This window comes from Xiphophorus couchianus, chromosome 15 (assembly GCF_001444195.1).
Source record: "Xiphophorus couchianus chromosome 15, X_couchianus-1.0, whole genome shotgun sequence".
Taxonomy (NCBI): Eukaryota; Metazoa; Chordata; class Actinopteri; order Cyprinodontiformes; family Poeciliidae; genus Xiphophorus; species Xiphophorus couchianus.
Genome location: NC_040242.1, coordinates 11489604 through 11629496, shown reverse-complemented (window position 1 = coordinate 11629496; position 139893 = coordinate 11489604). Strand labels below are relative to the sequence as shown.

The window sequence follows — 139893 nt, the reverse complement described above, 5'->3', positions numbered from 1 at the left end:
TGTGGGGTGCCTGAAAAATACACTCCACCACCCCTTTACACACACCCACAGCATGGTGTTGTGGGTTCAGTAAAGCTTTAAGTTCATGATTCAACACTGAGGAACAGTCTGGGGTCTGTCTCTAATTTGCCCCCAAAAATTGTGACATTTCTTAAGACTTTTCAAAATGTTCTTCTGTGGATTAATCTAACACAACCAAAACCTTTTAGAACAGGGGTGTCAAACTCCAGTCCTCAAGGGCCGCTATCCTGCAGTTTTTAGATGTGCCACAGCTACAAAACGCTGGAATGAAATGGCTTAATTACCTCCTTCTTGTGTCGATAAGTTTTCCAGAGCCTTGCTAATGACCTAATTATTTTATTCAGGTGTGGTGCAGCAGAGGCACATCTAAAAGTTGCAGGGCAGTGGCCCTCCAGGACTGGAGTTTGACACCTGTGTTTTAGAAGGTGCATCTGGAGTAAAACTAAAATAGCGAACATCACACTGTACACTGACACCGGCCACAATACAGACTGCAGAATGAAACAGCTGGCAATTTTGCATCATCATTTTACATAAAAGCACCTTGTAGAGAGGACTGACATTTTCCTTCTGAGGTCTGCCCACCCTTGTTGCTTTATTTTTCCCTCTCAAGGACAGTTTTCTGCTGTTTAAAGCAGAAAGCGTGCCATGATGTCCTTGTTGGACCAGTAATTTAAACGGGTGCTGCCCCCGTCACAGAGAGAAGTTGAACCTGCAGGCGACAACCAGCTTATCAGTGGGAGGAAGCAGACCCCCGGGCACGGCACTACATGCTCCAAAGCACAGGTTTGACGCATTAATTAAATCCATCCGAATTAGTGAGACAGTCTGGGCTGTTTATGATGTGACTTTTCAGTTGTTCGTGGCATGTAGGTGTGTTCTCTCAGAAAAAATAGAGAACACACAGGGGCTGACAAGGATTTTAATTGGGTTAAAGTCTGTTTTGCCCTTGAAGATGATCATATAAGGCAGAGAAACAGTAGGATAGCGTGTGTTAGTGCTGAAGAGCCCACTGTTTTGATCAATATTGACTGCTCATTTACATAATGTACTAGTGGTAATTGAATGGTAGGACTCCAGAGCTGAGTTTCTCTGCTTTAATAAGATACATTTAATTATCAAGCAAAATCTTCTGAAGTATATTGTGACTTTCATGTTTATTTTCCATTTTAGTCAGTTTATATGCCTTAGACTTTTTAAGTTCATGCAAAACTATTTACAGGTTTGTATGCAATACGTGTGAACATTCTGTTCGTGATAATGAAAGGATAAAGAGTATTATTATTATTATTATTATTATTATTATTATTATTATTATTATTATTATTATAGAGGATTGTAATTCTAACTGCAGGTCTCCTGGGGTTCAGTATTCTTTCTTTAAATCTAGCAATGTTTTAAGCTATCGTTTCTTGCAGTTGGATAGAAATGATTTATAGCAACACAACATAAATTCTCTTCGTTGAATTTGCTGTTGTGTTTAATTCAAATGTGTGTGTTTTTTTGTGATGTCAAATTATATCTCTTCAGGCTGTTGTAGAGCTCAAGTAAACAGTCGTTTTTCACCCAATATGAACCATACGCTCAGCCAAATGGTTTTTATAAAGTATTCAGAGGGGAAGATTTGCTCCTGATGTTGTCGTATTTATTTCACACTGAAGGAGTTTAGTATTTCAGTAAATATCACCCAATTCTATTCCTCTGGCTGCCCACAGACAAGTCCAAGCCCCATACCATGAAATCCATCCTGCTCCAGTATTGATTTTTACAGCCACCTCCTAATTTGTTTCCTCTGGTAGATTAAGTCTTCAGCTGTATAAATGTCTTCTTTCTCACAGACATTTTGCTTGAAATTTTCTCTGGTCTTGCTTCACCTCTTTCAATCCCAGTGTCGACTTCAGATGTGAAGTCACACAGAAAATACATAAATTCTCTCTCTCTTTATCTTTTTAGCTTTCTGTGGAGTAGTGTTGATGAGCTATGATAAAACATATTAATTACATGGATAGCTTATAATCACTTTCACAATTTATCCAAACTGATCAAAGGAGCCTTGCTTCCTGATTCCCAATTTTTGCTTTATTTAGAAATAATTGAAGTAGTTTAAAGTAGATTTTTTTAACAATAGTTACACCTTGTTATGGGTGACATTGTTGCATTAATGTCCCATACTATCAAGGTAATTTTGTAAAGGCAGGACAACAAAAGAGTAATGATGTTGATGTTGAATTTCATACAAGGTTTTCATGAATAAATTACTAAAAACCATTCTACTGAGTCCATAAGGTTCTGTAGGAAAGCAGTTGTTTAAGGCTTTTGTCATCTTTAAAATCAGTGGGATGATCTTAATGTGCTGATCTGATTCCACACTGTTGTAGCTATTTATTTTTTTCAAACACGTTGGCAAAATCTATGTGCATCTCACAAGCAGATAAAAAAACCCTTTGTCCTTATTGTTCTCTGTATGAGTGCAAGGCTTTTAAAAAAATATTGCACAATTGTCTTGCCAAAATCTGTCAGGAGTTGTGTTTTTCAGAAGGTTCAGGAAACAGATGAACAACAAAATCAGCAAACAAAACATTTTTAAGGTTTCATTTAATTATACACTTTTATGTCCACTGCCTCATCTGCAAGCTTGCATTGTAAAGACTCTGGGGATTTGACGGTGGAGAAATGAGTTACGTCTCTACTCCCGGTCCTGCTGAATCTAACTGAATTGTTTCCACAGAGGCTGCACTTTGCTCGTCCTGCAGAGAGTTATCAGCAAATCCACAGTGTCGGGTCCTCTACAGCGTGTTTTTACACACTACCCGGCATGTTTCAGTTGTTTCCCTGTTTTAGCAAACCTGATTTCAGTTGATGGTTGATTAACAAGCTTTTGCTGAACTGCAAACAACTGAATCAGGCGTGTTAAAGCAAAGAAACGTCAAAAACACGCAAGGCAGTATGTCTTGAGGGCCAGGGTTGGGAAAAGATGCTCTGCGGGGCAAAAAGTGCACATTTTTAGACTACTGGATTTAAAATGAATCATCTCCCACCACAAATTAAATTCAAACAAAATTCCAAAAGAAAAATTTAGGTTGCATCTAAATTTAACATGAAATTACACTTTTATAAACTTCTGCTGTCTCAAAAATAGTTCAGATCCTTGGAGAAGCAAGAGCAAACATCTATTTAGACTAGATTTTTACCTTTAGGTTGGCACTACACAGCGCTGTTTGCAAAACCAACCACAGAGATAGAATCATTCTCCAGGCTGTCTTTGATGAATACTCAACAGTTTTGAGTGCCCACATCCATACTTTTAAAAATAATCTGTTTCTACATGTATATTTTTACAATTAACATATTTTGCAGTATGGACTAATCAGTTTTAGGTGCAACTGTGTAATGAACGTCTCAGCAAGTAAATTCAGTCTACCGTAAACTCAGTGCAAATATGTAACTCACTTGTAAAAGAGTTTGATGTCGAATTCACATTAAATATCTGTAAATTACACAAGTTGCATTGTGCCAAAACTTTTCTCATCCGTCAGGCTTCAGTGCTCGCTGTTAATTGCGCGATCTTTCCACAGTGGGTTTAGAAGCCATTAAAATGCACAGTTGGCTCTCAAACAGATAGAGCTTCAATATCTCATGTTGATTTCTTCCTCACTTTATTAAACTCTCATTTTCTTGTCTGGAAGCCAGTCATTATTTTTTGATAAGTTAAGCTATTTTGCTCCTATAGTGACTTTTTCAGTTCCTGCATGCTAATGAAAGTTGATTAAAGACAGTAATGAAGCAAACTAAACACGTTATGTTTATGTGCTCAAACACCAGTTTCTCTGTCTAAATAATTAGGCTTTACATGAACATATTCCCAGTTGTACTGAATTTATAAAAGCCTGGGAAGACATTTTATAGCAGATTGTTCTGCAAGCTGTGAGAAAATGGACATAAACATATCAATAATAAAATAATCAATTACATTAATAATTACACAACGTCAGAGTATTTATCTGAAACAAGGTGACAAAATGGTTTAAATGATAAGATTTTATTCTTCTTGTTTCCTCTGGCAGATTAAATGAGGCTCAAAGGTCTGTTGGCAAATATTTTAATTGTGCAAAGATTAATATTTTAATAAAAATACCTGTGGGATATCTATGATTAGATTTCAACATCAGATAATTTTCAGCCAAGCAAAAATAATATTATTAAAGTGCAGGGATGCTCTTTCTGTCCTGTTCAAAAATGTTCCCAGCTCTCTCTGCACAGAACCACACATTGTTAATGGAGGTGATAGAAAACCTGACTTTGGATGAGTGCAGAAAATCCAGAGGACTCTGCAAAGCAAGTTAATTTGTATTCCCCATGGCTTCCTGGACATTTTATGTTTTCTTTTTTTCTATTACTTTTGCACTAACAAACTGTTGTTGTGTTTATGTAAATGAAATAAAAGTAACCAGGTTTTGTATTTTATTTTTAATTTTATTCTTTTAATACTTTTTGTCTTTCAGTTCTTTCATATACAAATGGAGTCCCTTTAGTGCCTCCATTTGTATATGAAATAACAATTACCATTACAATTTCACACCAAGTTTCTTTCTTTTTTTTTCATTCTCTGGTCAATCACAATGTAATGTTTTTTGTTTTTTTTCAATTGTACAAACTTCATAATGTATGCAAGTTTTAGGAGTGTCTGTTTCAACACAGCTGGTTTAAATGGTCCGACTACTTCAACTTCAGTGTGACAAAACCTGAATGATCATTTGATTCAGGTGAACTAAAATATCCAGGATTGACTTTGAACACCTCTGATTTAAAGGGACTCCTTCAGGTGGAACACCAGTAATACACAAAGTAAATGAAAGGGCCTTACAGTAAAACAAGAAACTAAGTTTTAGAAAATACAGTAAATAAAATCAGTGAATTAAAGTTGCAGAAACAATCGTGCTCTTTGCTTCTGATTAAAGGAGCCAACAGTTTTTGCACATCTTAGGCTTGCTAGGAATTTGGTTCCAGAGCTAAAAAGGCACATGGAAACCTAAGTGCTGCCTTTCCCTTGTGTATTTCTGCAAACACTGAGTTAACAAGTTTCTGATGAGCTATGGGGTCCAGATTTGGTCCCTAAATGATAAAACCTGTAGAGAAATGAAACTGAAGATTGTGTTGAGAACATTTCATCCAACTATGACTTTATACTTGGTTCCACTTTTCCTCTACTGAGCAGCCATTGTGACAGTATGACAAAGAACTAACATGTGCATGAAAAATATGAAAGAGATATAAAAACATAAATAATGCAAGTGACATAGTAAGGTATTTTGCTATCTACAACTCTGGTGTTGTTTTGAGAGATAGCCTTATTAAATCGGTGTTAAGAGTTTACTTCATTTAACTGCCGGCAAAAATCAGTCAGATGATATTAGTAAGAGATGAATAGTCAAGATATATTAGCCACTACTTGATGTAGAGAACGGGAAACAGTTTTTATTTAAAATACTAAGTAAAAGCTTTAAGCACTGCATGAAGGAAGACATCAGTTCACTCATGTACTGATGTTTTTCCTTGTCCCCTGAGTGAAAACTCTGAGAAATTAAATGGTCACGTCTCTCATTCTGCTTCATTTGCTCACAATACACGGCGTTTGCCAGCTCGTACACTGCTGACCCTCTGATCACTCTTAGGGCCACGAAAGGACAAGAAATGGCCTTTTTTCTGGTGCGTCTGTAAAATTTCAAGGCTGACTGGACAATAGTGGAGCAGAGCTAATGGTTCGCCTGATGTTTGCTTTAAGTAACATAAATTGGTCACTTATTTCAGAAATGTATGTTTTCAAAGAATAAATAATTAGAACTATGCAACAGATTTTAGCATAAATATGTAGCTGTGATTCTGTTATTTACCATTTGTAACCGTAAAAGAAATATAATATATATTTTTTTCAGTGCCAAACCTTGAAACTGCTTATATTAAAAACCTTAGACACATCTAACATTTCCCCCAGCTTTTGTTTTCTGAAACATATCCGAGGCCCCATGCCTCTTTGATGTTACACCTGCTCATTTGTACCAGCATATAGTCAAGATTTTGATGAAGGAAAATGTTGCTTTTCTTTCCCTTTGTACTTTACCGCCTACTGAAATGTCCATGTCGCCCTGCCTGCTGCATTCACTGTGGTACACCTCAGCAGTGATTTTTAATTAAGATTAATGTGAGACCTGACAGGGAACCCTGCTGACTGAGATGGGACTGATTTTATGATATAATGTGGTTAAAGAAGATAGCTGCAGGCTTGTTGGTAAAGGCAGAATGTCATGACATATTATCCATGTGTGATTGGGTGTATGGAGGTGTAGGTTATTGTTGTAGTAGAACCTGCAAACAGGATGAAACTTGCCAACTGAGATTAAAGCAATGCAAAGACAGGCTATACCAGTTTTCCTGAGCTGTTAATGTGTTTTCCTTAGATTTTTTTAGTGTTAAAGTTTCACCATTTGAAGATTATGGCACAGGATCACTGCATCAATAGGTCAGGCAGAGCTTTAGCTTTTTTTTTTAAGAAAAGAAAAATCAAAAGTCCATCTCAGTGAACTCAACTTCATCCTGGCTTAAATAGCCATAGACCACATAACTGATTAAATTTGGGGGAGTTTACCCTAAACAAAACATTTAAAAATAAAGTTATAAAAATAGCTAAAAAAAATTATTTGACAAACACCACATGCAGCTGACTACCAACTACATATATAGAGTATCCAAAACAAAACAAGGCAAAATAAAACCATCATCAACCCGATGGTTTGCCCCATTGAGATGGAGGATCAGGGATCAGGGATCAGGGAATTCCCTCCAGCTGAAGTCATCCATGAATTTAGTCCTTAGAAAAGTTGACCTCAAAGACAGTGAAGTCAGTGGTCTTCAAAATAAAAGCATAACAAAACTAACATCCTGTTAGTCTCTGTTTGTGTTTCACCTTAGTGAGGGAGATACTTTCCAGCACCCTCACATGAAGCGAGTCTATAAAACTAAAATATTAACGATGTTCACATGGTGCATCTTCAAACAGATCTGACACTTTAATCTCATCTGCAAAAAAATGATGAGATTTTACTGAATCTTTCTTCGGAGAGGTTCTTGTTGCCATGGTTGTTTCAAAGCTTTTTCAAGTTCTTGTTTCGTTGACGTAATAAAAGCACAGGAGAAACTGGAATCAGCAGCAATTCAATTCTCACCAAAGTCTAACTCTGTAGGCACCACATCTGCACTAGGATGTTTAAAAAAAGTTCAATCAAAAACAGCACAGATATGTCTGAACACATAGTTTACATTTGTCAAAATTATGATGTTCCATGTCACATTTAGCCACGTTATATCCATAACCTTGCAATCATTTGATTAATGGATCAAATCACAGTGAAGTAGAAGGAAAATAATACAAATTGTTTTGAAATAAAAATCTGAAAAGTGTGACAAACCTTTGTATTCTGCCGGTCAAGACTTTGTAGAAGAATCTTTAACTGTGTTGTCTTTTCTGTCTGTTTAACTTCTCATATCTAAAGACAAAAACTTTTGCCAACTTGTCGATGCAAACCTCTGTCCAACTCAGTCATATTAGACACGTCATCTCTTGTCAAAGATTCTCAGCGAAATGTTTCAATTCCTGCTAAAAATTTTGCCTTTTTGATAATAATGCAAAGTAACTTTATGCTGCTACCTAAAAAGTCAAACTCCTTGTTCCAATTATCCCATGATTAATTTATTGTTGAGCAGGTAAAAAAAAATTACAATTAAAATAGTTTTGTGATTTAACATTTTTAAAATTGATTTTTTTATAGGCCTTGATTCCTTTCAAGCTCAAGTTTTTGGCACCTTTGGAAAAATTTAACTCTCACTGTATGTTTCACGGTATCAACCTCCAAAAGGAATGCTTCCATGATTACTCTGTTTTTATTTGTTTCCCATCAACTGAGATCAGCTTCCCACTGCTGCTATAGAAAAGCCTCCCCACAGAATAATGGAGTCACCACCATGTTTCACTGTGGGTGGATTCAGAGAGATATCCAATGTTGGATTCCAGGCACACAGGTGGGTCAAAAAGTAAAGTAAAGGTTAGTTGTAATGTCACATGTTGAAGGAGCATAAAAAATTATTTTTGGAGACATTTTATGTCAGCAGACTAGAAATTTGTAATTGCACACACACATACAAACTTGAGATGAACCTTTTAATAACAGTACTTTGTGTGATGAAATTACATGGACTATTATTACCACTGACATTCACAGATGGTGGCATTTTTCCGCTGTAAGCTGAATGTCACTGGCGGCTTTAAGATTTTGCTTCTCTGTCAGAGACTAAAAAACCCAGACCAATCAGGAATCAATGTGTGAGAGCAGACAGATGAATCACTAAAAAGGAAATGAACATTTAAAGTTCCTGAAGTTACTTTTTTAACACCACAAATGACATTAAACCACAAAATCTGTCATAACTTTGTAATTGAGCAGTTATGAGATAACAGATATATTGTTAGACGTCTGTGGTGCCTATCATGTGGTGCTTTTGCATAATGAGCTCTTTCCCAAGGACATTATCATGTGGTTTGCCTTGAACAAAAAAAAATCCTGCTCAGAAGTCCTCCCTCTCTTCCAATCACTTGACTTTGAGGTTGTTCCTTTCCCTTTGAGACTTCAACTCGCAGCAACCCAACTGCTCATTATCTATTGAATAACCCAGTCTTTTCTGCTGCATGCAGTATGCAGTACTGGTGGAGTCAGCTCTATTATTATGTTTTGTGAAAGCATTTGAATCATCCAGATCAGATCATACAGGCATACAGGACAGATGTAAGTGGGAAGAGAACTTGAGGGGTTCAGTTCACAGGCATTCAGATGTCAAAATGTCCTCGGTTTGGAAAAAAAGAACAATCCCTCAATAAAATGTTATATTTCTTTACAACTGCCATAATAAAACAAGAACAGCATTATACTCTGCCTTTAATATCATGACTAAAATAAAAAAGTCTATTTTCTTCTGTCACTTACTGCATTTAAGAACAGTTTGAAGGCAGCTTTCTGTTCCCAGTTTGAGCTCCTGCAAAGACCAGAAATTAAAGGGATAATTATGCGAATGTAACATCACAGCATCCAGTGCTGTGTAGGTTACAGCAGATATTTTCGCTCTAATCACAGGAGTGCAGACAATGGACAGAAATAGCAAAATTATATTTGGCTGCAGTTCATCTTCAGTGTTCTCCACTATCTACTTCATCCACATGAGGAAGATTGTGCCATCTGGGTGGAAATTAAACTGACAGTGAGCAGATACAGACTGACCAGATGTTAGTGCATGGTGTTTACCTTCAATACTCTCAGAATCAACAATCCTCTCTATTGAACTGTTGTTGCCTTCATATCACAGGTCAGAACTGAGGTTAAAGTCTGGTCATTAAACATATCACACAGAAATTGGAAAACTTCTGCTTATTAAACAAATGCACATACACAGTCTCCACCAAATAACTATTTTAACTACGCCCAAATTATTAAACAGACATAACGTGCAAATTTTGTCGCACTGTAACGGACTGGCAACCCGTTCATGGTGAACCCTGACTCTCAGTAACCTGGAGATAGGAACCCCCATGTGGCCCTGCCAGTTTAAACAATGGATGTTTGGTTGGAAGAATATTTTAAGATAAAATTATTTTAAAAATTTGAGGCAATTCGCAAATGTTTTCTTTAGATTTATGATCTCATATGTAATTTATCACACAACTAGAGAACCAACAAGCCAAAATAAAGTGAGAACCGAGCAATAGAAGACAATCAGTTGGCAGACATACACATTTTTTGTTGGACTTTTTAATGCTTTTCCTAGTAAAGTACTGTTGCTCTGTTTGGCTTCCTCACAGTCCATTAAACCTTGGTGCTGCATTTGGCAGATAAACAGCAGCTCTTGTTGTCAGTGCAGAACAGCTCTCTATGCTTGAAAGTATCTGAAACAAAACAAAGTCAAAAATACCAAAGCTGCACAAAAACTCCAAGTTGCATCACAATTACCATACTTTAGAAAGTGGTTTATTTTTAAGGTTTAATGTTGATTAAAGTTGCAATTAATTCCTTCACATGTTTTTATCATAACTGCATGTGTCACAAACATTATAACATCAATTGCCTTAAAAACTACAGCTTGTGTTGCTGGGCAACTGGACAACTGGGCCAGAATGCCCCATTGTCTCACACTGCTGCCCCCACGCATTTACCATAGAGCTCTCCACATTTCATCCAAGGTGCACTTTTTAAGGAGGATGTCCTTTACTTGACTCCTGGTCCTCAGCAGCAATCTACTCAAGAGGAAGCAAGAAATGGCTCCACTGCTTCTATAAAATGAGATTTCAGCAGGAGTGTTTCACGTTGTAACAATTTCTCTAAGGATTAAGATGAAGTGGTGCACAAGAAAAGCCTCTCTGACAATACATTTGTTTATATTGTTATGAGCTGGTTTTCCATTTGAAGTATTCAGATGGATACTTGATATGCAGTTTGAGGAAAACACAGCAAGTCTTCCACACTGTGGAGCTGACAACAAGAATATCTGCTTGAACAAGTTTCCTGCTGGTGGCTTCCTTCTCATGGGAACAACAAAGGTCTGACTGATTAAAAAAAATAAAATACTTGGCTCAGAGTCTGTGCTAAAGGTGTGCATCCTTTCTAAAGGCACATCTACAAACTAGTTGTATCTGGTTTGGAAGATTCTTGGAAATATTTCTGATATGTCCTTTATGGCACCTCAAGCAATGTTCCTGTCTGTGCAGATTCCAGGAAAGATATTTAAATCCTAAGTACAAAATGTTCACTCTACCTTCTTTTGTTGCCCTCATCCCTCATTACAAATATTTCACAAGTCAGATGTGCTTTCATCATCATCAGTCTTGGATTTTTACAATAGATATTTTATGTAGAGGTTTATATGTACAGGGGGTAATATCTATTTCCCAGGCATATATGTAGCAAAATTAAGTAGCTATATTGCATCCAGTTGTTATAAAAATGCTGTATATATAAAACATAGTGTCAGGTCTAAATACCTATTAGAGACAATTTTACACAAACACAGGAAAGACAAGAGAGTTAGATTCTTTGTTTCTCGCGAGGAGAACGGACAGAGATGTGCTTTCAGTTACAAATCTCCTACCGCTCTGAAAAACACATCTCCCGCTCCTCTGTTTTATTGATTTTAGGAACCCTGCCAGACGGGGCGCTGCAACTCTAGGGGGTGGGGTCAAAGCATTTTAGTTGCAGTGCTACAAGACAATCACTAAACTAAACACATGGTATCTACAATCTAAATCCTTCTTGCTCCAAGCACGGCGTCGAATAGGACACGTTGTATAGCTTCAAAGCCTCCAAGCACGGCGTCGAATGGGACACGTTGTATAGCTTCAAAGCAACGGCTTTGTATCACAAAGAACAAAGCAGAGTTTCCTCCAGGGTTGTAAAACTCAGCTTGGAACAACTAACACTTCCATTTCACAGGGAGTCCTGCTGAGAATATCTTTCACCTCCCTCTTCCAAGGAGGGATTAGGAAGAAATCAGAATTAATGAACACACAGAAACATTATCTAAATGTAACTACAAGGCTACATAATACAACAAATATTTGATAATACTAATAATACAATTTACCCAACACATAGTTAATTTGACTTCATAATTTAATGCATTATACACAGATATAAAAATGAAAATCAGCTGAAAATGGTGTTTCTACACAGACTGACTCAATAGTGATTCAATGGAAGACACACGGTTCTAAGCTCTCCCTGGAAAAAAGCTCTCCATGGGAATTCAGGATAAGAAAAAAACAGGTATCTAATCTTGATTGTATTTTCTGTCACACGCTTGAGCTGAGAAAAACTGACTGTTTTTTTATTTTATTGGTCAGAAGAGGTGAGTTTCTTTTCAGAACTCGGTGTATTTTTAAAGGGATTGCATCAAATTCCTGATTGGGAACCTTCACCTTGTAATTTTCAGAGGTATTTCTCCACTTACTTTACTTCTCTGGCCAAGGTATCATAATTTTTTTAGTAAATGTTTTGCTGAAAGAAGAGAAGTTGGTAAAAAAAAAAAAAAAAAGACTTTTAACCCTGTAAACAAAGGTTTGCTCCCATTTATCAATGCCAATATATAATTTCTTCTCATAATTTCCACTCTTGGGACATGTTTAAAGTAAAGAGAACAAGAGGATCTATAAATATTGATAAGAAATTTGGAAGATTTTCTTTCTTCAAGAGCTTTTTCAAAAGCTACATCAATTTCAAACTGTTTCAGAATTTCAAGCATCTCCCTGAAAAGTAAAACAGTCTTTCTTCATGTCTGATTGCACAGACTGGACATAGATCTATTTGAACTCTCTCTCCATGCTGCTCAGACATTACATAAACAGAAAGAATGTAGAGCTTGTGTGTTTAGACAGAGATATAAATAACAACCACATTTAAAATCATTCATCATAGATGAACCTGCTGCTCTTATATGAGTTAAATTAACATCAACTTTGACGATGTGTTTCATGTTTTCACACTTAACTGATAATTTTAGTTCCTGTGGACTCATTTTAGCATTTTTATTTTTCCATGTTACAGAGTGCAGTATTATATGCAATAAGGCAAAAGCATATAGCAATAGAGTAAAAAGAAAAACTTGAATAGAATTTCATAAGTCACTCTGACATTGTTGAAAACTGTTTGTGTGGTCTGATATTCTTAAACCCAGTGATCAATCCCTGTCTACCCAAGTGGGAATAATTTATCTCTCATGGATATAGAAGTTACCAAAACTACATTAATATTCTGGTGATAAATCACATTACTCCCACTTTACAGTAAATATCTTCCTCTGAGTAAAGGGAGTATATAAACCAGCACATTATTGCGTTATTATAAAACACAACATCTAAGTCAGAACTGAAACCTTTTCCAATGTTTCTATTTTGAAAACAATTGAGCTGAGAGCAGATTAACATGACATACCTGGCAGAATACACACCATAATTTTGCTTTAATTAGAATTTATGATTGTTCCACAAAGCACTGTTGCCTTGCAGCAAGAAGGTCCTGGGTTCGATTCCCGGCCCGGGGTCTTTCTGTACGGAGTTTGCATGTTCTCCCTGTGTATATGTCGATTCTCTCCGGGTACTCCGGCTTCCTCCCACAGTCCAAAAACATGACTGTCAGGTTAATTGGTTTCTCTAAATTCTCCTAAGTGTGAGTGTGTGTGCATGATTGTTTGTCCTGTCTGTCTCTGTGTTGCCCTGCGACAGACTGGCGACCTGTCCAGGTTGAACCCCGCCTCTCGACCGGAACGTTGGCTGGAGATAGGCACCAGCACCCCTCCCAACCCCACTAGGGACAAGGGTGCTAGAAAATGGATGGATGGATGAATGGATGGATTGTTCCACAAATCTATAACCAAGTTGCAGAAAATTTGATATGTTGGAAGAGTGAACTGAATCATTTGGTACAAAGAGGAAGCCGTGAGAGGAAGTGATCTGAGGACATTTGGTAAAATATTTATCCTTCTCTAAAATGAAGGTTGCACTAGTAGATCTCTTATTTATTGAAGAGGAGACTCCTGTTCAATCTGACATTGTTGTTATGCCATGTTAGTTTAGTTCATCTTTATTGCTTTGCAAATTATGTTCTTGCCACTTTGACTACAACGAGAGTGTCTTTGCTTAATAATCTGTTTATTAATCCCCTACTCTTTCATGGGATTCCCATCTAAACAGTAATTAATAGCTCTCCTGCTCTGAGCTGAGGGAATACCCCATTAATGCGCAGTGCTGACAGATAAAGGCAGGAGAATCCTATTTTATTACATTTTACAAAACAAAACTGCTGAATGGAGAAAAAACACACCCCACACACAGAAACACTCATTCCTCTACTCATTAACATTATGTTCTTAAAAGAAGAGAGTACATCACTGTGAGTACAGCAGGCAGAGGGAGCTTTAGATTTAAGAGCAGAAGTGGGAGGATATTCTTTCATGCACTGTCTGAGGGATTATGGCAATTCATTATTCACTGTCAGTCATAGAAACTGCAGGATTCTGCAGACCGATGCAAACATCCTTTCTAGTCTCCTGCTGTATTTATTTATTATTTCACCTTCATCTAAGCTAGAAGAGGACTCTCTCCTCTCTGCAAATGCATGTGTTGTTGCCATGGATACCAGGCCAACTCAAGCTAGATGCACTTTGTGGCGGCATGTTGCATACTCAGCATGAACTCGCGGCATATATTCTTCTGCCTAAATGTTAGTGAACTTCCTTGACTTACTTATTTTATATTTGTGACAGTGTGAGTCACAGCTTCCTACTTTTTGTTACTGTTATTTATTTTTTACATGTGGAGGATCATTATTTTTATGAGATGAATTGCTCTAAGTTTATATCTTCAACATGCTGATGCAATCACAGGTAATCAGCAGTCCAGTCAAAAGAAACCTCAATAATGAAAAAAAAAAAAAAAACAAAACAGAATGCTTTCTACATGTGAGCTAAAAGATGCTAACCAAGATACATGTCATCTCAGCAGGCATATTCTTTTTTATATTTTCTTTAATGTTATGTAAAGTCAGAATGCATATTTTGGCATTCTTGTAATAGAACGTCTATGAAAACCGTTAAGGGCAAAAGAAATTGTGAAAATGTTGCTATTACGTGTTTTTTTTATGTGTTCTGACTACTGAATAAGGCAATTACAACAAGAAAGCATCTTTTGTTTGGCAGAAACACATCTTTTTCTCTTCTTTCTTTCCTGTTTGACAGTTTAAAGATTTACAGCAAAGCCTGTTTCAGAGAAAAACAGAATAACAGGACATTCTGTCGTTTCTCACAGGACATTTGCTTCCTCCCACTCCTTGTTAATCTGCATTCAGGTCTGCAGAGCTGTCAAAGGGTAATTCTGCAGGACTGAACACACCTGAGACCCAGTTTGTCCCTTAAGAAAAGCACGACCTTTACGTCTGGGTGTTTGTTTTTTTGTTTTTTTTGTTTGAACGAAGTAGCCCAGCACCAATGTGATATTTCCATTCATATCAGTAAAGTCACTTTTAAGATCAGTAACAATTAAGGACTATGTAGTTTTTCTTTCTCTTTTTATTATGCCAACAAAACAAATCAGAATAAGACAGTATGGTAGACATACATGAATTGAGCCATAAAGTATTTCTCGTGATAAAGTCAGGTCCTGAGCTCCCGAGTCACAACGTTCAAGCAACATGGAAAGCAGTAAAGCTACTTTGTGCTGAGCCCTAATTTTTAATTCATTGACATTTAGCTGACTCCAGTCCAAAAGAGAGCAGTGATGAGACGGCTAAGTGATTATTTCAGAGAAGAGCAATTTGAGTTATGCCTTACCCAAAATGTTGTTTTGTCTTCTTCGAGTGTTGAATTGTACATCTAAAAATTAATCTATTTACATGCGCTACTTAAAATGAACACACTTTGCTGTATTTCTAATAAGAGGTCGTCTTTGTATGGTCTTTTGAATTGGACCATGACTTTATGTACATGTCTGTGTTTTAAATAGCTTGTCATGCAGGTGAACATTTTTATAATTTGGTGATTGTAAATTAAAACAGGCTTTTTATTTAAGTTATTTTATGTATTTGTAGGTCGTTTCCCCTAAATGTTTGCATGTCTCCATGTTCTATCCCTGGTTTAACGTAAGTCCTGCAATAAAATTACCCAGAAAGAACAAACCTCATAAGTTTTCTGACACTGTAATCTCTTTGGTCAGGTACAGATGCCAAAGGGTTACTGGACACAGTATCAATTACAAATCATTCAGTACAGATTCTCTCCTCTCCTTTGTGTAATAATGGAGGGCTTTCACTCTCACAATGCTGTAATGATTAGCAGGATATTCAGTGGTTTGTTGAGGCTCTGCAGAGAAGCCAAAGTTGCCAATGCAGCTGCTATAATTCAGTGAGGAAATATCCTGAAATATGATTACATTCATTGTGTGATTAAACATTTCATCCACAATGCAAACAGTTATATGATGCATGATTACACAATACTACCGGTACTCAAGTGCGACTGGTTCCTGTGCTGGGTGTTTCTTCAGAGCAAAAAAAAAAAAAGAAAAACGCACACTGAACATAAATTATTTTCATATAATAATCACTGTAAAAAACAAAAAAAAAGTGGCATATCAGAAAGAACTGCATAGAAGAATTGCTATTTGGTTGATTTTTATCATCAGTTTTTCAATTGCATATTTACTGCACATATTTATTAAAAGTCCAGGCAAGAAGATATATGAGCTCGAATAAATGCCATCACTTATTTTTATTATCAAAAAATATTTTCTTTTTAAACAAATCACAGCTATAGTCCTTTATTAATTATTCCATTGCTAAATTTTAAATGCGCTCACATTTTCTATGTACAGTCTTGAGGCCAATGATGATAAGTTTTTTCATTTGCCTTTGACAAGTGATGCCATAAAATCTTCCTTTTTTTCTTCAGAGTATTACAATCAGCTTAGTGTTATCAACAGGGAGAGAATTTTTTCTGTTTTTCACAAAACTGTTTATCAAGAGCATGCAGCTTCATCTAAAGGAATATTGTTTTAAAAGTATTGCTTTGTCAAATGAAAGAGGTCAAATATAAAAATTTCTGGTAAATTGTCACCACAACAATTCATGCTTTATTTCTAAACAGTATGTTATGTTTTTTTTGGTTTTTTCCCCCTCGTAATCTTAGACATAGCTGTTGGGTTCTTTGTAATTGTATGAATGTTAATCACAAGGAAGGACATATTGGGAATGTCAACTCGAGTTGTGTGTTTCAAAGATTTTTCAACAAAAAAAATTAAAACATGCATTCTTTTGCTATTTATTGTTTTGAAACTTTAATCATTTTGTAAAAATTATTTCTCATGTATTCAGATTTATATTGTGTTAGCAAATTGCTCCAGCGCAGCAATCACACAGCTTATATAAAACACGATCCCACTGGTTGTTAATGTGCATTTATTATTGAGTAATTTCAAGCCATGTCATTGATTTTTCCACTTATTGTTCGTTTTTCTTGTTCTACCAACAAAACAAAAATAACAAGGTTTACCTTTAAAAAATGAAAAGACTTTGATTTTATGTTGAATTACTAACATCTTCTTTCATCTTTTCATGAATATTTCATGATGTATTCTTTACCTTACTCATGTAATTCTCCCCCACCAAAAAAACAAAAAACAATGGTGTACTTATAATTTTTCATCCCTGAGAAACCAGGTGGAAAACAAATAGCTTTTAGCACTTACATTATGTCTGCTTTTATTTCTCTGTGCAGAAAAACAGTATGAGGACAGACATTTGACTTAGAGCTCTCTGCCGGGCTGCTGCCTGGTATTTCTCAATAAACATCAAGGTTATTCACAGAAAAAAAAATGACTCCAGATAGAAAATCCACATCACTGTATATTTGATGCGTGAACACCTCTGAAAAGAATAGAAAACACCAAAAAACAATTCCTGATCTTTTTTCTGATACAAAGCATCAAAAATCTATTAAATAGCTGAGAACTCTGCTTCATCAGATGTGTAAAGGATGATAAAAATCTCCTTTTAGAAATCAGCAATTATTGATTTTTTTGGAGTTTTGCGTTATAGATCTCAAAGACTGATTCCAGTGCAAACGTAAGTATAAGTTCATCTTGAGGGTTTGTTTGTTCTGTCAGGAATCGATCTTTCCTCATATAGTGAATTACGTCTAACTTTCTGCAATTAACACATATATTCATGGTAGGCAGTGTGAGGGTGGCTTTTTTTTCTAATTGCCTGTAGTTATGTGTGCCGGGGTTTTCTCTGGTTGGTTCTGTTTCCTCCCACACTTAGTTGATTGCGGATGCTTACATTGGATGTCGCGTTGGACATCAACGTGTCTGTGCTGCCCCCTGAGAACTGAGAAATGCTGCAACGTTCCCTTCACCCCAAGCAACATAACATACAATGACAAAATAAACACCCTGATCAGATTGAAAACGCACTCTGTAATTAAATTGAATTCCAACTAATGCATATTTTAACCATTTATTCTTTCTAATTTTTCTGTTCTGTATTCAACAACAAACACAGATAGTGGAAATGTTTTACTTTACTGTGATGGGAAAGTTCAGGTGGGTATTTCCACTAGAGACATCAGTGTATTTCAGAAATAGATTTGGTTGGAATAATCTGGACTTTATTTGAGCAGATGATTTTGATGCACTGCACCTTTTAAATGAGCTTGAAACGTGGGACGTTTATATCATTCTGTGTAAACAACATAAGCCCTGGTACATTAGGCATCTTTACAGATAATGAGACAAGGGGGGCGGGAGATGTGTGCCATTACATGTTAGAATTTGCTGGAGAAATCAGAAATCAGCTTTTAATAGTTCAGTACCATGTTTAGTTTTATCCACCTCCTGTGGCTCTCTTTGAGTTTATCTTCTCAAGACAAGTGTGTCTATGTTCAGCACTGGGGTAGTAAGGTTCACATGATACCACGGGGAGCAGAGTGATGAATAGAACAGATTAAGAGTCCTGTCTCTCAGAATTTATTACAGCAAAGCGTACTCACAAACAAACATCCATCCATAAAATGGTGCAAGAAAAGCCCGTGACTATAGATACTCAAAGCTTCATAAGTCTGATTTTATTTAATCTGCCTAAAATATTTCCACCAAAAGAGAATTCACAAAAATAATTCAGATTTTGTGTCTTTTTGAGAGTTTTTATTGAAGCCATTCCAGTTATAATTGGAGGCTAAAAGCAAAACCACTCAGTTCAAGTCTGACCTGCGTTTTAAGCCCTTTATGTCTAATTTGCTGAAGAATCTTTTCCGTCTGTGCTTGATAAGCACCTTGTTTTTCTTTTTTTTTTTTCCCTGATGAAAATGCCAACCTTTAAAGCACGGCGCTGATCAGGCACTTTATTAAGCAACTTCATCAGAGGGCAGTGAAATAACAGTTTATTTCTGGAATAATAACAATAAAAAAAACTGTAGAGTCGTGATTCATTTCTGATATTTACAGTCTCCATTGTTTGGAAGTGACTTTCCATTAACCACTTTTATGCACGTGTGGACAAAATTGCTGGTACCGCTTGTTGATTGCTGAAATAACTTGAAACTGACAAAAGTAATAATAAAAAAAAATCCACTAAAAAAATCAACCAATGAAAGTGAGACAATGCTGAGTACAGGATGTATGTATATCAGAACAGAAATCAGATTACAGGTTGTTGCGAATAGGACTGCATAACCATAGACCTGTCAGTGTTGAACAAGAACAAGCACAGATGGATATCTGGGACAAAAACACTGAAAATACCTGAAAGCAAACACAAAGAGTGAACAACTAAACTTAACATGAAGAATGCATGATGAAACCTATTGTTCAAGGTGATACTGCAATAATTTTAGATGTGTAAATGCTGGAATTATCATGACCCTCTGGACATTTTGTGTTTTTTAGTTGATCATTTTTGATATTTAATATTCACTTAATGTATTAATTTTATGATCTCTAGTGCTTGTGACCTGTCCTGGAAGTAACTCCATGTATTCATAATGTGATCATAGTTGCAGGTTTTAGTTTTAGTTTTTTGTTTTTTTGTAGCTCTTAACTCTTTTTTGGTATGTTTTTTGGAGTGGGAGTTTGCCTTTTTGCTTGTATCTTGATTTATTCTTCTGTCTGGTTATTGTGTCCCAGTCTATTTCGTTTATCATCCATTTTCCCTCAGCCCATAGATAGTAGGGGAAAAAATGAGTTTTTAATGGGAGACTGTGGCACAAAGACACATGGAGTGCTGGTTCCAGGAGTGCTTTTCCTGATATAATGGTTATTTCAAGAGAAGGTTGAAATGGATCTGTTGTTACACAAGGTTAACCTTCAGATACATTGCTGGAAGCGAACAAAAGACCTTGCATTGTTAGTCAGAGAAAAAGAGCTTAAATAATGCGTTCCTTATGGAGTCTGTTCTTGTTGCTCTGCACATCCAGCAACACACCTACCACTCTTATCCTCCCTTCATGTAACAAGCTGCTTGTTACTCAACCATCGCCGCCTGCACTGCGTCTGTCAAAATGTCACATCAGTCAACCTGAACTGCTCTTAGTTTCTTGTCAGCATGGCGGAATCAACGTTTTTACCCCATGACAAATGATAAACAGAGATTCAGACTCTATGAATAATTCCGAATTAACTAGAAAAGAAAAAAATAAAAACTTCACTGTGTTGTCACGAGGATGTGTCTCAAACAGGCGTTATGGCCTGTGTCTGTAGTAACATGCATCACTTTTTGATGAGTTTTACGCAAATCACTCATTTACTGCAAACACCTTCATAGGTCTGTTTTTTCCCCCATCAAAGAGCTGCTTCCTTCGATTTAATGTAGGAAACTCACTTAAGTAAGTATCTGTTTAATATCAGCTTGTTAGTTTGAGAACGGTGGAAATCTGCACATTTACGACAGTCTGTCGTGCTTTAGACAAGAAATTTTTGGTTTTGGTACCATGTGCAAGAGATTTTCATTTACTGTTTTTTAATAAGATTAAAATAGTCTTTGATATATAATTGCATGTTGTGGAAGAGAAGCAGCATAATAAAATGCTGAGGAGGCAGCCAGCTGACTAACTGAGGCTGTATGGAATGTGGTGTGCCTGGAGGCAGCTCAACAGGCCCATTTGCTGGGCATGACTTAGACCTGTCTCAAATAAAACTGCAATACGGCTGTGTTTCTCTACAAATGTTTGCTTCCTGAGTAATACTGTGGATTGTTTACAGCTGCAAGTATATCCGCAAGTAAGAGACTATTGTGTTTCTGTTTTTGACCAGCTGCTCGGCAACATCTCTGAATCCAGCTGGATGCACTAGTTGGCTAATCGCTAGCATCCTTCCCTGCTGGTGACAAAGCAATGAGTCTACTACAAAATCTTTGGTGTGGAGAAATTCTGAGCTCACCACCAAGAGAGACTTCAGACTTCATGCATGCTTTTGGTGAGATATTGTTGACCAGGAAGTCAAGCTGATATTTTAGTTCTTCTAAGGCTTTGGCTTCAAAAGACATGAGCGATACTGCTCAACTCTCAAGTCCAACATCTGAAGAAGTATCACACCAAAATCCGTTGTACAACAAACACATAATTAATGTTGTATATTTATTCACTTGCTTAAAAAGACAAATTGTTATATATACCAAGAACTGTCACGATACGGTGTGTTGAGGGGTGGTGAGGCAGACGCTGTAGACCCAGGTAAGATGAATCGTGATTTTAATGGTGCAACACACAGTGCAAGCAACGGGCAGCACGGCCGAGCGGAAGCCAGGGCTCGACACCGGTAGCAACCGTTAACAAGACTGGCACACGAAAGACTGAGTGCACATTACACAATTGCAAGACAAGGACCCGACGAGGAACAAGGAACACAGGTGGAGTTAAATACACAGGGGGTAATCACAGAACGAGACACACCTGAGAACAATCAAGGGGAAGACAGGACAACACTGAGACACAGATACACAGGAAACTCAAAATAAACACAGAGAAAAACACGGAATATGACAAGAACACAAAAACTTATATTTTTGATAACTGCTCAAATATCTATAATTAAGTATAGATCTTTATGAGAATGAGTGAAAGGCAAAGTAATTTTGTGATGACCTTTTAATAAAACTTTAGATTCTACTCTTATTTTTTATTGCAACAAATGCATTTCTGCCTTTTTTCTTTCTTGCACCATCAGCATGTATTGATTTTGGAGTCAATTTCAGCTGGAAAAGTAGTTTATCAAATGCTGCGTTCTTGCTTATTTACTCATGGAGGATGAACGAGAATATTAATTCTGACACTGTGTTTAATAACTGCCATGAAAAAGAAACAGATCATTACAACTATATAAGTGGGGGGTGTCTTTTATAGATATGTTTTTGCGTCTTATGTAATGGAAGAAAAGGATTGGAGTAAATATATCTACTGCCTTTCAGGTAAGTAATCAACACTTGAACTTAATGTAGCAGAACAACCCAGGTTTATTTTTGGACTGTATGAGATGTGGAGCATAGGGGACACTCATAAACACTGTCTTATATCCCACAGCTCTCTGTCAGCTCTGACTCCTATCAGATTTCTTTGAGCTTAAACCCAAAGGTGCTTTCAAAGTAAACTCAGTACAATAAAAAGGTAATAAAAGGGGGGAAAGGAAACTCTCAAGTTGCAGGGCGACCACAAATATTCCACAATTTGCCACATAAGCTGTCCCATGTGTGCATCTATCACAATTTCATTAAAAGCAACCTTAAAAGCAGGAGAGGAAGGAGTGACTGTGATCAATCAGTAAGGTTGAAAAGAAAAATCAAAAATCACACCTAGTTTGTATATCTTTCAAAATGAAGGCAAGTTATTGCAGACCCCTTAAACTTTAATCATGACCCATTGTTTTCATTAAGCTTTTTTTTGTTTGCTTTTGCACACATTTGAACTGGAGTGATATACTATTTCTGATCAAATGGTGTTTTAATAGGATGTCTGTGCACTCTTTAGAGGTATAACAGCTTCAGATCTTCTGGACATTCTTTCCACAAGGTATAGGAGCAAGTTCTTAAGCTCATTTGTGGGGTCAGACACTAATGCTGGACATGAGTGCTTGGATTGAGGTCAGGAGCAAATTACCTCATCCATATTTTTATAAACCTTGATTAGTTAATGTTGGAACAGGATGTGGCCATCACCAAACTGTTTCCACAAAGACAAGAACATGATATTTTCTAAAATGTCTTGGAATGATGATATTCTTTTCACAGGAACCTAGTGGTCAAGACTAACTCCTGATAAACAGCTTCATAACATGATCCCCACAGCACTAAACTTTAATCTAGACACAATCCTGTCAAGTGTGTAGTATTCTGCTGGCAACTCTCTGATTTACGAACTGTTATACAGCCAAGCATGAATCATCGCTCTACAGTAGAGGACTCAGCTTCATTGTTCTAGTGGAGATCTAACTTAAACACTGCATCAACCCTTTACACCTGGTGATTTAAGAGTGGATCCAGCTGTTTGCCCATGGAAAACCCATCCTGTGAAGCTCTCCACACACTGTACTCCAATTAGGTTTGGAGATAGGTCACTATCAACTCTATATAGAGATGATGATCTCTGCCTACTCAGTGCCTAAGCATCCACTGACCTCACTCTTTGGTTTTACATGGCCTTTCACTTTGATCCTGTAATGTCCACATTCTTATAGTAAGAGAACACTTTACAACTGGCTGTTTTGCACAGGTGGTATTGTATCAAGGTAAAACCCTGGAAGTCACTGAGCTACTAAGATTGACCCATTCTTTTTATAAATGTATGTAGAAGCAATCTGCCTGTTTGCTGGACTTTTTTTTCCACCAGTGGTCATGGATGAGATTGAAATGCCCGAATGAGAGCAGTTTTTCCCTCAATAATTCTGCTGACTCATGAGTGTCTGATACTGGAAACTTTGACTGAATCCTCTTTTCTACATTTCCTTTATTTATAAGATTTAGGACATTTAGGGGTTTTTTTCTGCTGGACAAAACTTTGTAAGCCTTAAATATACTTTTAGAGGGTTTCATGATGCACTTGCAATCTTCTAAGAAATTAGAAGGTTTTCTCATTTTAAATATTGCTATGCAGCAAAATGCAATAGTATGTAGTTTGATGCATACTACTATATTTTGTTAATCTTATCCTTACATTTGTTTAATTCTAACAATCAAAAACATATACATATATATAGCATATATATAACACATATATAGGAACAGAGACACCAAAATAACTCCACTCTCTTGTAGTATGGAATTTTACCAGTGTTCTTCCTCAATGAGGATTTAAAAAAAAATCTAATACAAGACATGAATGAATATGTACATTAATTCACATAATGTTTAAATTCAAGGAATCAGTGAGAAGTGAGGACTTAACGGCTCTTTACAGGAGTGCCCAGATTTTTAGAGGGATATTTTAAACACATTAAATGTCAATAAAGGACTAATTCTTAGTAATAAAATTCATTCAAGCATCATTCATTCAATGATGAGACCTTGTCTAAATGCTTGAATTTTTAAAAGCTTGTGTGTTTATTGAAGTGAGAAATTTTATGATTACAATCAAAACCCAACAGATCAGTAAACTGTCAAATGGCGCCACCCTGTGGCTGTGCGCGCACACACTCACGCACGCACGCACGCACGCACGCATACGCGCGCTCACACGCACTTCTCTCAATTGCACTTTACTCCAGATGGTTTATGCGTGTGATTCGGTTTGCATGTGGTACGTTTGCAATGCAGTGGAGAAAGTAGATTTGGTAATTACATTTACTCCACAGGAAGTGAAAAACAGAGTTGCCAATATTACAAATTCTCATCTCTCAAAGTTGAATAATAGAGTTAGAAGGTCTGGTCAAGAGGTCTGGAATAAACTCCATTTAACATGCTTTATTTGAATTCCAGTTTTCTTTCCCACAAAGAACCCAATGACCCCTTTGTTCAGCGGTCAGTAGGGTACGACCCAAAAAGGTCATTGTGCATCACAGGGAAAGCCAGTGACACACAACCGTCCAAACACACTTACACCAAAGGGTAACTTAAAGAGGCTTAATTAACCTGGCATGTGTGTTTTTTAATCCGTAGGAGGAAGTCAGAGTTCCCAGCAAGAACCCACACTCCTAAATTTAGTTTTGTACAAAAGGACATTCCTACTTCTTCTACAATCACTGGGTTTTACATCTCGGGGTGGGATCAAGAGTTTATTGGAAAAGTAGGGGAGCAAAGGCAATTTTAATCTAATTAGTTTCAAACCATGTTGGTGACATTTAGTTTGTAATATTTTTTATCAGTTAAATTTTACCTCTGAAAATTTGTACAGTACAGTGATTTTGACACCTACAGTACAACCCACCTACCATTTCAGTTCAAACTACTGACGTGGGATTTTTATACTGAAAGATGAACCACATCATTGGTTCAAGTTCTCTTCCAGGGCAATTGTGTCTATTTTGATCCTACAAACCCTTCAGACCTACTGGCACATATTCTTGTTTTAAGGTACTTTGGAGTCTTTTCCTGCAAAATATGTGCAGTCTGTTAATGAGTCAGAGACAAGGGCATAAAAATGTAAAGTGCAGCTTGGATACTGTAATAGGATCAGCACCCCTTATACTCCTACTCACGTTAGTCTTCATTACCTCTAGCTTAGTGCAGGATTACTGTGCTTGTGCAGTAGGTTATGTTTATTCTCTGTGTGTGCTGATGTAGGAGTTTTTGCTGTTGATGCTCAAGAAAAACAAAAACTCCTGAAACAATTTTTACTATGTGAACTGTTTTATTCTTACATTAATTACTTGATCTCTTCTTTTAAGCAAATGAAGAATTACTAAGTAAAATAAATAAAACAGTCACCATGAAGCACAGATTGTGACACTCTGTTACAGAGTGTGACATTTGAAAAAAGGAAAAACAGAAAATATGTTTTTTTTATTTTCATAAGCAATGTTTTTTCTTAAGAAAAACTGGTTTACCTTTATGCATACAAAATATAAAGTTTAAAATAAAAATAAATTTTCAAATACAAAAAAATTACTTTCTCACCATGTTTCTATACTTCTCACTTTACGTCAGAATTTTATCACCCTATTTGTCATGCTCCCTGCCTTTTCTCAGTTGCAGAGAATCCTCTTAGAGGTGGATTATTGGACTAGGATCTCTACACCGACAGGGAACGAGGAAGACATGGGCTAAGAGAAAGCAACTCAGGAGGAGATAAAGACGAGGAGAATTTAACTAACAATGGAGAGAACCCCCTGGCCCAAACAGAGCCATGACGGGGTTAGAAGGTGCTGTATAGCTGGGGTGAGAACTGCACTGTTTTCTTAGCTTTAGGCTAGAAATGTCATACTTGTACTCTGATACAAGTTATACTGGCCTGTTTTTTTACAACTTCTTACAACATCATCTTCCTAAAGTGTGGTCAGATTTTCAATTTGGCTTACAGTGTAGCTTAACCTCCCTTTTTTTTCATTCAGGGAAAGCCAGCGGAGCATCAGATGCTGAAGCGCATACTTCCACATCCTAAGTCCACCCTGAGTGAAAAGGCGGGGGACAGACGGACCCTGTGACAGTGATGGGTTTGATCTCATTCAGCCTCCTCAGCTGGAGTGTGGGCTTCACTCTCTGCTTTCCCATCCTGCTGCTCCCAGAGGCCAAAGCAGACAACCTGAACACTTCAACTTCACGCAACGGCGGAGGTTCACAGTGTGGGGAGTACACAAACCAGGTACTAACGCCTAAAAAGTCATGTTTCTGAACATGTTTATTACTGTTAACTGTTGCTTTTTTTAATGGGATTCATCTTTTTTAGGCTCTCTTTGGAAGAGTATAGTAACATTGAAGCATTTATTTACCAAATACAATTGTTGTGGAGGTAGATTATTTAATGTATGGCTTATGAAAATGATGAGAAAACATAATACATCAGCTATGGAGCTATTCTAAACTGTAAAATACTTAAAGTCAAGATAGTACAGTGTGAAAAAGCATCACATAAAAAGTTTAATCTCTGCAGAAATGTAAAATGAAAGTGAAGTTTTATAATCCTCACCTCTCAAATTGGATAGATTCACAAATTTATTGGTCACACCAGTGGGGTCTCAAGGTAAAAGCAAGTGCAGCACTTGGAGTTAGAAAACTACTGAAGGAACATCTGGAAACTATAAATAAATTAAAAAAAAATATTCACAACAGATTATTTTTGCAAGTATTTTTATGAGACGGACAGCCATTGTAATTGGATAAGAAATAACATAAAAGCAACAAAGCTTCTTTGTGTATCATTTTGCACTTGTTTAATTGGCTTATTGGTGATGTTTGCATATGGTGGATGTAAAAGTTCAAGGCAAACTATTTCCAACAGTTTTCCTTTTACCTATACAAATTACACTGTCAAAAACTTAAATATTTTGAAGGGATAAAAAATCCTTAAATAATCTGGTTACACATGTGTGAATATCCTATCATAACTGCAGATGTGACTGTGTTTAGAATTAATCACTAGTCACACTCATGTTAAAAATAAGTCAGCACACACCTGCCACACTTAAAGTGTCTTTGTTAATTTTTCTATTCGGCCAAATCATTAGAGGGATCTCACTATCAAAAGGTGTCAGTCAGGAGCATGGAAAGACATTTAAAGAATTAGAAATAACATAGAGCACACAAAGACAGTCATCAACAAATGGAGAAGATCTGGTGCAACTGTGATGTTACCAAGAACTGGACATTGATTCAAGATCAATTAAAAGGGAAGAAGAGATGCAGTTGGTTAGGCTCCCAAGAAGTTTTAAGCAACAGCTAAGTAGCTAATTTCTCGATAGTAGTGGCTGTGTAATATACAGTATGTACCAATAATCTTCCATGTTAATGATAGATATGGGCAAAGAAGTATAACGGCAACACAGATGACAGTCTTTGGGACTGTTTGTGCCACCACAAAACCTTCAGACTTCTGGAAAACTGAGGATGAAGAGGAACCTATTTTAGAACGACAAAGGTCCAAACCATGCATCCAAATCAATGACAAGGTCCAATTAAAAATCTGTAGAGGGCTGTGAAAAGGACACACCCTCACAAACTGGGCAAGCATTATCAATATAGAAGATAACCAGCAAAATAGACAAAATGCTCTAATAAACTCAAAACAGGCTTAAACATAGTTTAAGAGTGCTAGCATCTTTGTATGACATCCACTATACTGGCTTTTCAAATTTTATTTGAAATTAAAAAAAGTATGTCATCTTATTTTTAATCCAATTGCCCAGATACATTCCAGATTACAAGTGGAAAAAGTCCTGAAAATATTAATCGTGTTACCATTTATCACAACACAAACTTTTGATATACACTATATGTCAGTCAGCAGTGCATGAAACACAAACATTCAGACCAATCTGCTTCACGTGTGTGACTACATCTGGCAAAATCATATTATAGCAGCTGTATTTGATTCAGAATAGAATAGAATAGAATAATCAGCATTTTTAATCTAGAGAGATGTGTGAGAGGTAAAAAAAAACCAAAGAAAACAACAAATCTTTTTTTTTATAAAAGCTTGACGGTGATTTGATCTCACCAATAAGGCAGACCACGTTAAATAGATAAATTGGCACATAATATTTTTTTCAGACGGCTTTCTTCAAGTTGGCAGCATAGGGTTGCTTCAAGGTTTTGCCTTAAACATTTTAAGTGATAACTAAATGATTGACTTATTATTTGAAACCCCCAGTAATATATATATATTTTTTTTAAGTTAAAAAGAAAAAACATAAAATAATTAATAAAAAAAATCTTTTTAATCCGAATCCTCTTCTCTGACAGCTGATGGAGGATGGGACGTGCCGGCTGGTGGCCACGCTGCCCCAGCTGGATGAGAGAAGATGCCCGGATATGTTCCGCTGCTCTGACGAGGTTTCTTACTGGCTGCACGAGAACGAGGAGAGGAAGCAGCAGATCGTGGCTCTGAAGGAAACCATCTCCGAGCTGCAGGAGGAACTCAGGAACCACCGGCATCGCATCAAAGTCCTCGAGCTGCAGGTGACTGAAGCAGCAGATGTGGGTCAGCTATTAGGACTGATCCTTTTAACAGCTTTGAGTTTGTCTGCAGTGACACATGAAAATGTGAATATAAGTGTTAGTGTGTGAGACATTAAGGAAGGTCTTTGGATAGGATGTTAATTATGTATATTTCTTGGTCTTATGTTCGTTTCAAATATTTGAATAGTAAAAAATGGACTTACACTTGAGTAGTGTAAAACTTTACTTCTATCCACCCCAAGATTGAAATACATACCATTTTTTGTAGACTAATCATGTTTGTAGGTAATCGAGCTGGCTTCCATTCCAGAATGTCCTTGACCTTAGTCACTAACAGGATTGGCCTCCTCCTCCACGTGTTGCCTCATGTGTTCTCAGGTGATGGGCTTATATAGAAAGAGGCGCTCAGCTGGATCACTCAGTGACTACAGGTGGATGTTGGAAAGAACTAGTGTGTCGATGGACATCTTCTGGGTTTGAGGGTCCTGATTTATTTATTTTTTATTATTCTTTGTCAGTATGTTTCATAGCTGAATTTGAATCTATGAGTTACAGATGGTGGCTGCAGTTACCTTGCTGCATGAAGGTTCCAGGCTTGAATCCTGGCCTGGGGCCTTTCTGCAAGGAGACTACATGTTCTCCTCGTGTAAACAATGGTTCACTTGGGGTACTCCAATTTCCTTCCACAGTTCAAAAACATGACTGCTAGGTTAATTAGTTAACTGATCTCTCTAAAGTGTCATTAGATACAAAGGTATGTATGCATATTGTTTGTCCAGTATGTGTCTTTGTTGTCCTGTAAATGTTGTCTGGCATTCTTTAATTTATTTATTTTGCATTTTACTGTAATTGGTAGTCTTCTTTTTTATAGTTTCATGTAATAAATTGACTGTATTGTTAGATTCATGAAGTAATCCAATGAGAAACTTAGGTAGAAATTCAAACTTTATAATGTTAAGACATTAAAGTTTGTCCCTGGATTTGACAATATCTTGTTCAACGTTCAAGCACACAGATCTAAATACAATAACTACTACAATAGTTATATTCAATAAGGTTTCATTGTTATAATAAACTGGATAAAACATTTCAGTCATCGCACTTACAGTTTCTCTTTGTGATCCTAATCTGCTAAGCAGTTTCACTGTGTTTTTGTGTGCGTTTGTCCAATATTGACACATACTTCATTCAAATATCAGAGTGAAGAGAAGCGCCACCTGAACATCTCTTTGGAGCAGCGTTTCCATGAGCTGGAGGTTCATTATGCTGAGGCCAGCTCTCTGCTGCATCTGCAGGGCACCCTCATCCTAGACCTGCAGGTATAATGTCCACCTGTAATTCCTTGTATTACTTTGGGTCGTTTTTCTGAATTGGCTAAAATTGTTACCAAATTATCTTTCTGTCTAGAACCAGTTACATAATCTGACCCTTCTGATGGATAAAGTCAAAAGAAGCTCAGACTGTTCCATCAATATAGTTCGGCCCAATCATTTGCAGAATACTCAAGAAGCCCTGCATCCAGGTATGTGTTCATGTAGTGATGCTCCACCAGAGGGAGCCAAAGATCCCAGTTTGTCCTGAGTCTTGCCTCACACCCTATCCCTGCAGAGATCCAGCATGTGGGGAACTGTCCCATAGACTGTGCCTCCATCTACTATAACGGTGTGAGGAGATCAGGTCTCTACACCGTGGTGCCATTGCTGGCAAGCATGCCGGTGGAGGTTTACTGTGACATGGACACAGATGGTGAGCGAAACCTTTGAAAAACCTCTTTAAAACATGCAGGTTTTAAAGAGGTTCGATACTACTAGTTGTACTACTGGCATGATACTACTAATAGAAAGTAGGAAAAAAATGGTCTTTGCATTCTTTGAATCTATCAAGTGTTTGAACAAACTTGCCATAGTTTCCCTTTGCAGCTTCACTAAGCTGCAGATTGGACTGACATGGAATTAAGGAATATTTGGAGGTCTTCATCTTTGTGGGTCTCCATTTCTTAAGGTGGTGGCTGGACCGTGATCCAGCGGCGAGTTGATGGCTCTGTGAGCTTTGACCGCAGCTGGAGGGAATACAGAGATGGATTTGGTGACCTGCACTCAGAGTTTTGGTTGGGCAACAATCACATCCATGAACTGAGTACCCAGGGAGACTACAGCCTCCGCATAGACCTGGAAGATTGGAGCATCCAGCATAAACATGCCCTCTACCAGAGCTTCAGGTGAAAAAAACTACAATGCAGTCCTTTGCGAAGTATTTCTAATGGGTTTGCAAAAACTTCTGACTCTTCTTATGCTTGTTTCAGTGTGGAAGATGAGGAGCATCAGTACCGTCTCCATGTGTCAGGTTTCAGTGGCACAGTGCAGGACTCCTTCGGTTGGTACCATGACAAGCAGCACTTCAGTACTCCAGACACTGGCAACATCTGTGCTGAGATCTCTCACGGTGGCTGGTGGTACAACCAGTGCTTCTATGCCAACCTTAATGGAGTCTACTACAGGGTAAGCACAAACGGAAACCTCCTAATAGTACACTCTCAGAAACACAAGTGTTTACTTCATATTGCCAATTCCACAGGGAGGCCATTACACTCCAAAAGGACGTGGCTCACTGGGTCCTGATGGGATTGTCTGGTACTCTTGGAAAGACTCGGATTATTACTCTCTACGCAAAGTCAGCATGATGATCCGACCACGCAGCTTCCACACACGTTTGTCACCCTGAATGACGAGGGTGCAGAAAGAAGAACTAAGTATCTCTCTAAGCTTAGAGAGATGAAAGGATGAGACTGAGGAAATGTGAACACTATGCTGATTGTATTCAGCATTTTTCCCCATTGGTAGTTGAACCCAAGGAGTGGGTTCTGGAAAAGGCACTTTGTTTTGAACCTTTTAAACTATGCAAATGAAAAAGGACCCATAACACAAACTTTACCATAGAGATTTTTTCCACAATTATGGAAAGTGTTCATTTCTTTTATACAATTTTGTATGTTAGTTTGGAAAACTTGTCAGTTTTTGACTTTGCCAAGTAGAGGTACGTATGTATGATGTGTCCTGACAGAGGAGTTACTGCAACTACAGTAGGAGTTTACACTAACTGCTACTGTAAATCCGATCACTCTTGTGAAATCAGATGTGTGTTTCTGTGTTTTTTTGTTTGCTTGTTTTTGAAACCTATGTGGTTAGTCCATAAACTTTAAGTGTGTGTGACAAATAAACTTCCTTTATTTTGGTACTAAAAAGAATACAGTCACAATTGTAATTTTAAAGAACATATTAGTTATTCTTAATTTCTGAAAAATCATTATTTCTAATTTAGCTTAGATTTGAATTTATTGTGGATTTTGTCTGAGCCACATTGTCCAAAATCCATATTCCCACTAATGTTTGGGTGAATGTCCCTAATATAATGTAACTCCACATACTGAACATCTCTTTGGAGCAGCGTTGATGGAGCAAGTTGGTTGATGATGATTTTTATAGTCTGTCTGGATATGACTAACCTAGCATGATACTACTAATATCATGCTTGATAGTTGGTACTTTTTAGATTTGAAACTCTCTGATTAACTCCCAAAATATTTATTGTTATTGCTGCTAAACAATCTTTGTCTTCTTTCATAAAACTTTAGTCAAGCTTTAAGACATTGATTTACAAGCAGGTGTTTCTTTCTTGGACAGCATCCATTTTGACCATTTGACCATTTAAAATTCAGTGCAGACAGCAACACTGATCAGCAGCAGCTTCCAGTTCATTGCAGGTCTTGTTTTTGGTTACTAAACATCCAAAGTAAATTTTATATATATATACTGCTCAAAAAAATAAAGGGAACACTTAAACAACACAATATAACTCCAAGTAAATCAAACTTCTGTGAAATCAAACTGTCCACTTAGGAAGCAACACTGATTGACAATCAATTTCACCTGCTGTTGTGCAAATGGAACTTTGTACAGAACAAAGTATTCAATGAGAATATTTCTTTCATTCAGATCTAGGATGTGTTATTTGAGTGTTCCCTTTATTTTTTTGAGCAGTGTATATATATATAATTGACCGTTTGAATCAGATTTAAGCTACTTGATTAGGGTTTGACACCATGGCTTTCTAATATTTAGCTTTTTCACAATATCCCAATTTTCAGAGACACTGAGTTGTGAGTTTTCATTATCTGTAGGCCATCATTATTAAAATGACATTAAGTCTTGAAATATTTCATGATTACACATACATATGTGCATTTTAGTAAGTGAAACACATACATGTATGTACATTCTGATATTAGTGACATTTATTTTTACTTTTTCACAATATTTTAAGGTGTACTTACAGTACAGACCAAAAGTTTGAACACACAGTTGTGTCCAAACTTTTGGTCTGTACTGTATATGTCTGGTATGTTGAATTATCTTTTACATTCACTGAAAAATCTTCAGTGTAGATAAATAAAAAGCTTGATGGCAATGGTCAATCAGTATTTAGTTCTAGAAGACAATTAGTTTTCATGTATGGCCAACTGTGTTTGTTTATTGCCTTATTACATAAAATTATCATTTGTATCCAAGTTATCTTTGTGTGATATTAAAATTCATGAAAGGACTCAAGCCAAATAAAGAGTAAAGGGCAAGTCATTTACACAACACTGTCTTTCATTCAGCCCATTTATATAATTATGAGCATGTTTTCATTCAAAAACATTTAGTTTTCAAAAATCAAAGTTTTTATTGTAAAATCATTCCACCCCTGTAAACAAAATGGACTTTATAGGCTCAAAATAATATGATACTCAAGCCAAGATTGATGCGCTCATTCAACCATATCACCAGAACTATCTAGAACTGAAACCCACACGTACAAAATGACTAACAAGATGTCTCAAAATATGTTTTGAACTGATTAACATGATCATTTGCATCTCGGTCTGATTTTGTCAAACCGCTCTTCGGTCTACATATCAAGCTGCACCTGATAGTAGTGATAAGCTGAGAGCAGTGGTTGGAAAAAGGGCCCTTTCACTTCCGTTACCAGAAGAGCACAAAAACACACTTTTTACATGAGCTACCAGCTCATTTTTATGCTCTACCACGCCTATGCAAAGAGCTCCTGAAATGAACAAGGAGCTCAGTGTGTAGTTCAGGAAAGCCATGAGAAACCAATGTAAGAATTAATTCAAACAGATACGCATTCACAAATATGAATACAAATCATTGTTTAATAAATCAAACAAATTATGCTGTGCTTTTAATGACACTATATAGCAAATACTTCTATACATAAAATATAATGACAAGAAGCACCTGACGGGTCAAATAGAATATATATATATATATATTTATGTATTTTTTTTAAACACGATGTGACAAAAAGTACAAAGAGTGAACAAGATTAGAAGTTGATTGAAAAATTGACTGTGAAAAGCAAAGAAAGCAAACTTAAAATGTGACAAACTCTTCAGATGAGGACATAGTTTCTTCAGAGCAACAGTTGGACAGGAAATTTTGCAATACCCAAACACTGAAACATGACTCAGACTTCAGTACTTAAAAAAGAATGAAAAAGAATAATGAACCACAACTTTGTTTTTTTCTCACTGCACATTTTGATTCTTGACAGAGTGTGAAGTGAGGCTTAACAGTAGGTCCAAACAGCATCTCTAGTTTCTAAAAGGGGAAAAAAATGTGTGTCATGCAGGAAGGAGGTGGAGTTTCCTGTTAGCTTTTGAGGAAGCGCAGGATGAAATCGAGTAAGGCACTGCCAGCAGTGAAATTGCAGAGGACGTACAATCTGCCTTTGGCTTTGCTGAACCCCTGCATTGGCTCAGCAAGCTGATGAACATTTACATGAAACAAAAGCAATGACTCAAATAAATCTGCAGTCAGCTGAGAAATGTGTAGTAAAGCTTTTATATGTGATTGTGACAGTAGAGAACAGCTTTGGTTTTTGTAGACGAAACCTCAGTGCATGACTGCAAATTGCAAAGTTGGCATTAATGCTGTTTAACTCGTGTAAAATGAAAGAAATCATGGCTGCTCAAAGTGCAGCTAGGATGTTGACATCCTGTGTTACAAGCTGCGGACCTTGGACAGAGTGCGTCGTATTTAATCCGTCAACACTGCTTTTCCTGAAAACCCTAAATACTGAAACCTTCCAGCTCTTGCACTCATTATTTGTGCATAAGCCGGTGGAGGAAAGCAACAAAATAAGCTGTAACTGTTGGCAAAGTCAGTGGAAGAAGAGATGGGGTCAGCGTGCAAGAAATACAGAAGTGAAATTTTAATTGTAGAGTGAGAGAGTAAAGATGCAACGCAAGCAAAAGAACTTTTGGCAGGATTTGATTAAACGTTGTGTCTTGTAGTGTGAGACTGCTCTCACATTGTAGTGAACTGACCATGAGCTTGTTTCAGCTTTGCAGCAATCTGGGGATTCAGAGAAAAATGATTACATTATTAAAACGGTCATTTCTTATTTGTTTATTATTGTAATCTAGACTCTATGCAACTGCCTCCTAGTTAATAAAACAATGTAAAAGGTCAAAGCGTAACACACTCAAAATGAAATGTCTTTACCGTCTCGTAAAACTTGACTTGCTCCTCCAGGTACTGCTGCATGACCCGGTTGTAGTCGTAGATACGGTTGCTATGGAAGTGGTTCATTTCAGCTGGGTCACAAAAACAAGAGGGGAAACCAGTGAGTTCAGACAGCACAAGACAATAAACTGCACTGTTGGATTTCAATGGCAAACACGGAGCGCTACCTTGTAAAGTGTAAGACATGGTGCTGAGACGTTTCGACATGGCTACTTTGTCGGGAGTGGTAATTTTGTTGGCAGCCACCAGCTTGTCCCCTTCCTTCACCTTGTCTATAGCTGCCTGGAGGGATTAAATATATAGTAAATACATTAAACAAAACAAAAACAGGCTTTGTAAAGCATTCAATAAACCCCCTTTGAGTGCTTAATGCTCAGACCAACATACAGCTCTGGAAAAAATGAAGAGACCACTGCTCTGAACCCTATTGAAAATATTCCACAAAATATTGATTTATGAACTCTTCCTGAGTTAAAACATTAGTATTTCTATTTATAAATAAATATGAACTTGTTTTCTTTGCATTATTCGAGGTCTGAAAGCACTGCATCTTTTTCATTATTTTGACCATTTCTCATTTTCTACAAATAAATACTAAATATTTGCTTTTAAATTTCAGAGACATGTTGTCAGTAGTTCATAAAATAAAAGAACAATGTCCATTTTACTCAAACATATACCTAGAAAAAGTAAATTACTGGTCATTTTAAGAGTTCTCGTAATTTTTTCCAGAGTTGTATCTGGAAATATTGTGTACATCACTATAGTTCAGTGTATATTGTGATTTCTCAAGAAACTCCAACTGTACTCACTGCACACTTGCTCACCCTTCTTTTTGGTGCTAATTGTGTTTTAAATCAATGTTTGCTCATGCTGCTTCAGATTCACCATGAACTACTTCCATTGCTTTCTTCTCTGCAACGAAAAGCTTAAAACTCCGCAGCAGTTACTGACAAAACATGTATTTAGGCAGATTAGCATAAAATCAACTGCTCATAGTAACTTTCTATATTATTTTTTCTAGACTATTCTAATCTTCATTTTAAAGATGTTCCAATCTGATTCCATGGCTTTAAGTGAATGGGCCCTTGACTAAATTCAACACCAGAGGAGTTTCTGTTGCACAGTCAAACCCAAAATGTCATCTAGGGAGTGTTATCAGGTAGACAACTTTTTAATATACCAGCCTCCATTTGTGCCCACATCTGGAAATATGGCATAGGCCATTCATATTTTGTTGTGCTAACAGATCTAGGATTTCTCCTTTACAATGATGTTTAAGAGTGTATTAGGAAATATGTACCTTATGGACCCCAATGGTATCTGGGAAGCATCCAAGGAGACCCTTATATTCATTATTGGTCTCCATGAGGAAGTGAAGATCTTTCCTAGGCTAAAAAAGAAAAGAAAAACACAAGAGGTGATAAATGTAAAAAGGAAACAGGAAGATACTCGCAGACGTAAGAAAGAATAGGAGCAAAAATACCAAATGCTAACTTTGGAGCAGGAAATAAGAGAAGAACATGATAAGGGATAACATAGGGAAAGTCACTTAGATAACAACCCCATGGCTTCAAATCAACATTCAGCTGGCTGAGAAAATTTATGGTCTGCATAACAAATCAAACAAATATCCAGCAGGATGATCTGGTTACAGTGTACAAGTAGGTGTGGCATTAACACTTCTCACTAGTCCTTGACCATGAGAGGAATTCACCTTTGTCGTTATCAACAGTTCAGCTTCATTGGATCCTGCGATGAATCAAGAGTATGGCTATAAAATGTGTTACTAAACTATAGCCAGCAACTCACACGAGCAAAACAGGCTTACCGAGCGAATTCCTCCTCGGAAAGCTGCTGGAATAATCAAACAAAGCCAAGAATTGACTTTATTACACAGAACATTAACCAGGCTATTAAAAAACCCCAACCAGTTTTCATTTTCTGCCTTTTTTAAAATCTACTTCAGTAAGATCTGACAAGGCATTGAACAGAACGTATTCAGGAAATGTTTTTAAATGCGGAAAGCTGAAAAGAACGATATACAGGCTTAAGAAGCTTTGAGTGGTTTCAACAACCAGAGGTCTTCCACTTCCTTGTTGATGATAAAAAAACATAAAGCAAAAACCTAAAACCACCGATATAATCTAAACATAATGGATGGAAGTGAAACGTAAATAGAGGCTGAAAACTAGAACTGCCATTTTTTCTAGACAACATTTTGCCTGTTCAACAGAAAGCAGAAGATAAAAGGTTACAGACGCTGTTGTGGTTTTGATTGACTGACACTGCCAGCTGCAGAGTGAAGAAGTCGGTCTATGTTAGAGATATGCGCTGTATCAGGTGACCTACTTTCCGAAATGAATCAATATGATAGAGGCTGAAAAGTTTACCTGCTCTGCCACCAGCTGGGCTATCTCCTCGTAGGTCTTTCCAGCCGCCGTCAAGGCATCGGTTAGAGTCGACTCACCTGCAGCAGATAAAAATATGTCTTCCAACAGATTCTGTCCATTTTGTGATAACCTGCATCTGATTCTTTTATTATAGTTACTGAGTTCAAAAAGTAATCTGAAAATTGTAGCTGGAGACTGGCGAGCGTCTTCTGGAAAACATGAGTGTGCTGCCAAAGTGTGAGCGTCTACCTTGGTATCCACTGCTTGTGAAGACAGTAGAGAGGTTCTGCAAGGCTTTTCCTATTCTCTGGTATTCCTTTGGCAGAGCTGCAGAAGATAAATGGAAACACTCAGGACAATAAGATTTTTGATGTAAGCAATAATTTCAGAACAAAGTGAAGCTGTAGCAAACATTAATTAAGATTCCCAGTTGCGTGAACGTACGTCCTGTGCATCTCTTCCAGTGCTCGTTTCCCACAGTGAGGATTTCCTTCACGCTGTCGTCCATGGCTTTGGTAAACTTACTGAACTGCTCACATTTCTGCTCCCTGGGAAAAGAGAAACACATGTGGCATGCGTAAACTACATGTGCTCCGAGCACATCAGTGGCTGCTTCTTTGAAGTTTTCTCTTTTCAGACAGTTGGGTTTAACTCACACTTCTGAAGGATCCAGGTCTGCAGCTTCTGGCTCGATTGTGGTGAAGATCATCACTCCAACCGTCTCATCTTTTTCGGCTTTTCTCTTCCCTGTCTTCCAGTCCTGTCACAAACAAAAGTTAGTGCTTTGCAAATATACTGTCATTTCTTGAACATGTTCACATTTTGTTATACTACAACTGATTGAGACTCTGCCAGCTGTAGAGTGAAGAAGTCGCTCTATGTTAGAGATGTATTTTCTCTCACGTTGGTGACCTACTTCCCGAACATGTGCATAATTGTAAATGAGCCATGATATATGATTTTCAATCATTTTTAAGCAAAATATTTGAAGTGTGACAAAAATTTGTAACCATGTAAAAATTCATTACCAAATGTGTAATTGCATCTTTGTAATATTACAGCTAAGATCTTTGAAAATCCTCTGAGAACATTAGCAAACAAGTAGCACCACAAAGAATGAGGAACAGAGCAGACAAGGAGAGAGACAACATCCCAAGCTTTAAACATCTCACAGCTCTGTTCAAACAATAATCAATAATAATACTGAATAATTCTTGTGAATATGTTGCACAGAAAACTTGACCTTTATAGAACAGTGGCAAAAAGGAAGATAATGGTGAGAGGAAGTCAAGTAGGAAGTCTAATTTAATGTTTACCACAAGGCGTGCAAACATGTTTAAGAAGAAGTTCTGGTTAGGTGAGATGAACATTTAACTTAACTACAACTTTAACTTGCCTACACATAGAACACTGAGTGCGACAAGAAGCTAAAACTGTTTCACAGTGAAACATGGTGGCAGCATCAAGGTGTGGTAAGATGACTGAAGGTAAACACAAGGCAAACCTGGACAAGACTGGAACAGTAACTTTACCTTCCAGCAAGATACAAACACTTGAGCAGATAGTCAGAGCTACAACAAGATGGCTTAGATAAAAGTACGTGTGCTGGAATGGCCCAGTCCAAGTCCAGACTTAAATATAAATGAGAATCTGTGGCAAAACTTGAAAATTTATGCTCCTCACTCAATCTGTCTGAACTATTTTGCGAAGAAGAATTGGGAAGAATTTCAGGCTTAAATATGCAGCACTAATAGAGACATTCTCCTGAATGCATCCAGTTATAACTGCATAACTGGACTTTAAAGATTTTCATTAGTAAAACTTTTAAAAACAATGTATCATTTTTACTTACAATTCAAATGATGCTATTCTGTGAACAACCAAGTTTGCGATTGTAGCAAGATCCCAGGGATATGTATACTGAAAACACTGTACCTCAGAAAAACAATAAAATAAGGACTGCAATCATGTGTGTATGGTGAACTGCTTGTTTCCTCAACAAAAAAATAGAGTCAGTTTGAACAGTTAAGCTTTGCAATCTAAACATACATTTTCCTGGAAAATATAATACATTGTACCTTTTCATCTTTGTATGTGAGAAAAAGCTGGAACACATCGCTGCCAGAAATAACAGGGTGTCTGCACATCCTGGACATCCAACCCTGCAACCGCTCCATGCGCATCTTAATAAACTCCTCCTCAAAACGCCCTTAAAAAATATTATATATTTATTGTGGTGCTTGCATTTAAAATACCAACATACCACTCTAAATAATTTCTAGCTAGCGTAGAAATGAGCTCACCTGTCACCTGCTTGTCTGGCAAAGAGGGAATTGGAATGGCCGACCCAAATTTGTCCAGGAGTCTCTCATAGAGCCAATCAAAGTGCTTGTATCGATGATTGACAGGTCGGTTTGTTGTCTGCAAACAAGAAACATGTTAAGCAAGTAGAAAAAAACATCCATTTAAGACATTAAATGTATTATTTTCAGATGATTTCTTGCAGTCGTAATGCTAAGGCTCTAGTTTATTGAAGTTTATTTTGCATTGTGGAGAAGAGTCTGCAAACTCACATTGGGTGTGATTTGGTACTCTATGTAGCTCTTGAGGCCGTACATCTTGGACCCTTTCTTGGGATCAGCTACGATGCAGTCTATCTGGGTTTCTGGGTAAGACCATACAGGACCAACCTCACCCACCTGAGCATGCAACACATAAACCTTTAGAAGAGAACCCAAGCACTCCAAAAACAGTCAAAGGAAAGTGACATTCTCATTATGACAGTGATGCTAAATGTACTAGGCATCTTAAACACAGCATGTTCTTGAAATAAGTCAAAGATGAGATAACGAGTGCAGCTGTGGGGTTTAACTAGGTTAAATCAGATAGTGCTGGTGTAATTTTTGTGAAACGCGGCTATCATTAGGGCTCACATACGTATATTGACAGCTTGTCTTTCCCTTTTGCAATCTGTTTGCACAGAAGGTAGAGCTCAGGACCAGACTTGGAGAATCCTGGAAATCTGTTAAAAAAATAGGAATAAAAGTCTCTTGATTAGAACATATTGCTACAATATAAACTCAGATGATTTAAAAATTAGAATCAAAATGCTTTTACAGGCTTTTGTTGCATTAGTCTATATAACAAATGATTTTGAAGCCTCATGTACAGAAGACTTAATAAAACGTACTTATTGAGGGATATTTTCATTGACGAAGCATGCATTCCTCCTCTCTGTATTCCACCAGCTTCCCCAGATTCTGTGTAGACTGCATTTGATTTCATGTCATCCCATTCATCATCCCACTCATCATCCTCTGCCGCTGTAAGAGAAAGGTGATTCAAATATTATTGTCTTTAATCAGAGTGACAAGGTCGCATTTGTTCTCCAGTAGTTATATTTAAAATTGTTTCCTTTTAACAAAATTGGTGGAATCGAATCTTAAAATAGGGTTGCACGATATTAGAAAATCATGCGATGGCAATATTGTGGATAAATATAGTGATAGTAACACCCTTTGCAATAAGAAAACATTTTCCTCTCTCATCTGATTTTCATCGTTGTGCCTCCAGATGTTTTTCTGACTTTCAACATCTTGAGCACTGAGATGATGGAGTCTTTTGCACGGAGCACTCTCAAAATATTGCTGGAATGCCGAGTGTGAACTCGTGACGCCTTATATTAGCCAAAAATATTTTTTTGCAGTATTATTGCCACATACATGGTTATTGCAGTTGCAATATATTTGTGATAAATTGAGCAGAACTACATTAAATGAACTGGATCAATGTAAAGGTTGACCGTCCCTGACAAAAGCAACTAGATCAGTACTTTTTGAGTCTCTTGGGTCAAATTCAGAGTTTACATTTTTCAGGCCAAATTTAATTCTATTAAAAAATACACATGTCCAAGCTCAGTAAGAAAACAAAGCAAGAGCTCAGTGATGCTGAAGTTAACAGTCCTGTGCATTCCAGGATTAATTTTCTAAGATAAAGGGAAATCTTTGAGTCAGAGAATATTTCCCCATTTGATTCAGAAAATGCAGTAATGATGATACAACTTTTTTCACATTTGTAAATACTGTAGTTAGCATGCTTTCTAAAAAAAAAAACATTTGAGCACTTCAATCATCACATCAAACCAGCAGGTTAAAACTACACCACATCCATTTCACATGTTAATTTCACAATTTGTTCTGAGGCATATTTCCTTTTCTGCTATAAATTATGTTCATCTACTATGCTGAACCTCAATGCTTATAAAGGACTGAAACTAACAGGTGAATAAATTATCCAAACATGTTACTTCTGCCACAAAAAGATGCAGCTAGCTTAATCTTGCACTTCTTTTGCAGTCTGTTAGAAATATAAAAACATGCAGTAAAAAACAGACATCTAAAATCCTCTAAAACATCATGGAGAAACCATGTCCAGCAGTTTCTAATGACACAGTTGTTAATCTAGTGTCAGTATTGAGCTTCAAGCACATGCTTTAGAAATAAATGCGATTCATTTTGTCCCACCAGAACAAGAAAACATCCATTCGGGCAATAAAGCAGATACCTGTGTAATCAATAAGGTAAGGATATGGGTAGATGTCTTTGGCTAAGAGAAAGAAAAGGGGAAAGTCTGTTCATTTTTCTCATGGCAGCTCATTTCCTCTGTTCCTTTTTTTATTAAAAAAGCATCAAGAGAATTTAAAATCCAGGTGGAGTCATTTGTCGCTGTGAGTCATTAGTGAGGCTAACTTTTCCAGTCTGGCAAAAACAAAATTATGACTCAATAGGCTACAGAAAAGCTGGAGCATTTCACAGGAGAGGAATAGCATCAGAGTTAGATTTGCTCCTACACAGACATGAATGACATTTCCTAACCAGATGACATTTCAGTATATTATCAGATAATTTCACAGTATTTATAACATTTTTCAACTATTTCAGTGATGAAAATACATAAATAAATTTAGTTTCATTTGCATGTGCACTGTAAGGATGACTTGTTTTGGAGATAAAAAATAAATAAATAAATAAAAGGAATTTTAGATTGGGCTAACCAGACTTTAGGCCCAAATCTGTCCAAATATTGGTCCAAGGATTCAGAGGTCTGTGGGAAAGATTTGTTATTATAGTATCGTAGATTTTGAGGCCTTTTGCAAAGTAGAGAGACCAAATAACACCAAGTCAACATGTAGCACTGAATCAAAAGGTGCTTTGACTATTAGCTTTAGTATGTGTTCATTTATCCAACCAGGTTTTTTAATACACAATTTTCCCTCTAACACTTTAGTTAAATTTTCTACTGTATTGTACAGAATACATGTTACATTAAATCCTGAAATAGTTTATGAAAAGTGCATTTATTCATTTTGCAAGATATAATTAATAAATAAATCCAGTGCATATAATGTTTGCATGCTGTGGAGGGCAGAATATTTTATTCTGATGAAAAAGAGCATGAAACCTAAACAAATGTGTATTTAATAGGTCTGATCTGCAGGTTATGAGAAATATTTACCAAAACACACAAATTGAGACCTGTTGTGAGTTGGGCTTTAAAACTGTGCCAACTAACAAATGTTGGAGCAACCAACTGATTTACTGTATTTACTTCATTTACTGTAAAGGTATGCTACCAGATGCAGCAAAAGGTGCAGCATTATCACCACATGCAAGAATGAGAAGCCTGTAATTTATCTCTGACAGACAAAGTTTTTTCTTGTCTGAGGCTATATAAATCTGAAAGTGATGAGATGCTCAGAGATTTATAATATCTTCCTGGTTCACAACGGGAGAGACTTTTTATTGTTTCTACTTTACTGAATAAGCTTCTATAGTCACATGAATCACTTATATTTCTTTATAGTTTACAGCATATATAACTTATTTGTTCTGGTTATTTGTGCTGCACATGAGCTAAGATAAAGGAAATAATTTGCCCCTATAGTCTAGATTTTATTTTATTTTTATAGTCTATTAATGAGATATCTACAAATAGATTTTATTCTAGAGGAAGTTATTGTAAAATATGCTAAAACTCATTATGAGCCATCTGAGTGGCTATTTGTGTCTTCACTAAAAGTTTTCCCCAGTGTATTATAAGTCTGGCGGGCCACCAGGCTTTACTTGCCTTAGGCCAGACTAAGCATTGTTTATTTTAAATAGGGCTTTGTACACCAGTAACGGTGACAGTAAAGACGGATTGGGTTAAGTTTATAATCGATGTATTGAACTGGGTGAGGGGTTATGTGCACCAACTGCGCCGTTCCTGAGCCTGCCCGTTGGCCTCAGACATCATTATTCAAAAATTATGATGCCTTGCTTGTGCACCTCCAAATTTTTGTAACTTAACATTTTTCAACACAAAAACATGCCAGGCTGCTGGTGGACTGCCCTAGTGCCCCTGCCACCAGACTTAGGTTCGAAACCCTGATACTTAATACAAAAATCAACATTTAGTACATAAAGTCAAAAAAAATACAAAACTAGCATCTAAACACATCTTAAAGCTCCTCTGGAAACATAATTCTAACATAACACTAAGCCTGACATACACAGCTGCTGTTAAAACAAAATGTTTCTTACCTGGGCCTTGGTAAGCCTGAGGGTGACCCTGTGATACATTGCCCCAGGGGTCAGCAGCACTCTTCCCAGTCTGAGTGCCCTCTGGATTAGACGCCCAGTTGTTGCTTGTGCCCCCTGAAGGGTCTGCATTCCACGCTGACCAGGGATCATTACCATTGCTGGCCTGAGAGAGACATACAAGAGAGGCAGTGAGGGATCAGAGGGAGGACTGTGATGGCAGAGAGGAGAGAGAACAGACACGGTCTGTTTCATGTGAAGCCAACAGCAGTCCTAAATCAACATGCTTTTTAGACGTGGTGCAGACCAGTCCTTCAGCGGAGCATACATTAAGAAATGATTCAGCAATGACAGCTTGGTCTGTAATTGTTGTTTTTTGAATGAGCTTTCATCCAAGTTAGATGAAATGTTGCAAATTTGCAGAAAGATACATGCTCAAACGCAATACACTATGCTTAGGTTACTATGTTTTCACAGCACTTATAAGCACTGAGATAAACTCCATGACATGCTTCAAAAACTTGCATAGAGAAGCATGCAACCGGATTTGTCTGTGTGTGCATGCCTTTGTAGGTTAAAATTTGAATACTGCTAACCAAACTCTGCTGACTGAACGTAGACTTTAATGCAAACTGCTGAAAGAAGAAAATTACGTAATGCAGTTATGAAAAAAAAAAGTTTTTGTTTTAAAATTTTTAAAATGTTTTACTGTATTCACATCAAATCAAGAAATGATTGCTTATGTCGAAACAGTTTTATGAATCATAAATACATTTTGCCGTCACTAAATGAATAGTTGGGATGCTTCAATTGATCAACTGCTGCTTGGAATTGTCTCATTTCCTGATTAATGATTAATCAAGAAATGATTAATTATTTTCTGACCTGATTCAGGAAATAACCTCCTGACCTGACCTGGTGTGATCTACTACTGTAGATCACACCTTTTAATCAGTAAGTGAATATATCATAGCCGTCAATTGGACCACCGACAGCAGAATTACAGTTGACTAATTTTTAGATAAATAAGGTTAAAGGAAGCAGTTTACTACAGACGTATCCCTGGCAGTTCATGTGGTATACTAGCATTTACACAGCCAACATTATGAATTATGAATTGTAAAATTTGTGAATTTTGTTTTGAAATAAGCTAAATATGATGCTGTATTCTGATTAATAAAAAAGATATAAAGCTGTAATTTCATTATACTTCTTTAGAAATTGCGATGTTTTTGTCAAACATTGGTGTCAATTGAGATGAATACATATTTTTCTCACACTGTCATTCTTATCTGCGATTACAAAGCTTTCAAGACTTTGAGGAACTCAGGCTCTATCACCACTGCCAGGTGTGATGACTTCCTGCAGGGAAATTTCACCAAACAGCCTAAATGTATTATTGGCATGCAAATGTTTATATTGCAAATACTGCATTGCAAACAGTCTGTAGATATGTTTAACAGTGCACACATTGATGATGCAATAATACAGTTTCAATATTATTTTGGAGCTCTAGAGGAGTTGATCTGAGATTTCCAGTAACAAAAAGGGGAAAACAGGTTTCCGACTGTTGATGTCTTTGCTGTAAATATTTTCTGAGATCAATCAGAGAAAAATCAGATAAAATTGGTAATGTCTTTCTTTACAAAAAGTGGACATTTGAATCAGTCTAGAAAAGTGCAATCAATGAACATTTAACAAAGAATCCAGATTCATATTTTCCAGTCTGGATGATGATTTGTGTAATCTGGAACCATCCATTTGTTTGCTCAGTGGTGCAAGGTGAAAAAAGAAGGTGAGAGATCATGCGTTTTTAGACAGAACGTGAATGTGTCAAAGCAGATCAAACAGAAAACCAAGGTGAGAATGGTGAAAACAAGATGGCTCAAACTAATGCCTCTTGTCATGCTCACAACCCCCAAGTGGCATTTACCTCCTCGGGGGACGGGAAGAAAGGGGTAACTGGGGTGTCTGGGGTGTCTGGAACGGGATTCAAAGCCCCAGATTCCACCTTGAGGGGAATAGAAGGTGAGATGAGAACAAAATGCCTGTAGAGGGGGTTAAAACTGAGCAGAGAGTGGGTTAAAGTGAGGCCTCAACGTATGCGCTTGAATAAGTAAGAAGCAATGAGCGACAAAAGCTGACACATTTTCTGCAGTGACTCTTAAACATACTGTGCCCCAAACATTTTCACCAATCCAGCAGTGCGCTCTTTTTTTTTTGTTTAAGCTTCTGGCTGCTAAAGACAGAAGAGTCCACTCAAACAATTTCCTCTCAGTTCTGCAATATTGCATTTAAAAATATGTCAGTTTGAAATTATATCTCTCACTGCAGCTGCTCTCACTTCTGCATCTGGGGTTCACACGAACTGAACAAAACTGTGAATCAAACACACTTCTGCTTTTTTTTTTTGCTTGCTCTTCAACACCACTCCATCATACAATGCCTCATCAAAATGTAAAGAATATATATTTACAGCTTGTTATGTTAAATGTCTAATTATTTTATTGGACAAACCAACCCAAAATGTTCCATAACTATGGATTTGAATAACCAAGGTGAATGTTGTTCATTTTTAGGTATAAAGACCTGAAGACAGTGGTGTGCATTTGTATTTATATCTTTTTTTATTATTCTGCCACCTCAAAAGAAAATGAAGTCACAAAACATCATAAAAACAAAAAAATAATCAATAAAAAATAAAATAAAATACAAAAAAAAAAACGGCAGACAACCGTAATCAGAAAACCATTCAAGAGGCCTGAAGTAACTCTGGAGGAGTTACACTCCACAGGTGGGAGAATCAGGAGAAAATTGAGTCTTTGTATTGAAGTGGCAAAAGAGAAACAATTAATCAAAGAAAGCTGTTTGCCACATATTATGCAAGGAAGATAAAAGTAGGGGCTCTAACATTGCCCCATCAAACTGAAAACCACACCCCGATATAGAAACATGGTGGTTGCAGTATCATGCTGTGGAAAGTTTCCTTCCACAATTACAGGGAGGTCAGTGAGAGCTAATGGGGAAAAAGATTAAACGAGACACATGGTAATTCTCATGAAAACCTGCTAATGACTGCAAAAAGATCTAAGTCTAGGATGGAGGTTCAGCTTCTAGCAGGACAATTACACCAATCTTACATCTAGAGGTGGTCAGATTTAGATCAAAGCACATTTATGAGTTAAAATCATCAGGCAGGGCTTAAGAAAAATTAGCAAAATCTCTAAAGCTGGTAAAGACAGACCACGAAAGACTAGCAATACATATGAATACATATGCACACCTGTGTGACAATAAAACCAATACGTTTCTTTTCACTTCAAATTTAAGTGCTACTTTGTTTAAGTCTATGATAAAAGATTTTCCAAAATAAATTAGTTTGGAGTTGTCTTCTGACAAAAACGTATGAAAACCTCTTCAGAGCACTTAAAAAATTTAAAAAAAAACAGAAACGTGGTTGGTGAAACATGGTAGGTGGTCTGCTTGTTATTGTTGTGTATTTTCGCCACTTGTGAAGAGGCTAAGCTTCCTCACATGTGGAGGAGGAGGCTTCCCAAGCGTTTTCTCCTCGCTTGGGGAGGAAACAAGAAGTCAGGTCAGCAACATTATCTTCACCAGCTTGGCACCTTACCTGGTATTGTGCAGCTGTTGATAGAGGTGCAAATGCATCAAAGACAGAAAGGTCCTGATATGCGACGTTTTCTGCATTTGAAGGGGGTGCCGTCGATGCTGCTGGGAATGCAGGAAATTCATTTTTGAACTACAAAATGAAAAAGAAGAAAAACATTTTTTACATTAGGTGAGAAAAAAATTCATGTAATTTCACCATAATGTAATAATTTCTAAAGGTATGTTCTTCTATGGTAATGTGATGGCCTTCTTGTCTGTCTTCTCCAGATTGTGTTAACAAATTGTGATGGCACAGGGTGGTGACTTCCATATATGCTCTACGACTCAACCACATCGCAAAGCTTATTTTTATTTTACTATGTCCTATTTTCTCCAGCATACTAAAAAGGCACAAATAGTTGCTGCTTGAGTACTAGAGAGTCTGTGTTTTATCAATAGCCAAAACATGAACTTTAACTGCGATTATCATCTGGAAGTTTTTAAGAGTTGGGCATGAGATCTAAACAGCTCTGGAGCAGCTGGAGAGTCAACAAAAGGTCAGGCAAGCTTGTTTGGACTATCAGAATAGTTGAATCTATCTTTCACGTGTACACACAGGCGTTACTCTGGAAGTTGTTGAGGAAGGTTTTTACAGAGGAGGCTAAACTGTTAGCATCCCAGACTTTACTTTTATTCAGAGTCTGAATGTCTGTAGAGTGAATCATATCCACGGATGCAGTCAGAGAACCGGATCAGGCTAGACACACACACAAACACTACAAAACACCCTAATCAGCAGATCCCTGAAGGAGGAACATCCTGTTGTGATTTCAATGTCAGGCGAAGCGACAGCACCACAGTTAGCATATACATCCTGGTATCTGATGGGGAGGGCACACACTCTTCTCACCCTGACCTTATAACATGAAACTATCAACTTTTGTTTACAATTAAACTGGTGATATGTTAGTGTTAAATAGTGTTTGCGGTGAGACGTTTCCTAAATTATCCAGCACAAAACACGCTTCATTATCAGCGCTTTCTGACTTACCTCAATGTAATCTTCAGGCACCAGTCCAACTTCTCCTCTTGAATTCTGTGCTTCAATCCAACCCCCTCCAATACCCTAGAATGAAAAGAGTCGGGATTTTATGTGACAGAGAAGCACACCATAGTGCAAAATACTGAAATGAAATAAAAGAAAAAATGAAACATTGAAAAAAGTTTTTTCAATTGATTGTGTTAGAATGAGCAAGTCAAAGTCCTCGTCAAAATCCAAATAAGTATCTGCTGCAACACTTGAAAGTCAATGTTTACAGTCACTTCCCGTCTGATCTGCATGAGCTTAAGCTACATGAAAAAAAAAAGATGGCTAAATTTCTATCGATTTCCAAAGCTGGTATTGAGGCATCATAAAGACCTGCAGCTCTAAGTGGCTCAACACACTTACAGCTGAAAACAAATGTCGTGCTTTGTGTTAGTCTGTCCCATAAAATCTCAATAAAATCTAATAAAGTTTGTGGTTGCAATGTGACGACAGAAGAAACAGAGTGGCATAAATATTTTTCAACGCACCGTAAGTTTATATGGTGCCATATTCAACTATGAAGGAGATTCCAGCAGATAGCTTAAAACAAAGACTGACATTTGGAAGCTCTAGATCTTCTATGAAGATTTATAAAATTCCCAGCTACAGCCTATTTGGCAATGATAAAAAAAAAAAAAAACACACCAACTCTTCCAGATTTGGTTCTGACAGACTTAGACTAGAAAACTATGTAGGTCAGCACAGCGTAAGTAAGCTTTGAACTGTTGGCAACTGACTCTAATGACATCATGTTTGTTCAGTCATTTGTTCCCCTCTCGTCCGTTCTTTCTTGTTTGGTAAGTAATTTATGAGACAGCACTTGAGCAACATGAGATCATGCGATCTTGCTCTGTTCAGCTGAGTTAGTTTTCAATGCCAAAATCGTAAAGAGCTTCATACAGGCCATCAATCTTTTTTTCCATTATTATTTAACTTTAAACCAATATGATCCAAAACAAACTCTTTCCTCAGTAAAAATGCTAATAAATCTAAAAAAAGTATGACTTTTACACACAAATATCTGAAAGCTAAGGTCCTGTCTACAATAACAGGACAGTTTTAGTTTTTTTTTTTTTCCCCCTTTTTCTTTTTACCTTATTGGTGATAGTGATTGTCTCGCCTTCTCTCACTGTCAGCTCATTGTTGCCGGGCTCAGCGGCGAAGTCATATAAAACCTGTGCCTGAGAACAAACAAGAAAGAATGATCAATGGTTTTGTTGCTTAAACATTAATGTATGGTAAGGACATTCAATGACCCCTGTGGCAAGCTAACAGCTGTGAAGAAAAATAAGGGTAATGACAAACAGGTCAAACTAGTTCTTTTAGGCAAGTATATGCACCACTATTCAGTAGTGAAAAATAAAATAAATAAAAAAACGCAGAGAAAACTTTCAGCGGTGGAATGTGAGGCAGAACAGAGATCTGCTTGAGTTTTAGTAAAAACTGGGATTATACCCAAGGGTAAGTCATGGAAGTCACTGCAAAAAGGCCTCACCATTGCAGGCAAAGTTGTCATTTCTTTTCAAATATCTTTGAAAATGATTTGTATATTTGTTATTATGAATAACAAAATGATTCTACCTCCTATGTGAACAGTTTGGTAAAGATGTATCTACTTTTAGAATGCTTTATGCCAAAAATACGATATTTATCAAGCGCAGAAACCAAAAAGCTCATAAGCAAAACCTGGAAAGTTACTTTATGTGTTTTGTGTTTTTAAGAAAAAATTTCATAATCCATATTTTAGATATAAAGCTAAGACTTTAAGCGTTTAAAAAATATTGGCATCATATGTTTTAAAATTGGGCTGTATTGAGGTATGCATAGAAAATCATAAGTAGAACCCAAACTCCTCTGTATTGAAAGAAACCAGATATGGTGGTTTTTGAATCTGAATAGGTTATGTCCTTGCTGCCTCCCTCTCCTGGCGCGGACTACTCGGATGAGACCCCAGGCACACGCACAATTTGCTGAAAGGACTACATATCCCTTTTGGCCTAGAAACACAGAATGATTCATCAGAATAAGATGTAGAGTGTCATTGAAGAGAAGAGTGGTTGTGTTTCCATACTAGACCTGTTACCCCAGTGACTTGATGTCAGATAAGCGGGGAGAAATACATGTAACAGCTCAACTTTTCTCTTATGCTGTTCCTGTGATTTATAGTCAAGCTTTATGAAAAGATTTATTGAAAGCTTTAATTGGCATGCCTGTTAAAGCTCAAATGCATGCACAGTAACAGAACAAACAGCCTGACTAACTTGTGTCAGTAAACATCCACTTGTTACACTATCAAAGGCAAAATGTATAATATTTTACACAATAAGCTTGGAAACTACCACTACATTTAATGGGTACTTAGTCCATATTTATGTTTAAACATATAAAAAATAAACTTGCAATAACTGACTTTCTAAACATTATTAATGTTATAATGAATATAGCATACCATGGTAACTGAAAGAACAATTACTATTTTAATTTAAAACAATTTGATCTCTTTGATTTGCTTTAAATACAACCAATTATGGTTTATTGGTAAAGATTAACAACGTAAAGACCTATGCCTAGACTGTAAGAATTTTGATAACTGAACTATTATTTTACTTATTAAAAGCAATAAAAATAAACATGTGAAACTCATTAAATTATTTTGACTTCCCAGAAAGGACTGGACTGAAAATAATGTATAATATTATAATAAATAATCTCTATATATCAGCTCTGATTATTTTATTAACAAAATAATTTTAAAAAAGCAAAAGTATTAATTATCAAACAGAATTTGTTTTGTTTTCTACTTTTATACCTAAACATATCTCACATAATTCATAATGAAATGCATCAAAATAACGTTTAATATTGAGATATAAATATACATTAAATAGTTTCATAAAATGTAAACAACACCGCAAAGTGATTTAGTTTTTAACTGTATTTTAGTATTTGACTATAAAATGATTCCTCCTCAATTCAGATAGCTGTCCTACGGCTGAACCCGGAAGACTACATTTCCCAGAATTCTGCGGAAGTAGCAATGACCCGCACTGTGGAGGCTGTAAAATGTCACAAGACAGATACACATTTTCCATGTTTACCAGAAGCAGTTGTATCACTTTTACTCCATACACCTGTACAGTAAGCAACCACGCGTTTACAGAATACTTAAAGATGAGTTTAATTTGAAATGTAGTTTCAAAAATATTCACAAGAACACTTGACAAACTACAACTCTGACAACTCGAATCTATTGCTAGTACAAACACAAAAAACAACTGGCAGGGTAAACCGCAGGGGCCAGGGCCGAGAGCAACACGTTTAAATCTCTCTGGAAAGTTAATATTCCTACCTTTAACGCCATTGTGGCAGCATTGATCAATCATTACAGAAACAGGCCCCGTGTTTTTTTTTAAGATTCCCAGTCCTCAGCTGGTCATCTCCCCCCGCTGCTCTTCAACTGCTGCTGGCGAAAGAAACTCGACAAGTCCTCCCTTCCGCGAGTCTTCGCGTCACAGTCCTCAGCAAACGATTAAAAACAGTTTAAAGCTTAAAAAAAACAGGCGAGAACTAAAGAAAAGTGACGACGGAGCAGATTCGGAGCGAAAGAGCTAAGTTTGAACCGCGTAAGGAGTTGCTGCTGACAGCGCGGAGGAGGGAGTGACCTGAGATAGAGAGAGAAACCGGAAAGGTATTTCAGGTCCGGTATGGCTCCCCACAGACTTAACTCTGAAATTAATTAAATTAAAAAATATATTTTAAAAGTAAAATATCTTTATTAAAAGTAAAAAAAAACCCAACTATATTTATTTATATTTTAAAGCACCCCTTCAGCCCTACTTCCTTACCATCTTTTCAGTCAGTACTGTACTACAATAACAAAAGTAGATATATAATTGAATTGTATACGTTGAATATTGAAGACATCATTCTGGATAGAACACATTAATTCCAAAAAATATATATTATAGTAATTTAAAAATACCATGCTCTTTTAAAAGATCTATGTGCTCTCCGAGTATTACTTGTGATTGTCATGATTGCTGTACTAATCTTCTGGGAGCCACTCTTATTTATCTGTACATGTTGCAGATAGTTCAACTGCAGCAGTTAGAAAAGTGACCTCACCCATGTTCATCTTGAGTCGTTTCTTATTGCAACGTCTCCCTCTGCTGGACTTAAATTGACATTACAATGCAAGACAAGCTTTATTGCTGGGTAATTTAGTAAAAAAAATCATATTTAACTATTTATTGTTAAATAATTCTACCAAATAATAAGGCTACGAATATAAATGTCTGAATTAAAAAATATCTGAATTTAGCAAATATAAATAATTTTGCGATCCTAACTGATCTTGTAATTTAAATATATGGTTTCAACTTTATGTCCCTTAATGCAGTTTATCCACTTGCACTTTTAAAATAATTTTCTTCAAGGATCATCATCATCATTAGCGGTTCATACAGAGTTCTTCTTTAAGTTATTTGGAAACACTTTACTTCTTTTCCCTTAACTGATATGGTTTGTGAGTTTAAGGTCAGTAAAAAGAGAGCCTGCACTATTCACATTCCTACAAAATGAGGTTGTATTGAATTATATGATGTGTTTGATATATGAAAGCATTTCGAGGAGGGAGGGAAATGGGAAAGATACTGCAGGTTTCAGCTTCACCATCTCCTCATCGCCTCCTCATATATCAAACACCTGAATCCATTTGAACTGCCAGCAGGAAAACAGTAAAAATGAGTTGTTATCAAATGGTGAAGAGCTGCTGCTGCGAATTTAACCAGAAATTATAATCCACTGACCAAAAGAACAAGCAAGTCATTGACACAGGATGTTGATGTGAAATAATGAGACCTTTAACGAAGGTGCACAGAATTTCAGTGCTCTGATGTTTCCCAGAAACATTCAGACATGTGGAGATTTGAATCTAGTATAAATAGAAAAATATGCTTAAGTATCAAAAGTTCCAGCTTGTTTTCTTGAAAATTCTACAGAGGGAGAATGACGAAGCACTTTCTGCCCGTATCACTTGAGCTCATCTAGCAGTGCAGGTGTGTCACTGAAAGGGGTAGGAGGGCGTTTGGCAGCTCCACAGCCATTGTGCTCAGTCTAGATTTCCAACCTCAGAGAGACATCATGTCTGCCCCGCTGTGTTTCGTCTCCATCTTACTGGCCTTGATGGCAGGATCGCGGGCCACAGACTACAACCTGCCTTTCATGGAGTACCTGGACAACGGCAATTTGGTCCACCTGAAGTGGGGATTTGATAATGTGCAAGGAAACATAACATTCCAACTGACAGTCAACACCACAGGCTGGGTCGGCTTTGGTTTTAGTCCTCGTGGAGACATGGATGATGCAGACATTGTAATGGGGGGACTTGAATCCAATGGAAGCTATTTTGCAGTAAGCAGACACTTTAAATATTAGTTGCTAATATGATTTTGTTCATGTACAACAGAAACCAGGAGTTATTGGTACCTTAAATGTGTTTTCCTTCTGCCTTTTAGGATTATTATTCAATAGGGGAGAAAATGCCTGAAAAGGACGAGGAGCAGAGCTACAACCTGCTCTCCGTGACTGAAAATGATGGACAAACAATAATGACGTTTCAAAGGCCAATAGAGACCTGTGATAAAAAAGACTTCCATATCACCGTAAGGCAATTTATTCTGCCAGCATGTTATAGGTTATAGTTATAGGCCAGCATGTCAAAATATTAAATAAGCTGTTGTATTCACTGAGCTTTCACAGCCACAGGGTCAAATCATATTGTACTTCTATTCTAGACTTTGTTGCATTAACCTTAACGGTGAAAAGAACATTTATCCTTTCTGTTGCACAATATGTTGCTCTGTTGATTCTCTATAACCTATTTATTCTATTCTAAGTTTAAGTGTACAGCTCAGGTTTCAGCATATTACAATGTAAAATCAGCTGTCTTTGTTGAGCTTACCCCTTACCTGGGGTAAGCTCAGGTAACTGCTTAAGAAGACAAAAGAAGCATTAAAAAAATGCCCCAAAAGATTTGAGGCAATAGAAAACTGTCTTTCTATAGAATATGTGAAATATAATACTGTTTCTGTGAGAGAAGGAACAATTTTGTATGTTTTTTTTCACCGTACATGTTTCTCTTACAGAAACATGTACGGTGTTTCTGTAAAGTTTTTCTATTATTTTTATTTTTATTATTATTTTGTTGTAAAACCTCTTGTCCAACAGGCTCAGTCCATTAAGCTAATCTACGCCTACGGTGCGACAGATAACATCAAATACCACGGGACATTTAGAGGCACCAAGGAAGTAAATCTTCTCAACTACATGCCAAAGACCGTCCCTCCTGATGCCAGATATCTCAGTGTGAAGGTGGACAAAGTAAGTAAGAAAGACAGCAAATTGGGGAAGAAACTGACCAATACACAAATTAATAATTGCATTCTATTTAAACACAATTATAGAATTTTGGTAATAAGATTTTCAATAATACTTCAGAAAACTCAAGCTTGTTTTTTTTTAGCATATAGTAAAAGAGAGAGAGAGATAACAAAAATGGCAACTGATCACAAGAGTTTACATGATACACTGACAAGTGTACAAACTTTAATGGAACATATGTAATTGAAATTGTATTTTATTGATGACAATAAAACAATGTGTTATTTTTTGTTTCTAATTTGCAGATCACTGTCCCTTCCAACAAAACCTACTATCACTGTAAAGTAATGAAGCTTCAAGACTTGCCCACAAAACATCATATTTATCAGGTAATGTCACTTTCTTTAAAGTAAATATCATATCAGTGTCTTAAATTTTAGGTACAATTAAGTAATTTATATTCATTTCTAACCTAAAATATTAGCTTTTGCTAATTTATGTCGGAATATCAGAATATATTGTGATCCTACAAATCCATGCCACAGTGTTCATTTCTATAGGAAATGGTTTTGAAAACGATCTTTTTCACTTCATAGTGTTGCTAGATTCCATAAAATCCTATTTGAATACACTGAATTGTGTTACTCTTTCAAAGCTGCAAAATATTACTGGTGGCTTGTGCTATTGTGATGTTAACTGTCTAATTTGAGTTAATCATTAAATAACAATTTCTTACCTTTTAGATTGAGCCAGAGATTGAGCACCAGGAAGTCGTCCATCACATGTTGCTGTATCACTGTCCCTCTTTTGTGAAAGAACCATATGATAAACCGTGCTACATGGGTGAAATAGGAGACGCCTGCTTTGGAGTGGTGGCTTCATGGGCAGTAGGAGGAAGAGTAAGGGAACATGACCTGTAAATATTCTTAAACAATCCTAAGACTAAAAGTAACTCCTGGTGATGTCATTTTAGAAAACAAATCTTAGAATTTGTGGGGTTCAAAGACTTTTTTTTTTTTCTAGAATTTTACCTTGATAAGCTACAGGTTATTCACAAAGCACCTTAGGCCTTGACTCCTAATATGACAAAATATTAAACAAAGGGAGGATCATTTTTAGTGAGCCTAAAAATGCCCTAGGCAGGGAAGATGGTGGAGAGACTTACAAAAAGGATCCAAACATAATTCTTTGACCCACAGACTGAGTTGATTTTTGTTGAATATTAAGTTCCTACCTTCTTTGGTATATATTAATGTCAATCTGTCTAAATATTTTACTGCCATTATTATTGAATGACCTATTATCATTGTAAGCATCTTTGTCTGAATTCTTAGGCATATGAGCTTCCTGAGAATACAGGTATTCCCATAGGAGGAACTCAAAGTGGCACATACTACAGGTTGGAAATCCATTACAATAACCCACAAAAGAAAGAAGGTAACCTACTTTTTGAACAAAGGCTTTTTGTTTGCCATTTTAGGAGTAATTTAAATTTCTTCCTTTTGTTGCACAGGTATCATAGACAGCTCAGGACTGAGGCTTTACTATACAGACAAACTTCGACAGCATGACGTGGGCATTCTAACCACAGGAGTGTTCCCAGTGAGTCACATGATGTATGACATCCCTCCAAAAGCAGCAGAGTTCCACTCATATGGCATTTGCAACACATCTTTGTTTTCACAGGTATGAGACTCTGTATGCAATAGACAAAACAGCAATTGTGTTACTTATTCTATGACCCTTGAACCTTTTTACATTATTACAGCCACTTACCATAAACATAAATGTGCAATTTTGGGATCTGAGCTTTTTGAAGGACTGGTCAGACAAAAACTGCTTACATTTATGGTTTGCAACAAGCAGCATCGATGGCTAAGAGAAGAGGTGGAATAATGTTGTTTTGTTAAATGAGGCCTAAATTGAACCTTTTGGCCTAAAAGCAAAGTACTATAGTGGAAGACTAACACCGTCTGTACAACACCTTGTATATAACATCACCACTATAAAACATGGTGGTGGCAGGATTATGCGGTGGGAATATATTGCTTCAACAGACAGAGGAAAATGCTTGGAAGATGGATGGAGTAAAATACATCAATATATCAATATGATGCTGCAAAAGCTTTGACATTCCTTATAAACAGAACATTGAACCCTAAACACACAGCAGAAGCAACAATGGAATAGTTTTCTTTATTCATGTTCATGTAGGATGATCCAGTCAAACTGGGCACCTAAATCCAATTGAGAATTTGAGGGAACACTGTCTGAGTTAAATTTATTTTATTACATTGGGACATTGCATATTAATGGGCGGACAACATTGCCATAAATACAACAGATTTAGGGAGCTGCTAATTTAAATCTGTGGTCGTATAAAACAAACAACACAACACAGAAAAATAAGAACATTAATACAATATCATAAAAATAAAAAACACAAGTTTACAATAAGAGCAACAAATAAAAACAATTAAAGAAAATAAAATATTAACTGAGACAGAAAGAAATGATCAGTGCTGATTACTGACCAGCTATGCTTCAACTGCCACTTAAACGAGAAATAGGTGAAGCCATCTCCTATGGTGACAGCTTGGTAATGTATTTCAGCAGCTATGCTTTAACAAATAGAAAATTTTGTATAAAGAAGGATTTTCTGATTTGAACCTTACAGTTCTGTTTGTCATTTTCTTCTTTATTAACATCCTCCAAGGGAGGAGGAGCCTTATCTATTGTTCACTTATAATTGAAACTGTTGTTTATAAATCATTTGAAGTTCTCTGAACTGAAAATAAAATCCTAAATTATGCAAATATGATATGACTGCAGCCCACTATATTTTGATGGCTTTTTTGCAAAACTGTTTAATAGGTTTTAATGTAGTTACACACGCAAATGACCATGTTGTAAGCAGTATTCAATGTGTGGTAAAATCATGCAACATTTACGGTAGAGAGGTCAGTCTTGAGATGTGGAAAGCTGGAAGAAAAAGCCCAAAAGGACTTGAAGACGTAAGTGCAGCTAAAGGTGCAGCATGCCACAAACCTCAATTTTTTATTTGATATTTTTGAGAGCCACGTACAGTTTTTCCTTCACACTCTACTTCATTATCATATAAAGTCAGAATAAAATAATAGAAATCATTGAATATGATTGTGGTTTTAACATTATAAATCGCAAAAAATGTGACTACTTTTGCCAGGCACAATGTATTGATGCAAGTTTTCATTTCCACCCACAGCTTGTGGACCCCATACCTGACCTTCAAGTGTTTTCAGTGCTCTTGCACACTCACTTGGCTGGCAGGAAAGTCAGAGTGGGCCACTTCAGGTGAGAAAAACAAGATGAGTACTTGCTTCACGCCAGCCACCCACTCTTTAACCTGAGGCGTAACATCATACCAAAGAAAATACATTTGATTTCTAAAGCACAGAATATTTGGTTTTCAAACATAACTTTATATATGTGGTTGATCTTTCTAGAAAAGGAAAGCAAATAGATTTCTTGGGAGTAAATGAAAACTACGACTTTGACATGCAAGAAACTGTCAATTTAGGAAGCATCAAGACAATCAAACCGGTAAGCTTTATTAACTTCTTTCAGCCAAGAACATGTTTAGTAAAAGATTAAAACACTTTGGACTCTCATGATGCTAAATTACTTGTTTCTTTCATTTCAGGATGATGAGATCATTGTGGAGTGCATCTACAATACCTCAAATCGCACTCAATCCACTATGGTGGGTCAGCCTTGTTGTATTAACAGATGTTTACAAAAAAACAAATAACAAAAAGAGAAATAGCTAATTCAAAGTCAGAAACCAATACACATCAACATTGCTGCAAAATCTTTATTTACATTGATCGTTAAAAAATCATGCCCTGTCAGATCTTTTAACAGAATAGTAGTGTGGTCTTTACCACATTATAAATGATTTAAATCTGATATTAGGTGTGCAAACCTTGACACCACAATTTCCAACCTGCCATTATTTATTAAGTAAACGAAAATAACACCAAAGTGGAAATGTCTATATATATTAAAAAAAACAACGAAAAAAAGGAAAAACAAAACACAGATACTCTCCAAAAATGTACAGAATGTAGTAAACCCTAGAGGGTAAAAAAGACTGTTCTTAACATCCACCGTAAATGTAATTTACGGGGAACTGAACCGTAAATTACCTGAACTGTTGATTCAGTTACTGAATCAACAGTAACCTGAACTGTTACTGTTCGCAAACCTGAACTGTTGATTGTTATTAGATTCTAGTCCTTTGAATAAATTAGGAAGTACAGGTTATTCTCTGTAAATCAGAATATTATCAAAGTTCTTTTATTTCACTAATTTGATTCAAAAAGTGGATATAGCATATAAATTCATTAAATGCAGTGTTACATATTTTAAGTTGTTATTGCAGTTCATTTTGGTGAAACTTAGAACTAATATAAATCCATAATTCAGCTTCTCAAAAAAGTTTAAGATTTCTTATAAATTATGAAGAATTGTTACGACTCTTATGTTATGAACTTATTGTGGTCCTTACAATCAAATGGAAGACTGCTGAAATGTTGTCAGTTTTAATTGAAAGTTGAGTGGAAGATAATTTTAGTGTGGACTGTATATGTAATCAGTGCTTCAAAACTCTACACACGTATTAAAGACATGGGCTACAACTCTGGAAAGCAAAGTCACTGGAGCCCGAAGGAAGAATGGGCAGACAGAAAATCCAAACTGTCTGAGGTCCAATTTAAAATTTCCACAGTCACTGAAGATTAGGAGAACAAGGTCATCTGCTGATGTTAATCCACTGTGTTTTCTCAGCAAGGGCATTTTTTCACTTTATGCTCTAACTGCTGATAAATGTCATGGAGATGCTGGTTTCATTTTACGGCAGGGCTTTCTGACATAAGCCCTGTACAGAACCTTTGAAGTATTTCCAAAGGAAGAAATGAGAAACCAGACAAACTGAGGGCGGATTTGATTTTGTAATGCACTGATGCTGGGATTCCTGCAAGAGAAACCTGAATAAATGTGTGCATATACCGTAAAGCACAGAGACATGCTTTTGAGTAGGCTCTCATTTCTGTCATAAACATTATCGTTTTATTATTGGTCTTATGGAATATTTTTGATTTTCTGATAAACTGACCGAATGAACACTTGTGATTTTTCACTCTGTCTGCTGTGAATCTATTGCTTAGAATTTAAAGTGAAAGACTAAAGTAAACTTTTTAAAGTTATTTGTTGTGTTGCACCTATAGTGGCATTATATAGTTGCATATTACAGTACCAGACTTTAAGATAATTCCAACATATTTTTGTTACATTAATCAATGTGTTTTAAAAGTAAGGAAACTTATATTTCAGATGGGTTTGTCCACCTCTGACGAGATGTGTCTGGCTTTCCTGTTCTACTACCCGGCTATCAATATTACTTCATGCACCAGCCGCCCAAATACAACACTTCTATCCACCACAGCTGATCAGTAAGAACAATGGAATTAAACACTTGCCGTTTTTGCTAAGTTTAATGATTTACAGTGTAATCGTTTGTTGCAAAGTTGTTATCTTTTTTTTAATACTACTTTAATTATTTCTGACAGAATCGCTGAGTATCAGAGCTTGATGAATGCCCTGCCACAAGTTCAATACATCTCTGATACCAATGTAAGTTAACAGTGTCTTCCCTTGGGACATTTATTTTTCTTTTCAGATTGAGCAGTCATAAGTTTAAGCAAATAGGCCCGGTCTGTCTATTCAAATGGTGTGGTTATACAACTGACTTTTGTTCTGTTGTAATCAGAATGAATTTTCTCTGTCACATAATTTTTAACATTTTGTTACACTGGTTACTTTTATTGGTAATGTAGCATATTTTATATATGTTATGTTTATAAAAGTCTACTACATTATGTGTAAAAATCACAGCCAGTAAGAAGATTTGTTTTAACAACTTCTGTTACCATTGCAGTACAACTCATCGGTTTACAGATATGGCACTGTCAGGAACGTAATGGGGACGCCCACTGCTGCTTGCAAAAGTACAAATGCTGCAAGCAGACTCTGTACTTCCTGGATGGGGAAAGCTGGAGGAATCATCCTTCTGCTTCTTTCAATTGCTGTAATGTAGCATGGCTGTATGTGAAACAGATCCATATGACAACTTAGAACAATTAATATTGAATGAAATAGACAATTTTGAACTTAAATTATGTTTATGATCATTAGGTGTGTTAGCAAGTATAAGAGATTTTTATGAGTGGATCAATTTATATTTTTTGTCATAAAGCGCAATAGAGGCTCAGTAGCTGCAATTTTAACTCTATATTAATATTAATATATATATATGTATATATATATATATATATATATATATATATATATATATATATATATATATATATATATATATATATATAAATGATTTTCATGGTAATAAAGCAATGAAATGTTGGAAATAGATTTTAGTTCCAGAAAATGTCACACACACATTTACTTTTAAATCCTCTTCATTCCTCGCACTTTCACAGTAAATTGATCTATATGTAGTTACAGCAGTCTGCATTCATAAATGTTTGTTTGACTTAAATAAAAAGGTTGATGTGAAACACAGATGTGTTGTATTCTTTTTTTAATACTTGAAAAGAATGAAGCTAAAACATTAAATTCAGTTAATTAATTAATTTATTAATTAATTAATTTATTAATTAATTAACTGGTAGTACCTGTACTACCTGTAATTAATTACAGGTAGTACCATTGTTTTTCCTCAGGGAGGCGCTCTAGTTTAGACTTCACGCCGAATGTGATTACAGAATGAATGTGTACGGCTAGCCGGCTGATAGCTTCGGCAATGTTGTCATTCTCAGAATGATATCACAGCGAGACAGAGGAGAACTCGCTCGGTTTTATACAGTGACAGATCCTACACGGCATCAGAAAGGCTACACTTTGTACAAAGTCACAGCCAGGGTGAGTAAACCGAAGCTGGCGTTTGTGACAGCTCCGGAAATGCTAAATGTTATTAGCTAGCTGGCTAGCTTGACCTGTGCTAGCAAAGCCAATGAGATGAAGATTTCATGCAGTGATAACAGCAATTTAAGCCGTCGAAGACGACTTTCCTATTGTAACAATTCATATTACCTTCCCAATTTCAATGCTTTAAGTATCGGGTAGCATTTCTGAGCGGCTAGCTTCTAATTTTTAACAAAACAACATGTATTACAAATCAGACTGCTACATATCAAATTTAAGACGTTGTTAACACGGAGTGACTGGATTAACCTTAAGCTGGACAAAACAGTTGTGTTTTTGGTTGTCACAGTAATGTTTCACAGTACATTTGCTTTGACTCCTCAAGTAAATCACAGAGTTAAGAATAGAATCACTTTCGCTTTTACCAACAGGAAGAACTATACACCCTGTAATGAACATACATGCTATGTCTGATATGTGGTGAAATAATAACGATAGGAGCAAAAATATGGTTTCTCAAAATATCATGTTAGTATAGGAATATAATATTTCTTAAATCATTGGCTGTTGTCCCATAACATTTATGTATCTGGAACTGTGTGTTTTTCACAAGAACATGCTGACACAAAATAATCCTCCTCGCTAAAGACATCTGATTTACAAAAAAAAAAAAAAGGAACAACAATTATACACGTCCTTGTATAATTTGTACATGTTTGCTTGGGTAAAAACAAACCTAAGGACATTATGCAACATCATCATAATTAAGATTGCACAATTATTTTAGAACACCAAGAAAATGCTGAGAACGATTTATTGTAAAATAAATCTTTCGAAAGGTGGGTTTCAATTTCTTTTCTACTAAGAAGAAATTTAATTTACTACTAAATTATTTTTAAAATGTGCAACTCCTGTTGAGCTTAAATAAGGTTAAATGTTAAACAATGGTGAGAAGATACATTAAAATGAACATGCCTGTACATTTGTTATTGTCATATTTCAATCCAGACTTACCACATACCCTAAGTTACCGTGGCAATAACATCCCATCATGAAGTGAAGCACTTTTGTGAAACTAAAGCCCACTGCCAAACTGGGTTTTACCCCATTAAGCTACTAAATCCGACTTTAAGAACCCAATGTGGAAAATGCTCCTGAAATGCCAAAGTATTTTCTTGTTTTAAAGAATTTTGTGATTGTTTTTTCTTTTCTTCACATTTTCTATTTTTTTTACCAAATTTTAATTTTAATAATGAAATATGACAGTTATTTCATTATTTTTTCAAGCATCAGAGCTCAGCAATAGTTTTAATAATAGCTGACAGAGGAGTTGAGTTTGTTTGTCTCCCCCTAGCTACCATGTTGCTTATCAAGATTTTGGAGATGTCTCGTTCTAACACACAAGCCTTTCGTCATTTGCTTCATAATGAAGTCATTGTGACACTGTGGGCTGTCCGCCCCGCTTGTCCTTGCAACTGCCCGTCTAGAAAGTCTCTATCGTGATAAAAATCCCTAATTCTGCTTTTTCTCCTCGTTACAGTTAATCTCTCGGAAGAATCCAGAAGATGTCCAAGAGGTAAACACTTATATTTTTGTATTTCTATTTACGGAAAAAATTTTTTTACAGATTTTTTACTGTAAAATTCTGTTGTTTATTTTTACCGTAGCATTTATTTGTATCCATATAACAAAATGCAAGTAATTAAAACCAGGCAGGGACTAGGTAAAAGTAAGCTTTCTTTTGCTGTTTTTTCTGGGGTTTTTTTACTTCAAAAACAAGATTTTACCATCTAAAGCTACATTGTTTATGTTACAATAGTTTTATGGAGCATTTTGAGCCTTTTATAGAGAACGTTTTTGCAATTTGTTTTTCTTTTGCATCTTTCTAATTATTGCAAGTTGATGGTCTTTTTGTCAACAACAGAAATATTCAGTTCACACTCATAACTACATTGCTTTCTGTCTCATGTCTGCAAAGCTTCATCTCCCCACTTTATGGTGTATCCATTAATGTGCATTAAAAGCACAAGCATCCATTTAAAACAGAGAGGAATTCAGCGTTGTCTGGGCCCAGAGCTAATTCAGCAAGCATGATGTCAATTACATCTGTTTCTCTGAGACTAAGTTTTGCCTCAAAGCACTACATTCCTCAATAACTGAGTAGTCCTTCAGGTCAGCACTGGTGACCTGCTTAGTTTCCCTTTGAACCAACTTAAAGTGTGAGATTTTTGAAAGCCAAGATTTCACCTCAACATAAGATTACTGTGTTTTGTTGTATGGAACTTCTTTATCTGGTGATGTAGCTTGAATTGAAGGTTTATTTAGAAAAAAAAATACAAATGAATAAAGACATTTAAGTTGTGAGATAAGCCAGATTTGCTAATGTGCTTTGAGTGGTTGCTTAAATTCTTTACAAAATGGCAAAAGTATGTACAAAATCGATGTTAGCAACTCATAATTTGTATTTGAACAATTCAGACATGATCAAATTGCATTCATGCACGACTTTTATGTAATCAATAAACTGTTACTTTTAAACATAATAATATTGACCGGTTCTCTTTAATAGGCTTCCTCTCCGTCTCTAGCAATGCTCTCTGTTTCTCTTGCCACAGATAATAGTATGGAAGAGATACAGTGATTTCCGGAAGCTACATCAGAATCTCTGGCAGCTGTACAAGAATGTATGTAGCCATTCTGAGCTATTTCCTCCCTTTGCGAAAGCCAAAGTATTCGGTAAGATACTAACCATTTTTACCCATTTACATCAGATGTTGACTTGTAATTATAAAACTATCATAAACAACATGATTAAAATTGAGTATTTTTGAAAACACGACGAATTATCTGGAATGCCTTGAATATACACTTGAATGCCTTTTTTCTCTTATTAATGGCCTTTAGTTGTCTATGAAAAGGAAATTATACAATTCTTTTTCATAGTTTGTTGTTGCTGTAATTTATTTTGAGGGACTAAAGAAAAAGGGGCTAAATGTAAATGGACAGTACACTTTTCAGAATTGTATTTGTTAAATATTTTAAAAACCGTGGATTTCTTTCCTTTCACCATATGTGAACTACTTTATCTTTGTATTGTGTAAAATTTCAATCAAATGCACATTTGTTTGTGATTGTACATGTGAAAAAGATGTAATGTTGTAAATACAAGTTAATGCATAATGTCAGAAAACAGTTTTTTTAAGTGTTTTTGTGCATATTAAGGTCGATTCGATGAGTCAGTGATTGAGGAAAGAAGACAGTGCTCTGAGGATCTCCTGCAGTTTTCTGCAAACATTCCTGCTCTATACAGTAGTCAACACATTCAAGATTTCTTCAAGGTATTTGACAGTTTATGCAGAAGTAAGTATTAGACCAAATAGTTGAGCTTTATTTAATCATTTGCAATTTTTTTTTCCTAGGGTGGGGAGATCCACGACGGCTCAGATCTCATTGGACCAGCTGAGCCTTTTTCTGACTTCCTGGCTGATAGTTTATCAGACTGTAGTTCTGATGGTAGGCGTACACATAAAACTTTTCCAAAATGTTTCTCTTTCTGTTGTATAAAATCTTATCAGTCATGCTTTTTTCAGTACAAAGAGACATCAGTGGTGCAGAGGAGTTGACTGTCACATCTGAGTATGGGGGTAAATTCAGTACATTTTTTGGAAAAATGTTGTCCTATTATTTGTTAAACATTGTTTTACTAATCTATTTTGTATCTTGTCTATCAGGCCCTTCTAGTGACAGCGACCTGACCTCTCTGGCAGTGGATACAGACTCTTTGGCTGAGTTGGATGATGGCATGGCCTCAGGTAGCACCTCCCCAAACCAGCCACAGGGGGAAGCCACCAACATCAGCAGTAGCTGCAGTCCTCGTTTGCCCTCGCTGCTTGAACGCCGTACCCTGTCCCCTGCCCCCGTCCCCGCCTCTTCAGCCCCTAACCCAGAGGTCAGCTGGCCAAATCGAACACCACTCTTCTCCCGCAGTCTAAGGAAAACCAGCGGCGTCAACACTACGGACGTAAAGTCAGACTACCTCGACAAAGCCAGTGAACTGATCGGTTTTGCTGTACAAAAGGAAACTGAGCAGGACTACCAGGCAGCATTTTTATACTACCGCAGTGGGGTTGACTTGCTGCTTCAAGGAGTACAAGGTCAGAGACTTCAGAAACATTAATCTACAGGAAGTAGACTTGAGAGTTGGAACAGTTTCAGTAATGACCTTTAATGTGCCAGGTATTCAATTTAAATTTTAATGTGGTCCTTTGCTGTTCTTCTAGAGGGTTTCTAAAAGTTGCTCAGTTTCTTTTGACATTTGCTTTTAAATGTCTCTCTCTTTGGTGTAAACACAAAACAAGGTGCACTACCTCAGAGTAAAGGTTTTTTTCACTGACTTTGTCTTAGCCATAAAAATCCTACTAATTGAAATATTTTCAATTACCTCTTTTCAGGTGAACCAAGTGCCTCACGACGAGAGGCGGTGAAGAAGAAGACTGCTGAGTATCTGATGCGTGCAGAGCAGATTTCAGGTCTGCATCTGAGAAGCAATATGGGTCAGGGATCAACACAGACTGTGGTGAGTGGTCACTTCTCTGCTTGGTTCATACAGGAGTTTTTTTTTTTAATGAATGCTATTAAACATATAATTTATATCCCATTTCTTTTCATTAGTTAGAATTTAAACGTTATAACTAAAATGTTGCTGTTTTTTGTTTGCCAAGGCCTTTGGAGCTCAGTGCTGTTCTTCTTCAAGCAGAGGGGGGCAGCAGAGTCCATCTGATGAGCTGACAGCTTACAGGGTTATAGGGGTCATTAACAAGGTAAGCTTACAAGATCTGTAACCTGCATTAACTCATTTCGATTTGTTTTGATGTTCTTTAATTCCAAAATGTAATCATGAAGTGAGCCTCATATGTCTTTTATAAGGTCAAGTTTATTTGCTTAGGAAATAAATCTGTCTTTGAACGCAGCATGATTTAAGGTTAGATTTGTTTTAAAATGACAACAGTCAGGTCACGCTAGCGGTCATTTGTTTCATCATAACCCCTGACCAAGAATGCGGATGGTATCCATCTTCAGACTTCTCCTCCTTGTGTCCTACCCCATATTCTCCCATCTCTTTTATCTGAGGCAGTAAAATGTAATAGATTTACTAGATGTATGGCAAGGGCTGAGTGTGTGTATGTTTAGCGTCAGTTATGACTACCACAAGGTCAGTTTGGGTAGTTGGTCCTCTCAAACAGCTGCCGGCGAAGCAACTTCACCACTCAGCCATGAAATGACTTGGCACGGAGCTCGGAGAATGACACACAACATTGAATCGATGATTCTCAGCCTGTGTACACACACGCACACACACACAGAACCCGAAGGAAAACATTGACACTGCACCAACACGTGTTATATTGCACAGTATTTCAGAAACTTGCTCAAGTGCAATGCAAAAACAATTTACGCATTATAGACCTGGTCTCCTCCTCCTTCTACGTCCTCTGTTTTTATTTTAAATGAGGACAGAGGGGACAGATGGCGGGAGCTCCTCACCCTACTGCCCCTCCCTCACCCTTCCTCTCCATCTCCCCCCTCTCTTCCCTGATGTTTATTTCTTAATTATATTAGCACCCTGGCTAGCACTGCCACTCTGTTTACTCACAGCTCCATTCATATCCATTTAGCCCGCACCTGTTTGGTCCCAGTCAGGGTCGTCTGGCGAGAACGACACACACACCGGGTCATACACATATGCTCAAGCTCTCCCCTGAGATGGTGGGAGACAAGAGCAGCAATGGAGATGTTGGGTAGGAAATCAGGGATCATGGAGTGAGAAAATGAAGATGTTTTTAGAAAAATGTTTAGAATTGAAAGCGAAGGAGAATGATAAATGATTAGACTTTTTATGAGAATGCGTAAATTTCTTGATGATATAGTGACAACATTTTCAGTACTTTCCATATGTAGAAAAGTATATTTATTCATGTTTTTTGTCTAAAGGTTGTACATATTTACACATTCATGCATACATTGATAGATACATAAATCCATACATTTGTTTGATCATTTCACCATCTAACCATCTGTTTTTATCCAACCAGTAATTTTTCAAGTTCCATATTTAAAGCCTGGTACCCGTTAAAAAATCTGCCAAAAATAATAAGGGTCCTTCAATAATGAGCTAAAATCTTTGAAAATTAGCTTACAAGTATTGTTTGTGGGAGTTTGACAAGGAAAATTGGTATAAAATACTGATTGGCGAGATTTATTATTTTTTGGAATAAAAGTAAGTGTCGATTAAATTGTACAAATGCACCACAAACTTTTTGGCACTTCAACAATGACTGTATGCAACCAGAGCCCTGCAAACATAAACACAGCTCTCAAAATAAAGTATGTACAGCTCACATGGTCACTGATTCAGTCATATTGCTCTCATAGGGCCAGTAGTGGGAACCACAGTCAGTTTTTCTTAGTTTGCAAATATCATCAATTTAAGACCTTTGAAACCTTTTTGTTATCATAAAATACACTTCTCAGCATATTGATAACAATAAGCAACACAGTAGTTGATGTTTTTATAACCCTTGTTTGTCTTTGCACATTCCTGTCATTTTAAAACAGGAATGTAACTAAAGTGATTTTCAGTCTAAGTTTTTTTTTAAAATTTGATTTGATTTCAAGTAGTAAGTAAAGCTGCTTTTTCGCTGCAGGTTCTTCTGGTCATTGACAAGAGGACACAGGAGACATTCATCCTCAAAGTTAGTATCATTCCTGTGCTAGTGGGTGTTTGTGAATGTTTTGCTGCATTCTCGTTGTTCTGGCTACGAGTGTGAAGTGTGCCAGAAGCCCCTGTGTGTGACCGGTGTAATTGATTCTAATGGGCCTGTCTCTGTCAGCTCCTCTGCTTTCAGGTGTGAGACATGTGCCAGATGCTAATGCACAAATGACTACACACGCACACACATACAGGCAAAAACCACACATTTTCTCACAGAGTCAACTTAATGTGTGGTGCTCTTTTAAATCAGATGCCACATGTAGCTTGATGAATCCAACGACTTTGGGTTGCCCTGGGGCGCAGACGATACTTTGTTAATGGAAGGTTTCTCCTTAGCCAGTTTCTCATTTTTCACTAACACCCAACAGCAAATGAAATCCTTCCGTTCCTTGTCTGATCTTGTTGTGCAACATATGTTCTGTTGTAGGGACTGAGGAAAAGCAGTGACTGTGGCCTGGCTAAGAAGACTATTATGCCTCTTTCCGTGCCCCACATGGTGCAGTTGAGAAAGTTCATCATCTCTGAAGACACTGTTTTCCTTCTGCTGCACTACGCTGAGGGTGAGACATAACCGTACATATAGCCTTAATCTTCTCAGCTTCTTGTTTTTTTCCCTTGCTCATCAGATCTCCTACCCTCTCTGTGCCCTTGTTTCAGACAGATGTTTTATTGAGATGGGTGTGTGTCACAGGTCATTATTCTGAATACCAGGTGGTGCCATGCTTCATTATCTATTGCAACACCTGGGCCTCCTTACAAGCTACTTACTCTAGGATGTGGATGTACGCTGTGTGAATACAGGGAAATACAGTCAAATCTTTTAACACCCTCATAACCCTTTTAACCTGGTGTACTCCATTATTACATTTTGCTAACATTAGTAGTAAATACTAACCCTAATGCAAAGTTGGCCTCCAGTTTTGTTATTCAGTATTCTTTTCCATTGCAAGATCCTGACGTGCCAAATCAGAAGATACAGGCAATGACCTAAGTGACATTAGACCCGACAACATGTGGATGGGTTTACTTCTGAAAGCATCGAACTGCCCTGACATTATCATCATGACTGTGAAGTCCATGTTTTTTTTCATCCACGCACAACAGATGCTAATTCCAACCCCCTAAAAGTTGTGTCTGTCCTTTTACACACACCCACCACAGATACTTTATGGAAGGACCCGTGTAGTTTATCTCTCAAAACTGCTTGGTGCTTCCATTGCCAACTCTTAAATAGGAGGCATAGTGAAGCTTTGTTAGGGATAATAATCAAAATTTCAGAGCAAAGAATTTGTTTACCTTGAACCAATGATTCTCAGACAGTGAATTTCCATCACCTTTTAGGAATTAATGTATTATATTGTAAAAATGTTTAATATTCCCTTCCTTAGGTTCTTTCTTTTTCTTCCGTTTTTTCTGATTTGTAATAGATTAATGTCAGACGGACCAATAACTCTGGAAAGTTGAATCAAGAAATGAATAGGATTTTTGAAATCCCTGGGAATTTTATGAATTTTGTAAATATTTAAGATGTGAACTTCTGTTTAGTCTTCAAATTTTCTGTTTTACAGAAATTTAGATAATGTTGAAACGTGTCAGTCTGACCAAATAGCCATCTTTCTTTCAATATTTCATAAAGGATTCTCACATTTTGAAACCAGTTAAACAACACATTAGTAAACTTCTTTACTTCGAAAACAACTGGAGATGTGAAAACTGAGCTTATTTTGTGTTTAAAAATTCACAAAATAATACCTTCAAAACTATTATTGCAAATAAGCAGTTCCACTGGGATTTATGCATATAATGCATATAAGAATGCATATAATGATTTGAGCTTTTCAGAAAAAGAAAAAAAATGGACTTAATTAAACATTTTCTTGGACGTTTTGATTTAGTGGAGACCAAACCCTGTCGTCTTCGTTCTTCTTCCCTCTTGTGTAGTCCTTGTTTCTTTAATTTTAACTGTCTTCTTCTTTTTTCTTCAGGTGGGAAGCTGTGGTCTCACATCGGAAAGTACCTTCGTAATTCCAGCCCAGAGGAGAGCTTTGACATTCCTTTCATCCAGAAGAGCCATACAATGGCAGTACATTCTCCTCACCACATAATACCACAGATGGATGCAGGTTTTGCCAGCTGTGATTCAGAGCCGTATGCTGGTTCAGATATTGCTTTAGGCCTTCAGAAAGAAGGGGAAATCCCGTTCATGTCTCCTGTTAAAAGTGCCGTCCCTGCAGGGCTCCGCGACCAAATTGGAGCTCAGACTGACTCTGGTGCGACTTCTGAGGAGGAGTGCACAAACAGCTATTTGACTCTTTGCAATGAGTACGAACAAGAAAAAGTGGAACCAGATGCACTAGAAGAGGAGGTCGATGAGAGGAGCGAACAGGAAATGCTGTCTTTGGAGGTGCCTAATGCAACCGCAACAGCGTCTTCATACAGCCGTTCGCTTCTCAGCAATGACAGCCTTTCTTCCCCAGGAGGCTCTCAGGAACTCGGCTTCTTCAGTGAGTTTTCTGATAAGAGCGGCCAGACAGTTGAAACAGACCAGACCCGCAGTGAAGGACATGATCACAGTGAAGTTTTCAGTCCTGTACGATCCCCCACAGAACCTCTCTCTTTGGATCAGTCCAAACACACCCCAATGGAATTTTTCCGCATTGACAGCAAAGACAGCGCTAGCGAGGTCACTGGCCTCGATTTGGGAGAGCACTGGCATTCTCAGAAGCAGCCCCCTCAGTTTTCTACGTCTGACCTAGGTTCAGATGTCACCGAGGAGCTACCAAAGCTGGCTCGGGAAGTAAAGAGCCCATGCTTGGAGTTGTGGGGGTTGGACAGTAGCGATAAGGGGTCTAATGAGTCAGTGCCTGTCATCTCATTTAAAGAGGCAGTAGTCGAAGATGAGGGTCATCCACCAGACTTATTGGTCAATCTTCCTGTAATAAGTGGGACTGCAGACTTTACACAGGAGGAATCAGAACCTTCAGGGGTGTGCTTGGGCCTTGAAGTTGCAGCCACTTCTCAAAAGTGCATTCAGCCTGATGTCTTACAGCTACATAGCCAGCATGAGGACCTGGAGGAGCAGCACCTAGAACAAGAACTTTCATCTTTCTCTACAGCCTCTGCAACTTGTGACAATAGTCTTGCATGTACTTCTCTATGGGACGATAGCCTGGCATTTGGACTTGAGATATGTGACAAAGTCTTTGATCAAGATGACAGTCAAAGCAGTGATCACCACCTAGAAACAGGAGTTTTAAGTGAGAAACCTCAACCTTGTATAACAGGAAACACAGACTTTGCTCCAGGCCTCAGTGACACCACCACAACCTCTATCTCAGCTATGAACGGTACTCAAGCTTGCACAGTCGTTGAGAGTTTATTAGATCTTGATGGTGAATCATCAGGAGTCAATAAAGCCACAGGTGGCAGCGACTTTGATAAAGAAGTGTCACGGCTGTTTGCAGAGTTAGACGAGCTGTCGTTGGCTGCCACCCAAGCTCATATCCCAGAGGAGTTTGTGCGATGTTGGACAGTAGAAATTGTTACGGCCTTGGACTGTCTGCATCAAGAGGGCATCATCTGCCGGGACTTGAATCCCAATAACATCCTGCTTGACCATCAAGGTTAGATATATTGGTTATTGATTCATTGACTTTTCAAGCTTCCTTTTTTATTTGTGCTTACTGTTTTATTTATCAGTGTAACTTGAGATTACTTGATTAACTGACAATGTGCAGAAAATTTTAAAGTATATCTAATATCTGTATTCTGTTACAGATATTAGATAGAAGGATCCTGGCAAGTTACGGAACACCTGTGCATTGCAGAAATATTCACATTTTGTCTATTTACAGCCACAAACTTAAATGACTTGATTGAGTCATTTAAGTTGATCTATCTATATCATAGATAAACACAAAGCAGTACTTATGAAGTAGTAGGGAAATGATCTTGATTGGCTAGAATTGTATGGCTGGTTGTGGTAGAATGTGAATGCTTATTTAGTTTCACATCAGAATAGCTGACTGATGAGGCTGTATGGTGTTCATTGTTTTCATCAGAGAAACAGTCTGTGTTGAGAAACTTTCTGTGGTGGCTTATTTTTTGCAAATATTGGTCTGTAGTGCCTATCTGAAGCTAATAATTTGATCAGTTTGTGCTGTGTCCAGGATGTGTGAGAATGCAAAAATGTTAGCTATCCTTGTCCTGACTTGGACCCCATACAGTTCTTAGACGGAGGGAAGTAAGCCAAGCGTAATGATCCTCTCTGCAAACCTAATTGTTCATTGCATTTTGATTCTGTCCTTGTTGTGTGGTTTGGCTCATCCACAAATGATTGTTGTGCATGGATCAGACAGAATATGAACAGCGTCTGAGCAAGGCTGTATTTCTTGAGTTGCTGCAGGAGGTAGAGTCTCCATTGGCCCATTTGATGGACAGTATCTATGTGAGAACCAGCTCAAACCCTGAGAAAGGGTAGTTTAGGGAAATTCCATCCTCATCTCCAAAAGATACATAAATATTTGCAAGTTTTTATAAAATAAAATGTGATAACTGTGTAGTGCATTTGGATTGTGCTTCTCCTAAGTCGATACACGGTAGTCCAATTACTGCGTCAACTCTTTAGTCCTACAATTCCAGCAGATTTTCAAGTTTTGCCACAGATCCTGAGTTGTACTACGATTAGTTTTGCCATACCGCCCAAATAGAAGCAACCCAAAGCAGGATGATTACCATGTTTAATAGGTGGATGGATTGTGTGTTCACATGGCCTGTTTCAAACTGCAAAGGGGAACTTCTTGTGGTCCTTTTTCTGTTCCCAGATAATGGATTAAGCAGTGATCAGTGAGATGTTGGGTTATTGTTTTATAACAATAACCCAACAAATCTGTGGTGCTTCAGATTTCCATTTGTAAAATTTTTTTATTGTGCAATACTTTGTCTTAAACTACAAATAAAGTAAACTAAGTTTGTGGTGGAGAAATGTGAAAATCTGAAAACATTTCAGTGGTGTGAATAAGTTTGCAAAGCAGTATATATTGCCTTTTTATTGCAAGAAAAAGAAAGTTCAGCAGCTGTGAGTCTTTCTTCTCACCTTCGAAGTGACTTCTTACCATTTTGTTAACCAGTGATGACCTTTTATTGCTTAATCACAAACTGGTTTATTAGACTGAAGGCTCCTCTGGCTTGTTTTAGCCTGATGTTAAAATTTCCCCCAACAACTTCTTTTGTCGTCCTACAATCATCTCTCTCCACCTCGTTATCAACAAGTGTTTAATTAGCTGAGTGGCTGTTTTCGTCTCCCTGGTGGTAATTATTGTTCTAAAGGGCCCATCAGCGGCCTAGTGTGGTGCATCAGTCTGGCTAGCCTAGGCTAATGGCTACGGCTACCTAATGACACCATTAGTTCTAATGATAGCGTTAACGGGTAGCCGCTAAACAGGAGTAATCGCCAGGGCTGTTTGCTTGAAAAGCTCACAGAGGGCTGTAGAGGGGTAGAAAGGAAAGGAGGAAGGGAGCTCTTCAGAGGCCTGTGAGTAGTTTGGAAAGTTGAGTGTTTTCTTTTCTTCTCTCCTTAGGGCATGTGCAGCTCACCTACTTTTGTAGTTGGTGTGATGTGGAGGAATCCTGTGACAAGGAGGCAATGGCCAATATGTACTGTGCACCAGGTGAGAGACAAAAATGTTTTAACACTTTCTGAATTACTCATCATAAGCGCAATTTTCTTTTTTTTTGGCTACTTTCTCATCAAGCTCTCATTCAGAGCAATCTGACCAGATTCAATTCATGCAAGATACTCCCTTTCAAGCGTGAAGTAAATATTTAAATTTTCATAGACTCAGTATTAGTTTTGGACTCTCTTAACAATATAATACATTTTTAGATTTCCTATTTTTTATTATTTTTGCTATAGAAACAAAAATAATAAGGAAATAAGGAACAACAGCACTAGCAACATAAGGAAAAAAGCATCTGTTTTATTTTAAATACCTGTGAATCAAATATTATTTAATTAATTTCTGCAGCAACATTGGGTTGATAAGACACATATAAAAGAGATTTTGTTGTTCTGGTCGTAACAGATTTCTGGTTGTCTTTGTGGTATAAGCTGCCCATATGAATTTTTTTCCCTAAATTTTCTTTTAGAAAATGAAGCAATTTCAAGAATATCTCTGCTTCAAAGCATCTGAAACTCATATGATGTCTAAATTGAATTGCACATCCATACTCATTCCCTCTGTACCAAACCAAAGACAGATCTGTTTTTTTCTTGTGAGAACTTTGGATAAAAGCTTTCTCTGAACTTCCGAATTCAATCTACTGTAGCTTGAATATTTATTCATGAAAATCTGAAACAAATAACAAAAACAGTGGTGGTGTTTTACGTTTGAATATTCAATCTCCTAAATTCACTTTATCTCACTGTAGTTTTTATGTTGTCCTGTAGAGGGCGGTGTTGTGCTGCATTCAGCCCTGTAACCCTGTGTGTCGCCCCCAGCTAACTTGTGGCAGCTCTGGCATGCTGTTTAAAAGTTGCCTAAAACAAACTGCTGCTAGACTACAGCTTCAAGTTCCTATTTAGCTCTTCTGTGTGTGTGAGGGAGTATTTTTGTTCGTTCATGAGACTTCAATTGGTTGCTATTTTTTCCTCATTAATATATCGCTCTGTGCGTACATCTACAAACTGTACTGCTTGTTATGTTTAAGTTATTTCTGCAGATTACTCTGGATTCTGAGCTAACTGAAAACTCCCTATTTATTCACTTTTACACATTTTTACCTTCTGCTTATCTGTCTTATTTATCCACTCTCACCAGGAATGCTAAATCCTTATTTTGCTACATTTCTTGCAGTAAATCACTTTTTGAGAAAGATGGAAAGCTCACATTTGGAGCCTGTATATTATAATTATACACCTTAGAGTCTAAGTGGTAATTAGGCATGAGTTTCTAACTACAAAATCTTGACTAAAAAAAACCATGTTGTCCCATTATCTCTATTTTACACAAAAAAATGAAAACAAAGAAAATTTAATATGATAACCACTTATTTATAAGAAAAAAAGCACAATACGTTCATACTGCTTCTGATTTTTACACTTCTATCAATGTTGCTGCTTTTAGCTGCTTAGTAGCTTTCTCACGGCTTAAGAACAGTAGTCTTAAAATGGCTTCATCTTAATAAAAGTGATCATATTTTAAGTTTCCACACTGTGAATGTAAGAGCTTTTTACCTCTAAATATTTCTGAGCAGCCAAATTTGTCTTACTTGTAAACAAAGGGAAAGTGTAGCAACCTTGTTTCAGCCAGAATGCAGAAAATGGTATGGGATGGGAGTATTTTCTCTGGCTTAATAATAAAAGGGCTTTGTACTGTATGAATGGTGCATCATGACGGCCTTATGGTAAATTGAGTGTAAATAATGACGTTTGATTCCTGAACATGTGAATTTGATCCAAACATGCTTGTCTTATAAATGTTGGAATTTTATGTGCATCATCCAAGCAGTGCTGCTGTTTAAATTAGCTTGTTTAATTTTAATTTGACAGCTTCTGTGCATCATAAATGAATATCATGTTGCTATATGCAGCCGTTTTAAACTGCTGGCTCTTGTGTATCCAAACAGCCCCACTAAACATTAAAAAGCCCTCATATAAGGTGTGAAGCATCTTGATAGTTACGCTTGATCCCCAGTGGATTATTGGATGCAATTCATACTATTTCCCAGCAGGGGGTGTGTTGCGATACCATAAAGTTTAAAGACCGCTACGACATTTATTGACTGGGTGACTGATTCTACTGAATCGCAGACAACTTCCTCTCTTTATCTTGATTCTCATTGTTCACGTTTACCTTAAACTTGGTGATGACGCCACATTGCAAAAATAATGCCTTTCCCATACTGATATTTTAGTCCATACACCCATACATGCATTCACTCATTATATTTAAGTACAGTGGAGAACACACACACCGATGCAGAGGTTAGTGAGTGTGTGTCTCTGGTGCCCTTGTTATGTATTGCTGTTTATCCAGACAGGGTCAGCTCTTGCTATGGCTTCATTCCTGATGACAGATTTATGAGTGTTTGCCAGAAACCTAGCAGGGTGCCTGCTGTGACTGAAGCACCCCGTGTGTGTGCGTGTACATGTAGGCGTGTGTGTGTGTGGGAAGGAAGATGGTATGTTTTTTAAAACACACTCATTCACACCCAAAAAACACGGGAGTGTACTTGGAAAATATGGCAACGGGGAATTAATCTGTTTATCCTGCTCTTGTGCTTATTTATTTTCTCACTGTTGTGTCATTACAGATAAACATCAGATGGCTAATGTTTTGTTCACTGATAAGGAAAGAAAAGGTGTTGACTTTTTTTTCTGTAGGACAACCTAGTTTTAGCAGAAAGGGGAATTGTTTATTGTTCCATTTATAAGGAAGCAAAGCTGAAACTGATTGTCTTGGTCGTCTAAGAAAAGGGAAATTCGGTTTTCTTCCTCTTTGAGGGAACAGTTACTGAGGACTTCATCATCCTTGTTTTGGATCCTTTTACCTACTCAGCTAAACATGATCTAAAAGAAGATAAAGTTTAGTTCCTCTTTTGTTGCCCGACCATCATTTCATTGTTTTGAAAGGCAGTTCAAGGAAGGCATAACCTGGCAGGACTTCTGCTTTATTTTTAACTGCATGTTCTCTTACTTCACAGTGAAGACACATAAAATAATTGGTTAGGAACAGATAAATTATTTGATTATTACAGGGTTTCTCTCCAGTCATGATGAATTAAAGAAATCACAGTTTCAGGTCTTTGAAACTCCTATAAATGCCACATTTTTTTGTCATTACATTTAGCTACATGTGAGGTCATTTGTGCGTTTTTTCATTGTATTTATTTACTTATTCATTAGTTGCACTTCTTCCTAACAAAGGAATTCTGGCTAAGCTAGGGAGTCTTGTTTTCTGCTATGACAAAACTACAAAACCCAGAGATTCATCCTTCCCTGTAAACCCTTGAAAGACTTTTCTTCTTGAAACAGAATTTGTGTGTTTTATTTAGGAAAATAAAATAAAAATGTTCTTGTTACATTATCTAACATACATCTATAATTAGGTTATAAAGGTAACTGACATTATATTATTTTCTTTTACTTGTGTATGTCTTAAATTTAAAACAAGAAGGGCTTAGTAGGCTCTTTGAAAATGACAGATACCTATACCATCCTTTCCATGTAACAAGGACTTCTCAAAACTGTCTTGTTAAGCAACCAAATACAGGTGCACATTATTACATTTGCTTAGAAAAGGTCTCCAAAGGGGCACATTTGGTAGCAGTGTGGCCTTGCAGCAGGAAGGTCCTGGGTTCAAATCCCGGCCTGGACTCTTTCTGAATGGATTTTTCATGTTCTCCCTGTTCATGCTGGATGAATATCATAGAAAAGTGAATTTATTTCAATTATTTAATTCAAGAAGTGAAAGCTATTGCTTATAGATTCATTATAGATGGTGATGTATTCAATTCAGTTACTTGTGATGATGACTAACAGGGAATGAAAACCTATCATTAAATTTCTCAGAAAACGTTAATATTACATGAGACTAAGAAAATATGTTATGTCAATGCTGTGGCCTACACAAAGTCACTAATATAGTTTTCGAGAAAGATCACTTAAGCTGATGGCATGTGAATGTGTGTACTCAATCATGTTAATGGAAAGTTGAGTGGAAGGACAAATGTGGTAGAAAACAGCACACTAGCAACATGGAAAATGTAGCCCTTAGAGGACTGAAAAGGTAACCCAGTCACAGAGCTTGGGCTGTGGAGTGAGGCTGAAGTCAGCATTTTAAGAGCATCACACACAGACACATTGAGGACTTCACCTGTTGCAATGCTTGTGTTAAGCCACTTCTAAACTTCAGACAGTGTCAGAACAATCTTACATGTGTTTAGGAGAAGAAAGGACTGGATTGCTGCTAATAGGTTCAAAGTTCTCTTTTCAGATGAAGTTTTCATTTAATTTGTAATTCAAGTTCCCATAGTCTGGAGTTAGAGTGGAGAATCAGAATTGCTTTAGAAAGATGAGACACCAGATGCAACATTGCAGATAAAAATGAAAGATACTAACATATGTTAGTACTGATTTAAAACTATTATGAATTATTTCATAGAAATACATTAACATTTAAATCTTTTGAGAAAATTAATTAGAATGTTGGCTTTTAATTAACAGCAATAATCATAATCATCTGAAAAATATATTACTGTGTGCTATAAAATTATGTTGAAATTATGTCAAAACCTGTCAATCACCAATCAGAGTTGATCAAAGAAAAAATAATTTAATTAATGTATTAATAGTTTTAAAATACTTGTCTACTTGGTGCTGGGTGGCTCAATTGGTAGTGCCGGTGCATCATATTCAGAGGCTATTTAGTTGTCCTTGGTTCAGTTCCCAGTCTTGGTTCATTTGCTGCATGTCTTCCCCCTCTTTCTTTTTAATAAAGGCCAACAGTACCAAAACATAAAAAAAAAACTTGTATCTGTTTATATAGTTTAACTTTAAATTGTCTCTAATGTAATTTATGTCTTCTTTGTAAATTACATCTGTTCCTTGATTACTTTTTCCAGTAAATCACAACAAAATGTCTAAATGCTTGACAGGTGCTAACCTATTTTTGTGTAAAAGTGTTCTTGTGTTTTTTACTCATTTTATTAATCTGATTTCATTTGAGTTTGTTTAAATTGGCAGACTTTACTGTGTAAAAGGGCTATTTTGTCTCTTGTGTTGCCTTTGACAAACTGTGCAAACTGTGTGTGTGTGGGCGTGGGTGGGGGTGTGTGTCTGCTACCTATTGTGTCTTCACCCCTGAATATCTTATGTTAAGTCCTTTGTATTGTTTAGAAGTGTTTCGTGAAAGCTTTCATTACTTCCCACCTACATGTAGTTTACTTCCTCTTTCTATGACGGCCGTCAGTTAAGTTTTTAGGGAAGTCGGTCTACGAGGAGAAGAGAGAAAGTTCCTTATGGTGCCCATGAGAAATGAGATGCAGTGTGATTAAGATACAAAGCCGGAGAGAAGGTCACTGTTGGATGGAAAGGGAAGGAGAAGAGGCCACTGTCACTGTTGGATGGAAAGGGAAGGAGAAGAGGCCACAAGCTGGAAACTTTGTGCTGTTGTGCACGTTATGTCTTTTAGGTTTGTAAAAGTCTTAATTGTTCAAGAAAACAGCAGGTAACACACCATGAATCCCACTTGCAACAGTGGGCTCATGGATGCCGCTAATTCCCCCTTTCTACCCACTTTTTCTCCATCCTGTTTCCTCCCTTCCTCGCTCTGACAGAGCAGTAAGTGTAGCCAGCTCCACTGTACTCCCCCTGCAGCTCCTTAGACATTAATCCATTGTGATGACATCGACCTTGCTCTGAGACTTACACGCGTGTGTATGTCCAGCATCTCCCCTCCGGCTCATAACTACACAGGTATCACTGGTCCGTTCAATGACGATCTTCTCTCCTTGGCTGTCAAAACAGTGGTCCTGGGAAGCCCTAAAGACTGGTTGCTCAGTTAGCTCTGTGTGTGTGCGTGCATCAGTGTGTGTGAGACATTCAAGTTGTACCGTAGCCCTCTCCAACCTTGGCTGCAAAGAGAGCTGCACAGGGCCCTGGAGTTTTCCGGCAGCCTCCAGGAAACGAGGGGTCTTTGTCTAAAATGCGCCCCCATCTGAGGAGCCTGGTCCCTGGGCACACACAACCGTGACCCTGGGTCCCGGCCCTCTGGGTGACCAGCTCCCCTCCACCCCCATCCCTCTGGAGAGTGGGGAAGAGGCAAGCTGAGCAACACATGAGGCCATCTGGTACCCAGCGGAGCCACCATACAGCAGCTATGAATGAATGTCACTCTTAGTATCATTCAGCTGCGGAGTCCTGCAGCCTTCAGTAACGACGGCTGTCAGGCTGCTATGACTTCTATGAAATGTTCACCTATTGGAAGGTTTTGTATTTTCTTTTGCTTGTAAGACCTGACTGCTGGTGTTACAACTTCAATGTAGCATAGTTTTGTCATCGTCAAGAAAGAAACCATTTATGAAACTTTGATGGGACATTAAACATATATTAAGAATAAATAAAGAAATGTGATCAAACTAAAAAGATATACTTGATATATTTTTCTTTTTCAAATTAAAACCTTTCTCATTTTGATGTTTGGATGGCAAATACATCCAAACATCAGAATGAGTCAGAAATGAATTAATTTATATAAAACAGCCTGTATTGTAAAATATCAAACACAAACCTTACCCAAAACCTTAAGGTAAAAAAAATAGAAAGAAAATGACACATATAGTGTTTGATTGTTACCATGTCTTAGTGTGTGTGTGTGTGTGTGTAGTATATGAGAGTGTGTTTACGTTCGGGGTCAGGTCATGCAGATGGTGTGAAGTTGCAGCACAGACGGTTTCCTCAATTTCACTGCTTTTTATTATGCAAATTGCCCTTCGATGAGACACACTTGGAGTGTGTGTGTGAATAGGTTTGAGACAGAGAAAAAGAGACTGTGTCCATTATTTTTGCTCATTTTATTCAAATTATATGGAGTAAGGCAAGAAGCAGAGTTTAAACTGAAGCCATTAGAAAAGGAAAATGCAGAAAATAACACATCTTAGAATCATTTTGTGTTTTGAATTATTTCCATTGTATATTTTCTCAACATGAGTTTTTTTTTTACCCTTTTATTTTATTGATTATTTCCGTCTCTTCTTTTGCCATTGTCTTCAGAGGTGGGAGGGATCAGTGAGGAGACGCCGTCCTGTGATTGGTGGAGTTTGGGCGCCATCCTCTTTGAGCTCCTGACAGGCACGGTGAGTCAAAAAGTATTGACTGTGTTCCTAAGGTGTTGTGGGATTTCTGTAGGTGTCTTGGCTTTCAGCTCTCACACACTCTTTATGGTTGTGCCAGGTGGTGTGTGTGATTCTGCACGCGTGTCGGTGTGTGTTTGAGAAGGCGGAGTTAGTTGGGGGGGGGGGGGGGGGGGGAAGGGTTTCAGGGATGTGGGTGAGATTTGTGTGTGAGGTGCGTCTTGGCTGCGGTCTCTTCCTACGGTTCTCGGAGAGTGCCAAGGGGTGTCGGTGTGACTTTCTCCCCCAGCCTGAGCTCCATCTGCTGGGCCACTGGGTCAGCTCTCCCCGGTCCTCTCTGCTGGCTCCCGGAGCAGCGCTGGGCTTGGGGCATGCTGACCTCAGATCAGCATGAAAGGTGAAGACCTGGGCAGCTCTCGGGATGCTGCAACTTGTCTGGTCAAGGATCAGAGGAACTGTCTTTCAAGACAGGCGTATGAGGAAATGAAATGTTTCCATAAATCGAAACAAGCCTTTTTGTCAGTAACAAACTTTACTGAGATTACTGAGATTTTTTGTGCGTGATCAAGACTGATTAACCTCCTTTACTCCAATACCACTGGAAAAAAAGGCAAGTAGAACCAGGTGCCTTTAGAAGTCTCTTGTGTGGACTAACCATGAACACACCATCTCCACTGAGACGTGGTGGTGGCAGCATCATGTTGTTCAAATGCTTTTCTTTATTAAGACATGAAATCTCATCAGAGTCTATAGATTAATGGATGAAAACTGAATTCACTCAGCAAGAATTGTAAACTGCTGCTCTTGATGGCTTGATTACTTTGTGTGGTGTTATCACATCGAATCTAATTAAAACACTATGAAATTTGTCCTGGTAACGTGTCAAAATGTGAAAAAGACAATGTGCAAAATTATCGTTTGCAGATTCCAAATATAACCTTTTATGAAGAACAAATATATCCACAGTGTCAAGTGCAGTCATTGAGTGCAGCTGCAGTGTCTTTTCTATTTTTATTGTCTACCTATTTTGAATAAATTCTAATTGTGCGTCGGTGTGTGTACCTATCTGCTGTCTGTGTTGGATTAATGTTATGTTTTAACAATACGCACGTATTTACCTGGGTGGCAAAAAAAAGAAAGAAACCCCGCTACACAGATGTCTCCTTTGATGATTATGCCTTTGTGCGGCCTTGGCAGGAACACACACACACACAGGCGCACACAGTGTCTCTTGATCCTTGCAGGATAAGATCTGGCCTGAAGCAGTCTTAACTGCTGGTAGGAACACAGCCAGAAGTCCTGGAGCATCTTTCACAGGAGAGAGAGAGAGAGGCAGCAGCCCTAACTGTTGGGGGAAAATACACATCACTTATGGCTTTTACTTTTTGCTCCAGCGTTTGTAGCTTTTTCATTGCTGAGGCAGAGATAAGTTATTATTGTCAATTATGTTGACAGAAGGTCCATATTCTGCAGCTAAAAAGTCAAACTTTGAAAAACAACTTTAAATGCTCAGCATGAATAAAGTGCAACCTGACCAAAAACAATAATGTTTTTACTCTTTCTGTGACTTTCCCTCTGTCTGACTCCCACAACAGTTCCAAGAAAGACCAACAGCAGTGAGATCATTAACCTGCTGTTTGCCTGATCAGTGTTGTTTCAGGTGCTCTGACTGTCTGTTCTCCTCCTGTCTGTCCAGCTCCGATGCTTTACTGCTGACTTAGACTCTGCGGGTGTCGGACCATTCTGTGTTTTACATTGATGGTTATCTGCCTCTCCTCTTTCCACTCCTGCTGCCCTGTGCACAGTCGCTGCTGAGCTGCCATCCAGCAGGAATTGGCCGTCACACAGCTCTCAACATCCCAGAGTGTGTTTCAGAGGAGGCCAGATCTCTGCTGGAGCAGGTGAGAGGGAACACCTACAACAAAACAAGGGTTCCCCAACTCTAATAATTGATTTTAACTTTAGTTTGTTCTTTGAGGGGAAATGTTGAATCTATATTCAATACTTCATTAGGCAAAAATGTTCAGTTGCTTAACACAAATAGCAAATCAGTTAAAATTAATGGTTAAAAAACGTGTCATGGTTGTTGGTACTATACGAGAATTTCCAAAACAGGAATGCGCTGGGATTTTTTTCATTTAGTCATCTTTCAGGTTTATATGGCGAAGGGTTGGAAAAAGAGAAAACAATCACTTAACTGCAGTTGTTTGGATGAAAATGCCTTCAAAGGAAAATGGGCAGACTAGCAACAGTAGCTCAAATAAACACTCCTTACAACCAGGGAATTATCCAAAAATTGGATAATAACAGATTTGAAAGATGTTGCTTGGTTCAGAGAGTTTTGATTTTGAGTACACCATTTGGATGCTATGTTTAATAACCTGCAAAAAAAAAAAAACATGCACCGACCACCAACAGCAGCTCAGGCACAGTTCTTGACTGAAGATAACTTCAACACCACAGCCTACTTGAGTATCATCCTATATATAATTCCTAGGGCCAGAACCTCAACACATTCATTTTGATTAACATAAATTTTAATACTAAAAATTTAATGTGATGAATCACTTTTTATTTGACTTGTAAGGGATATTTATTTATATTTATTTATTTATTTATAAATATCCCTTACAAGGGATATTTATAAATTTTCTGCTTAGAAAACAGACTAGCATTGCTGATATATATTTTTTTATTTCTATGAAACAAGTGCTTTTTGTTAACTACCTTAAAGTAAAAATATATATCTATATTTAAACTTAATATGATTACAACTAACGAATGGTGTGGGATGCTTTTTGTATGAAAACAAAAAACTGGGTTTAATGACTACCTTAAATGATCATCAGTGTATGAATGTTTCCAGACAGATTAAGGCAGATAATGAAACGTAGTCTCCTCTTGATGGACATGTCCTTAATAATGTCGCTGGCACCATGCTGATGTCTTAAAGCTAATTGCAAATCATCAGAACTGCTAATCTTTAGATGTACATTAATGTGGTGGTTAGCTTGGATTTCCCTCTGCTTAATGCATAATAAATCTGACAGAAATGATGCGTGGTTGAGCTATGAAGGTGAATTTTCTGTTGTATGTACATATACATATATTACTTGCTGAAATTGTGTATTTTTCCTTATTACATTTAATTTCCTTTGCCAATTACTACCTAAATGCTGTTTTCTGTTTGTTTGTTGTGATCCAGTTACTCCAGTATAACCCAATGGAGAGACTGGGAGCCGGCGTGGGAGGAGTTGATGACATCAAGTCCCACCCCTTCTTTGCCACTGTGAACTGGGCCAAATAGATGCACAGCCAGACATTCAAATTCCCACATGCTGCGTGGATAGTGGGGTTTTTTTCTACACACCCTTGTGAAAATGTCAGATTTTTTTATGTGTACAAATGAAACCATGATGAATTGTTTCAAACTCTTTCCACCTTTAATGTAACAAGTATGCTACACAGTTCAACTATAAAACAAATGTGCTTGAGGGAAACATGTAAAAGAAGAAAAAGTTGACCGAATGTGGATACCCTTAAATTAATAATATGTTAAAATATGGTTAAATTCAGTATTAGTTTTTTAGTTTGAGACGTATAGCCTGCTACATCTTAACTTAATATTTACCTCCTTTACTTTCCAAAAGTTATCTAAATGTGTAAGATTCAGATGATGTATTTCATCTACAGGAGGTCTACGAGAAACCTCAAAGACTTTCTGTCAGATGACATTCTGAGCTCTTTGATTTCAGAATCTTAATTCTCCTCTGTTAATACCAGAGGAGAATTAAGATAATTGTTTTGTGAATTACATTGGAAAACAAATCATGCAGGAAAGCAAAACCTTGCTTCATCTTCTGCAGAAAGACTGTAGACATCTAAGCCCAGAGGATGGTGTTTCTACCACCATGTTTCAATTTGGGTATTATGATCTTTAGTAATGCTCCATGTGTTTTGTACCAAACATAAATATATTTAAGTTGTATTTAACTTATTCTTCTCCTCCTACAAGGTCTATGAAGATTTTAGCCAGACCTTGAGATTTTCTTTCCAAGAATTCTCTTCTTTTTTTAACCACTTTACTGCTCTGTCCAGACTTATGGAGAGGTGATTGTTGTCAAAGGACAATTAGTACGAACCAGATTAAGGTTTAAGTCTTAGGTTCCCATCTTTGTTTAATGACTGTTGTAACTATGACGTGTATAGTATAGATAAACCTGACGAGTCTTTTTTTTTTTTTTGCTTTTCCTGACTGATACCTTTGTAAACTGAACTTTATCTAAAATATGCAAAAGGGATAATAACAAGAATGACAAGAAAATCATTTTAAAACAGGAAATAAAGCGGAACTTTATTTCAGATTCACTATATCCCATGGCAGGTGTGTTTCAACAATGTATTAGTTTTATGTTTAACATCAGGTTGTTGCAGCTTTTTAGATTTTTTTACAGGTTTCCCTTAACAAATTTTTTGTTTCAATTGAATAATATTTGGTCTATGTCAGATTAATGGTGGAAAGACAGCTGAAAATCTTTTTTTTTTCCATCAGAAAGAACTCCCATTTTATTGGGACTGTGTAGACTTTTTACATCCACCGTAGAGTGAAATCAGATTATGCATTTTCTCACAAACCTTTAATCACGTTCAAAGTATCAGATCATGAGTGTAAAGTTTTCCCTCTTCACCTCATTGATTGTGAGTTGTTTTGTGCAGGGAACGGTGCAACGGTACGAGGTAATAATTCACTACAATGCTGTTGCTTTTCCACTCCTCATTCAGTCTCACAATATCTTCACTACATTAACTCTGTGTCAGGAAGACATCATTATTGACAGAGGATTATATAATCATCCCATTTATTGTTTCTCATTAGTCAAGGAGCTCACAGACTGACTGACGTAAAACTGTGCGGCTATGATTTAAAAACCGAAGTCTAAATACCAGCCTAAGAACAGCAGCATTAAGGGACTCTATGCAAAGGTGCATAAGCAAAATACTCAGAGAAAGTCAATGTTTGTTGTTGAATTTAGTCATAGTCGAATTATTTAATAGATTAGTGCAGAGAAAAGTCTCAGGAGTAGAGTCATCTCTGTGCAGAAATCTGAGAAAGCCTCAAGCGCGCATTTGTAAACGGCCCTTTTACAGTTCGAAGATATTTTTATGATTCAGAGAAAAATCTCTGCCCTTTGCTCTCTACCCTGCATTTTGTGCATGTTGAATTAGAATCACTGTAATATATTTAAAGCAATGAAAAGTTTGTGGAATAATAAATGGCTTTTGTCTTGTAAAAATATCTTTTTAAGAATGCTGTGTTTGGTAAAATGTAAACATGGAAAAATCTTGATCATGTTCAACTTTGTCAATCACTTGCCAGTCAAAATCTTAATGCGAGACACTGGAGTAACACATTTACCAATTTGCCACAAAGGTTTAAATAAGATTTTGATTTCTACTGTGGCTGGTTTACAGTTTTCTAGTTGCAGACCTTACCATGTATCACTTCTGTGTCATTATGAGTTGATTCTCAAAATAGTAGAATCAGAAACATGTCTCCACTGTAAATATGACTCTCCTGCTCTTCACTAAACATGGTGAAATACATTGTAAGTTGCTAGCTTTAATAACAGTTGTTTTTTTATTAGAAACATTGTTGCTGCTGATTTTTATTATTATTATTATTATTATTATTGTGCTCCCTTTTGTCCATGCTCTGTGTTGTGTCAGTGCATTTTGGAGAACAATAAACCATACCTGGATGACTAAAGCGAACATTGGTGGTTCTTCTTGAGTAGGCACACTGTGTGTGTGCGCATGTGTGGGTGTGTTTTGTTTGTTTTCAGGCTACAACTTGTCTTATCCGCTGCAGATGATGCTCCTAGAAAGCTGCTGTCACTCCAGCTGATCGTCACATCGGCCATAATGTGAGCTGAAGAACACTGTAGTTTGTACCCAGCAGTCAAGTGATGCCTCTAGGACTCGGTTAGTGTTTTTCCACTTTAATTTATTTACCTGCTGATTTGTGTGTCACTAAGAGCTATTATAAATGGAGAATACAACCAGGTATATTTAGTTGCACCTGAATAGAATTCAGAAGTTTTCAGTAATTTGTCTCTTAATGTTGATCATTGTTGTTTCTCAAAAAAATTGTCAATTACATCAAACATTGAAAAATTATTCCTAATACATAAGGTATGACTTTCAGTCATGGGAAAACTACTGCCCTTTGCATCTGCTCATCAGACAGCCATCCTCAATGAGCGCACGCTCATGACTTAGGACATGCCATTGCTAAAAAATGTTGGGCTTTCATAGTGCTGTTTTCAAAAGATGCTAATGGAAGGTTAAGTGAAAGGAAAAGTGTGGCATAGAAAGTGAGCATATATACAACGAAAAGGGTTCATTGCAGCCTTGAGAGAATTGTGATGCAATGTCCTTTCAAGACTATGGGCTGGAGTCGGTGTTGTAACAGCCACCACACAGACAGTACATGACTTACAACTGTTGAATTTTTTTGATTGCCTCTGAATCAGACAATCAAAATCAACTGGACTTTTCTCAGTGGTCTAACGGCCTCTTTCAGATGAACATATGTTTTTTTTTCTTAAATCAAGGTCCTGGTGGCTGGAGGAAGAGTGGAATTCAAGTTGCTTCGGATCCAAGCTAAAGTTTCCACAGTAAGTGATGATTTTTAGTTTTTATTATGGTGTTTGCCAAATGTGTTTTATTAATTCAGAAGTTGGCGCATCCATCAATCAGAAAATGATGAAGCGTGGTTCTCTGCTTACAAGCTTTATGGAGATGCTGATTTTGTCTTTAAACCTATACTTGGTTTAATAACAATGCTGTTACTGCCACTGTGCTTAATTGGTCAACAAACCTGATTTAAGCCTTATGGAGAATTTTGGGCTATTGTCAAGAGGAAGATAAGAGACACCAGTCATAAAATTTATTGAAAAGGAGCCAGTATTAGGCTCCTTTTCAGTAGGTTGACATCTGTGTTTTTTTAATAGGTGTTATAAATCGAATTATTAAAATTGCAGTACTTTTCAATTGTTTTATAATTTGTACAAATCCACATAGATGTCTGCAACATGAACATCTTCCTTGAGTAATTGTGATTATTTTGTATTTAAAATGTTTCTATTTATTAATTAATTAAGCTTTTAACAAAAAAAACTGAAAAAGCTAAGATTATACTTGCTGCTTCTATAGGACTTAGGAGTAGCAGCTTGGTTACCCCACAACTCATCTCTCTAAATGTGTTTGATTAAGTCATGATCCCCAAGCATGACTACCTTCATTGAAGCCAGGGTCTTTGCAGTTTGCTTGTCGGGAGCTTGTGGGTTTGTCACACAATGCCAAAGAAAGACATCAGCCAGAACCGTAGACAAGTAATTGTTACTTCACATCAATCTGGAGAGCACTGTGAGGCCATTTCCAGACAATCTGTGCAGTACACTGACTGATCCAATCTTCCCAGGAAAAACAGATTAGGGGAGATTTCAACCTAAGATCTGATCTTAAAACTCTCAGAAATACCCAAAAGTGTGAGAGCTTCCCACACCTAGTTTTAGGCATTGTTTAAATAACATTAAAGTAATCTGATTCACAGTGATCAGTGTTGGCAAGTCAAAGTTGAGATGTTTCTAGGACTCTTTTCAGACTAATATTATAATTTAATAACATTCTTAACAACTTACATTTAACTTACTGGATACCTTGAAGTAAGAGAATTCCACAACAAAGGAGTTTGCAGTGAAGTCCGTTTTAGGATTACAGCTCTCCTGCAGGCTCTGAAAAATTCGCTTTATGACTTATTGCATGGTGGAGTTTGTAGTTTTGTCCTAACTTCAACACCCAAGGTCCTCAGCCAGAACTGCAAGTTATGGAACAAATAAATGAATGCCACTATTACATTTCGCAAAAACAATCTTAAAAGCAATGGATGAAAATTCAAATGCACTGTAACTACAGGTGAGTCAGCATCGAGAATCTGGGAGTATTTAGGAGTTCTTGAGGCCTAAAATTAGGAGCATTAATTTTAGACTCCGCAGAAACCCTGTAAATTGTTTTACAGCATCTCACCAGATGGGGTCTTAAAACTGTTGCAGATCCCATTTTTAGCCACTTTGGTTACATACATCATAATTTTTCCATTTTCTTTCTATCAAATTTATCCTTAATAAAACTGAAAAATGTAGCATCAGTCATGATTTTTGAAAATAAAAATAAAATTTGCTCAAATTAATTGATCTCAACCAACACCATGAAATCAAGATGAAAAAGAAAGTTTCTCTATAAAACTTCATGAAATTTCAGTAGCTTCCCAGGAATTTTATGAGATGGATTTCACTGAATGTGAACTTGTTTCTTCTCTGTCTCTTCTACCTGAAATGACACATTTATACACTCACAGGTGGAGTTGTTAGCTGTGTCGTAGCATATTCCTTTGTGTCAGCTTTACGGCCATGGGGGTCAAGAGTGTGAGCTGATTAGTGCTCGTCACGAGACCTGTCTCACATTACACACACACTCGGGGCGAGAGGTTCACTTCAGCTCTCTGCAGATAGCTGTCAATCTTACTCAGCCTGGATGTGCCTTCGGTGAGTTCATGGAGGCTGCAGGAATTCCTCTGAGCACATTTTATGATCTTCATAAAGACTACATTTAATTCATTCTCTGACATTATGTGGTTTAGGGTTAAAAGACTTAAAGCAGTTCTATTTGTTTTAACACTTTTTGTAGCTTTTAGGATGAGAAAAGTGGATGGTTAAGTAACTGTTTTAAATGTGGACATATTTTTAAGAGTGTCTTCCATGTTGTGCGATTATAAGTCGTTCTTTTTTTGTTAAATTTAGAAAAAAATATTTCCCCATTTGTCTGCTGGTGTCATCTTTAAAATGAGTAAATGCTAGTTTGAGAAGATGATGTGACTAAAATACATCGTCCTGAATTCTAAAACTCTTTTTAAAACTGCTCAAATCTTTTTATTGTTCACCTCCTTACACAGAGAATCAAGGTGCAGGAGCTTTAGTTGTGTCTTTTTGTGTGAAACCCAAAGATGTGGGTTTCACACATCTCTTTTATCTTCCGTCTGGTCAGAGGGAAGATAAAGAGGACACGCCAAGGACTACCATGATGCAACACGGGCCTCACTTTCTGAGCCCTGCAAACATCAGCAGGGCCTGCAGGCTGAATTGACCCCTGAACCCCTTCTGAAACTTCCCGATGCCCCCTTCCTCTCTGGTTCTCTCTCTCTCTGGTCTTTTCCCACCTCCGTCTCCCCTTAAATGCAACTCCCCAACGCTTTCACACAGAGGCACCAGTGAGCGCAGAGCAGCCAAATGGCCTGCCCTCTGCTTCATATTGCTGGTGGTCAGGTTTTGTTTTTTTGTCTTTTACGGTTTGACTTTCATTCACAAAGTCCAGGAGGACTCGGATAGCCCTGGGACAGACACACACACATGCAAACGCACACACCTACGCACACATGTACACTTGCACCAAGCTGAAGAGTTTCGCTCTGAAACCTCGGGCATCTTCTCCAGCTTCTGTCAGAGCCATGATGTCATTATTAGGAGACACAATGCCTCTTCATCATCCCCTATTCACACAGTCTCTCTCACACACTCACCCTTAACACAGAACAGACAAACACACACACACAAGCTTCATGGTCAAACACATCAGGACTGGCAAAGAGCTAGACACAGGTGAACAGTGATGTGAAAAAGGCAAAAACGAGCGCAGGTACATTGGCCTTTTGGATTCACTATTTCCTATCAGTGAATCTTTGTTAATTTGAAGGAAGCATGTATGTAATATTAGTCCCAAAGGCATGAAAAGGCCCTTTAATACACTTTAAGTTTTTATATAAACAGACACAACTTAACATTATAGAAACATTTATGCATTTTATAAGTGAGTCCTTTAGGGAACTGAAACCGATCCAATTAAATCAATGAACCTCAGAGTAAAATAGGCCTTTCATTTAAGTATTGTGTGATGGTCTTAACTGAGTTTGTAAGGCCTTCTGACAAAAATAAATAAATAAATAAAAATGTTTCAAGGAGAACACAGAACATGCCACTATAATCGATTTAAAGCTACAGTCCTTTGTAGTACAAAAATATAGTGTTATAATAAATATATTTTGAGCAGAATTGTGCAACTATGAGAAATTAACTTAATTTCTTGTACTTTACAGGTCAATGTTTTACAATTATTTTTGCCATGCACTTTGTTATGTTAATCTATCCATTATAATCCCAATTAAAAATACATTGAGATTTATTGTTGTAATGTCACAAAATGTGGAAAAGATCAAGGGTTGGTAACTCTTTTGCACATCTCCATAACACTTATATTAAACCATAATTTGACCAGTGATCCTGCTATACAATATAAAGAAGATGTAACATCAAAGTCTAAGAAAATATCCAAATGTTCGTTCTGGTGCAACAACAGTAACTGAGCAGATTTGGCCCTACAACTCTAGAGAGCTTTCAAATATGTTTAAAAACTATTCCCAGTTAAGGATAGGTAAGGTATCTGGAGGTAAAAATAAAGGTTTAACTAAATCTCCTCCTGGTCTGACTTTAATTAACTGCTGTTATTCTACGTGTTAACGTGGGTTCACTGCTCTTCTGCCTTAAGGCTGTGTCACGTTTTAATCTGATCAGATGGCACAAAGCAGCTCTGTCTCTTGACTTAGCTCCTTTTATTGGATGGAACATGTAAAGCACTCCTCATGTAATAAGGTTACCATGCTAAATACTTCATCTGTCAGCTTACAATCAATTTCTCATTGCTGTTTCAGCCACAGATTAACTATAAATTGATCATAATGTCAGAGTGATCTTTGGAACAGATCACCCAGTTTGTCCCTCCTCCTGCAGTGGTCCTCCGTTAGCTGTGTGGAGGCTGAATGTGATCTGATCTTTGCCTCAAGACAATACGGCAGGTTCACTGATAGGCCACTTGGAAGTTGTTTCTTTTGTAAGTCAATAACGAACTAGTCTCTAAAGTTTGTGAAATAACCCTGAATAAAACTGTTTCCATTGTCATGCTGTTGGAAATCTTAGATTGAGAATAATAATAGTATTGCTAGGTACGATTTACTGCGGTTTTTCTAAATAGTAATTTTGTTTTCACAATTGCTTGATACGCAAACCTAATTGTTTCTGATGAGTGATTAAATAAACCTCCAAATTAAGTTGATCTAATTAAACATAATATAACACATAAATTGATATGGAGAAGGAAATACGCCACTTTGGCCACAATTCAGACAAATTTGAGGGCCCAGATGATGTCTGTTAATCCTACAGTGTCACAGATAATAATGAGAAATCAGCTTTTTTATCATACAAGGGATATGGCAGCCCAACCAGAAAAGATAATATAGACCATTAATCCTAATCCTTGGAATAAATTATTCGAAAGTTTCCTGAAATAATTGTGTATTTTTGCTTTGGTTTGCATTTCTGTGTCTAGCATGTGTTGCAAAAGTACTCAGCCTTTAACTCATTTTCTCCCACTATGACCATTATTGTCAATGGATTTTATGTGACAAATCAATACATAGCAGTACATAATGTTCTCATGGTAGGAGGATACATGGCTTTCAAAGCAGTTTACTAAAACAAATCTGAATTTATTTTAGAGGTGTAGCTGGAATAGTCATTGTTGCAAGGTTAGAAATGATAGGAACATGGATGGAGAACATTTTAGGCAATTTTGGAAGAAAACCTGTAAGAGGATGTAAAAAACTGGAGACTTTAAAGGAGGTTCAATTAACCTAGAGCTGGAGCTAATTTGAAAAGAAGATTGGGCAAAAAAATTGTTATATTGAAGTGGCTGAAAAACACTTACAATAGACCTTTACAGTAAAAGGTGGTGCTACAAAGCATTGTCCCTGGGGAGACTCTTTTTATTCCTACAATCACACACTTTTGGTTTTTGTGTTGGTGTATCCTATACAGTATAAATAAAATCCAAAAAAAAATTTCTTGGGGTATTTTTAAGGCACTTTCTTTTTAGAATGACATAAAGACAGGAAACAATAGCCGCTTAAGTCATGACTAAATGCCTGCCAACCCTTGGAGATCTCTCAATGTGCTTCAAGTCATATTACCCAGGGTGTCTTACTCCATAAAGTTACCTCTTTATACCTCAACTTGAAGTGCCAGTTATTTTCCCTGCTCTGAGCAATGTTCTACCTCACCTTCCCCGCCACATTGGATTTAAGGGTCTCTTTATATAACCCACATGCCTGTGTGTGAGTCATGCTAGAACAGGCTCAGATGGTAAAGGAGTCCCAACCGGGGCCCAAAAGATGTGTCACTAGTAATACCTCCCCGCAGGCCCGAGGTGTCTCCTTTTGTTGTGCTCTTGGCCCCAATGATTTGTGTGGAAAGGCAGTGCGGCACGGCTCAGGCATGCCGTTAGCGGCTCACTAACATAGCATTACCTCTGCGGTCATCTCAGCGGGTCCTTGCTGTCTCGAATATTTCCTCACGCTTGACTACACCCCACCTTCTGTGGCTTTACACCACTTGTTCGCCACAGACCGCCTCTGTCATAAGGCCACCCTCCTCTCACTAATTTCCTATGATCATGTTTCCTTCATACCCCTTCCTGCTTACTTTTGTGCTTTACCAAAGGATGCCACTAGATCACTTTCTCCTCTCAGTGTGCTTGGGGTTGACAATTGCAACCTGGGGGGCAATGCTTGTTAAGGAGGAGACATTGCTGGGAATGTAACTCAAACGCTGTGCTTGGAGCTATACTTTGGACGCTTATCTGTCTGTTCCTCCAAGGGGCAAGTCTTCCTGGCAATGATACACATTCTCTTACTGGATCCACACACAGACACACACATACAGTTCAAGTTAAAGTACCAGCCAGATGACATCTCAGTCACCCTGAGGGGAAAGAGCAAAGGAGGATATTTAGAGGGGGTGGCAAGGGTGGCTGGGGTGAAAAAAGGGACAACAGATTAAGGGAGGAAGATGACATCTCAGATTTATAAACTGGGGGCATTAGGTGGAAAAAAGGGGGAAACAGAGGGGTTTGAGAAACCTGGATGGGAGAAGGCACAAGGGGAAAGAAGAGATTAACCAAAGAAGGAACCAGGTGGGGTGCCTTCATCTGCCTGAGGCTAGAAAGAAGTGGTAGTACGTCAGTGATGAGTGACAGGGGCAAAGAGGAATATAGACCAGCTTTGGGACACGAAGAACTGAGGCCGCAGAGTTTAATGGACGTCACGATTTCAAGGCGTCTAAGGTAAAAGTAGAGAGCAACATCTGACAGTGAGGTGGGAAGAGGGTAGAAGGGGGTTGCAGAGTGAGGTTAAGCAGGGCAGAGAGCGGTGTTCTTGAGGGGGTGTGGAGGATCCTTGGAGTCCTGGCACCTTATGGCATGGCCTGCAGTCAAACAGATGCTGCAGGCCTTGCCAGCCTTGAGCAGGGCACAAATGAGACCATTAGTAGCACAGGAGGAACGTGCCTTGTCTTACAGAGCAGTGAGGGAGCATGTGTGTGCGTGCAGACCTGTCTTTCAAAGAAAAAAAGAACATGATCTGTTTGTTGATAATATGCTAATGCATCCAATTTTCTTCAGTTAATTGTACTCAAAGTGGAAATTGTGATGTCCTGGCTCCCAACTGCCAGCAGCTTTTAGAAGGTTCTTGCTCACTGAGTACACATATGCAGTGACTAGGAATTTATTGATTTCCACCTTTTCACATTTTTGTAATGTTATCAATAAAATTCTATGTATTTTGCTGGAACGTTGCATTAGAATGCTGCATTCCACTTCCATTAAGTGCATTAATGGAAGGAGAATTATAAGTGGTTTTTAGAACTGTTTTACAAGTAAAACAATAAAATGGGTGCTGTTCCTTGGTATTTGGCTCCCCTGAGTCAGTACTTTATAGAACTACCCTTTGCTACATTTCCAACTGCAAGTATTTTGGGGCATCTCTCTATCAGCCTTGCACATCTAGATAGGTCAGGTTTTGCACATTCTTCTTTGCAAAATAGATCAGATTGGTCTGAAAGAGTTGCTGAACATGAATTTCACTTTGACAGATTCAAAATAGGATGTAGGTCTATTCTTTAACTTGGTCATTGTAACATTTGAATATGCTTTGATCTAAACCACTCCACCGAAGCTCAGACTGTAAGGTCTTAAGCCTGCTGAAAGGTGAATTTCCACCCCCTGTCTTCTCACAGCATAGTATTTTCAGTGAAAACTGTGTGCTAATTGCTAAAGTATTTTAAAGAAGACTGAGTGAGCAGGACACTGTGTGCAAACCTTTATTCATAACAAGTCTGCCATATAACTTTGTCTTCATTTTGCTGTTTGTCCAGTAATGTTTTCAAAAAATATGTTAGGACTACATTTTATAAGTGGCAGTTAGTGGCACTCTATTATATCACATCAGGTATCAGAATAAAAGCGAGCTTAATACAAATGCATTCAGATTTACAAGTAATATATTGTTAAAGTTTGTATTCAAATTATGAGCTACTTTTGAAGCTTAATCCACTAAAAACTCCATAAATATCTTGAAATTTATAATTTAACAGAACAAAATGTGTAAAAGTTCAAGGGGCATGAACACTTTGGCAATGCACATACTTTTAAATAAATATACCTTAGGTCCATCCCATCTAGATTTTCACATCTTTCCAAATAACACTGGTACGCTTGAAGGAGGTAGAAAAGCCAGAAAAAAAGGATCCTGAAGAATCTACGCCTCTGTTTTGGAAAATACTGACTCTAGTGGGTGGAAGCATGAAGTAAGTGGAAGAAGAGCAGCACCAACTCTCTCCTCACTGTCTATTTTCTCTCTTCCATTTCTATTTTTTCAAGTGTAAGTGATAATATCCCCCCCTTTTTCTACCTCTCACTGGCTTGAGTGATTTTGCTAAGGCGGTGTGTTCAAGTGTGTGTGTATGTGTGTGAGCGTCTCGCATTAGCCTTTTTCCATTAAAGCAATTTTGCCACCCATTGTATTCCTGAAGAGGACCTGGGAAGTCACTAATGGTGCCTTGCGTCCACCCTTGCACGTTAGCACACACACCGGCGGCGCACGCACACAGCAGAACATCTCAAAACGTGTGCTATCATCACCTGTCGCCTGATTGCTGTAAAACACACACATTAGCATAGAATGAGACACATTATCACTCCTGATTATGGGACGCTAAGAGGTTTCACAGGGGAAAAAAAGACCTCACACCTTTTCTCCACAATGCCCGCTGCTAGTGAGATAAATGCATGTTGTCCAACATCTCTGATGCTGCCGAAACAGCCTGAAGACTCTGCTGATGGATTTAATGGCCTCTTGTTGTTCATGTTCATAACTGCTCAGATTTGTCATGTCAATACAAATTTTTTCAAATCCAGACAGTGCCGTGATCCAGCTGCCACTATGAAAAACATGTACTTTGTATGTTTCTGGCTGTGTTGAAAGTGGAGAGAAAAGCACCTGGTTAGTGGTGATTTCAATAGGTATTTTAGTGGGATCAAATCAAAGCAGAAACAGAGAAGGCCCAGACATAATGAACACAACTGCTGTAAAAAAAAAAGATGGTACATGTCCAGCAGGTGGTCTCCTCTTCTCCAGCTTTATGGGTGCAGAAAGTGTTGGCTATCCTGTCCTAAGTAGATGATTTAGGTATTCAAAGTAAGATAAACATTTCGACAAAACAAGAAATCATCTGCATAGAGTGTGATAGTCGCTCGCCTCGTCAAACTCCACAATTTATTGAATCTGGTCAGGATTTATTTCCATTTATGGAAATGGAGGACTGCACGTGTACATGATATACTAATTAATTTTGTAACAGTGTCACAGAATCTGAATTTATTTATTGTGGCAGTCAGAATGGCTACTCTTATCATATCAAATGCTTTGTGGGCATCAAGAGAGATGGTGATGCTCTGTTACATTTGGTGAGATCTGCATTTGAGACAGAGAATTTTGCTAGCTATACTTGCGAAATGTCTAAACCAAAGCAGAGAAAGTGGGGATATAGAAATAAAATCTCTTGTCATGAAGGGCAACATATGTGGGACCTTTGCATCTTTGAGTACAGAAAGTGTTGTTCTTGAACAGGACTACTTGAAATAGTTTTGATTTTTGTGGAAAGCATGGAATAGAGACTATTGGCTTGGCTAGGCAAGATCATCTGCATAGATAGTCACATGATGATGTCACTCTGATGCTCTTAGTGTTCAGGTAATCTCTGATGCCACTTGCCAAAGGCCCCAAGGCTAGATCGAAAAAGAAGGATGACAGTAGTGATGAAATCTTCAATTCAGTCGAGTAGTGTTGGTTGTGACGTCTTTACATTTTGAGAGAAATAGGAAAATAGATTCTTACTCTGCCAGGTAAATCAAGCGATTGTCTGCAAAAAGATGACACGAGTCACTACATTTCTGTCTGATTACTTTTGTGTTGATGTGTTCCCTGATGCAGGTGTTTTTCAGTGTAACCTTACGATCTAAGGCTATAGTGAAAAGAAAGGGGAACAATGGCAAACTTGTAACTCAGGAATTGTTATTTTATATAACAGTGTAAGTCTGTTGGTGAGTATATAATATCTGTATACTTCCTACGAATGAATCTGTTTAAGCATGAAATTAAGAATTGTTCATCCTATCAATTTAAGTTCTTTGTGGACGTCGAGAGAGAATATTGTCGCTCTCTTACCTATGTGTTGCTCTGCTTATAAAGCATTTAGAATTTTAGGGATATTTTTAGTATTTTAGTGGGATTGAATTGAAACAGAGACAGAGCAGACACTGTCATAAACAAATACGTCATTAGAGATGAAAAACACAAGTAGACAGCCTTTTAGTCCTTGTCTTAATGAGTAGACGACATGCTCTATCTATTTTATATAGAAGATAGGTAGTTAGTGTGTAGAAGTGTTTGAAGAAATTATGTATAGAGAGTCTTTGCTCAACTAATAGATCACCTTAGCAATCTCTACAATTCTGGGTGATTGATCTAGATATACTTGCAATTCTTAGAAGAAATGAGCAAGCTTGTTAATAAAAGTGTTCCTTAATCCATTTTTTGTGGGGCAGTTAGAAATGACCACTCTTTCATACCAAGTGCCTAAAGAACATTTAAAGAATATTAATGCTCTTTTGTCTTTGATGTTGTCTGCTTGTAAAATGGTAAGACTTTTGTAAATGTGTGAAGTATTTAAGTTAGATTACATCAAAGCAGAGAGGCAGCGGGCATAGACTAAAGAGGAATTGCCTGAAGAGGTGACTGTGCACAGCGAACAGGTGGCGTCCTCTTCCCCATCTTGATGAGTTCAGGATGTGTTGGCCATGTACAGCGGAGGTGGGAGACACTTGTTTGCAACAGAGGTCATCTCTTTCTCCTTTATGCGCTGTTTTCTTTACTTCAGAGTATCTAAAGAGGTCCTGTCATGTTTGACAACCTACATTTAGTTCATGGGTGAAAGGTTAAAAGGAGGAAGGAGGGATGATGTTGGCTTCTATTTTCTTTAGTCTTTCCGGTATTTTTTCAGACTGGAAATGAGGAAAGGTCTTGTCTGCATCCCGATTTAGCCGGGAAAAGTCACAAGGTAATGGGTGAGGGGAGACTGAGATGGGAATTCCCTTGCGTTTGAGTTTAGTTTAACTTGTGAAGAAAGGGGACTTTCCTGGCTGGCAGCAGATTTATGTCTAAAGAGACTGAACTTCATGATGTAAAAATAGAACCAGTGCTTTGTTAGAGAAGGCCTCTGGCTCATTTGGTCTTTTAGTACAGCCTTTACTGAAATATATTTATGTACTTTGTCATCAAGGTTTAATTTAAACATTGCATTTCACACAAAGGCTCTGTTTAAGATGCTTTTAAGTTTAAGGCTTTTGTTTTTGGTAAAAAATTATGTATTAAGAATCAGACATAATCATTATTAAGTACCCTTGTATTTTTTCCTGGGTGCATATGCATCTTATTTTTAGACAAAAAATCAGATGCATATGACAGGTCCTTTAACACTTTTAAGTTGGAAGAAAGCACAGTTGTGAAAACAAAAATATTTACAGACAGACAATTACATTAATATCTAATATTGCTATTTACAAAAAATAATTTTGCTGTTTGGAAATCATTCTGGTTGTAAGAATAATATCTTGGCTCAAATATCCTTTCACATGTTTCTGAAAATAGTTTTCTGAAATTTTAAAGCATTCCTCCTAACAAAACTGGTGCAACTAAGTCAACTGTGTAGACCAACTTGCTCACACACACCTTTTCAGCTCTGCCCACTCATTTTTCCCATATGCTGTTGAGATGACTGCTTTATCTTACGTCCCTATTTCCGCATATCAATTCCTCACAACACAATCTAGTGGGAGCATCATCCTCCTGTAGTAGGTCACCCTTCCTTCATGATGCAACCGCTACCTTGTTTCACAGTTGATAGTCTTCTCAAGCTTAAAACTTCCCATCTTCTTCCAAATGTAACAGCTGTCTTCATAGCCCATTGGTAACATTTTGACCAGAAGACAAAATCTACAGAATTTCTTCCCGGGTGCATCTGCAAACTGTAGATGCTTTCTAGAAGTCATAATTTAAGAATACATATTTTTAAATTATGACTTCTACCTCACAGATTGACCTTTTAGCCCCTTCAATTAAAACTAATGACACCCTCTTACCATCCTCAGACAGAATCTTTGCAAGGCCTTCAACTTTTATTTTATTATTCTTTAAATTCTGGAAACTCCTCTCAGTCACTTCATGTACTCCAGTTGTTAAAACAAAAATATCCTAGAAACCCTCTATATAGACGGCCATGGTTAGAACATTTTGCAGTTTTGAGGAACAAAACCAATGGAAGCTGGTGGATTAAACCATGAACACAATGTTGAGGAATTTTAAAAGCTAACACAAAAAGAGTTCAGATTTCTTTGGCACTAAGTGTCTTCATTTTCCAACCTGTCACCCAGCACACACACGTATTCACGCACACACACTTGCGGAGGTCTGTGATAATGACATAATTGTCCCAGAGCACACAACCATGCAAATGGGGAAGATGGTTTGTGTTGCCATCTGTAGGTCTCTGCCATCTATTTCCATTATTCTAATGCACTGCTACTTATGACCTGCTTTTACACGATTAGCAGTTAGCTAGAGAGAGGCGGTAAGCAGAGAGATGATCGGAGACAGATGGAATGTGTGGTGTTTGAGAGAACCATTTTCCCATCTGTAGTTGTCCAGGTTTTTTTTAAAAAAAAGTACCACAAAGGTCTAACTTTTCTTGTGATTGACATCTTTATTTTTCATCTCAGAAGAAAGTTGGAGCAAGAAAAAGGTTAAACTACTCTTGTCTGTCCACACCTCTGATTCCGTCCTCTCCTCTATATTCTTCTCAGCATCTCTTCATCCCTCCATATTTTCAGTGTGTTTGCTTGTGTGTATGTGTGTTTGATCTTGAGAGAATGGGCTGTTGATTCTGGTCTGTTCCTTGGCTCCCCATCTTGTGGTCTTGGCCCAGGTCTGATCCCTGTGATTGGATCGGAGGGCTTTTGTGGTGGCTGATGGGACAGAATTAAGCCAAGTGGCACACAGCGAGCACGCTCCGTGGCGGGCAGATGGACGGAAAGTGAAAGAGCTGTGATTTCTCATTGTGTCCCACCATCTTTTGGGGTGTGTGTGATATCCCCAGAGCACATCTTCCGTCCAAGAGCTCTGTTCTCAAATCAGTGGCCACCGCTTCCTGAGTCCAGGGACACGCCTCTCCAAGATTTCATCTCCGTATCAGGCCACAACTGGGTTGTAAGCAGCTTAGCGAAGAATAATGTAGGGCAAGATACGGCTGCTCAGTTTTTGTTCAAGGCTCTGTCGACTCTGTCAGAACTGCGACTGATTCCAGAGAATTTCAGGACTATATAATTAAATATCCCATTTCACTACATAGGTTTAAGCTTCACATTTGTGGTTGGATTTATTATTTATAAGATTTATAAATTAATTAAAAAATTAAAAGTGTATATATATATACAGTACAGACCAAAAGTTTGGACACACCTTTTAATTCAATTAGTTTCCTTTATTTTCATGACTATTGACATTGTAGATTCACACTGAAGGCATCAAAACTATGAATAACACATGTGGAAATATGCACTAAACAAAAAAGTGTAAAACAACTGAAAATACCCCTTATAGTCTAGTTTCTTCAAAGTAGCAACCTTTTGCTGTGATTACTGCTTTGCACACACTCTGCATTTTCTTGATGAGCTTCAAGAGGTAGTCACCTGAAATGGTTTTCACTTCATAGGTGTGCCCTGTCAGGTTAATAAGTGGGATTTCTTGCCTTATAAATAGTCATGAAAATAAAGAAAACCCATTGAATTAGAAAGGTGTGTCCAAACGTTTGGTCTGTACTGTATATACACTTTTGGATATTTTTGTGACCAAAAACAAAAATTACATTTGTCTAAAACAGAAGAAAAAGTTATAAACAACAGTTTTTTTTTTGTTTTTTTTTTTTTTTACAAATAGAGATCTCAATAGTGTGGCATGTACAGTATTAGTATAAAGCTTCATGGAACCATTTCACCTGTGATTGCTTCAGCAATCCTTTCAGATACAAGCTTTATACATTTAAAGATGGGCATTTTCTGCTTTGTAAAATAGTTCAATCTGGATGGAGGACGTAAAGAACATGAAGAAAAATGTTCAAGTCTTGCCAGAGATTCTCAACTCGATGCCGTCTGGACTTGGATTGGACAAATTGGCACATGAATATATTTTGCTCTACAACATTCCCTCTCCATCAACTCTGACCAGCTTCCCTGCCCCTGGAAAAGAAGATAATTTGCACACCATGGCATTACCACTGCCATGTTTCACTGTGGGGGTCACATGTTCAGAATGATGTGTGCTGATGATGCATTGAACAGAGCTCTGAAAGATGTCTAAAGCTTAAGATAATGTTCTCTACAACTTTGTCTGTGTTCCTTGTTCTCATGATGCTGTTAGTTAACTAATATTATCGAAAATATTGGAATTGGTTTTGTGGGAATTTACGCAAGTGCATCGGAGTAATGGAGGCAAAATACAAATGCATGTCATACTTATTAGGTTATTATTTATAAAAATGTTGAAATCAATTTATAATTTTTCTTCGACTTGAATTTTGCTGAATCTAAATCCAGAGTCAATGGATTTTATTTTATCCGAAGAAAATCTATATGTGCACCTATAATTTGACAGAATGTGAAAAAATTCAAGAGGTATGAATACTTTTTCAAGGCACTGACATTATAGGATTTGCATTCTAGAAAATGATAATAACAAACTCATATGCTCTTGAGATTTACAAAGTTAACAGATGCTCAAATTGTCTGTTTAAACATTTCCCAAACCCGATTACAAACACATAGAGGGGTTAAATGTCTGAGGCGGTAATAGTTCCACTGATCATATTTAACCTCTTCCCTCTAACAGCACCCCTGCTGCCCAGCCCCTGCAGCTTAGCCTCAATGAGATTTACACCATGAAGTGTGTGTAGTAGTAATATGATTCACTCCATTTTACTATGCGTGTATACATGTGAGTGAGGGAGTGTGTTTTGGGGAATTTTCCGATTAGAGCAGATTACTTACACCGATGTTAAAACAGGAATTAGTTTCCAATAAGAACTGCTTATAGGGCCATAAAACATCAAGGATAATCATTAGGCCAAGAGTAACATCACACATTTCATCACGTAAACATGTATTCTCTGCAGTACTCCTGAAAAAATGCCTCCATCATGAGGATTTTCAAGCTTTCCAATCCTTCGAAAATTTGAAAACTGTGTTGTAAGTGATTTGGAGCACTGTAAAATACCAAAAACGTATTCTCCCGGAAGTTTGGCTCATTGACTGCTTTTGCAGGAGGAAGAGACAGAAAAAGGTGACTATCAATGGCAACAGGGCTAACATGGCATCACCAGTAAAGGGCTGAGTGATCTACTTAGAAGGGTGATGGCAGGGCTGACCAGCAGCAGCCAGATAGATGCCTTAGCAGGCTGGCAGAGACCCAGACAACCCCTTTAAATCTGCTACTATGGCTAATCTCTAATCTGGAGATTTACTCTATCTGTTCCCTCTCTGTTTCTCTTTCTTTCTGTTTCCACGCCTCCAAATCTAAAAATGGAGCAATCTGTGAATATTTCAAAAATGCATTTATCCGTCCCCTTGAAATGTGTTATTAAAGACCATCTAATTCCCTGTACATCTCTCAGCTCTTTTAGCCCCACCCCAACAGACTCACACACACACCCACACACACAACCAGAGTTTTGCAGATGGCCACATAATGCACAATCAGCCAAACAAGACGGCTGATTTTAGGGAGGAATGTTGGACTCCCTTGCCTTTGGAGGGCATCCTTGGTGGACATCGCAAGCTAGAGACCATTACAAAGCTGGATGCAGCATGCCAGCACCAGCCACAACCAATCCCAAATCATCTTCTAACTGAACCAGGTTTGAGTCCAGGACTGCAGCAAGGATAAGCTTCCCTGCTTGAGACACAAACAAATTAAAATGTTTTTCACTTAGTAAATTGAGTTAGTGAAATAAATTAACTTTTCGACACTATACAAAATTATAGAATGGAAATATAAACACCCAATAATGAATAATCTATGTAGTCTGAGTAGGAATACAGCTGTTTTGTGAAGGCCTCAGAGAAGATCTATCATCTGAGAATGTAAAGAGAGTAACACATCTGCAAGCCTACCAAAACATTAATCAGAGGAACAGCCAGTATGTCTATGGTAACACTCAAACCATTGACTATTTGTTCTGCATGTCACAGATCTGCTCTTTGTGGAACAATGGCAAGAAAAATGCTGTTGAAATAAAGCCATAAGAAGTCACTTTTAAAGTTTGCTACAATCCATGTGGGGGACACATTAAAAACTAGGACAAAGGTCACTTTAATAAACTTTCTGGCCTACATGCAAACTAGTGTTGGAACATTAACATTGCACATAATCCTTAACACATCTCTACTGTTCTGAAACTGTGCAGGGACAGGGAAGCTGGTCAAACTTGATGGGAAGATGGATGGAGATAAATGCTGGGCAGTCCTGGAGGAAAATGTGTAAGAGGCTACAAAAGACTTGAGCGCAGGATGCAGGTAAAACTTCCAGCAGGAACACAAACATTTTGATGTGTTACAATAGCCCAGACACAGGCTAAACCTACAGTAGATTCTTTTGAGAATCTGCAACAATATATAAAAGGTCATGTTCAGGGGTCCTGATCATCCAGTCAGACAGAGATTGAGGTAATTTGCTGAGAATAAGGGGAAAATATATGCAAAGCTACCAATGAAATACCTGCAAAGCATTGTAGTAAAAGTGGTAGGTATTTATATAATGGGGCTGAATTTAAATCCATTCCAAATATATATATATACATATATATATATATATATATATTGTAAAAAGAGTTAAAGCCATATACAGTTTGCTGTTGGCCTATCACATAAATCCCCATAAAATACCCAGAGGTTTTGTTGTTGCGTGACAAAGTGTGTAAAAGTTAAAAGGGTTTTGAAAGGCACTGTTGTTGGATCACAGAAAGATACACTGTGTCCCATCAATTATCTGCATGATTACTTCACCATGCATCAAATAAAACGAGAAAACATTCCTCTTTCACAGCGTTAATAATAAATCTATTAATAAATATTGCACTGATTTGGTTTGAATACATTTTAAAGCCATTCACTGCTAATAAAATCATCTTCCTCCCCGATGAATTCATCATATGGCAGTCTAGAAACTTGCATGATGAAGACATGATGTGCGATATTAATTAGGAGGTAGACAAAGACCTGCTGTTTAACATGGAAATTTATGCAGTCCCTTGTGTTTTCCACGCAGCTAAATTCTTGCGTTTTCTTTTATATAGCGTGCTCGGGGTCTGGTCTTGATCACTTTATTTTCATTGTCCCTCCACTGAGTATCTGCAGCGTTCAATGACACTAATGTGGTGCAGGTCAAGAGAGGAAGGGTCCTTCCTAATACATATCTTCTTCTGAGCTGTTCTCTATCAGCGCTGCCAAAATAACAATGCCTCCCCCCCTCTCTTGTTCCCGCTTCTTCATACTTAGACCCTCTCAGCAATTATGCCCAATCACAGGACCTCAATAGGAAGCAACCAGGGCTTGTTTGTGCCTCTGCGGTCATTAAGAGGGAGGCGAAGAAAGGAATTAATGACTTAATTGAGGAGGAGAGAAAAAGGGGGAAATCACACAGACTCTGGGAGAGTATGAATGGGGCGCCTGGAACGCTCCTGGAGCAAGGGATTGTGGGATTGCTGAAGTGTGTCAAGATTTTGGTTGTCCTCCAGAGCAGATGGTGGCTTGTCGTTCGCATACCATCTATTCTCCTCTTTGTTAACCAAGAGCGGTGTCTTTTGTCACCCCTCCCCCCCACCCCCACCTCGGAAAAGTTCATGCAGAGAAACAAAAATGGAGTGGAAAAAATTATAAAAACACACAACACAACAAAACCGAAACATCTCTCTCCCCTCCCTGCTGAAACTTTTGACCAAATCAAAAAGGATGTTGTTGTCTCAAGTGTGGCAGTGCCAGGCTTGGCGCATTGCTATTCATTCCTGTCTAATGTGGCAGTGCCTCCCCACTGCCAAGCCTCCACTCCTGCTCCACAGACACCTGATTACTGTGGATAAACACATAGGAGGAGATCCCCCCTCTCCACCACCCCCACCACACAGCCTCTTCCTCTGCACCTCTCTCCCCACCAACTGAGACTTAGGAGATACGCTACCTCCAGGAAATTCTGGCTCGACCCACTCTCGCAATTACTCCTCCTGTCCAAGATTTCAAATGGATAAAGTAATCAGGAGGAAGCTGAAAACAGAGTGCAGACTTACTGTTTTTGTCTGCTGAAGAGAAAGCCTCTACTATTGGACGGGCAAAGCAAAGTTAGGCTTCAGGGTCGGCAAGCTGACGATGGCAGGCTTTAATTGTCTCTTCTCTTTCATGTGTCCGGCTTCCTGGAAGCATTCCTTCTGTATTGAAAACACAACAGAGGCCCGTTTAGAAGAGCGGCTTGCACCTTTTGCAGGGCTGAATAATTAATGCGTGCTAATGTTAACAATGTATTAGTTATTCAAATGTAATCCTTTTAGACAACAGAGCTGTTTACCCCCCATTACTCCCTCTGATCATCCAGTCCAGAAGGGAAGCCCATAAAGGGAAGAAAGCAAAGGAAGAGAGGAGACACCGGCCAAAACAACAAAGAAATGCTGCAGGATTAGCATGACAGAGAATACCAGCGCTTCACACATTAATACGCAACATGAACTATCGCCATAACCCTCTGGGGGCCCAATCCAATATGCATCTCCTCTACCTCCTTCTGTCTGTCTCCGTTCACACATCTCTGTGTTTTGGTCCTCTATCTCTTGTGTCCTTCACCGTCTTCTTTCCCACCCCTCTGCCCTTTCTCAGTAGACGTCTGAAGGGCCCTTCAGTGCAGAGGAGATGAGGACGGGTCTCACTGGGGCAGAGGCCACTATGTGTGTGTGGGAGGGGTGGCACAGAAGGAGAGGAAAGAACTCTCTCTCTGTCTGGAGGATGGAAAACTGATTAGGAGTCTGAATGTTGGGAAAAGAGGGCCTCCCATTGATATATTAAGGACCAGGTTGGCTCTACTTGAGAGCTATAGTGCTCTATCGCAGGAGGTGAGACTGGAGAGTCAGGTCATGCATTAGCATGTGTTTTGTTGTTGGCTTCACCAGCACAGAGTTCTGGGTTTGGGGGGTACGTTACAAGCTGAATGATGTAAAAGAGGAAAAGTTCCATCATATTGTCCATTGAGCAACATTTACACTGTTCAGCATTCAAAAAACTCTGACAAACATAAATATTGTCATAAACTTACTGTTTATTGTCAATGTTTGTCTCTTCTATCTGATAGGCTTTTGCTAAAATGAAAAAAAAATCATTGTAAATAAAAGTTGAAGGGGTATGAGTGCTCCCCATTTCCACATACAGTAGCTGCTCCATGGAGTTGCAGTGTCCACCCAGATTTCCTTTCCACAGAGCACCACACTCTGCAGCTTCCCCTCCTAGCTTCTCAAGACTAGTGGCAGCAGCAATTAGCAAACACCTGGTGGAACTACAAGTCTGCTGAGTTTATCATACAAACTGCTTCTCAGTCCAACTCCATGGATGTGGTTGTGACGACAAACTGAAAGCAAAGTGTCAGAGTATGTGCTTCTTAAAGAGACGGAGGCCTAATTTCAAGGCATCAAATTGCGTCAAATTTATTTTGTCCTATGTAATATGAAGTAACGTAGTTACTCGAAAATATATAATGCTGCCCCTTTAAACAAAAGAAACAGCAGTGCTAGAGTATTTCTGCATTCCAATATACAAATTAAAACAATCACAAGCCCCCAACACTGCTTTATTGACAGATTGTAGGTTTGATAAAACCCCAACTGTTGCATGTGATCTATTTTTTTCTCAACACATCTTGCAGGCATTACTTATCAAAAAAGTTATTTTGCCTTAGAATTGATTTTTAATTGTGTTTCAAAGTTTAAGCACTGCAAAATAATCCTACATTATGACTATAGAACACCAGGCATGAATCCCAGCAAGAAAGCTGCTCTGAGAAATTAAACACATACGTTCACTTCTTTAAATGTTTTTTCAACAACTTCCAGAATGTTTAGAGTGGCTCTACATATGTCATAAAGTTTACGTTCTCTGACTAAATCATTTGTTATATATTTAGAGCTAAAGACAAACACACAAGAAAAAACTGTATTTTATCTTCATAAGGGGAACTTACATAAGCTTTTTACATAAGCTTGCAAAATATGATAGATGTGATTTATTTATAATCCATTGCAGTTATGCGTATAAACAACGTTGATGTAACTTTGCTCTACTTTTAAACCATAATCATTTCAGGTCACTCACAATAAAGTAATAACACAACTTCTCTTAATTTTATGAAAATTTTCTGTTATTTATGAGGATTTTGCTCTAAGGACTACTGAAAATACAATATTAGTATACTACATCAGAATGCATTTAATACATGCTTAACAGTTGTTAAAGTTTGACAAACCTCACAGCCTCTTAATTTATTAACTAAATGCAGAGATAAGCTGTAAAGCTTTGTATTTTCTTGTTGAAAATGTGTAATTATCTTGGGTTTTACAATTTTATTGCAATTAGGAATTATATCAAATTGTGAAGTAACAAGAAGATGTTGGAAAGAAAAAACATTTAAAACTAGTAATTGGCAAAATTAGAAATTTTGTACCAAAAGCATTAACTTTATAGTCCCTGCCTAATGGCCATCTGCCTAACATTTTACAGTTGATTCAAAAAAACAAAAGAAGCTATTATTCTATATTCTATATTTTATTGATTGAGTTCAATCTAGTTAACACCTCCTTTTGAACTAATCCTTACAGGGTCTCTTAAACATGTACTTTCTCACATATCAGACACATTAGCGACTCAGCTTTGCTAAGATTACCTGAAGCGAGATCTTCAAGGTGGCTCGGTCTGCTGAATGTCTTTGAACCGCCCCTGCGTTTCTCCTGCTGACACAAAAAGATCAATGTGTCTGGGAAAGTGCAAACCCAGCTGAGTTTATTCCACTCCTCTCCTCTTTCTCTTCATCAAAGTGGGACTTAAATGAGGTGCAATTAAGGTGTTTCCACAGTCACCATAAAACAAAACCCACATGACAGGAAAGCCATGGCTTCAACGTTAACAATAATCTCCCACTAAGTTCACACAATGTCACTCAGCAGCAACAAGGTTAAAGATGTGAAGCTGACCTGTTAAAATAAAAAGTCGTTCTTGCCAATCATGACAGCAGTGAAATCCCACTAAGGGGCTCTGAAACAAAGTCATTTGAAAACTGACAGCTACACCCCTCCACAATACCCTCTTTTTGATAGTAATATCAGTAATAGGGTCTTTTGTTTAATAATGAGAACTGCTATAGTGGATAGGGAGTAATAATACATTGCTATTATAGTTTCATCTGTTGGGAACAAATGAGTGGCAATGTGTCATGCAATATTCAGCGTGACACCAAAACACACATGCTGCATGTCTGTAATTGTGGCGCTTCTGAAGTGGACGGCCACTTCGGTCAGGCAGAGAGAAACACAGAGGTCCTTGGAAGTATTGTCGGTGGTACAACAATGAATGAGATTTGGAGTATTAATCAAACACTGTCTGTATTCATCCTTTGATGAGGCTGTTTTCATACTAATTGAGAAAGAACTAATGATTAGGATAATGAAATTGAGTTCTTTGGGAGTGATTCAAGAGGATGTGTTTGTGGTGGAGGTAGCGTGTTTTTGTGACGAAGTTCTGTCTGTTGTACAGGTTAAAAAAGGAAAGAGATGTTTTTTTAGTGACTTCTAAACATGCACACCAGTGTGTTTAAAAATCTCAACTTTGCAAAGGGAAATAAAAATATCACCAAATGTTGTTTGAATGCAAACAAGGGGAGCAAAGATTCAAATGTTGTTCGGTAAAAAGAATTATTGCGGGATTGAAAGGACTTTCTCCTCATTTCCAAAGCTCTTTACTGTCAGAAATCCTAGCTTTTTTTTTTTTTTTTTTTACAAATCAAAAGCAATAACTGAATGCAACTTTAAATATTTCAGAGCAGCTGGTTGAGCTTTCCGTGTTGCAGTGTGTTGAAGAACGATGAACAACTCCACAGCAAACTGTCAACTTTCTCCTATGGCCCAGCTTCCTGCCAACTTCAGCGACTCCAACCGCGAGTGCCAAAACACTGATTCACAAGCTGACAAAACTAGATGATGACAAAAAGCACATTCTTAACTCTAAACGCTGTGCCGATGCTTGAGATCGAATTTCTCTCCTTTGTGGGGTGGATGATAATGGCTGAAAACAAAGAAGCAGGGTGTAAAATGCTTCAGCTGAGCGTGATTACAGCTGTGGCCGTCATTAGGCAGCCTCTTTAATGTAATTGATGGAGTGGATTCTCATAGCAGACCTCAATAGACTGGGCAGGGTCTGCTCGTTTGTTTGGACTCATCTGCATTTGGTTTGTGTGTGTGTGTTTGCGTGCGTGTGTTTATGTGTGTATATAAGCATGAGGTAAAGCCAGAGTGTACAATAATTATGACTTCACACTCTTCAGACACTTAGAGAAAAGAGCAAAACAAAGCACAGTAATCAGTGTGGATGTGTGTGTGTTTGCACATTTTAAGTGCAAATGTGGCCTTATTGTGTGTGTGCTACACACACATACATGTGCGCGTGTGCGTGCACGTGTGTGTTTGTGAGTAAGGGATAGAGAGACTGTTTGCATTTGCTCAAGGATCCTGACCCTTCAGAAATGACACGTTTTCTCTATCTACCCCATCCTTTCCCCACACATTAGGTGCTTACAAAAGACAGAGCACTAATGCATCATCTAATTGGCCTAGGCTCCTGCCTCTGCCTCTCCCTCCATCACTCTATTAGCTCAGTAATTACCCATATGCCTCGGCGAGGCGGGCGTCCAGATAATGGCCGCCTCAAGGGCCCTTGAGCGCGGCAGAGAGGGGCCGCAGTCTGTCGCAGCGGGAACAGAGCAAGCTCTCGAAACTATCCCAGCATCGCACTGGGAAAAAACACAGTGGGGGCAAAGAAGTTTGGCAACAATGTCCCCCCAACCGAAAGCAAACCCCAGCCCACAAAAGTTATGAGTGGAATGAGCAGTGGGAATATCAACTGGTGATGGGAATTTCTCTATGTGACATAATGCACACTTTTTATTTTAAAGTGGAAGCAGGGGATTAACCAAAGCTTCCAGACCAAAGGACTCTACATCCCAAAATTTATAGTCTTTACGTTAGCTGGTAGTCACAGACTATTGGCCAGGATCTCTCAGTTTCACATTTCAAAACTAAGACACATGCATTAGCATACTTCTTTCATCCAATCCCACCATTGAACAGGCAGAAAACATAACAGGTGACCAACACAACCACGCAGGAGGCAAAAAACAAGCACACAAACATCCACCCAGAAGGTCAATAATTGTTAAGGAACCTTACAAATATGGCTTGAGAATATCCACCGCCATGCTTTGCCATTCTATGTTGGGCAACTAAGATTTACATTAAATCTTTAGCTTTTACATTAAGTAACAAAGAATACGGGATTTTATCCCATGTAACAAGTTTTCCAAGGCCCTTGGAAAGAGAAATTGGCTCACAGTATCATGTTTCATTACTGTACTTAAGAGTCGACATGAAGTGTTTTCCACATATCCATTCTTTGTTGAACATTTTGACTAAGAGTTTCATAGAACTATTAAAGAGTGTACTATTATATGTCACCAGGCCCATTTCACTGGGGCACATCAGAATTTCTGGTTAAATCTGTGGATCAATACAGCAAAATATTGAATCTGTTAAACACAAAATGCCATACAAATCCACTTAAAGAATTGCGAGAAAGTCTGAATTCACCACGATGTGGGAGCATCAGAATATGGGGATTCATTTGTTGAACCCCATGTACCATATTATTTTTTACTCAAGTTACTTTTACTTTAGCTAATATTACACACTTTTTTTCTTCCCTGCACCCTAGTGAGTGGTCGACAACATAATATATTGGTGATTGGGAAAGAACAAAGTCATGGATCAATAATTAGTTCCTAGAACTTCCAATCAATCTTAAAAAAGGGGGGAAAATAGAAGACAAAAAAACCCAGCAATTTCCCCCAATAAATCTTCTGTAATTAAGGTTGTATTTTTTTGTGTGTGTGGTTTTTTTTATAGATCTTTTACTATCTTAGCACATTTTTATAAAGTATGGTTGTGGCCACCAATAGTTCTGGCAATCTCTGTGAAAGCTGAGATACTTTAATTTGCATTGAAAACTAAGAGTTACTTTCAATTTTATTAAAAGTAACTGCAGTGTCACTGTTCAAACACTGCAGGTGTACTATGAGTAAAATATATTATATAATACAGAAGATAAACAAATGCACTGGGGAAGGTTTTATATTTTAAGTATTCAAAATCTAACCTAAAAAAGATAAATCATCTTGCGTAGGTAGAAATCCTGTGTTCACCAAAGCAAAGCTCTCTTTCTTCTTATTATAATTGTTTAAATTACATTTTTATTGAGGCACAGTTGGACTGTATTTATACTATTGTGGTTCTTTTTCTGTTTTTCTTCTATCTAAATTGCACTCTAAATCTAACGTTTTTAAAAACAACAAACTTCCCAATCTTCAATCTTCATCCTCTTAATTAAAATCACATAATCTACAACAGAACAGAAGGAGCCATTTTCATTCCATCCCAAAGCAACACTTTCAAAAAGAGCACAACAAAGAGCTTCTTAAATAATTCCCAGGATCTGCTCAACATATAATATGGATTACAGAGCTCTCTGCCTCTTTCACTCTCTTGCTCCCTCAATCTGGGATATGGTCTCATCCCTTCATCCTACCCAAGGCAGATTTTGGGACACTCAGGCTGACCAGGCAGCATTATCTGTAAAAAAAAAAAAATCTGATAAGTATACAAATAAAGCATCCAGCAGTAATGCTAATATATGTCCTAAGAGGGTCTAAGGCTTCAGATCTGTGGACTTAATCTGGATTTTGGAGAGGTATCTTCCCTTCGTCGTTCAGAGATTTGTGAGATCGCTGTCAGCGTTGGGCTGGCTGAATTATCTTTGCGCATTGTGTTAATCTGTTGGCATGCAGATTGTGGTGGACTAAGGTTCAAGTGGGAAGGATTAGGGGAGATCTGAGCAAAGCTGATGCAGGCAGCCTTCTCAAAAACGATTCAAATGCTCAGGCACCTCTGAGGTTTTTTTTTTTTATTATTGCACACTGACCAACGGGACCACTGGAGCTCTGTCACATACACACTCACACAAATCGCCTTCATTTCACCCTCACCATTCCAGATAATTCCCCTCTTAAAATCTCCCTTCAGACCAACCACTGTGAGAGCGGGACCTGAATTGCAAAAAGAAAAAAAAAAAAAACAGTGGCCGTGCCCACTCCACAAATCCCAAAACCTTTTAGAGCTACTTGACAGATAGAAATCCATCTGAAGAGGATATCTACCATCCATTACTTAGAGACTAATGTCTAGTTTTAACTCAGCTGTATTTATTTACATGATAGCATCTAAATAAAGCACATTTCATGCCCACAAAGCCTTGTTGGTAATGCCTTATTAAGACGTGTGTAATGTAGAGCCAGAAGAGTGATGAGGCTTCTAACTTTAACAGTACTGTACATTGTCAGTTCGATAAGTCGGCCCTTTGTGTCGGACTCTCCATGATTATCTCTGGAGAGTGATAAAATCACTTCAGGTAAATGAGTGATTGGACTGGAGGGCCGCTAAAGTACAACTTATCAGTCCTTCAGCAGCTTCTGTTTGCTAAATGGAGGCACGGAGTTGGGAGGATGAGGAGGCTGGAAGGGTCAGAGGGGTCCATATGGACCAGCAATTGGATGACTCTCGGAGGGACGAGCAACCAATCACGTTCTCTACTAATTCTTAACCTCAGAGGCCTGGAGATCCAGCAGAAGAGGCTTGATTTTGTTTCTACCAATCACTTGGCTTCAACAAAAGCTGACTGAACAATGCTAATCTCTCAACTTATTTCATTTGGTATATTTCTTGATAACAAAAACAGAAGACAAATAATTGTGTTAGTTGCTTGTTTTAATGAATAACAACTTTTTAACTTTTTTTTTGTTTTATCTTAACATAATGAAATTTCTTTAATGACAGTCATTATGAGTCATACGTAAACTAAGCTTGACCTCTTACATAAAATACAGATTTCAAAAATTCTAATTTATGTTTAAATTAAAGAGATGATGATATCTACTACTCTCCCTATTCATCATCACCAGATCTTCACCACTCTGCCTGAACTTTGAGGTCTTGATCACTAAGATCTATATCAGGTGTGGATACAATAGACTGTGAAGGCCCATTCTATTGGTGAAATATATGGAACCTGAAATAATTGCCTCACAACTGTTGCATCCAAGCAATCTCTTGCGATTGCAATATTGCACACACACTCTTGTGTAGAGGATTCATCTCTGGTCCTGATTTAATGTTGATAGTTTAATCATTTCTGCTGCTTGTGTCGGTGCTGGAGTCATATTTCTATGACTGTGTAACAATAAATGAATCAATAAAAATGTGAAATTGCAAATGAGCCAACTCTTTGCAATAGATGGGAAGAGGCAATGAGTTTAATCGCCACTGCAATTTATGTTGATGTGTGCATCATGCAGCCAGTGACAGACAGACTGGGATCAAAACGACTATATAAAACAAAGACCGGGAGCTCTTAAGGCTGCAGGTGTAGCGGTGGAGGACTTGAATGCAAGAGCGTCAGGAAAATTGAAGAGAGGGGGAAAGAAGAAGCATTATCTACAGTAACTGGAATTGGGATCCAAATTTAATTCTGTTTCAGGACCCACACAATCTCTGGCTGGTTCTGAACCAGAGTCTTATCCAGATGTTTGGTATATAGAGCAGTTCAGGGCAGTGATTCCTACAGTTGTCTCGGCACACTGCCAGTCAGCTGGCTGAAAGAAGGCTCCTGAAAATTTTCTCACTTAAATAAAAAGTATATTTGGCTGTTTGGAAACATTTTCACTTATTAAAACATGAATCATACTGATACAAGAACCAAAGAAGCATCACCCATCACTCCTTTAAAACAATTAAAGTGTTGTATTTTTCCTTAAGGTGCTCCATTTTCTTGTAAAAAAATAGCACTTACCTTAAAAGGTTTTCAATATAATTGATTTATTTCCTTTTCTTGAGTAAAATTATAAATGATTGATTATTTCATATGTACCTGCATCAACATTCCAGCTATGTTTTTTTTCTGCAGACAAAGATATTAATGTGGGGACAAACTAAGACAGAAAAACTGATATGTGCAGTTTAATCAACCCATGTGTTCCATTACCCAATCCTGCTTTATTAGAGACTGAATTTTCTTTATCTTTCTGCTTACATTCATGGAGTTAATAAGTCTGTAATAAGGTAATTGCCTGGTTGGGGATGAAGGAAAAAAAAACATTTTAATTAAGGAGTAAGTGGCCTTTTTGTTGTCCTAAATTCATTTGTTCTCCGGTTTCCTTTAATTTACCTCCTAGACATGAAGACTTCAGGATGCAGTTGTTCATCTCGCTAATTAAAACAAGCAGGCGGAGGAAGTCGCTGCCTTATTTCTTACTCCTGGTTGTGATGCATGAGCGGGCAGCGTGGATACTAGTAAAACATGATTAGCAGTGGAGAGACGGACTCCTTGATTTCCGTCTGATGAACATAATCAGGTCAAGACCTGAATGTTAATTTAGCTCATTATTTCACCAACATTTTAGTTTTGAAAAACGTTACATAACTAATTTCCTGCTTTTCATAAAACGTTTTCCACCAAAAAAATAACAAACAAACAAAAAAACGCATTTAGGGCTTAATGAAGAGACAAATCCATGTAAGTCTGGCAGAAGAGTTAAAAAGAAAGACAAAAGCTTGATTTGCATTAATGTCAAACAACAAAAGCAGGAGTATTCATAAAGGGAAGGATCTTATTAACTGGAGAAAAGCAGAAAGAGCCAAACCATTTCTCAGCTGCTTAAGCTTGAGAATTACCCAACCTTTGGTGGCGGAGAAGAACAATGTGGCTTTTTAAAAACCATTCTTCAGAGGAGCGTCTGTTTGACAATTATATGCCTCTAAGCTGTTTAATAGGTGTTTGAGCGAGCTCTTTAAGTTCCTTATTCAGTGGCGGTGATCTGGCCCCCTCTGTGTGTCAGGCAGTTCTTGGAGTGGGTCTGTGTGGCGGGCGTAAGGGGGTGTGGAGAGGGTTTTAGAAAGAGCCTGACATAAGGAAGAGAAAAATGGCAGAGTTTGTAAGCCCTCTAAGAAGATCAGCGTCTTTGTGTGCGGTCAGCAGTGGCACTCAAAACTTTTTGTTGGCCCCAACTGTCTGGAGCTAATTCTTCCCTTTCTGTGTTGTTGTATGATTAGGAAAAGGACATTTACAGAATACTTGCAAATCTATTTTTTTGTTGTCTGGTATATTCTGCACCAAAATGCAACATGACCGATGATTGGCAGCAAATGCTATCAGTGATATAAAGCCAAACAGATTTTTGTTAAATTAACACAAAATCACCTATTTTTGACCTCTTTTGACTCCTTAAAGCAGACCGTTCCTGTTTACAGATCGATTTTTCAAAAAAGTCAATAATCTGTTTTCCCAAACGACTTTTAATCACCCTTTCAAATATTTGTGCCGTCGCTTGTGTGGAGTCGTGTCCTTTAGGATTTCAGATGGCCACAAACAACAGCAGTAGAGTGTGGAAAAAAGAGGCAATGCCGAGAAAAAAAAAAAAGAAAAAAAGATCAACAAACAGGCGAAGCATAGAGACAGAACAGTTTGAGGATGAGCGCTGCTAATCCTGACCCCCAACTAATGCTAATGCAAATGCGTGTTTATCAAATATGTAATCGACATTAGTTACAAAAACAAGGATCTGCCAGCACTCTGCTCTTTGTTCCGTGATTGTGGAAGAGGGAGATTAAGATGGGCTTTAGTAATGCTCAGATGAATGGAAGGAGAGAGGGATGGAGGGATGGCTGGGTGCACTTGTGCTCATTGTCAAGTAAAAAAAAAGTCAACCTTTGCAATTAAATTTGCTTCTCTTCTTCCTTTTAACTGAATCAAACTGCAACAATATCTGCTGTGACACTTGATTTTAAGGACACGTTTAAAAATGAATCTTGAACTAAATTTATTTTAATGAATTAATTTGTCTGTGTTCGTTTCTATTAACTGTGATATTTATGTTTGAAATGTCAAGTCAGTTCAAGTGAAAGTCTTTATAGCACATTTACAACTACCTCAGCTGACCAAAGATAAAACAAGAAATAAAATTAAGTTTGATTAAAAAAACATGTATAAAAGCAATAATAAAATTTGGCATTAAAGTACCAAAAGTAATATATATAAAAAAAAGACTTATTTTCAGCGGCTACAAATTCCCAAGAACTTGTATCAATTAAGTACTAATTCCCCCTCCCCAGCTCTTTTTTTAAACAATCTATTTATATCAAATTGGAACAAGCTACAATGCTGAGAAACATTTTAAATCAACCAGTCAGCAATTTTCTACGATCTGGTCAAAGTGTACTATGTATGGTCATGTGAATCCACCAACTGAAGGCCACTCAGACTAAAACCGGCGATACTTCCAAAATAGCTCTGTTAGATTCTACTAACTCAAAATGGAGATGAAACACAGTCAATAGAAATATGGTGCGTGACCGTAAAAAGGCTGTTACTAGTTTTAAAAAAATCATTGTTGTTTATGTTGATACTGATAATAATATTGATACATTTTATGGAATAAGAGTATAGATATCAAGACATATACAGGTGTTTGTGATGTAAAATTTCATTTGAGTCACAATACAACTCTGGTCATTGTCATGCTGAGGTTTAAGTTGACCCTGGTGAAAACGACAACTGCGAACACATCTGAGGCCTTTGACCACTTTATTGGAATCTAATTTGGGAAAGGTGGTTCTTCTTAAGTTTGGGAAGAATTCTGAAGATGAGAAGGTAATGTTTTCCCTTGTTTCCCTCTCCAGGTAGATGTTGGAGGGTGGACATACAGATGAACGTGGAGGTTGTAGAGAATGAGCTCACATAGCACCAGACAGGAGAGCTGTTGGAGAAGTGAAGACTGAATGGGTCTGGAGGACAGGAACTGCCTAGGAGGAGGACAACAGGTAAGGTAAGTAGGGTCTAAACATGAAGAGCACAAGGAGGCCTGATTACCACTAATGTTATGGAACTATCTGACATCTACCTCAAGTTATTCAGCTCCTCTTAAACTCATGTCTGATTGTTCTTGTTGAACTGCTGCTGTGGGAGCACACCTGCCACCTGCACTATAAGAGGGGGAGGTGGAAAAACAGCGCGCACATACACCCACCACTGCTCAGGTCTGTGACTATGGCACAAACGAGTACAAAACAGCATAAAAACAGCAATGTGCATCATTCAAAGAACACCCACAGTAAAACATGGTGGTGGCAGCATGATGCTCTGAAGTTACATTTTGACTCTGATCTAAAGCAATAAACTTGGCCACAACTCTTCTTTTTGACTACCTCCTCTGCCTATTTTCAAAGTCCAGTTCTGATAATAACCTCATCATCCCTCCAAACTTGATATCCTATCATTGTTGGACTAATTCCTACCCAATACATCTGTCTGATGGGATTCTGCTGCCGCAACAAGTCTGGCATCTTGAATGATGCAGTGTTTCAAGATTTAATATTAGGAGTTTGTCATGTTGAACTTACACAGTGAGGTATGCAAGTTATGTAAGATCTCTGGTTTGTTTTCTTGCCTTTTTGGTGTTTATTTTCAAAGAGACTGTAAAGGATCATTTTTGACACATTACATTATAATGTTTACAGGGTCACTCAGGGGCGACAACTCTTGCCAATTAGTAGCTCCCTCGAGTCCCAAGAGCAACAGAGGTAACTTATTATGTTTGGCAAGGTTGAGCAGCCACACAGAGACTGGGTTTCTCTTGTTTGATTGCGTTGCTCCTTTAGGACTCTTCATTTGCTCCTTTTATCCTCCTTTCCCTCTTTGGAAACACTTTCTCTGCTTTTTTACATCTTGATTCTCCTTTTCTCCATTGTCATTGAGGAACAAAGCAGGGGTCTTGTGTGTTTTACTGCTTGGTTGCAGGGTGTGTTGCTGGTGACAAAGTCAATAGAAGACACTCTGACTTCACCAAAGGCATTTGAAATCTTTGTCTTATCCTCTTATCCTCATCTTAATATAAATCTAGACCTTAGATGAACTTGGAAGATGCGGGGATCATTTTTTGTTTAATCTGCCAGAAAGTGACAGTAAAATTTTGCTTACATTTGTTTTTACTCTTTAAACAGTTGTGTGAGTCAGGCTCACTGAATACATGTCAGATGATTTAGATGATTTGGTGAATTTTGCAGTAGGGAGAAGCTCTAAGTGAGCCTATGGGCCTTTGGGTTTGTTCTCTGCCAGTCCCCCGAAGACGCCTGTGAGCTTTGGCGGAGATCCTGGTGTACAGTAGCTGTTAGCGGGTTTTATGTCAAACAAAACACCAACACAATGTGTTCTGTCTCACTATAACTGAACCATTTCCTACCCTCAAATGACTCCAGCCCACTTTCTCGTGCTCACCGAGTGGCTGCATCTCTTTCTGTGAAGCAAACGCTGCCAGTGAATTAGTCTTTCTCCCCAGCATGTCAACGGGTTTTAATTATCGGTGAATGTCAGGGATGTCTGCGAGGTCCGCCTCATCCCTCTCCAAGCCAAACCCGTTTCTTGTGTTGTGTAACACTGTCCTCCATTGTCTGAGCGCACTCATAAACATACTTCATGTGCAGCATCTCTGTAGTGTATTCCATTGTTCCTCAAGTGGCGAGACTAGTGTTGCTCCTCTCCAAATGGACACTGACGCATCTCCTGAAACAATGCAGTTCCCCCGCGCCACATAGCTCGCACGCGTTTAAAATCGCCAGACCTTGACCACTTACGCCTGGAAAGAAAATTACCTGAGTACAAAGCACGAGCTCTCGTCCGCACCCTAAAAAACACCATAGCACTCTTGTGATGGCAAGTGGAGGGTCTATTATAAACAATTATTTTAGCCCTTCACGGACAGTTTGGTCTTTTTGACGCATTGTGTTTTTGAGTGAAGAAGTACGAGCGGTAATCAATGGAGGAACCGTACGGTCAAGGTAAGGCTGCCTGATGATCTAAACATGAGCATGGGAGGGAGAGGGACTCAGCGGACGATGCTTGATTTACTTCAAATATGAAAAACCAACCGGCAAACTGTGGAGAACACTCAGCTCACAAGGCTCGCAGATGAGGTAGAAAATTATATTTAAAATTTCCAACTTAGTTTTTAGCATCTATCCCCACAATAACTTTTTTTACTCCATTGTCACCTGATTTTCATGAGAAGCACAATCAAGTAAAAACGTTTACTTTAATTGTAATCAATTTCAGCGCCTTATATAATTTAATTCAAAGTGTTACTAGGAAACAACTTTTTCAGTAAGCCCAAATGCATTTCTAATAATTTGTTGCTGATAATATTCAATAAATTTTATTAAGTGTTCAGATTAGTCATATTTGACAGAATAAAAGCACTTTTTCAAAATAACTTTTAAGCAGGTACTGTATTAAACATTAATCTCATTAAATCCACATTTATGTTTTGAAACTGTTTTTTTATTGTATTTATTGCTCTGATGTAATGTTCTAATTTCAAATAGGTTTTCTTTAACTGTAAGTGGAACATCATCATTATTCACAGAAATATAGGCTTTCAAATATCCATCCATCTGTTTGTGATTGATCTGTTTAGTGTGTTTCACTTAGTGTTAAAGTTTCTGAAATAAATCAAAATTTCAGTAATATTTTAATTTACTGAATGGTTCTGAATTTTAGTCTCTGTGTTTCATTCAGAGAGCGAGAAAGAAAGAAAGCGAGAAGGAGACTTTCAGCAGACAACAGGAAGGTGACTAGTCTACAGGAAAGGGTGCTCTCTTTTGACCATTTGAGATGTCAACCTGTCGGCCATGACAATTCTGTCAGTCTTTTGGAAATCATTGATTTAAGGTAACGATTTCTCCTCTCTACACAAAACACAGAGTGCTGTTTAGACTTACACAAAGGCGAATGCATTAGTCTCTAATATAACATACTAAAATGTTAAGTCCTTTGTCATGTTCTTTTTGTTTTAGAATAAAAATAAACTTTCTATTCCTTATATGAATGGTGGCTCACAGCAATAATGCTAGAAAAAGAATACATTGAAAAATGTTTTCATTCCTTCTGGTGTAGTTTTTAAGAGAAATCACAATCAGTTAAAGTTTTTGCAGGCCAAGCAAAACTTTAAAAAGAGAGAACTGGGAAAAAGTACTTCCAAATGGTTGATATTAATTATTTGGGTCTTGGCTTACATGACAGAGGAGATGGCAGCCTCTTTGGATGTTTTGTTTGTCTCAGCACTGCCACATAAATTATTTATTTTCACATTTTTCCAAAAAAAATAAACAAACAAAAAAAATCAATAAACAATAAAAGGCTTAAGCGATATTAAAGCAAAAAAAAGTGTCTTAAAGAAGGAATGAGTGATTTCAGAATGTAAAAATCCTATTTCTTAACATTTAAAAGATTCTGAACAACAGTATATACCTACAAGATACATTGCTGATGAATGTAATGTGCTTTTATATATTGGAATATGAATGCTCACTGGCATTCCACCCAACTGCCCCACATCGAACAAGTTTCATGAAAATTTAATGCAAACTATGTGCTTCGTTTTTATTTTATTCCATACTTTAAAGAATAATGGGATTATTTTTAATTAATGTCACAGATAACACATTTCATGAACACCCCTTATATTCTTTTATGGTTTCATTCAGACTGAAAACTTACATTTTAAATGTTAATTTGATTTATTGTACCTGGTCCAGGGCATGTAATAAGATAGACACAGACAACAGGACAGAAATAAGAGACAAAAAAGGAGGCGGAGAGGTGTGAGACGTGTGGGTGGACATCGGGCATGGTGGCAGTGGGCACAGGGGCTTAATGAGAGGTGAGCCAGAGGAGAAACGAAGCAAGGGCAGACAGGGAGAAGGCAGTGGAGAGAAAGAGAGGTGAGAAGGAGGGAGAGAGTGATAGATGGTGCAGCGGGAGAGAGGAGGGGACCGAGTAAGAGAGACTGAGGACAGGACTCTGGAAAAACAGATGCAGTAAACAAAAGCCAAGAATAGAGTCCAGATGTGGGAATCAAGAAGCAGGTGGGAGACGGGGATAAAGAGGACGATGCTGACGGGAGGAGTGAGGCAGGGTCAGGGAGAGCTGTCCTTCAAGGTAACCGCTGGGGTAAAGGAGCGAATGAAACCTCAGAGTAGCAGAGAATAAATGTGAGGATTGTTATAGAGGCCGAAACGGCTATAAAATACCTGAAGTGGAAAAAGTGTCATGAAATACCACTTATTCATACAGCCACAAAACAGCTAAAAACAATTTTATTTAAGGTAGGTAAACAAAGTAGGCCATTGCAAAAATAAATAATGTTAACATTTTAATAACTCTAATTAAATGAGTTGCAACAACATTTAATTTCCCTTTTTGATCAGCAAAATATTTCTGAATTAGAATTTTCATTGGATATCAAAAGTGTATATACTACTGTCAACCTGCCAGGTTTATTGTGATGATAAAAAATCATTCAAAACTATTTAAAAACTTCTCCAATAACTAATATACATTCATTCTGCACAACTAACCTGATTTCTATGAGAAAAGGTCATGTCATTTGGTTTCATAGGTGTGTTTTTCAAACATCATTAGTTGGAGTCTCTCAGCCCATATCTTCGTTTGTTTAATAGTGACAATTCAACTGCACCATTCTTCCTCAAATAGCTCTTCACTGCTGTTTTCCTGCTGTCCTACCACAAAGTTCCCTAGACATGTCATTGTCATTGCTGTCCTCAATGCTGCACCCAGGACTAAGTTTCGCTGCCACCACAGTTTCACTACAGGAGCTCTGTAAAAAGTTGTGAACTATTTCATTACTAATACTGTAGTGAAGCAGAGAAATGGACTGTGAATGGTGGAGTTGGGGTGTTTCCATGCTCTAAAATACGATCTATGGTATCTGCATAGTTTCCATACACTACTTCAAGTGTTAAACATTTGCTGTGCCCATTGTACAATGTTGCTTAACCACCATTACATCTAAACAAAGCTTGATTATGATCAGCTCCATAAATTTTAAAACAAAAATACAAAGACCTAAAAACAAAAAAAAAGTTTTATTTCTTACACCAAAGTCTTTGACTCCACAGGAATCTGAAACACTTTTTCATCCTGCAAACATGCTGTTTGCAATTCAGATGGATTCATTAATGGAGACATGTCACTCTAAAGACAAAACATCTTTTTTTTTGACAAAGTATTTTTCAGACACAAAGGAAAATGGCCGATGGACACCCATGAACTTGGCTTTGTCCCAACAAATGAAGGAGTTTGGGACACCACTGCGTCCCCCTTCACTGTCCCCCCCATAAAGGTGATGTATGGTTAGGGGACGGATGTGCCCTTGTCAGAGCCCTGTGTCTGAAAATGCTGATGGATGGAGAGAAGGCGAAAGGAGATGAAGGAAGGCAGGTGATGGGGAAATGACAATGATGAAGCATGGCTGCGCCACACTGCCACTTCTCAGACAGATGTTTAGCAACGGGGGCTAACCCTAAGTGTGTGCGCCTGCAATATCTGCAGGTTTGGAGGATGTAAGGGACAGAAGACTTACTTGCTTCTGAGAGAAAGATGATTAAAAAAATGCATCCATGAAGATGTGAAAAACTAAACTTTCTCATCCTGCGATTAAACACAATCTCTCTTTTTAAAACAAATCTGTTGGTTTTAAACAAGAAAGTAAAGAGGTAGCTTCTCCTCTTTTCGTTTCTCACGTCCTTCGAGGCCTGACGGTTGCCTCCAGGCAAGCCTCAGGCTCCAAGGCTCCCCCTCGTGTGGCAGGATACCAGATCGGACTCAAACACTCGCAGCTGTGGCCCAGGGGCCTCAGCTCCGCCCAGAGAGTGACACTCAGACTCCCCAGAGGCATATTTAAGAGCAACATTTAGTGATTATGTGTGTACATTATCTGTGTGTTTTTCTGTTGTTTTGAGAGTGACATTTAGCCTCCAGCCAGCAGGTATGTGAAGTCTCTTTCAAATTAGAAATAGAGGTTGAAGGGGGGTGAGATGAGGAGATTAGCCGATTCCCCCTGGAGCTCAGTGGGTTTCCAAGCAAGGACTCTGGGAATATCACCCATATCTGTCAAAGCTAAACATGGCAAACATCACAGCAGCAGTCATAAATCACACAGCTTGTCCTGTTCACCAACCGCAGGCCACAGGTTGCACTGTGTGACTTTTACTGGCCCACATGTCAGGAACAGCAGATAATGACATAAAACAGGACAGAAAGAACTGAATCAGCTGGGTCTAAAGAGAAAGTTTATCCCCAGATGAAATCTGGCCCGTGGAGCCACGCACTCTTTGAGGTGGTTGACGCTACTGGCTGCTGAGACATTCATGCTCGTCATTCTGTTTAAAGGATGAAAGCCAAAAAATGTTTTCACTTTATTTAACCAGCTTAGTCCCACTGAGATCAAAAAGGGTGACCGACATGAGATCACCAACAATAATACTTGCTTATGTTAAAAACACTTCCCAACAGACAATGTGAATTGAAGTGATTTTATCATAGCTTTGAACTTGTTCAGGCTAACAAGTGCTTCAACCTGAAGTTCAGTTTATAATTAATGCCATGAATTTGGTGCTGAATTTCCAGTTCAGTTCTCACATCAGGGATATTAAATTTCAGAGCTGTCATGGATCATTTGACTTTCATGTTTCCATGTTAAAAGCTCAAATAGGAAAGAATGACAGCCAAAATGTTTTTGTATAGTTATCAGATACATATAAACATTCAATTATCTTTACAATAAAGTGCATTATGGTGAGTGGAGACCATGTTTGGTGATACGTCTCTGTTCCATGGTACACACCATCTAACATGTGAAGACAAACTGTAGAGGCATTCATATTAATTGCTGTTTCACACTAAGAGAAAAGCAATATTTGATTCTATATTAAAATTCAAGTAATTGTTTCAGGTAATTTTATTTAGTTATTCATTTATTTTTGGACACCAGCAGTTTTCCCTCATCTATGTCTTCTTTGTCATGATTCTTTGAAAGGCCTCAGCAGGAGGTGGTGCTCTGCATCACTTAGGAGTATCATCAGCATAGAAATAAAAATATGAATTACAGTTCATTTTTATATAAACAGTAAATAATGATGGGCCAAGCACAGAACCTTGAGGGATGTTTCTGATGGACATCCCTTTACAACCTGTATTTAACAGCTGTACTTGTGAGATAATTTCCAAATCATTCAAGAGAAAAAATATGTGATAATGTCCAAAAGAAGATCCATAAACTCTTTGCAGGACATTACAGAGACACTAATTTTCCTTTTACTTATGTATGGTCTTCAGCTTTCTCAGAAAAAAAATACTCACTTTAACAGCAAGCCATATAAAGGCTTGCTGTTATGTTGATCTCTCTTGTATCTGAGCAAGACAAAATCCCTTAGCTCAGCTTTGATTTTAATGTTGCTAATCCTGTTGAGATGTTTGAGTTGAGATCATGCAGATTGTTATTGAGACATTTCTCTGTTTTCTAGGAGGGGCTGTTGTTTAAACACTGTCGTCATTATTTGATTTATCACAAGTAAAGACTTTTTAATATGTCATGTTAGAGGGACAAAAGATATTGACATGTGAATACTGAGCTAATTTCTTTATACATTGCTACCAAGGAGCCAGACCTTCTTGTAATCTTTTAAAGTGGTCATGATCAATACTTCTCAGTTCTTTCTGAAGGTCTTGCAGGTTATTTAATGTTGGCTGATTTTTCACTGTTTTTTTCTGTACAGACTGTGTACCTAGATTTTACACATTAAAAAAACAAGCAAAATACAAATATGGGGGGGAAAAGCGTCCGGGGTTGAAATAATCCTCAGCAGATGAACAGCATTTAAAGGTTGTGCCTTTGAGAAATAAAAAGCACAGTCTGAACCAAGTAAAAATCATCATTGAGTTTGATACTCCAAGCTTTTGAGAATATTCCTTGTTGAAGCAAAAATGTTACATTCCATCTGCTGAGCTTTGTTATTTTTTTGTGTTTTTCAAGCAACCGGAGAAATGAGAATACATTTTGGTTTTGTGACTGGCTTCTTCCTCTAAAGTGGTGCTAGAACTGATTTAAAATTGGTTCAATGCTAAACTGTAATGTTTGCAAAGACAAAACTGTTTCCTCCCTATGAGTGTAGGAGCCTTTTTATGCCAAATATGGGTTTCAGTTAAGTGGTTTTGCAACAAAATTAAAGCTGAGATATGTTGAGCTCAATTCTCTAACTGGAGCTGGATGGGTCAACAAAGCAGTTTCATATTTGGGTACATTTCTTGGAACTATTTCAATTCTAATCTACACTTTGAAAACAACTAAATTTGAATTTAAGATTTCAGATATCACTGTTCAAGCCATCACTAGAAAATAGGAATAGCCTACCTAGACATTACCGCCACCTGAAGGGACACCATTTGCAGTTCCATCCATCCATCCATATTCTGTTCACCCTTGTCCCTAATGGGGTCGGGAGGGTTGCTGGTGCCCATCTCCAGCTACGTTCCGGGCGGGAGGCGGGGTACACCCTGGACAGGTCGCCAGTCTGTCGCAGGGCACCATTTGCAGTTATTTTTATTTTTTGTTTTAAATTAGATAAAAATGTATCTATCTAATTTTTTCCAACACGTGAAAATACATGTGTTGGAAGATGTGGCTCAGACTCAAACTATGCTATTCTTTTATATAAGTGTAAAGTCTTAGGACTTAGAAGATGAAGTTAAAAGACGTGCCGTGTAAAAGTTAGGAAACACTTGGAAGTTCAGCTAAGAACTGAGAAAGCAGCATATGCGTGTTTTGAAGAAGTGGGCAAGGGTAGAGGTCCAGGTTTCGGAGAGGGAACTAGAAGTGTGTTGGGGTGTGTGCGTCTGTGTGTACAAAATGCACTTGTGACACAGAGCATTATTGACAAGTGGGTCTGATGCCCCTGAGAAAACCTTCAGAATTCAATCTCATTGATTCCCACAGAGGAGTAGAGGACGCTGCCTCTGGTCCATACCCTGAGTCATTACACACACAGACACACACACATGCCCCCAAACTGTACAGTGCTGGCACATTTTAAATGTTAAAACCCACATAGTAGCTAAAGTGGAAATAGAGCCTTTAAACTGTTTTTTTAAACTCATTTAGGAAGCTATAAATCTGTAACAATCTGCATCCACAACTAAACCTTCCTCAGTCCTCAAAGCCTCATGTTGAGCGTCAATATGGTTCTTTTTTTTCTCCATTTTCTTTGTATGTCAGCATGAGTTTGATCGAGAGAATGCATTCACATTAATTGGCTCATGCATGTTCTCACTTCATGTGTGTTTGTGAGCGAATTAAAGGGGAGGAAGAGATTATGTTGGGTGTTGAATGGGTTGTAGTGGCGGTAGAGTTGGAGGGGTGGATGTATGGCACAAAGTCCATGTGTTGTATGACCTTGGTCACCGCTGAGGGGACCTAGATTCTTGCCAAGCCAATCAATAAGCTAAACAGGCGGAGGATGGCTATTTGGAGCATGGGAAGCCAAATTCAAATACTGATAGTTTATCTGCCTGTCCCAGCACCACTTCTGTGCAAATATTGGACCAGCACATTTTTCACGGTGACTTGCATTTGGAAAAAAAAAATGAGAGAGAAAGAGATTCAGAGAGGAGCAAGGGGGGGCTGGGTGTGAGAACAGATATGGTTGAGTGGATACGTTTCAGGGCAGAATCCTCCCTCCTCCCTTCATTTCCCTCAGACCCCATCAACCTACCACCCAAACATTCAGCCAACAAGTGCATCTAAACTCTTTGTTCACATTTTACACAAATTACAACAAAGTGACAAAAAGACAATCAGAAACACTGTTTAGATTTTGGAAATGATAACAGATAAAACATAAAAAAATTATGTGGATTCAGGCAAGTACCAACTCTAGAAATAAAAAGTGGTGGAGGAAAACTGTTCTATTAGTGAACTACACAGATTGATTTGCAATAAGTGGAATCTAAGTATCAGTAACTAAACAACAACTAGAGAGGAATAATCTAAATAAAAGCAAGGGAGGGAGAAATAGAAAACAAAAAATAACACAGGTGGAACATAAATAAACCAATGATGAAATTGCAAGTATCACAATCTAAAACAACCAAGATCCTTAAAGGAACATTGCAACAATAGGACCTTCCCAGGAACTGAGTGCTTTTCACACTGATCATAGCATAAAAGGTGTAGAGAATCACCATCATTTTAGCTTTTATCCATTATCCCCATCATTCAAGGAGTTTAAAGCTCTCGCCATCATTATATGTACTTCGATTAACTAACTTAGAACCCGTGCTCTATTCCCTGCTATTCATCTTGTCTGCATAGTCTGCGCTTTTATGACTGTTTAAATCAAAATGTACAAATTAAATATTTATGCTTCAAGTTTCAAAGTGTGGAGAAGGAAGATCTGGACATTTGTGTCTGCAAAAGATTTACGTTCTGAAACCTGACCTAAAACATGACAGAACTTTCACTTAAACACACACGACGATGTATTTCTGTGTGTGTGCGAGACAGAGAGAAACAATGATGTTGCTCAGAGTGATCTGTAGTGGATGACGGCAGCTGGATCTGATCAATAATGAATGAGTGACACATGCCAACAACTGTATCCTTTCCACTCTGGAGAGACGGTAGCCAGTCCAAAATGTGTGTGTGCATGTTTAAGTGCAAAAATGTGTGAAAGCAGCAGAGTGAGAGAGAGAGAGAAAAAAAAGAGAGACCCCTCTGAGACAATTCAAAGCTCACAGAAAAAGAGGAAAAAGTAGTGGAGAGGTGGATAATTAGACAGACAGAAGAAGGGAGGGGAGGGGAGTGCTTTGCTTTTCCCATCAGGTGTAGAAGTCAAAGCCAGCTCATGTTGTTGCGGCAGAGACTGGAACAATGACTTCAAGAGCAGCGGCAGCAAAACCACATTAATTATTAGAGAGGAGCGATCAAAGCGCAACTGTGACATGAAATAAATGAATTAAAGCTGGAAAAAAATATCGCCATCTGGATAAAGGGTTTCACATCCCAAAAACAATTCAGAAGTCCGCCCTTTGTTTCATCAGTACTGTGTTTTACCTGCTCTAAAAAAATACAGATGCAACATGGAAAAATTATAACTCTCTGCTAATTTGAAAAAAACTCACCATCACAAGTGAAAGAGGATATAAAGTCACTCAGAAGGAAATCTTTTGGATTCTATTTGTTGATAAAGAGTTACAACTGATACTGATCTAATGTATGAAGAAAATGTATGCTGTGAAGTTCTTTGAAGTGGGAAACCCTAACTGCATCAATAGAAAAATTAAGAAATCCTCAGGGCAGAGACGGCTACCAGCTAGACAGAGGAGGGGCCAAAAGCAAGACTGCTGTTAAGTTTTATTAGCATAACAGCATCCATGTCACCATGTGAGATTACACAGCCTGAAGATGCCATTAAGTCAATCTGCCCCAATCGGCTGATTGTGAGTTTGCTGGGACAATTCCCAAACAACTGTGAGAACTGGAAAGGCTTGGAAATCTACCAACTTCAGCTGACACTCTGATGCAAAATCAAAAACTTTACTTCATTTTTAGTTGACTTAAATCTGAGGGGTAAACTGATGAGGGGGAATGCAATTTTGAGTAAAAACAGATAAAAGTTTAATAAATGGTACATTTACATTGTACAATTCTAGTCATACTGGCCTCTCTAAGCACTTTTACACTAGACCCACTTATATTCATACACTGAGATCAGTGGGCAACTTTGAGTTTAGGGGCTTGCCCAACAGCATGTCGATTTGTGGCAGGAGAAGACAGAGGAACAGAATTTATGACTTTTTAGCAAATTAAAGTTTTTCAGTCTGCTATAGTAAAACACACAAAACATAGAATCCATTAATAAATATAAATTCTCTTTAAGGCCCTTTGGCAGAGGTATGTGTTGCATGATGTGGGTGTTTGGTAACTGAGATCAGCCTCTTACTCTGAAGCTCTGGCAGGCCGAACTGCTGGGATGTGTTCTTCCTGTTTCAGCTCCTCCACTTGCTTCTGGCTTTTGTCTCTCGTCTATCTGTTTCCAGCTATCTCACTTTCTCCCTAACTCACCCTCTCTCAGTGTCTCTCTCTCTCTCACTGACACTGGGCATTGCTGTCCTCCCTGACCATCTGGGCTTCTCCTCCACAAACGTCCGTGTGTGTTGGTGTACTGAGGGCTTGTGTGAGGCGGTTAGCGAGGAGTCGCTCCTCAAGAGGGAATAAATGTGCATGTCTCTGTTGGTGTTTGTGTGTGTCGAGCGAGCTGTTTTGTGTGTCGGTGGAAGGGTTTTCCTCCGCCAGGTGGACAGCTGCTACTTAGTAGCCTTCCAGGCCAGCCAACAAAGTCAGGAAGAGAGATACGATGGGTTTAACCCCTAGATGTCCAGAAGAAAGCTGTATGTGGTCAGCATTTGATTGTGTGTGTTAGACTGGCTGAAAAAAGAAATACAGTGTCAGAGTTGATTTTGCAATTTTTAAGGTTAGGGGGTATTTGGGTAGCACTAAGCATAGATTTAGTCATTTAAAGTGCTTTCTAGGATACCTTCTAAACTCTGACGACGCTTTAGTGCACAACAACATCAAAGATTTTTTACCCCATCATTATTTAAACTAATGATTATGAATAATCATATTAACAGGAGAAGACTCTTATACTGTTAAAGCCCACACCCATTTGTATGAATTATGCAGAAGCATTTTGGATGCGAGAAAATACGCATTGTGATCTATTTCTGTGTGGGAAACTTCTTAATCAAAACGTAGCATTTTACATTATCCAGACGATTAATTACTATTTGTTTCAAACCTGTGTTTACGTTATTCTACTTTATTACTTACCCAGGAAACAGAGTAATGTCAAAACCTAAATTATAGATGGGTATTTTACATTAGTAGGACCAAAGATTATACTATTATAGAGTAAACTTTTTATTTTTTGAGGAAGCAGTTTACCACAACGAGGAAGAAATCCACTTGCATAATAAGAAAGAGGCAGATAAATACAGAGCAGCTATCTGTCTCAGTCAAACACTGTACCACCACTGGCTGGCTTTATGTGAATCTACACATTGTATACAATGTACATCTCTGTTTCTGAGCCTGGCAGTCAGATTTAATACTCTTAACCATCCCCATGGTCCTGCCTTTGTCTGGTCCTTAAATGGAGGTTAAGTCTCTCCATCGCAGGCCCGGTTGCAGGAGCTTAATCAAACCATTAGGGCCCTGAGCTCTGAGGAACATCTTTCCACCTCCTACTGAGATCTGCTTTAAGACTTGGTGGCAGAGGCAGGCACTCAAACCTCTGGATTAGATAAGCTCTCAGCGACTTAATGGCATCCCTTTTGCTTTCTCCCTTCTCGACGCTGCTCTCAGTCTGTCTTTATCCATCTGTCTGACTAAAAGCACCTTCTTTAGAAGCATTTTAATATAGTTTAATAGAGTCTTAGAGCAAATGTTAGCAGAAAATAGCATAGTGTAGACACAGCTCTGAGCTGTTCTGATTATCACACACTTTTCTAGAGCACAGATTGAATTTTCCAACTAGTTTGAGGCAGAGACCTTCATAAATGGAGAACTTATTCTATGTTATGACCTCGACAAAGTTGTACCACGTCCTTGGATTTGCAAAATCACCAGCACTTCTAAAACTTGTATCTCTTAAGTCTCCCTCAGAGTGATGATTGAACCCTGTTTTCCATGGTCTCCATCCTTAATTGATTTCCTATATAACATACAAGAGTGAATTGTCTCCAAAATAAAAATGATGAGTAACAATGCAACCTTGTCCCTGGTCTCTTTTCTTGGCTCCTCATGGCTCAGTGTTCTTGCTTCGATAAACAATATAGAAACAAGTTCCTTCTCACTCCCAGAGGATGGTGGGAATTAATGTTTTCTCTCAAATCTGGAGTCCACTTCCCCTTCATCCGAAGCAGAGCAACATATCAAAACATTCCCCAATCACCATGACTGATGCTCCATGTTAGGAGATTAGAAACAGTGGCTTTATTTGAAGGGGACAGCTTTGGAAATATCAAGAAGAGGCCACCCTCCCTTGTGTTTAGCTTGTAGGAAGTGGACGGAGATATGCCCCCCATTGTGTATCTTTCACTGTGACATTTGTTTCAACAAAAAAAAAAAAAGGAGACGGAAAAAGAAAGAAATGGGCCACATCCTAAAGCCTTTCCATTTTTGTAGGAATTAAACAAATGCAGGAAAAAAAGGGGATAAAATCGGCTTAGACTGTTGAGACAAGTACATCTAAGAGAATATACAAAAGGAGGGGTGTAAACGGAGGATTCTTACCAGCTAAAAACTTATCAAGCACAGGCTTTGTGCTCAATCCATTTAAGTGAGTCCCTAACACGCCCCTATTGTATGCCTTTAATGGTCGAAAAGTGACTTGTGCAGGGCTATCGCCTCTTCATGGGGATTACAGCTAAGTGCTTAAGTTGTAGTGAAACCCGGATTTACTGATGGCAAAGAGAAAAGGGTGAGCGAGGGAGGGCAGGAAAAGGACCCTTACGAAGGATTTGTCTGGATTGTGCTATTTGTCTCATCTGTCTGTGAGCAGAGAATGACAGGAATTCACAAACACACACAGTTATGACAATAATACTTTAAAAGATCCATTTATTGTCTTGTAAGTCTTCCTTGCCACCTCATTCAACCCTTGCTCTCTCTCTCTCTTGCTGTCTCTTACTTGTGTCCTATTTCAATTAATTCCTAGCTGTGCTGCCATGTAAGACTTGGCACTGGAAGTGTCTGTTTCCACTGTTTCAGACATTATCTCCTTCAGCTGCCAGAAGATGACTCGATACTCCTTGCTTTTGGAGAAAGAAGGGTGAATAAGGCAAATACAACTACAAAGGCAGGAAAACAAAATCATAACAAGCAAATAAAGAAAACAGCTGTTCATGCACTTTGCACATTTCAGGATCACATCTAAAAAAAATTAAATATGCATTTTTTTTTCCACAGAAAAGTCTTAAAACTTCTGTTGCATAATAAAATCCAATAATGTGACTTTCCTTCAGAAGTCATTTAATTGTTAAATATGACCCAGGTGTGTCTAATTTAATCTCAGTTTAAATACAGCTTTTGCAAAAGCCTCAGTGGCTGTTAGAGAGCATGCGTGAACAAACATCACAAAGAGAAACAGCAGATAGGTAAGGGATTAAGTTCTGTAGCTGTGTAAAGCAGAATTAAAATATGTCAAGCATTGAACATTATATAAAGTAACTATTGATCCATCTTCTGAAAACTTACATATCTGAACAAAAATGCAAGACAACCAAAGAATGGTCATCCACAAAACAGTCTGGGAAAGGAGTAAGGAATCGGATTGCTTAATGATGCTGTGCAGACATCCACAGCATCATTAGAAGAGTGGAACCATATTTAGTTATTTAAATTTTAAAAAAGAAGCTTTTTTGCTACTAGGTTGTGGATATTCTGCTTTGACTTGAGTGGAGAAGTGTGAGTGAAACAGTTTGAGGCTGACTAGTGGGTTTGGGGTGCAGTTACTGGCCCAAGGCTGCATTCATGCAAGAACCATCACTGAATCCACCTTTCAGATTTTACTAGTAGACCAAAACCAATGAAAACCATGTTCTCTTAGAACCATGTATTCATTCCACTTCATAGTCATGCTCTACTTTGTGTTCTGTGAAAAAGTCCTTACAAATATAAATACTCTATCAAATAATGTGCATACCTTTGGAGACATATTAGTTATTAAAGCAACTATTTTTCTGAGTAATTATCATTCTAATTCAGTTTAATTGAGAGTGCTGCATGTTCATTTTGTTTCAGCACAGCAATTGAATGCTTGTCATCAGCGGCAAAGCTCTGAAAGTGCTGTCCTTTCCAGACATGAGCAACATGATACACATTCATTTAAATAGGAAGACACCCTGATGACACATAACAGATGAGTGTGCAAGTGTCATAGAGAAACCCATCTCCTTGAGCATTGTGTGTTGTCTGAGCTAACAAACTGAATGAAGCCAAACTCGGGAGCACCTGCTCCTATTGTCAAGCTCGCACCCACCCACACTCGCACACCTTTCCCCTCAGCACACAACACCCAATACTGAGCAAAGATGAAGAAAGGGACCAAGCCCTGAGCAAGGCAAAGGCCTACCTATTCATAAAAAGTCAGCAAACGCTGTGTCTTTTCTCTCACTAAGCCTTGATATGTTCCTCAAAGCCACCGAGGCACATTGTGTGTCCACCTTTGTTGCCTTGTGTGTAAGCAGGATGATTATAAAGATGATGATGATGGTAACGATGACGGGAATGGCAGCGGCTTAAGGAGAAGCAGCTGCTGAAGGGTTGAGAGAAGCGTAGACAATCAACCTGTTTACTCAAGAAAAGGTGCGCTCTGGATCATCAAAGTGGCGGCTGCTGAATGGTGACTGACCTCCATGTGTTTGTGTACCAGTCTGTGTGCCTTCACGTCCATCTCAGACAGTTTGCAATAACTGCTTCAGGTTGATTTTTGTCTTCCTTTTTGTTTGTCTTTTAACAGAGGACTCATATGTGTAATATTGAATAGAAATAGGAGAAAGAAAAAAAATATATGACTCACTAGATAAACAATAAAAAGTGGTTATTTCTTTCCTGCAACCTGTGTTTTTCCTTAACACCTCGGAAGAGCCACAGGCTGATTGGCTCCATGCCATTCTACATTGGCATAAAAGGAGTCTCATTTAATTATTAAACGCATAAGCTGTACAGTACATATTATTATATATTTCAGTTCGCATTTCAGCATTAAAAATTATTTTCTGAGAAATTGAGTTTGGGGTTCTCATTAGCTTAAGCCAAAAAATATAATAATAAAAGAGATACAGTGATTTTAAAACTGGTCAGTAATTGTCACATACTTTAGCAGGTATTTAGCAAATACCTGCTAAAGAAAAAAAAGTATAGTAATACAGCAAGAAACTATAATTCTGTCGTAAGGCAATACCAGAGAGCATTTCACCTGTATCTGAAGAAAATGGCCCAAACAATCACAAAACAGCCAAAAACTTTTTTTAAATCCTATTTATTCGATAAGCTCTTCCAAAGTCCTGACCTCATATGTTTCTAAAGATCAAAATCAAGATGGTGAAGGCTCTAACCTTTCACATCACAAGCCCTTCACAGCAAAATTAGATTCACATAAGACTTCAACAGAACTTTGATTCTTGCAACAGTAAATCACAATGTTAATACTGATTACCAAGAAAAACTGCATACCACAATGAATAAAAGCGGCATCACTATGAAACAAGATGGTGCAAGCATGCTGTGGGGAATGCATTTCTTCAGAAAAAATAGGAAACTGACAAAAGTTGTGTGAAATAAAAAGAAAAATATATAAAAAGGATGAGATGAGACGAAAAAAATTATCCAGCTCTGTGTAACTTTTTTGGTTTAAAGCAAAAAGCCTCCTTTGTAAGGCATGTGTCAGACTTCTGTGTGTGCTGCTACATTTGTGGTGACATGACCTGCTGTCTAATCTTACAGGCACTTCTCAGGATTTGCTGTCCCCTCGCTGTGGAGGCAGTGATGTTTTTGCCCTACTTAAGCTCCAGATGCTGAGAGGCTCCTTGCGCTGGCTCTGCTGCAAGTCCGCCAAAGAGGTTAATGCACCCAGGGAGGGAGACGCAACCAGCTGTTGGCCTTCTAATATTTAAAATCTTCTTTCCCCCCCATCCATTCCTGCTCCCCTCTGTCTATCTTTATCTTTCTCCCCTCCTCCACCCCTCAAAGGAAGACAGCCAAGGCGATCAAGAGTGCTCCAGTGGTGAAACATCTGCTGGGAACGTTTCAGTACAGCTGAGAGCGTCTTAACTCCTCCTGAGCAACAATACGAGTTCATTCTCTGCGCAGGGGCAAAAGGGACTTAGAATGAGATAAGATGAGATAATGGCTGGATGAAGGACTTGGGGGCTGCAAATGCACAATCAGGAGGTCCACACGGAGATGGGGGGCAGGAAGGGAGAAGGGGGTGGAGGTGAAAGGATATGAGAATATGAGGCCGTCGGAAAATTGTTTGGTAAACAATGGCTTTGCATTAGCAACATAATCTGAAACATGTATTAGTTTGATGCAGATGTAGGTTATAATGGGAGAGGAGAACATGTATGTATTTATGTAGGAATATATGCTAAAGACTTAAGATGTTCCATGTGGTGCAAAGCGATGTCATAACACAGCAAGGCATAAAAAATGAGCTCTATTTAAGTTTCACACACACACACCACTTCACCACCAATCACCTATCAATAAAACTCACTTGAACTGTTTGCAGTATTGGCATGACACAACTTATATTAATAACAAAACTGTAAACATATCTAAAATATGATCGCTGGTTAAATGAACAAACTCTAACTGCCAGACATTGTTTGTTGGAGTCATTTCAACTAATTGATTCATAGAAGAGAATGACTAATTCCTAGAAAATTGCTTGAAGTTATAGGTTGTCATAAGAAATGTTATCAAAGTGGGTACGTTAAGCCATGGTTGGTATATAAAAACTACTCCTATTTCATACGTAAAAGTTCAAAGGAACATTGATTTCAATAGAAAAATTACCCTCAGGGCAGGGAAGCAGAATATTCTTGTACACAAACTGATATTTATTGTTTAACTAAGTCTCACTGAAGCTAGTTTGTTTCATTATACAGTGTAAGATACAATAAAAATAAGATACAGTGAATAATGCATTAAAAATATTCTCTTTTTCAGCATTGTTTTATTTAAATTTAGTTTACAAGGAAGTGGAAGTCATAAAAGCAAAATCTGCAAACAGTACTCATATTAGGCTTCGAGAAGCTGCCTGTTGCATGTCCTCTTCACATGTTCTTGTCATGTAAACTGTGAGTGAGAAGGCGCAACAGCTGGGATTTCAGTGGCGTCTCGACAGGACCGGGATGTGTGACTTTGTGTGTGTCATGGGTCGCCCGGCTTTCTTTCGTGATAAGGGTTATCTTTGCCTCTATGTTGTGAATTGAAATGTTTTGTGTGCCGAGAGAGAATCTAATTTAATGCATGAGTTTCACTTGTGAATGTGTGGGCGGCGTGCACATGTCACAGCGTCACTTGGTCTGATAAAAACCCTTTGACACTCAGCTGTTTAGCTGCACAAACTGTCTATGCATGGTGGATTAATTGAGCACACATGCAGCTCTAGTGACTTTCATATAGCAAGGAATAACTCACAAGTTTGAGCATGTACAATCGCCTATGTGTGCTTGTGCAAAGAGAGCAAACCTCCACACATGTTCAGCAGCCTGCTGAGGGCGTCCTTTGCAGCGACAGGTGCTGGTCCATGAGACAATAGAGCTCCTCCAGAGCTGGCAGGCAGCGCACCACAGAGACACAGAAACAGAAGAGGGTGCTGTAATTGTGTGCTCAAGAGAGGCAAAGAAGAGACTTTCCAGATCTTTCCTTTCTTCCCACTTTTGCCTGAATTCAAAGGTGAGAATAAGAGGCTTTGAAAAAAAAGTGAGAGAAGAGTTTAAGATACTGTTGAGATGAGAAATGGAGTAAGTGCTGCAAAGAAAAGGAGAGGTAAATATAAAGGGAGCATGAAAGACATGCAGCTACACCCTGCTCACGCTCCTTTCAGCTCAAAAGACGACTAAAAAGACTGTTGAAAGTTTTCAGCAAGTCTTTGATTCAACCGGTCTGCAATGTGACTCCCGACAGCCGCAAAAAGTAGACATCAGAGGATCTTTTTATTCCCCCCTCCCTCCCACTGGCCACACAATACAAACCCCTGCTGCCAAATTGGATTTGATTCAACTTGTTTGGTGGTTTCTGTTAGTGTATTTTTAGGAAGCGTGTAATGTACTGTATATTTCCGGGGTGAGAGCATACACAAAAAAACACCACCTTATCTCATGCTTTGCTTGTGGATAACATTCAGAGATATAAACAGACACTTTATAATTTGTAGAAAACCTAATTTGTCCATTTGAATTTTTGACAACTTTATATTCCAGTCTTTAAAAGGCATTTTTATTGTTGCCTGTTGTGCAATAATAAAAGATATTTCTATTCTACCCATAATAGCAACTTTTGAGACTAAAAATAATAGACAAATCCTGTATTGGGCTAATACTGCTTTTTTTTTCCAGATTTCTGCAAAATAAGGTCATCCTAGTCATTTTTGAAAGAGTACGTTTTGAATTTGTCCAAAAGAATCTAAAAAATGTTTTTTCATATCAAAATCCATGATGAAGGTTTTCGTTATTAATGACATTTCTATATTGCAAAGACTTTTTTTATGGTGCATAATATGAAAATGTTTCCATAGTTATTCTTGTGTTGTTTATAATACCACTTCGCTCAATAAAAATATCCCACTGCAATTTAAATAGCTCTTTTCTTAGCTTCATGTGGCTTAGATTACTCAGAAACAATATGTCTGGATAATGATTACATAAATAAACATTGTAAAAACCAGCTGACTCATTGTTGTCAGATTACCAAAAGCTCAAATGCCATCCTGAGATGCAGGACCATGACGAATCTGGTCCTGACCCTTCCCTTTGCACGTGCAGCTGCTCAACACTCCCATTCAGTTATTGTTCAGCCCACTTTTTAGTATTTAAAGAAAACACACAGGCTTTTTTCTCCTCTCCTTGCCTTGTATAATCTCTTGTTGAGTATATAGCAACATCAAAGAGTTTATTGTGATTTGTTCCAGAAAATGTATAACTACATAACCCTAAATGTAAAAAAATAAATAAATAAATTATTTTACATTAGCTCTCTTAAAAGCATGTAGATGCTTTAAACTATTCCATTCTGTTCACCTGTACAATAGCAAGAAAAATAAAATAATATTTTCAATTGTGTATGAGCTCACCTTTCTTTGTATATGAAGCCCATGCACCTGTCCTTCTCTACAAATATCTCCAATACTCTGTTGTAAAAGTCACCATTGTTTGCCTTAATTTTTAAAAGTCTGACCGCTTCAATGGACGTGATC

The 139893-nt window shown here is 37.8% G+C and overlaps 4 protein-coding genes across 7 annotated transcripts; 3 read left to right on the top strand and 1 right to left on the bottom strand.

Annotated features, from left to right (window-relative positions):
* Positions 1 to 26134: 26134 nt before the first annotated feature.
* LOC114158306 (fibrinogen-like protein A) lies at positions 26135 to 32547 on the top strand. The gene is made up of 8 exons (XM_028039670.1): positions 26135 to 26379; positions 28476 to 28691; positions 29891 to 30010; positions 30099 to 30213; positions 30300 to 30437; positions 30693 to 30909; positions 30994 to 31189; positions 31266 to 32547. Exons 1-8 carry the CDS (start codon positions 26227 to 26229, stop codon positions 31410 to 31412), a joined length of 1302 nt encoding a protein of 433 aa, XP_027895471.1. The 5' UTR covers positions 26135 to 26226; the 3' UTR covers positions 31413 to 32547.
* Positions 32548 to 34934: 2387 nt separating this feature from the next.
* Positions 34935 to 52619, bottom strand: snx9b (sorting nexin 9b). Of its 4 annotated transcripts, XM_028040380.1 has the most exons (20): positions 52295 to 52619; positions 50040 to 50126; positions 48910 to 48984; positions 47881 to 48009; positions 46183 to 46260; positions 44253 to 44415; positions 42235 to 42276; positions 40862 to 40994; positions 40609 to 40693; positions 40245 to 40370; positions 39975 to 40092; positions 39750 to 39880; positions 38328 to 38431; positions 38116 to 38219; positions 37921 to 37998; positions 37672 to 37748; positions 36582 to 36671; positions 35446 to 35560; positions 35258 to 35349; positions 34935 to 35107 (listed from the first exon to the last, which is right to left on the bottom strand). In XM_028040380.1, the coding sequence occupies exons 1-20, from the start codon at positions 52304 to 52306 to the stop codon at positions 35060 to 35062; spliced, it is 1887 nt and encodes a 628-aa protein (XP_027896181.1). In that variant the 5' UTR covers positions 52307 to 52619; the 3' UTR covers positions 34935 to 35059. The 4 variants fall into 4 exon arrangements, with proteins under 4 accessions (XP_027896181.1, XP_027896183.1, XP_027896184.1 ...); XM_028040382.1 differs by lacking the exon at positions 42235 to 42276 and having other exon boundaries at positions 52295 to 52618; XM_028040383.1 differs by lacking the exon at positions 46183 to 46260 and having other exon boundaries at positions 52295 to 52618.
* A 701-nt stretch (positions 52620 to 53320) lies between these two features.
* Positions 53321 to 61673, top strand: moxd1l (monooxygenase, DBH-like 1, like). Its single transcript, XM_028039592.1, has 13 exons — positions 53321 to 54357; positions 54462 to 54608; positions 55174 to 55326; positions 55632 to 55715; positions 56070 to 56225; positions 56661 to 56763; positions 56840 to 57012; positions 58571 to 58659; positions 58812 to 58908; positions 59009 to 59068; positions 60700 to 60818; positions 60936 to 60999; positions 61304 to 61673. The coding sequence occupies exons 1-13, from the start codon at positions 54088 to 54090 to the stop codon at positions 61460 to 61462; spliced, it is 1674 nt and encodes a 557-aa protein (XP_027895393.1). The 5' UTR covers positions 53321 to 54087; the 3' UTR covers positions 61463 to 61673.
* Positions 61674 to 62136: 463 nt separating this feature from the next.
* Positions 62137 to 87703, top strand: rps6kc1 (ribosomal protein S6 kinase polypeptide 1). Its single transcript, XM_028040443.1, has 16 exons — positions 62137 to 62304; positions 63848 to 63883; positions 64923 to 65043; positions 65530 to 65645; positions 65727 to 65820; positions 65898 to 65951; positions 66039 to 66461; positions 66759 to 66883; positions 67029 to 67127; positions 69012 to 69059; positions 69507 to 69639; positions 71065 to 72702; positions 74659 to 74748; positions 81852 to 81934; positions 83737 to 83832; positions 85137 to 87703. The coding sequence occupies exons 1-16, from the start codon at positions 62203 to 62205 to the stop codon at positions 85236 to 85238; spliced, it is 3360 nt and encodes a 1119-aa protein (XP_027896244.1). The 5' UTR covers positions 62137 to 62202; the 3' UTR covers positions 85239 to 87703.
* Positions 87704 to 139893: the final 52190 nt, after the last annotated feature.

What these genes read in the sequence shown, in the direction of transcription:
- LOC114158306 (XM_028039670.1), top strand. Translation starts at nt 26,227, where the DNA reads ATGGGTTTGATCTCATTCAGCCTCCTCAGCTGGAGTGTGGGCTTCACT. An exon ending in GTGGGGAGTACACAAACCAG is followed by an intron (nt 26,380 to 28,475) that starts GTACTAACGCCT and finishes CTTCTCTGACAG; the next exon opens with CTGATGGAGGATGGGACGTG. An exon ending in TCAAAGTCCTCGAGCTGCAG is followed by an intron (nt 28,692 to 29,890) that starts GTGACTGAAGCA and finishes TTCAAATATCAG; the next exon opens with AGTGAAGAGAAGCGCCACCT.
- moxd1l (XM_028039592.1), top strand. Translation starts at nt 54,088, where the DNA reads ATGTCTGCCCCGCTGTGTTTCGTCTCCATCTTACTGGCCTTGATGGCA. An exon ending in CCAATGGAAGCTATTTTGCA is followed by an intron (nt 54,358 to 54,461) that starts GTAAGCAGACAC and finishes TCTGCCTTTTAG; the next exon opens with GATTATTATTCAATAGGGGA. An exon ending in TAACCCACAAAAGAAAGAAG is followed by an intron (nt 56,764 to 56,839) that starts GTAACCTACTTT and finishes TTTGTTGCACAG; the next exon opens with GTATCATAGACAGCTCAGGA.
- rps6kc1 (XM_028040443.1), top strand. Translation starts at nt 62,203, where the DNA reads ATGATATCACAGCGAGACAGAGGAGAACTCGCTCGGTTTTATACAGTG. An exon ending in ATCCAGAAGATGTCCAAGAG is followed by an intron (nt 63,884 to 64,922) that starts GTAAACACTTAT and finishes CTCTTGCCACAG; the next exon opens with ATAATAGTATGGAAGAGATA. An exon ending in TTATAGGGGTCATTAACAAG is followed by an intron (nt 67,128 to 69,011) that starts GTAAGCTTACAA and finishes TTTTCGCTGCAG; the next exon opens with GTTCTTCTGGTCATTGACAA.
- snx9b (XM_028040380.1), bottom strand. An exon ending in GCCAGACAAGCAGGTGACAG is followed by an intron (nt 39,881 to 39,974) that starts GTGAGCTCATTT and finishes ATATTTTTTAAG; the next exon opens with GGCGTTTTGAGGAGGAGTTT. An exon ending in CTGGAAGAGATGCACAGGAC is followed by an intron (nt 37,999 to 38,115) that starts GTACGTTCACGC and finishes TATCTTCTGCAG; the next exon opens with CTCTGCCAAAGGAATACCAG.